Genomic DNA, 144,179 nt, shown 5'->3' with positions numbered 1-144,179 from the left:
GCGGGTTCCTTAACCAGCAAGGCATTGTGGTATACAGAGTCCTGGCATTTCACGCACTATATTTCTGGAGAAAACAGTTCGCGCCCTCAGATGGGCCCCCATCCAACAGTGCCAGCTCTCATCCCTAGCCGGTGTCCCACAATGCGATTCGGCAACTTCCTGGTCGCGTGGTCCCCACCGTTAGTAGGGGTGGTGCAACTCGGCGACTTGGGCAGCCGCCTAATATTCATGCTCCGTTTGCCCAACAAATTGAGTTGCACTCTGACACAGGCGAAAGGTGGCAAGCCTTTATTTCCAGTATGAGCTGACATCTGCCTGCTGTTTCCAAATCCAGTCTCTCCCGAACGTAATGCCTGACGCGTTTCTGGAAGATACGACTTCCTTCATCAGAGGCTTTTACGGGATTGATGTGTGCTTTAGGACTCTGTTCCTCTTAATCCAATGCGACTTTACACGCCCCCAGATGGGCGGGTTCCTTAACCAGCAAGGCATTGTGGTATACAGAGTCCTGGCATTTCACGCACTATATTTCTGGAGAAAACAGTTCGCGCCCTCAGATGGGCCCCCATCCAACAGTGCCAGCTCTCATCCCTAGCCGGTGTCCCACAATGCGATTCGGCAACTTCCTGGTCGCGTGGTCCCCACCGTTAGTAGGGGTGGTGCAACTCGGCGACTTGGGCAGCCGCCTAATATTCATGCTCCGTTTGCCCAACAAATTGAGTTGCACTCTGACACAGGCGAAAGGTGGCAAGCCTTTATTTCCAGTATGAGCTGACATCTGCCTGCTGTTTCCAAATCCAGTCTCTCCCGAACGTAATGCCTGACGCGTTTCTGGAAGATACGACTTCCTTCATCAGAGGCTTTTACGGGATTGATGTGTGCTTTAGGACTCTGTTCCTCTTAATCCAATGCGACTTTACACGCCCCCAGATGGGCGGGTTCCTTAACCAGCAAGGCATTGTGGTATACAGAGTCCTGGCATTTCACGCACTATATTTCTGGAGAAAACAGTTCGCGCCCTCAGATGGGCCCCCATCCAACAGTGCCAGCTCTCATCCCTAGCCGGTGTCCCACAATGCGATTCGGCAACTTCCTGGTCGCGTGGTCCCCACCGTTAGTAGGGGTGGTGCAACTCGGCGACTTGGGCAGCCGCCTAATATTCATGCTCCGTTTGCCCAACAAATTGAGTTGCACTCTGACACAGGCGAAAGGTGGCAAGCCTTTATTTCCAGTATGAGCTGACATCTGCCTGCTGTTTCCAAATCCAGTCTCTCCCGAACGTAATGCCTGACGCGTTTCTGGAAGATACGACTTCCTTCATCAGAGGCTTTTACGGGATTGATGTGTGCTTTAGGACTCTGTTCCTCTTAATCCAATGCGACTTTACACGCCCCCAGATGGGCGGGTTCCTTAACCAGCAAGGCATTGTGGTATACAGAGTCCTGGCATTTCACGCACTATATTTCTGGAGAAAACAGTTCGCGCCCTCAGATGGGCCCCCATCCAACAGTGCCAGCTCTCATCCCTAGCCGGTGTCCCACAATGCGATTCGGCAACTTCCTGGTCGCGTGGTCCCCACCGTTAGTAGGGGTGGTGCAACTCGGCGACTTGGGCAGCCGCCTAATATTCATGCTCCGTTTGCCCAACAAATTGAGTTGCACTCTGACACAGGCGAAAGGTGGCAAGCCTTTATTTCCAGTATGAGCTGACATCTGCCTGCTGTTTCCAAATCCAGTCTCTCCCGAACGTAATGCCTGACGCGTTTCTGGAAGATACGACTTCCTTCATCAGAGGCTTTTACGGGATTGATGTGTGCTTTAGGACTCTGTTCCTCTTAATCCAATGCGACTTTACACGCCCCCAGATGGGCGGGTTCCTTAACCAGCAAGGCATTGTGGTATACAGAGTCCTGGCATTTCACGCACTATATTTCTGGAGAAAACAGTTCGCGCCCTCAGATGGGCCCCCATCCAACAGTGCCAGCTCTCATCCCTAGCCGGTGTCCCACAATGCGATTCGGCAACTTCCTGGTCGCGTGGTCCCCACCGTTAGTAGGGGTGGTGCAACTCGGCGACTTGGGCAGCCGCCTAATATTCATGCTCCGTTTGCCCAACAAATTGAGTTGCACTCTGACACAGGCGAAAGGTGGCAAGCCTTTATTTCCAGTATGAGCTGACATCTGCCTGCTGTTTCCAAATCCAGTCTCTCCCGAACGTAATGCCTGACGCGTTTCTGGAAGATACGACTTCCTTCATCAGAGGCTTTTACGGGATTGATGTGTGCTTTAGGACTCTGTTCCTCTTAATCCAATGCGACTTTACACGCCCCCAGATGGGCGGGTTCCTTAACCAGCAAGGCATTGTGGTATACAGAGTCCTGGCATTTCACGCACTATATTTCTGGAGAAAACAGTTCGCGCCCTCAGATGGGCCCCCATCCAACAGTGCCAGCTCTCATCCCTAGCCGGTGTCCCACAATGCGATTCGGCAACTTCCTGGTCGCGTGGTCCCCACCGTTAGTAGGGGTGGTGCAACTCGGCGACTTGGGCAGCCGCCTAATATTCATGCTCCGTTTGCCCAACAAATTGAGTTGCACTCTGACACAGGCGAAAGGTGGCAAGCCTTTATTTCCAGTATGAGCTGACATCTGCCTGCTGTTTCCAAATCCAGTCTCTCCCGAACGTAATGCCTGACGCGTTTCTGGAAGATACGACTTCCTTCATCAGAGGCTTTTACGGGATTGATGTGTGCTTTAGGACTCTGTTCCTCTTAATCCAATGCGACTTTACACGCCCCCAGACTGTTTTCTCCAGAAATATAGTGCGTGAAATGCCAGGACTCTGTATACCACAATGCCTTGCTGGTTAAGGAACCCGCCCATCTGGGGGCGTGTAAAGTCGCATTGGATTAAGAGGAACAGAGTCCTAAAGCACACATCAATCCCGTAAAAGCCTCTGATGAAGGAAGTCGTATCTTCCAGAAACGCGTCAGGCATTACGTTCGGGAGAGACTGGATTTGGAAACAGCAGGCAGATGTCAGCTCATACTGGAAATAAAGGCTTGCCACCTTTCGCCTGTGTCAGAGTGCAACTCAATTTGTTGGGCAAACGGAGCATGAATATTAGGCGGCTGCCCAAGTCGCCGAGTTGCACCACCCCTACTAACGGTGGGGACCACGCGACCAGGAAGTTGCCGAATCGCATTGTGGGACACCGGCTAGGGATGAGAGCTGGCACTGTTGGATGGGGGCCCATCTGAGGGCGCGAACTGTTTTCTCCAGAAATATAGTGCGTGAAATGCCAGGACTCTGTATACCACAATGCCTTGCTGGTTAAGGAACCCGCCCATCTGGGGGCGTGTAAAGTCGCATTGGATTAAGAGGAACAGAGTCCTAAAGCACACATCAATCCCGTAAAAGCCTCTGATGAAGGAAGTCGTATCTTCCAGAAACGCGTCAGGCATTACGTTCGGGAGAGACTGGATTTGGAAACAGCAGGCAGATGTCAGCTCATACTGGAAATAAAGGCTTGCCACCTTTCGCCTGTGTCAGAGTGCAACTCAATTTGTTGGGCAAACGGAGCATGAATATTAGGCGGCTGCCCAAGTCGCCGAGTTGCACCACCCCTACTAACGGTGGGGACCACGCGACCAGGAAGTTGCCGAATCGCATTGTGGGACACCGGCTAGGGATGAGAGCTGGCACTGTTGGATGGGGGCCCATCTGAGGGCGCGAACTGTTTTCTCCAGAAATATAGTGCGTGAAATGCCAGGACTCTGTATACCACAATGCCTTGCTGGTTAAGGAACCCGCCCATCTGGGGGCGTGTAAAGTCGCATTGGATTAAGAGGAACAGAGTCCTAAAGCACACATCAATCCCGTAAAAGCCTCTGATGAAGGAAGTCGTATCTTCCAGAAACGCGTCAGGCATTACGTTCGGGAGAGACTGGATTTGGAAACAGCAGGCAGATGTCAGCTCATACTGGAAATAAAGGCTTGCCACCTTTCGCCTGTGTCAGAGTGCAACTCAATTTGTTGGGCAAACGGAGCATGAATATATATATATATATATATATATATATATATATTGTATTTTGTGTATTTTTGGGCTGTATTGAATTTTTACTGTACCTATTTAAGATGGGACATTCACCCCTGGGCATGTTGATCTGTTGATTTTAATTCTTCAACTATGTCTGCATGGACTGGAATTTGCGTTTGGTTTTGAATCTCTTTGACCTGACTACAGGAATATGTATACTTATACAGATGGTTCTCTGGGTTAGACCTCCTTCATTCCATTTGTGTCCAACAATATTTATGAGTTTCATGATTGTGTCCTCAATTATCTGTCTTTGCCTTTCTAGAGGAATGAAAAGGAGTGTTGGTCCTCCTTACAGTCTATGATGGATTATTGATGCATTAGCCCATCCAGGGCTTGATTGTTTGTGCTAGTGATCTCTTATCTGAGATTGCGCAGGGGGAGGGATTTTGCATAGCAGATGTATTTGAGCGAAAAGTACATTTGAATTTTCTTTACTTATTTATATCATTTTTCCATTGGTATTGACAGTGAGAAACTGTGTTTCATATATAAATTTCTTGAAATGTCAGCCATGCCCATCCAGGGCTTTAATTTGTACTTGTGTCACGATGTTCTGTGACATTTAGACATTCTAAGATGGCGCTCATGCTTTTCGTTTTACCTTCCCCGCGTCATAGGCAAGTCCTATGTTTATGTTTTTGACCCCAACTTGTAAATATATGGTAGACGCCTCTGTCGGTCCGGTAAACTTCGAGGAAGGTTCCGACCGAAACGCGTCAGTGTGCTGTGTAATAATAAATAACTGGATATATACCCCCGAGAGTGCTTCCTTCTTCCTGCGGGTGATTGCCGCTTTGGGAGGCAGAGCAGTACTGGTTTTGCGAGTGCACCCTCGCAACGGGAGCACCCGCCTGAGAGTGCGACGCCTTGGGGCTTTTTGAGCTTTAATATATATATATATATATATATATATATATATATATATAGATATAGATATAGATATAGATATGGATATATATAGATATGAAAATCCAAAGTTTTGCTTCAAAGCAATAGGCGCACTCGGGAAATTTTGCAGCAAAGGAAGTTTATTTCCAGTTACACGCTACGCGTTTCGACAATCCTATGTCTTGATCACACGTGAAAACAAACTGGTAGTGCAGGCATGTTTATACAAAATATGAAGAGATTCCCCTATGGCCTTATACTTTCATATGTGACATAGTTCAGACTGTAATTTTATATTAATGGAATCCCATTGGACACACAAATTACATAAAACCTATTTTTCGTTAATTTCTTTTATTCATTTACTTTTTTGCACATGAGTTACTTTCATTTTTTACTTTTTTGTCGAACATTTTCATTATATAAACATATAATAAATACTATACATAATACAAATATCAAAAAAGGTTTAGACAATATTTAAAGAAAAACCCTGTAGTCCACACATACAAAAACAATCACTCTCTATTCATACATACTTGATACTGTTACCCACACAACATACAATTCAACCAGACATATTCTGTGTTTGAGGTAGTCCAGATGGCTTAGAGGACTGAGTACGCCAGGTCTACGCGTTTCGGTGGGTTGACACCACCTTCCTCAGGACCAACAGATTTTCTCCCTTTAACTCTTGTGGGGACAGGGTTTCTGTAATAATAAATATACATAAATCTATCTTGTGGTCAAAAATTGGGATTCACAATCACTTAATAGTACTTTTGTTCACAATTGTCTATGTTTGCACCTACGCACACCGTCCGTCTAACAAGGCCCTTCAACAAGAGACAGGTACTGAAAATAGATTTCATTTACTTTAACATATTAAAAGAATTTATTAGAGATTTGCTAATGATCATATACGCATGACTACAAGTACACGAGCAGAGCATTAAAGACAAAGATTTCTAATTGTCATCCATATTAGAAGAACTCTACTAGGCATTTTAATGAATCATAAAGATAGACCACCATTAAAGATGTTACCTATGATATCTCAGGAAAGATATTAGTCAGGAGTACAGATGTCGCTTGAAGGCTTCAATACGGTCAATAGGTGGGGGATATATTAAATCCTAAAAAACATATTATGTAGTTTCAGGGAATTGAATATTGTTTATTAGATACCCACACTCTCTTTCATAGTCATATTGGCCTAAATAGATTACCTGATATCAAAAAGCGTCAGAGGTATCACTTGGGGGTCTGCTTCTTTCTACGATTTCTTTATGTTAATAGTATGAGAGCGAGATTCTTTATCACCTAAAGTAGGATGCAAGCACATGCTTAAGAGATAAAGTCCTAAATGCAAGACCATTTGTGTACTGTCATGATACTTTTGCTGTCATACTAACTTCATTGGGGGTCAAAAGAGGTTGCAAAGGAGTTGTCGTAATAGTAAATTAATCTTCTGTGTCCTCACCGCAAGGCTGTAAGGTTTAAATGAAAAAATCAGGCCCCTACGGTGATTACATACATGGTTCGTTTATTCCACATATGGACTAGTATACGAACCTTTCTCAATGAGGCCGCCTTCCTTTAAACGTTTTCCCTTTTTCCTTATACCCGTCTTATTCTTCTGGTTTATCAACTGGGGAGGTAAAGTAATATGATAGGTTTTAGGATATGTATGTAAGTAATTCACTAGTTAAGTGTCCCTGAGAACAGAGTCTATACATTTAAGATGGAGGTGTAGGTTGTGTCTTCACTTTACCGTCCTCCACGGGATAAAAATACAGACTAAGTTACATTGGGGACCCACTATTTGACATTAAAATGTGCCCCATCAGATGGTTTTTTATTTAGATGAGGCCGAGTCTAAAACCCCTAGGACCTCACACACTAATCACTAATACACTTTCACTCAGGTTAACAGCTCCCCGTCTAATTATATTAGTAAACAACCAAATTATCTATCCATTAGTCTCTCAGCGAGTACTTACTTTAGAGTCCTTTTCATCTTGCTTTCCAGAGTCGTCATGCTCCGCTACGTACCGCAACACCTAGAGTTGTGGTATTGCGGAGAGGCTGCTTTTAAACCTCGCTGGTTGATGCGAGTGTCACTCGTGATCCGGAAGTGATTTCCGGGTCATGTGTTTGATCGCGTTCGTTTGTTACATTATTTTATCTACCAAACCAAATGTACTTGTATACTTTATGCGTGTCCTCTACAGAGCACTGCGATCATAATTTGTATTACAATCTCTTCGCAGTTTAACGAGGGTCATACGCAACCCGGAATTAAAAAATTTAGTCCACAGCTAGTGTGTTTATTGCTGCATATACGGACGCCATTTCTAAACGGAGTTATAACTCCACTCGTACAGTCATTATCAAGCCAGTTCTAAATATCATCTTTTAATTGTACCTTTTAAGTCCACAATAATTGATTACTTATGGCACTGTGGTATACAGGTAATGTTTATTATTCCCAAACATAGTGGCACACAAATAATCTGTCTAATACCACATTATTGGGCGCCATTTCTGAGTGGAGTTTTGGCTCAAATTTCTCCATAATTATACAACCTGTTTCCACATTGTTGTATTGTGATTACTACTACAAAGTATGCCTCGCTACAATTATTATAGACTGCAAAATGCAGACAAATTTGATATTTCAAAAAAGGATGCTACCAATTCCTTTTTTTACAATAAGTCGGTCATATTTAATATCAGCCACACAGCTGTATTTATAAATAGCAACTCAATTGTTTTAGTCACATATAAGCAGATAGATAACTGCAACATCAAGAGTGTTTCGATTTATCGTTGCGATATGTGCAAAACTGTATGATAACTACTTGTGAGACCCGTGACAACCTGGGGATGGTTTGATGTTAGTAATTCACCCCTCAAAATGTAACACTGGGATGGGATCTATTATTCAGTATAACTATGTTACACAAGAGTGCTAGAATTTAATCCAGATATGATTACTAATAATGAATGGCCAGGTATAAGTCACTAACTAACAGAGAGGGGCACTGAGTGTAACTTAGGCAGTATTAGTTACAAACCAAGCTATATTCTCATTCAATCCCTTGCGTACACTATCGAATTGGAAAATCCAAAAGCATTCCCTTTTTCTCCGCGTATCTGCTATCATTTGTCCCAATTTCTGGTGTACTTTTTCTATTATACACCACTTTAGATCTGTCTCTTTATGATTTTTATAGATACAGTGTTGAACCATCGGTGCTGTTATTTTTCTTGATCTTATAGCGGACTTGTGTTCACTAAATCTTGTCCTGAATTCACGACCCGTTTCGCCAATGTAGGCAAACCCACAGGGACATAAGATCAAGTAAATGATATTGCTACTTCTACAATTGGTGAGAGATTTTAAGGTTACACTTACATTGTTGTAGCTGATCGTTTCTGTAGTGAGTGCTGCGTCACAAGCATGACATGCCCCTCATCTGTGGTTGCCCACAACAGGTCTAAGACCTGTAATCGAGGTTTGAATTCCAAGAGTTTTCGGATGATTCCTAGTATGAACTAGACGATCTCTCAGGTTTCTGTTGCGTCTATAAGCTATTAGTGGTTTTGAGTATTCTGTGTCATTTTCTTCAGTGTTTAAAATCCTCCAATTCTTGTTAATCACATTTTTGATTTTGAAGTTAAGAGAAGAGTGATTAATTACACATGTAATCCTGTCAGAGGGTCTGCGTGTAGTTCCTCTTAATAGGGCATCTCTGTCAAAATATTTCGCTCTCTTGTAGGCTTGTCTAATTAGTCTGTGGGGGTAGCCACGTTTGATCAATCTTTCTTTCAGGGCATCCCCATGTGTCTGATAATCCGATAAGTTGGTGCAATTACGGCGAATTCTCAAGAATTCTCCAAATGGTATAGAATCCTTTTGGCAGTGTGGGTGGTAACTCCCAAATTGGAGGATGGTTTTTTTTGCCGTGGGTTTCCTAAAAAGGCTTACCTCTAACATGCTGTTTTTGCCAACAATTTCGATGTCAAGGAATTCAACTTTTTCGTGGCTATAGTTTGAGGTGAATTTGAGATTGGGGTCGCTTGAGTTCAACCAAAGAATGAATTCTTTAAGGTTGCCTAAAACCCATAAAAGCGAAAAAGAACCACCCATGCGCCCCATCATTTCCACAATTGGATCGAGCACAGAACCATTGTCAAAATATGTTGACAAATTCCTGTGTCCTTTGACTCAAAGGTACGAGTCTTTCATTAAAGACACAGGTGACATGATTGTCAAAATTGAGGGCACTGAATTCAATCCCACTATTGATCTGCTTGTAACGCTTGACATTGAGGCTTTGTATACCAACATCCCTCAATGTCAAGCGTTGCAGGCAGTAGCCCAGTTATTGGAAAGATACCCTGACAATAGGCCGGATGGCTTTATCCTTCAATGTTTGGAACTGGTCCTTCTTAACAACTTTTTTGACTATGATGGTACCCTGTTTAAGCAAATCAAAGGGACCAGCATGGGGGCATCTTGTGCCCCAAGTGTAGCCAACACATATATGGGGGAATGGGAATTGAAAAATATTTTTAACGATGCAGCCCCATTTTTTGAAAATATTTTTTTCTGGAAACGTTTTATTGACGAAATTTTTTTTGTATGGCGAGGCGAGGAGAGCAACCTTAAAGAATTCATTCTTTGGTTGAACTCAAGCGACCCCAATCTCAAATTCACCTCAAACTATAGCCACGAAAAAGTCGAATTCCTTGACATCGAAATTGTTGGCAAAAACAGCATGTTAGAGGTAAGCCTTTTTAGGAAACCCACGGCAAAAAACACCATCCTCCAATTTGGGAGTTACCACCCACACTGCCAAAAGGATTCTATACCATTTGGAGAATTCTTGAGAATTCGCCGTAATTGCACCAATTTATCGGATTATCAGATACATGGGGATGCCCTGAAAGAAAGATTGATCAAACGTGGCTACCCCCACAGACTAATTAGACAAGCCTACAAGAGAGCGAAATATTTTGACAGAGATGCCCTATTAAGAGGAACTACACGCAGACCCTCTGACAAGATTACATGTGTAATTAATCACTCTTTTCTTAACTACAAAATCAAAAATGTGATTAACAAGAATTGGAGGATTTTAAACACTGAAGAAAATGACACAGAATACTCAAAACCACTAATAGCTTATAGACGCAACAGAAACCTGAGAGATCGTCTAGTTCATACTAGGAATCATCCGAAAACTCTTGGAATTCAAACCTCGATTACAGGTCTTAGACCTGTTGTGGGCAACCACAGATGTGGGGCATGTCATGCTTGTGACGCAGCACTCACTACAGAAACGATCAGCTACAACAATGTAAGTGTAACCTTAAAATCTCTCACCAATTGTAGAAGTAGCAATATCATTTACTTGATCTTATGTCCCTGTGGGTTTGCCTACATTGGCGAAACGGGTCGTGAATTCAGGACAAGATTTAGTGAACACAAGTCCGCTATAAGAACAAGAAAAATAACAGCACCGATGGTTCAACACTGTATCGATAAAAATCATAAAGAGACAGATCTAAAGTGGTGTATAATAGAAAAAGTACACCAGAAATTGGGACAAATGATAGCAGATACGCAGAGAAAAAGGGAATGCTTTTGGATTTTCCAATTCGATAGTGTACGCAAGGGATTGAATGAGAATATAGCTTGGTTTGTAACTAATACTGCCTAAGTTACACTCAGTGCCCCTCTCTGTTAGTTAGTGACTTATACCTGGCCATTCATTATTAGTAATCATATCTGGATTAAATTCTAGCACTCTTATGTAACATAGTTATACTGAATAATAGATTCCATCCCAGTGTTACATTTTGAGGGGTGAATTACTAACATCAAACCATCCCCAGGTTGTCACGGGTCTCACCAGTAGTTATCATACAGTTTTGCACATATCGCAACGATAAATCGAAACACTCTTGATGTTGCAGTTATCTATCTGCTTATATGTGACTAAAACAATTGAGTTGCTATTTATAAATACAGCTGTGTGGCTGATATTAAATATGACCGACTTATTGTAAAAAAAGGAATTGGTAGCATCCTTTTTTGAAATATCAAATTTGTCTGCATTTTGCAGTCTATAATAATTGTAGCGAGGCATACTTTGTAGTAGTAATCACAATACAACAATGTGGAAACAGGTTGTATAATTATGGAGAAATTTGAGCCAAAACTCCACTCAGAAATGGCGCCCAATAATGTGGTATTAGACAGATTATTTGTGTGCCACTATGTTTGGGAATAATAAACATTACCTGTATACCACAGTGCCATAAGTAATCAATTATTGTGGACTTAAAAGGTACAATTAAAAGACGATATTTAGAACTGGCTTGATAATGACTGTACGAATGGAGTTATAACTCCGTTTAGAAATGGCGTCCGTATATGCAGCAATAAACACACTAGCTGTGGACTACATTTTTTAATTCCGGGTTGCGTATGACCCTCGTTAAACTGCGAAGAGATTGTAATACAAATTATGATCGCAGTGCTCTGTAGAGGACACGCATAAAGTATACAAGTACATTTGGTTTGGTAGATAAAATAATGTAACAAACGGACGCGATCAAACACATGACCCGGAAATCACTTCCGGATCACGAGTGACACTCGCATCAACCAGCGAGGTTTAAAAGCAGCCTCTCCGCAATACCACAACTCTAGGTGTTGCGGTACGTAGCGGAGCATGACGACTATGGAAAGCAAGATGAAAAGGACTCTAAAGTAAGTACTCGCTGAGAGACTAATGGATAGATAATTTGGTTGTTTACTAATATAATTAGACGGGGAGCTGTTAACCTGAGTGAAAGTGTATTAGTGATTAGTGTGTGAGGTCCTAGGGGTTTTAGACTCGGCCTCATCTAAATAAAAAACCATCTGATGGGGCACCTTTTAATGTCAAATAGTGGGTCCCCAATGTAACTTAGTCTGTATTTTTATCCCGTGGAGGACGGTAAAGTGAAGACACAACCTACACCTCCATCTTAAATGTATAGACTCTGTTCTCAGGGACACTTAACTAGTGAATTACTTACATACATATCCTAAAACCTATCATATTACTTTACCTCACCAGTTGATAAACCAGAAGAATAAGACGGGTATAAGGAAAAAGGGAAAACGTTTAAAGGAAGGCGGCCTCATTGAGAAAGGTTCGTATACTAGTCCATATGTGGAATAAACGAACCATGTATGTAATCACCGTAGGGGCCTGATTTTTTCATTTAAACCTTACAGCCTTGCGGTGAGGACACAGAAGATTAATTTACTATTACGACAATGCCTTTGCAACCTCTTTTGACCCCCAATGAACTCCTGATGAGGTTAGTATGACAGCAAAGGTATCATGACAGTACACAAATGGTCTTGCATTTAGGACTTTATCTCTTAAGCATGTGCTTGCATCCTACTTTAGGTGATAAAGAATCTCGCTCTCATACTATTAACATAAAGAAATCGTAGAAAGAAGCAGACCCCCAAGTGATACCTCTGACGCTTTTTGATATCAGGTAATCTATTTAGGCCAATATGACTATGAAAGAGAGTGTGGGTATCTAATAAACAATATTCAATTCCCTGAAACTACATAATATGTTTTTTAGGATTTAATATATCCCCCACCTATTGACCGTATTGAAGCCTTCAAGCGACATCTGTACTCCTGACTAATATCTTTCCTGAGATATCATAGGTAACATCTTTAATGGTGGTCTATCTTTATGATGCATTAAAATGCCTAGTAGAGTTCTTCTAATATGGATGACAATTAGAAACCTTTGTCTTTAATGCTCTGCTCGTGTACTTGTAGTCATGCGTGTATGATCATTAGCAAATCTCTAATAAATTCTTTTAATATGTTAAAGTAAATGAAATCTATTTTCAGTACCTGTCTCTTGTTGAAGGGCCTTGTTGGACGGACGGTGTGCGTAGGTGCAAACATAGACAATTGTGAACAAAAGTACTATTAAGTGATAGTGAATCCCAATTTTTGACCACAAGATAGATTTATGTATATTTATTATTACAGAAACCCTGTCCCCACAAGAGTTAAAGGGAGAAAATCTGTTGGTCCTGAGGAAGGTGGTGTCAACCCACCGAAACGCGTAGACCTGGCGTACTCAGTCCTCTAAGCCATCTGGACTACCTCAAACACAGAATATGTCTGGTTGAATTGTATGTTGTGTGGGTAACAGTATCAAGTATGTATGAATTGAGAGTGATTGTTTTTGATTGTGTGGACTATAGGGTTTTTCTTTAAATATTGTCTAAACCTTTTTTGATATTTGTATTATGTATAGTATTTATTATATGTTTATATAATGAAAATGTTCAACAAAAAAGTAAAAAATGAAAGTAAATCATGTGCAAAAAAGTAAATGAATAAAAGAAATTAACGAAAAATAGGTTTTATGTAATTTGTGTGTCCAATGGGATTCCATTAATATAAAATTACAGTCTGAACTATGTCACATATGAAAGTATAAGGCCATAGGGGAATCTCTTCATATTTTGTTTATATTGTCCTCTCGTTTCCCTGGCCCAAAGTAAGTCTTAGAGGGGGTCCCATTATTTTGCTGTGGCATGTTTATACAAAACAGTAAACATAAGCGAGGTAATGGGCCTAGAGTACATAGGCTACAAGTCATGTGACATATCCTGTAACTCCTTCCGCCATCTTGGAACGGAGTAGGTTATCGGTAAACCTATGGTGAACTGCCAACCAATAAGTAGTGCTTAGATAAGAACCCTCAATGATGGCGATACTATGGCGATATTATTACACTGTATTATCAATTTCTTTCGGACTAGTGCCCATACATACATAGCGAGATGTATCTCGTTAGGCTTATAATATGCTCAGTAGCATTAAGCTCTGTGTTTCCAAAGGAATATCTAAAGTGAAGGTCGGTCTAGTGCCATATACAACCATCGCCCTGAATTGCTGGTACAGCAAACAGGGACTTGCATTGTTTACCAGAATGTAATCTGGTAACCTCTAATCTGAGATGTTAGTCGGTCAAGTGCCCTAGATTCAGTACAATTTCCTCATACCTCATAAGGTGATCAAAAATCATCATGTATCATGTCTTTCAACCACAGAATATGGTGCAAATTAATGTGATGAAGTGAATATCTACTTTCATACAGGTGATAGTGTCTTTCATCCAGGTAACAAGAGGGTCCAAGGACCGTGAAGTGAACGTGACAGAAGTAAATCTCTCTTCCGTTTCTCCTAAAAACAAAACAAATATACAGTTAAAATCTCTTCAATAAAATTGTACAATACTAAGACAACTTCTACAGTTTCTAAGTTAGTTAACACAGGTTCAAAGAACAATACTCATAGGACCTTAATTGGCTTTTTCTGATGGCGTTAGTTAGGCATATATGACAATGGAGAGTCTAACAGGCGTAAAACAAGTCTTGTCCACATGTAAATGAGTTGCAAGTTCCTCATCTAAGTTGTGCCCCCAGGGAACTTAGTTTCGAGTTCCGTTATCCAACGTGATTCATTTTTCCTTAGGGCTAACTCCCTGTTACCACCCCTTCTTCCAATGTTAACTTGCTCCACCAGAAAATATCTAAGTAGGGAGTTATTAGATTGGTGGTGCACTTGGAAATGTCTTGCAATGGGATATCGAATATCTGCATGTTTAATGGCCCTAAGGTGTTCCTGTATTCTTTTCTTGGCCAAGCATGTGGTACTACCCACACACTCAAGGACATAAACGACAAAAGTAGTATTGCATGTCAGGAACTGTTTGATCTTTTTCGGTTCCTCCCTGCCTGGTATATCGACTTCTTTAACCATTACGCTTGCTTTACAGGCCTTACAATGGCCACAAGGATAGAATCCCTTGAGGCCTTGTATTTGTTGTTTCTTCTCAGTAATGTCTCCTTTTGTCAGCATGTCTCTTAGATTTCTACCCCTTCTATAGGTGATTTGGGGTCTGTCTTTTAAGTGAGGGCCTACTATGTTGTCAGCTTTGAGGATTTTCCAGTTATCCGCCAGAATTTACTGGACTTTTTCCGATTTATGGTTGAATGTAGTTATGACACGGGTCGTGTTGTCAGTACTGGAATCAGGGACTTTAGGTTTAAGGGTTTCTGCTCTATTTACCGGTAACCTCTTTCTTTAAATCTGGACAGCATGTTTTCTTGTTCAGTGGCAAACCCTGTCTCGCTGCTACAGTTTCTCCTTGCCCTCAGTAGCTCTCCATAAGGAATACTCCATTTTAGAGGGTAAGGATGAGCACTGAGGGCATGGAGAAGGCTGTTGCCAGCCGTATCCTTTCTGTGCAGCCTCAAAGTGAGATTGCCATCAACCACTTCGATTTCCGTATCGAGGAATTCTACACACTTGGCACTGATGTTATGTGTCAAGCGTATATTATAATTGTTCACATTGAGTTTTTCAGTAAACATTATTGCTTCCTCTTCTGTTCCCTGCCATATGACGAACAGATCATCGATATATCTGATCCATGTTGTAACCATCCCGAAATCCTTCGTGAGGTTAGTGTCACATCTAATTTCCTCCTCCCATTTGCCTAAAAAGAGATTCGCAAAACTGGGAGCAAATGCTGAACCCATGGCCGCGCCACGCACCTGTTTGTACATGGCACCATCGAACATGAAGATATTGTTCCTAAGACATATCTTCATCACCTCAATGAGCATGTGAGTATGGTCCAAGAAACATGTCTCTCTGTGCCTGAGAAAGTAGAGGCTTGCTTCCATGCCCTGTACATGATCAATGATTGTGTATAGGGCATTAACATCCATAGTAATGAGTAGAGAGCCCTCTGCCCATTGTAAATTGTTTATTTTGTTAAGGAAGTCTGTGGTATCCCTGATGTATGATGGTAACCCACAGACAAATTCCCACAGAAAGTGGTCAATGTATTGGGAAAGGTTTTCATTGACACTACCGATGGATGAGATGATGGGCCTCCCTGGGGGGACCCTCACGTCTTTATGCACCTTAGGTAAAAGATAAAAAATAGGCAATTTAGGGTAATCCCTTTTCAGAAAACAGAATTCATGCCAGGTAATCAGACCCTCATTCCGCCATTCATTCAACTTTTCCCATGTTTCCATGATGCTATCATTGTAGTTAGTCATGGTACATTTTTCATGAAAGTTACTGGTGTTAAGCTGTCTTAATGCTTCATTGATGTACATCTCCCTTCCCCACAGCACGATATTTCCCCCTTTGTCGGATGGTCTCAAAATAATGTCCTTATCATCCGCCAATGAGAGAATACATTCTCTCTGGTCTCTTGTAAGGTTCATGTCTTTTCTGCTCCATCTTTTCTGGGTATGTTTAAGTTTTGTAAGTTCTTTTGTGACAACCTCATGAAAAGTGTCTATTGCGTCATGGGGCATAATTGGGCAAAACACCGATTTGGGTTTAAATGAGGAGCATGCTGCCCTGTCAGTTCTAGCTTCATCATAACTGGAGTTATATTCATTCTCCTGACTTTCCCAGATAATATCATCCACCGTAACCATTTCATTTTCTTCTTCCAACGCTCCAACAGTTCCATCCCCACCAACCAGATTCATGGTATCTCTATTCTGTCTAAAGAAATGCCATTTATTAAGTTTAAGTTTTCTTACAAACTTAAAAATGTCCACCCTTGTATCTGCATAATTAAAAAGTTTGGTAGGGCAGAAACTTAGACCAAGGCACTGAGTTTGTTTTTCTTTGTGGGTAAGAGTTCTTGAGGATACATTTATAATGGTTTTATTTACAGTTTGTTCATCCATGGTTATTTCTTGTTCTTGTAACCACCTCCTTTGTTTCCCACAAGTTTTTTGATTTTTTCTTCTCCTCTGCTGGAGCTGAGTCGTCTCTTGTGTGATCTCCCCTGCCTTTTCCTCTTCCCCTTGGTCTGCCTCGTGCTGGATTCTTCTGGAACACCGGGGTTGCTTCCTGTACCTTTTTGCGCCTTGTTCTCAGCACCCGAAACTCCTCTAAAAAATTAGCCGGTCTCGTAACTATTTCCACTTCGGATGAGGTACTTGTGGTCTGTCGGGATGCATCTGTATCTGAGTCTGAGGTTATGGTTGGTGTTGTTGTTTCTCCTCTTGGTGTGGGGTTGGCAACACTCTGTTTTTGTATCCCAGTTTGATTATAGAGGTAATCATATTTGGGACTATAGGTTAATATGCGTCCACTCTCATAGTCTCCGCAATCCCTGTGTAGTTTGCGTTGTTTACGGTACTTGATATCATATTCGTGTTTTTTAAGCGCCCTTTTAGTTCGTCCTTGAATTTATTTATTGTATCTTGGTCTGGGCCCTTAGTGAATTCGTCATCCAATTCTTTAAGTTGTTTAAGAATGTCCTCACGTTCCTCCCATGCATACTTAATGAGGATGTTCAGAATATTTTTACTGCTCCTTGCCGAATTCAATGCCCAATCTTCCAGCATTTGTGGATTGGGCGACTCATGGGACGGTGTTATGTAGATTCTGAGTCCGCATGGTATCATTTCTTTATCTACATAGTCCTGTAATGAGGTGGCTTCCCACCATCGGGAGCTCTCTTGTTTCATCAGGTTTTCATATTTTCTCAACTGGGCAGTTAGTGAATGGTTGTCTGGTTTCTCAGCAATTTTCAAGTTGATGTTCCCTTTCCCTGGCGCTCTAGCAAAAAGCTTTGCTGCCTCACGTTTTCTTTCTCCCTCTTCGTTCATCTTGAGGGACCAATTATGTCACAATGGTATAGTCTCTGTATTTAGAATTTCTTTTGCACTCGTAGTTTTTACTGGAAATATAAGCGGTACATCCTACCGTTATATACAGTGTTCTTAATGTGCTGCAAGTTCCCCCACTCGTTACGTGGTTCCTGATGCCGCTCAGTTACCACCGGTGAGTGCATGCAAAGAATTACAGACGGAATACAACAATGTTGTTTTAGTTTGGAAGTGTCCTTGTCAGTCTTTACACCACCCGCCCTCACTGGAACACTTCAACCCCGTATGCCGTCGGTTTCAGAAGGGAAACTGACACACTCCTGCGCCAGCCTCCTCCGTCTACCGCAGCAATCAGAAGAAAGAAGGCTCACCGTAAGAGTCAGGGCGGTCGCACTCGAACTGGGGTAATTTTCTCGCTCCGTCTGCCACTGTGCAGTATCATGTCCGGCGGCCGGCACTGAATCCCTCATTATGAATCCAATTCGCACAACAGGGTCCTTCCGCGATTCTTACTCCCAAGTGAGGTGGCGCCTTGAATTCGGCGGACCTCACACAGCTGAAGAATTGTGAAAATCCAAAGTTTTGCTTCAAAGCAATAGGCGCACTCGGGAAATTTTGCAGCAAAGGAAGTTTATTTCCAGTTACACGCTACGCGTTTCGACAATAATATGTCTTGATCACACGTGAAAACAAACTGGTAGTGCAGGCATGTTTATACAAAACAGTAAAGATAAATGAGGTAATGGGACTAGAGTACATAGGCTACAAGTCATGTGACATATCCTGTAACTCCCTCCGCCATCTTGGAATGGAGTAGGTTATCGGTAAACCTATGGTGAACTGCCAACCAATAAGTAGCGCTTAGATAAGAACCCTCAATGATGGCGATACTATGGCGATATTATTACACTGTATTATCAATTTCTTTCACTAACATCTCAGATTAGAGGTTAGCAGATTACATTCTGGTAAACAATGCAAGTCCCTGTTTGCTGTACAAGCAATTCAGGGCGATGGTTGTATATGGCACTAGACCGACCTTCACTTGAGAAATTCCTTTGGAAACACAGAGCTTAATGCTACTGAGCATATTATAAGCCTAACGAGATACATCTCTCTATGTATGTATGGGCACTAGTCCGAAAGAAATTGATAATACAGTGTAATAATATGGCCATAGTATCGCCATCATTGAGGGTTCTTATACCTTATGATCTTATTATTACTACTTGCCAAAAAGAGGAGTGTTATTCATGCCATAAATGTCCAAGAAATCATGACTCTCCTCTTTGCTTGGTGCCACCTCCCACTTGCACAAACATTTTTTATTAGAAAGCGGTAAAAAATCCTTACACTCTCATTGTGACCTTTTGTGCATCAGAACATATGATCATCTTCATGGCCGGGGATCCTTTACCTGCTTGCTCATGACTCAACCTGGCCTCACTAGAGTTAATCATTCACCAGAACCTCAAAGCATTGACTGCCATGCTCTCTGATCAATAATTCAAGGTTGGGCACCCCCGGCTTACACAGACAACAAGGACATCATTGTATCATCCTTGAATAACTCTATGTTTCTGCAGTACAGCATTCTTTGGAACATTGGTTGATTGACTCACCTTAAATTATTGACTCAGTCATTGATTTAAGGTGTGGTATCTCTCATGTAACTAGACTAGAGGGGCATAGTGTCATCCTGGCCACCTCTAGGTGGGTCACTGGCGTTAATCATTCAACAGAGACCTGCAACACTTTTGTGCAGTGCCGGTGCCAACCCATATTCCTGCATTCAGACCATCAATAAAAATGAGACCAGAACTTTCAAAGAGCCTCCAGAGTTTCCAGGGGCTGAGTGGTATTAATCTTCCCCCTTTGTGGTGACAGAGTCTAAATAGTTTTTTAATTCTTAGTGTTGCAGAGAATAATGGAAAATCTGGTGATCATCACTTGGTGATCTCGGACAAGCACCAAAAGTAGGAGTGCATAGAAGCAATGACTCTAAGAGACACTGTTTGCACAATACACAGTGCAGTTACGTGATGTATAATTTGAAGATTTGCATTCCTAGCCAACGGGCTGGATGGTAAAAAGCAACTCAATCCTGTAATAATATAGAAAATCTTCATCTTCTTTGTGAGAGTCCCAACTTGATGTAGAAAGAGCCTAGCTCTAAAAATGAGCCAGCCTTTTAAATCTTTAAATTTAACACATTCAGTTTGAAATTTTGTATTTATTGTCAAAAGTTTAAACAAACCATAGGAGTAAATAGACTGGAACATGAAAGCAATACACCACAAAATTAAAAGATATTATTCGGTTGAAGACGCCGTCTGGTTTGCTTAACACATCTTGGGGACATTCAGAAGCTTCCCTGGGAATGCATTCTATCTTTTGCTTGCCATTGGCTTTGTGGTTTGCAGCTCACATTTTCAGGCTTTCTGTTTACTGGTTTAATTTGTTTTAGGCTGTCCAGTGTGAGTTTGTCCCTCCCAAAAAGCAAAGACTCTCCTTGCCTTCTTCCACCAGTGCACTTTTCTGTAACCAAACCTGTAAATCTTGTTCTTACCATGCCACATTTGCTGTGCATGTCAGTCCCCGTCTTCCTAGGGAGCTTAGTGTGTACTTTTCTTTCTCTTACTTCAAAGTTAGAGGATTTAAGTGACTATCTTGCTGGATAATGGGGGTATTAGAGGATTTTTGTAGCACACACCAGCATGTGAATGAACTGTAAAAGTATTCCAGAATATATCAGAATTAGGAAAGCACAAAAGAAGCACATTTTTTATTAATTCTGATGCGTGTTGGAAACAAATACTTTAATATCATCAAAACAAATCAATACACTACGCGATGCCCCATTATTGTTTGTGCACTGTATAATTGTATTAGTATAATTGATTTTTGTGCAAATTGAATGGTCATTTTAATTGAAAATGTGTTGTCTGTAATGGCAGTGTGCCACCACAACATGCATACTCCACTCTATGCCACGCCACTCTACACCACTCCATGCCACTGCACTCTACCCTTCACCACTCCAACTCACACAACTCCATGCCAATGCACTCTGCACCACCCCACTCTACGCACTTTATGGCGATCCACTGTATGCCACTCTAATCCACTTTGCATCACTGCAATTTATGCTGCTGCCCTCTACACCCCTTTACTCTACACCGCTCTACTCCACTCTGTTACACCCCACTCTAGATCACTGCACTCTATGCAACTGCACTCTAAACCACTGCACTCTAATCTTCACCACTGTACTCTATGCAACAGCTCTCTATGGCACTGCACTCTATGCTAATGCATTCTGCATCACTCTATGTCACTGCACTCTATGACACTCTACTCTGCCACACTGCACTCACTGACACTGAACTCTACTCTGCACTACTGCGCTCTATGCCAATGCACTATATGCAACTCTACTCTGCATCACTGCACTCTACACCACTCCACTCTGAACCACTCTATTCTGCATGGCTGCACTCTGTGTTACTATATTCTTCACCACTGCACTCTGATCCACAACACTTTCTACCAATGCACTCCACATAATTCCACTCTACTCTTCTCTGTGGCACTCTATGCCACTGCACTCCAATCTACTCCATTGCACTCTACTCTGCACCGCTCCACTCTGAACCACTGCACTCTACACCAATGCACTCTATGCCACTGCACTCTACAATACACCACTCTAAACTATGCCACTGCATTCTACGAAGCTGCATTGTTCACTGCTGAATTCTATGCCACTGCACTCTACGCCATTATACTCTACAACACTCTAAGTCAATGCACTCTACGCCAGTCCACTCTACTCTACTCTGAACCACTCCATGCCTCTCCAACCAATCTACTCCACTGCACTCCACTCTACTCTGTACTGCTCTACTCTATGCCACTGCACTCTACGTCACTGCACTCTATTCTACACCAATACACTTTACTCTGCACCACTGTACTCCACACCACTGCACTCTACGTCACTCTACTCAACATCACTCTAATCTATGCCATTGCACTCTATGCCACTGCACTCTACGCCACTCCACTCCACCCACCCCCACTCTACTCTACCTCACTTCACTCTGCTCCAATACACTCTACCCCTCTCTACATCACTACACTCTATGACATTCTACTCTGCAGCACTTTACGTCACTGGACTCTGTCACTCTACACTGCATTCTATGCCACTATAAATTGTATCACTACACTCTACGCCACTGCACAGTGCAGCACTCCACTCTATTCCACTGCACTCTATGGTAATGCACTTTACGGCACAACACTCTGCTGTGCACCACTCTTTGCCACTCTGCTCTGCACCACTCTAAGCTACTTCTCTCTATGCCACTGTACTCTGTGCTATACGACTATACTCTACACCAAGCCACTGCACTCAACGCCACTGTACTCGACTTAGCAACACTCTAATCTACTCCACTGCGTTCTACAAAACTACATTGCACACCACTGAATTAAGGTGAGTATTAGTAAGTGCACTAAACATTAACATTAACTCTGGCTCCGAGTCTTAATTTATGAGAATATACTAAACTTTTCATTCAGTCAGCTAAAACAGCAATGCACCCAGATTACAGTAGTTTCGCCCAGTTGAGGGATAATATCGTTCAACATCGGTGACATGCAAATCAAAGCACCAAAGCCGACATATCACACATAACACTCCACGGATATATGACACACAACACAAGAGAGTGAGCCATCTAACCTTCAAGAATTAAGATGATGGGTAAATCAAGATAGGTTCGCTGCTGCAAGGAGACAGCAAGGTGAGATAAGGAACCCCCTATTTCAAAGACAACAAACCATAGGTAGACTATTTTATTCCTGAATACAAATTGCACTGAGGAGGAAGGAGTAAAATGGTAAGCTGACAACGAAAAAAAACCTTTGCAAACAAATAGGCCCGAGCGATCAAGAACCTGAAACTCACTCAGTATGTAATTTGTGCAGGTGGTAGGCAACGGCACTAATGTTTTGGAGACCAGGGCTTACTTTTCATCATCAGACTATGACTGAGCACCAGGAAAATAAAGACAAATATGTAAGAAAACAGAAAGAAAGATAGAAATGAAAAACCTGCAAGAGTGAAATAAAGAGACATGGAGTGTAGGGTGGAGGAAGAAAGATACATAAGGTGGAGTCAGGATTATGATTTGGCGGGTCTCCGATTTAGCCAAATTTAACAGCTGAACGGTTGTGAGTTGGTATTTACCACCATTCAAATGTCTTGCTATTCTCTGACACATTTCAGAGAGAAGAGATGCACATGTGACTTTGCTATTTTACCAGGACGCATTGGCATGGATTCGTCACATAAAGTAATACAGTAACACATTCCTAGTTTCCACTTGAAAGATATTACAGGAGGATAAAGATACTGGCTGCAAAGTCTTAACATTCATCTATTGAAGTTTGAAAAAGGAACAGACGTTACATTGGTAAACTAAAATAACTGGATGATTCTACCATTTTGTAGTGTGGACCTTTAAATGGCCCAAACCAAGTTGAGTGAGATATCCCAATCAAAATTAGAAACCTGGTGTTATGTCTCAGGTGGCAAAGAGTATTGTATTCTATATTGTATGTGTCACTTAGGCTATGTAAGTGAATAGATGGGTGAGTTCATTCCAGTTCTGGCCCTCATGCTAACTTATGTATGAACTCCTTACCAGTAGTTCTTATGTTGGCTTCCTAATTAAGCTCCAATGAGAATTCCAAAGGGAGGCATCCACTGCCATTTATGGCTCAGAAGGAACATAAGGAAAGGACATTGGTGGCTGACCTTAGGTGTCTGGTCAGACAGTGGAGTGTGAATAGTTTGGGCATCTAGGGAAGTTCCGTGCAAGGCCATGTGTAGCATGTAGCTGTTTAAAAAAACAAAATTCTATGATTGAGAGGCAATGGAAAGATTTTAAAGCTGATTGATGTAATCACAAACTTTTAAGCCAAGAATGAGCTCAGTAGTTGCAGCAATGAACACACGCGAGGAGAACACAGCGACCAAACTCCCTAATGACCAAAAGAAAAGCCTTTTGCAATTGTTTTTATTAATATTATTTATAATTATTAATATTATGTGTTATTAATACATTTATTAATATTATTTGTTATTAATAATAGCCACACAATAATCAAGAAAGGTGGAGCTGGGACATGGAATTAAAACAGAGCATCCTCATTGAAGCAAAGGCTTGGAGTCCAGTTGAGTTATCTGCCATCAAGTATGAGACTCAGCAGTGGGTGATGAGGGTTGGACTGGTCTACAATGATTCACGATGGCCGCTCATTCTCCCGGGCTTTGGACCATAGCCCCGCCAGCAGCTACAAATGTCAAGAAACATTGCGAGGGACGTTATTGGTCCAGGAACGACTACTGCAATGATCTGGTTGCAACTCCCAAAAAAAACATCCAAAAACTGCAGGTTTAGTAGAATGTGGTTTCAAGAGTTCATTTCCAAATAAAAACAGTGATCCTCAGTTCTTGGGCGACTTTATTTTCTGCCCGAACAGCCACTGATTGATTATATGACGCCAACGAATGTTCATAAAACAAATTATTACAAAACACCATTAAAGGAACAGATTTAAATTCTACAGTCTAGTCCTTTGTTATATTGGCATGGCAATCTTGCTTGACCATCTATGAATAAAAATAGCTTGGTGAGATGTTGTCGTATATGCAGGTAAGGAATGGCTTAGGAAGGACGCAGCAGACTGTTATTAGGGAGTTCAACAAGCATTTTAATGGATAGCTATTACGTTCCAAAGTAAATACACTCCTTTGTTCAGGACAATAAACAATAGTTTCTTCATATCAGGACGTAGTCTTTCAGCAGAGTGTGAAGTCCTCGGTATAGGTGCGGAGGCTCCAGTGGCACAGCAGGAGTTATTCCGACATGAAAATAAAGAGAAAGAAATACCCACAATTACTGTCAATTCTGGGAGACTCTGAATTGTGAGAGGGGAGCGGGGAGTGAGGGTATCACCAGGAACCAGCACCGGGTGTAGCTTTTTAGGAGGCAACTGTTGGCTTGAAAGCAAGGTGCACTCGGGAAGTGAAGGTGCAGGCACAGAAGTCAGCCCCGTGACCTCCCTCAGTCCTCCCCTACCCCGTATCCGCCCGTGAAAGAAACAGCCCCTTTAGCCGGCCCCGTACCTTGGTTAGCCACACTTCTCCAGAAGTGCGGCGGGGCGACTCGTGGAACCGTTGGCCTCCTGGCGTTCCTTCTCAGCTGGGCTGTCCGTCTTCGGCTTCCCCTTCGTGGTGCAGGTTCGTCTCCTCACTGCTCGGCGTCTCCTCGCTCGACCTCTGCCCGGCTTTCGCGTCTTCTTCTTCCTGTAGGCAGGCTTTAACCTCTGCCCCGCTTCCTGATTGGGCCCAAGCCGGTGACGTCACGGCCTTCGAGTCCTCCTCCGGGAATGTCCAGGCCATGTTAAAGGGGCCGCAGGAATCCTGTCCACGGGGCGGAAACGAAGAGGCATTAAGGTCCGGCTCCTGTCCAACAGCCCCGTGACAGATCCCACCCCCGGGATTTTCCCGATCGGGGGAAAGAGGAAAGCGAGACAAAAAGTCAGCGTTGCCCTGCTGCAGGCCTTTCCTATGACAGACCTCCATCCGGAAAGGTTGGAGCGCTAGGAACCATCGGAGTATACGCTCGTTGTGTCCACGATTCCTGTGTAGCCACGTCAATGGGGCATGGTCCGTGTGTAAGATAAAGGGTCTGCCCTCCAAATAATACCGTAGTTTGTCAACAGCCCATCGAACAGCCAAACACTCCTTCTCGATGGTGGAATATGCCACTTCCCTGGGGAACAGCTTTCTGCTAATGTAGAGGATGGGTTTTTCTATCCCTTCGTTGTTCTCTTGTGAGAGAACAGCCCCGATCCCCACCCCAGAAGCGTCTGTTTGCAAAATAAAGGGTTTGCTGAAATCCGGTGACAACAACACTGGGGTAGAAGTGAGGAAGGTTTTCAAAGTGTGAAACGCTACTGACTCCTTCTCTGAGGGGGCTGACAATTTGGAAGAGGAATGGTTCTTGTTGAGGAGATCTGTAAGTGGACTGGCTATTTCTGCAAATTGGCCGATAAACCTTCGATAGTAGCCTACTAAACCCAAAAATGCTCTCAAGTCTCTTTTGGTTTTGGGATTGGGGACATTCAGAATTGCTTTCACTTTTTCGGCCTGGGGTTCGATCAAACCATCGCCTAAGAGGTAGCCGAGGTACTTCACCTTTCGAAAGGCAACCCTTGACTTCTTTGCGTTAATGTGAAAGCCAGTTTCCCGAAGACTGATAAGAATCTTCTCAAGGTGGTCGAGGTGCTCCGCCCATGTTTTACTAAAGACGACGATATCGTCTAAATAGACGGAGGAGTATTGACGATGCGTGGATAGTACCGTGTCCATGGCCCTCTGAAATGTCGCTGGTGCGCCATGTAAACCAAATGGAAGCACGGTAAAATGGAAGTGTCCATGAGGAGTGGAAAAGGCAGTCTTCTCTTGATCCTCACGAGCTAGTGGAATTTGCCAATATCCCTTGGTGAGGTCGATGGTAGTGATATAGTGAGCCTCACCAAGGCGTTCTAACAACTCGTCCACTCTCGGGAGTGGATATGCATCTTGCTTGGACACTCTGTTTACCGCACGAAAGTCGATACAAAACCGAATGCTGCCATCCGGTTTTGGCACCAAAACCACTGGTGACGACCAATTACTGTGCGATGGTACTATCACCCCTGATCGTAACATCTGGTCGATTTCATCCTTAAAGGCTTGCCTCCTGGCTTCGGGTATTCGATAGGGCTTTTGTTTCACCACAACCCCGGGTTCAGTGGGGATGGTGTGTACCGCTAATTGGGTCTTTCCTGGCTCGTCTGAAAAGACATCCGTATACCGAAGCAAAAGGGAAAGGACATCGTCCTTTTCTTGTTGAGTAAGGTCGGGATTGATAGGGGTGTCGTGCACGGTGTGAGCGACAGTGTTGACAATGTGAACAGCTTGTGGAGGTTTACCAAGCCACTTCTTCAAGATGTTTATGTTATACATTTGGGTTCTGTTTTTAGACAACTGTAGAATATAGGTGGTTCTCCCTATCTTCTTGACTATCGGAAAGGGACTTTGCCATTCCTTTTTCAATTTATGAGTAGACGTGGGGAGTAAAACCAAGGCCCAGTCCCCAACAGCCAACTCCCTCCACTTTTTGCCTTTGTCATAAAAAACCTTTTGTTTCACCTGGGCTATGGCCAGATGGTCGTGGGCCAGGGTTCTCAGTTTATGGAGTCTGGACTGTAGTTGTCTGGTGTAATCTAACAGAGCTTCTGCCTCTTGTGCTCCTTCTTTTTCCCAGCTGTCCTTGGTTATTTCAAGTAAGGACCTTGGGCTACGTCCGAATAACAATTCGAACTGAGAAGTACCCAGGCTAGATTGTTTTTGGCTACGGAGGACAAATAAAGCTAGGGGTAAGAGCTGGTCCCAATTTCTTCCATCCCCAGACAGGAGTTTTTTTAGAGTGAGTTTTAGGCTTCCATTGTAACGTTCAACCAACCCGTCTGTCTGAGGGTGGTATACTGAGGTTTTGATGTGGGTGATCCTAAGTTGTTGACAGACTTGCTTCATCAGTTTAGAGACAAAGGGAGTCCCCTGATCGGTAATGATCTCCCTGGGAAAGCCCATTCGGGAAAATACCTCAACCAACCGTTGAGCTATGGCGGAGGAAGTAGCGGCCTGAAGGGGAAACGCCTCCGGATAACGGGTGGCGTAATCAACCAAGACTAACGCGTATTGATGTCCTCTCGCTGACTTGGGTAGGGGCCCTATCAAGTCCATCCCCACCCTCTCAAACGGCTTACCAATAATGGGAAGGGGAGTCAGTGGTACGGCCGGGGGAACGTAGGGATTACGTCTTTGACAGATCTGACATTCCTTGCAGTATCGCTGTACTTGTGCGTAAACACCCGGCCAAAAGAAGTGTTGCAAGATGGCCTGCCCTGTTTTCTCCGCCCCTGAATGACCTGCTAACAGATGGGCATGTGCAAAAAACAGGATTTGGTCTCTGAAATCCGTGGGGACCAACAACTGGGGTACTCCATCGGGTTTTGCTAGCCGGTACAACAACCCATTTTGTTCTATAAAAGTAGGGTAGGACCTAGTTAAGGGATCCTGACCTGAACGAGCTGTTTGCCATGCGTTGGTAATGCTAGCATCATTGAGCTGTGCTGTTCTGAAGTGGGTGTCCCTAGCCCAGGGTTCTGATGCCAGGAGGGTGTTGTTGGGAGACGGTGTAACAGCGTCTCTCATAAGAGAAAGGAACCCTGGATTATCAGTGCCTATAATGACTGGCTCAGGCACGTTTTCCAAAACCCCTACCACCACCTCTGTCTGGACACCTGATGCACTGCAAAGGGATATCTTGGCCAATGGATACTCCCTGTCGTCCCCATGGACACACCTTATGTGAACAGTTTTCCCTGCCAGAAGAGAAGTAGGGGATACATGTTCTTTTCTAACTACAGATTGTCGACACCCAGAGTCAAGTAAAGCTTTTACTGTTTTCCCGTTGATATCTACACTCACATAAAAGACGGGCCCAGTTTCCTGAGCATACATTAGGGAACGAGGGGCGTAGCTCACATCCATGGGTTCTTCTTCTTTTTCCTTTTTCTTCCTACAATAGCGTGCTATATGCCCCCATTCCCCACAATCATAACACTGTGGGCCTGCAGTCAGTGGCATCTCAGGCCTAGGGAGACGAGGACGCGGTAGTTCTACTGGTGGTTTTGTTATTTTCTTCTCTTGTTTTCCGAGTATGTTCCTTTTGAGTTTTTCTGGTTCCTTTATGGGAGGCCTGCCCGGGGCACGTGCAAAGCTTGTGGCCATTTCTATGGCATGCTCAAGTGTCAGTCCGGCATGTTGTTTTAGCCACCGCTGTGTCTCATAAGGCAGAGCCTCCAGGAACTGCTCGAGATAAATCTTATTCATGATTTCTTCCATAGTTGAGTCCTGTGGTTTCAACCATAAATCAGCAGCTGCTTTTAATCTATAAAATAACGTTTTGGGGAGATCGGCAGGGCTCCCCCTTTCTTGTCGAAACTTCAGCCTGTGTGTTTCTTCATCCACACCCAACCGGTCTAGGATGTATTGTTTCACGAGACCATAGGCTACAGTGCCATCTTTATTCACCATTTGGTATGCTGCCTGCGCTTCTCCGGTTAAGAGAGGGGCAAGATAGAAGGGCCACCTATCTCCGGGCCAGGCACTAGCTCTAGCTGCCCTTTCAATATTCAGAAAGAAGGCTAAGGGATCTTCCCCATAAACGTACTTTTGTAGAGGAACGACAGTCCCTGAGGTTGGGGCGGTGGTTTTGCCTTGTCCCAATACCGCCATTAAATGGTTTTGTCCTTCAGCTAGTTTAACAAGGTTGTCTGCTTGGTTTTGCATAGCAGTTGTGAACGTGGCACGGTCTGCTTCGGCTTGTGCGGACGTTTGCCCGATGGCCCACTCAAGTTTGTCTTGATTCTCCTTCATCTGTTGGATTAGTGCTTCCATCTTGTATCAGATGGTGGTTCGTCTCACCAAACGCTCCTATCTGGCTCGCCAATTGTCGTATATGCAGGTAAGGAATGGCTTAGGAAGGACGCAGCAGACTGGTATTAGGGAGTTCAACAAGCGTTTTAATGGATAGCTATTACGTTCCAAAGTAAATACACTCCTTTGTTCAGGACAATAAACAATAGTTTCTTCATATCAGGACGTAATCTTTCAGCAGAGTGTGAAGTCCTCGGTATAGGTGCGGAGGCTCCAGTGGCACAGCAGGAGTTATTCCGACATGAAAATAAAGAGAAAGATTTACCCACGATTACTGTCAATTCTGGGAGACTCTGAATTGTGAGAGGGGAGCGGGGAGTGAGGGTATCACCAGGAACTAGCACCGGGTGTAGCTTTTTAGGAGGCAACTGTTGGCTTGAAAGCAAGGTGCACTCAGGAAGTGAAGGTACAGGCACAGAAGTCAGCCCCGTGACCTCCCTCAGTCCTCCCCTACCCCGTATCCGCCCGTGAAAGAAACAGCCCCTTTGGCCGGCCCCGTACCTTGGTTAGCCACACTTCTCCAGAAGTGCGGCGGGGCGACTCGTGGAACCGTTGGCCTCCTGGCGTTCCTTCTCGGCTGGGCTGTCCGTCTTCGGCTTCCCCTTTGTGGTGCAGGTTCGACTCCTCACTGCTCGGCGTCTCCTCACTCGACCTCCGCCCGGCTTTCGCGTCTTCTTCTTCCTGTAGGCAGGCTTTCACCTCTGCCCCGCTTCCTGATTGGGCCCAAGCCGGTGACGTCTCGGCCTTCGAGTCCTCCTCTGGGAATGTCCAGGCCACGTTAAAGGGGCTGCAGGAATCCTGTCCACGGGGCGGAAACGAAGAGGCATTAAGGTCCGGCTCCTGTCCAACAGCCCCGTGACAGATGTATTGTACTTTTTCCTCACTTCATGCTTGGAAATTGAAATAATAATGTCAAAATCACGTCTCTCCGTATTCCTAATGCTTTGGGAGGCCTATGAAGTCGTTTCACTAGGATGCCCATGATGGGTTTGTTTGATATTTTATAACAAAACAATGGTGATATCGATCATTGAGTTGTACACCCAAGCAAATTGTTCATACTGCCTTGTATCTTCTCTCGTGTGACCCTTGCATTAAAAATCTTGGGCACCTCCGTTTATCTAAATAAAAATGCTTTATCTTCATTAGATGGGTACCTCATAAATGCCTGGACGTTTATTGCTTCTGGATGCCCTGGAATCAACCTTGACTCCACTGTCATAGGTATATCTTTGGAAATACGAGAATCCAATTCCTTAGGATGATTCCCTATTTTTATAACATCTATTTTTGTTGCTCTTCTCTCAAGATGTCTTCCTATGGAGATCAGTGTTTGTTTGTAAGTTTTATCACCTTCCCAAGTTGGACTGAAGCTCTTGATGGGTCTGACTTAGCATCTTAGAGTAAGAAAAAGCTTGTTTCATTTTTAGCTCCTTACTCCTTATACCTCTTAGTACTCTACGATCCTGTGACTCAGGCTTGCCTGGCCTTGCCCAAAAGCCTCAGTCTTAACCTTCCTACATCAATATAGAAGTTGCTGGACAGCCTTTTTTCTTTTCAAATCAGTTTATTCAAAGATTGAAAACGTATACCATAGCATGGAGACATATGACAAGCGTTGCACTAGTATACATCTCGCATTAAAAGCTACACAAGTATCATTCACAGCTACACAAGTATTTGGACAGCCTTTTAATTGTTCTTACCTTTTTTAATTTCAGGCTCTTGACAGGAAGCGAATGCAGCATGAGGTAAAGGTTTACAGGGAACATATTAATACTGTGGGGACATTTCACACAGGAAGTAATGTTCAACGAAAAGTATAGTATGTAGTGTGCTCCTACAAAATGGTAACTGAATCCATGACGAAACGGTAGGATGGCTAAATTAAAACGAGGATTCCAGGGCAAGCTTCTTCTCCTTATCCTTGAGGTTCTGCAACCTTCATATCTGTTTTTCTCACTTTTCCCTGGTTTATTTTCACAACACTCTTTTGTCTTTCTCTCTACAAACTCTGTCAGTCAAGTTAAGTAAAGTTAAACTTTGAAAAAGTTCCTCTATCTAGGTCATACAGGCATTTTACGATTTAAACAAGCCAATTCTGCTGTTTCTCTACTCATGGTCCCCTCGGAAACTCTGTCTTCAGGCCTTCTTGATTATGATACAATGTTATATTTCATTAAAAATCAAGCAGACATGAACAAGGATTTAAGGACACTGACTTGAAGGACAAACCTATAAAAATCAGTTAGAACAGGATGAGAAATAAGAAGAGAAAAGCCAGGCAATGTCAGGGAGTTCCACAAAGAGGGAGCCAAAACCAAGAGGTTTTTCCCACCTCGAGGAATTAAAAAGAGGTCAAAACGTGGCTAATGGATCACTGACAGAATAACGATGTACAAAATATCGAGCTACAAGAATATTGAGTCTATAATATCAATGGACAGAATATTGAAAACCTATCTCTACAATGGTATGTAAAAAGAAATCTAAACCAAAATATCGTTGTTTACAATATCGTTTTTGTAACTGTCTTACAAATGATTAAATAATAAATAAAATTAATAAGAACATAATTAGAATTATTTAAAAATTGTAAAAACTGATAAATGATAAATGGTGTATAAAAATGAACATATTTTTTTAATATACATTAACCTAATTATATTAATAAATAATTATTGTATTTATTTATAAAATGTTAGAAACACAAGAAAAGTTATAAATACACATATATATACATACACCTGTAATATAAATATTACAAATATATATATATATATATAGTAAAGTAAAATATTAACATTTATATTTATTAAAAAAAATATTTAACACTATATCAACTATAACATGTACGGAAATGTTGGATAGTGTAGGGAATAACATTACCATTCCCACTATAGAAAGTGCAACAGTAGGGAAAGTGTTGGATAGCGAATGGGAATAATTTACTATTCTCACTCCAGTGAGTGCAACAGTGGGTATAGTGTTCGATAGCGGGTGGGTAAAGATTACTATTCCCACTCCAACGAGTGCAACAGTAGGGAAAGTGTTGGATAGAGGGTGGGTAAAAATGACTATTCCCACTCCAACAAGTGTAACAGTAGGGAGAGTGTTGGATAGCGGGTATGTAAAAATTACTATTCCCTCTCCAGTGAGTGCAACAGTAGAGAAAGTGTAGGATAGCGGATTGGTAAAATTTAGTATTCCCACTCCAGTGAGTGCAACAGTAGGGAAAGTGTTGGATAGCGGGTGGGATTAATTTACTTTTCATCATCTACGATTCGTGTGGAGGAGGGTCCTAGAGAAAGTTTAGAGACCAAACAACTGACTTCATCCCCTATGCAACACTCTTAACAACAACAAATAAGTCTGGTGGTCTACAACAGGGAGAAAAAAAACTGAATAACCAAGTCACACAACAAGTACTACCACCCAAGGACGCAAAAAAGCAAAGACCTTTGCGAACAGATAGGATTGCCATCAACTACCAGTGTGGTCAGTGTCATTGTTTGGATATCCTTCCTTCCTACCACTACCCCTCTAGATCACAGAGGAGAGTCATGAGGATCGGATTTCGACCAGGTCACAGAAATCACGACAGGAGGAAGTGAAGAAATTACCATTTGCTCACCTAGTAATAGGCCTCAGAAATGAATGTTGGATTCTTTGGGTGATGTAGTTATATGTGCGGTGCATGTGAGTGAAGTTAAAAAAGAATTAGAAGAGAAAAAACACTTTAATACCAATATCTCTGCTAATCCTGATTACAAATAGTGCAGAAGCAGCTTTGAACACATAGCCTACCTCACAATACGGTCGACATGTTTCAGCTTTATTGACAATTGGCCATAGGCTTTCTTCAGGACCTAAACAACAAACTGTATTGCTCCTGCATTACCAATTAAGTGACAAATCCTTTGTATATATAAAGTTGGAATAAATACAACCTTTTGAGTGATCATTCCTCTGTACAAGTGGAGCGCCCTTCACTCCTGTAACAGAAAAACACGTAATGCCTTAATTGTGAAATGTTAAAACAATTACAAGTTCTCCCAAGCAGCAGCTCATCTATGCAGTGAAACCTGTAGGTTGCCATAAATACCGATTGGTTCTATATGTTCGCTATTTAATTTATTCAGCTGGTGTGCTCACCTGTCTTGTACGAAGATAAAACCTCACCTCACCCGGTCACAACTCTGGTATAGGAGACCCCGCCCTGTAAGCAGAGGGAAATTGCTTTTAAGGGGGAGGAAAGCAGAAAAAACCTTTTCAATTCTGTCCCTCTTGTTAATGCTCAGTGTTGTGCTTCAAAGCTTAGACTAGACACGTCCATTAAAAACGAAAATTAAAACCAACAATCCCAAGAACTGGAAATCAGGAAATTTTCTATGCGCAGTGATGTCTATAAAGCCACAGCAGTTTCACTAAGATTAAACAGTGACTGAACCTTCCTCAGTTGCAGATTGGGATTATCTTTCAAAAACCAGTGTCAAGAGGATAGAATACCTTACCTCTATGTATTGTTTAACTGCATTCATGACACCCATGTCCAAAGCACTCTCCTAAGCTTTATCAGGGGGCTGTGTTCTTAGCCCGAGCTGCTTGGAGATACTTAGTTGGTATAGCCTAATTTGACTAGGTTATTTGTTTGTCAGGCAAATATAACTATGCCCGGTAGTTACTCCTACTACCATAAGATTCCCTTTCAAACCACCTATATGTACATGGTGAAAAACATAGGAACCCACAAAGCTGGCGTCAGTGATTGTAAAGCGCGCTCGCCTGTGGCATGGGCTAAAAGCGTTTACTAGTCCTGTAAGCGCCTTCCTTCTACAAGCCCATATCGTGTTACGGTGGCATTGGGAGCAAGGCAAAAGTTCACTGCGCTCTCATATACGTCGTGCAATCAAGTGCAGCATGGTAAAACAAGAATGTGTGTGAGTCTGCAGAGATTTACCTCTCCGTGGGTGCCTCAGGCCCTGGCTGAGTCGTCTGGGAGGTACACAGGCTCATCTGTTGCTTTCTTTTATTCCATGCTACTCTCGAAATGGAGGTCAACTCCGGGGTCTACAGATGACGTCACTCTGGACTACAGAATTACGTCTCTGTACCCGGAAGTAGTAATTCAGATCTATCTCTAGTCATCTTTCATAAAAGTGTGGGGGCTTATTTTTGGTAAATACCTGGAACATCCTTTAAACATCCTTTATTGACAACAGGAGTATCCCTACTGTTTTCTGCTTACAGCAGAGCTGTTCCTATCTTTTCTTGCATTATCTACTATAAACTACAAAATGATGTCACTGAAACAGGAAGCTGTAGTTCTATATAAGTCTGTCAGAGTGCAGAGCATAGGGGACTTGCCTGTAAAGTTATATATATCTGTGCCCTTTACACAGCGCGACTATGGAGTAGCTAGATAACCACAGGAGAGAAGGCTGTGCTCCTTGACAAAATATGACTATTAACTCATTTCCTTGCTATTATGAGTTTCAACCGCCTGACTGTAATAACGATCTTCCCTTAAACTACTGGAAGAAGGCTTTGCACGTTTTTATTAGACTACTTACTTCAGGATATATTAGCACCCTCAATTTAGTCTGCAAAAGGGGAGGTTTATAAAGCCGTCCAAAGTATAACATTGTTAAGGCCTGAGGTGTCGCTATGCAGTTTAAACACCCACTTATGTTCTTTTATAAAGAGAAATCTGGCTACGTCACTCACATCAGGTGGTATATATGGTTTCTCTAAAACAGTCCATTTGAACATATCAGCCTGATGATCAAACTCGACGAAATGTCTTGTTAATTTAGTATTGTTTTTTTTTGCATCTGAAGGTCCGGACCTTAACTACTGGTCGTCATTTCCACATATTGACATTTGCAAGGGCACTGTATCAAATAAATCAGGTTGTCACTATTTCAGTTGGAATAAGCTATTTGTGCCTAAGGCCTGTTGGTCCCAATGTCAATTATTTTTGAGTGTCTTGTCTTTGAGCAAAGTGCACAAGCTCTGCAGGGAAAAGGGCCCTGAACTGCAGGTAGGTCCCAGAGAGTGCCAACTTTCCTTGTTCCTTGCTAGTTTGGTAGCGTGTGCACGAATTTATGATGTAGGTTGGTCCCTCTTTTGAATGAGAACAGTGGTGGTGGAATTTTATCCTTGCAACTGTTCAGAAGTCGCCAATGCTTTCGAATACACTTCTGGATGCCATTTGTTAACGTGCTGAACGTATTAACAAAAGTCAAACGACCCAAGGGTGGTTTGTCAACCGGTGGGTCTAATAGCGCCTCCCTGTGGTTGTTGGAAGCGTGTTTGTATGCTTGTATGATTAGTCTTGGGGGTTACTTCTTCTCTGTCAGTTGTTGAGACAGATTCCGGGCGTGTTGTTTATACTGCTGGGGAGTGGAACAATTCCTTCTTACCCGTTAAAATTGGCCGTACGGCAAATTATCCCGCAAGGCCTTCGGATGTTGGCTATCATACCTAAGAAGGGAGTTGTGAGCCATCGGTTTGCGGTACAGTTCACTCTCCAACCCTGTCTGTGTAGCAAACATAGATAAGTTAAGGAAAGCTATTCGGTTCTTATGTGCCTCTACTGTGAATTTCAAAAAGTTGTTCCGTGTATTGAGCCATTGTTGGAACTCTACAATTGAGTCCAAATCTCGACGCCACACAACGAAGACGTCGTCGATATACCGCTTCCATAGTTGGATCGACTCATGGAAGGGATTATCGGAAGGTCAACACGTGCTCTTGTTCAAATGTGTGGACGTATAGATTCGCCAAAGTAGGCGCAAAAACACTCCCCATGCTCGTGCCAGAGACTTGGAGGTAAATCGTTCCTTCAAACTTGAAGCAATTTTCTTTCATGGCCAAATGGGCCAGGGTCATGATAAAGTGGACCAGAGTGATGGAATCAAGGTGTGTGTCATTCAAGATAGAGGCAATTGAGTCCAACGTCTCATCTTAAGGGATGGATGTATACAATGATTCAACATCGAAGGAGACTAAAAGGTCTCTCTCCGTGTCGAATTCCACAGTGGGTAGGAGACGCAGAACGTCCTTCGTATCTTGAAGATACATGGGCATCTTCTTGACTATGGGCCTAAAGAAATAATCTACAAAGGTAGATAGTGGCTCAAGAATTGAACCTAATCCAGAAATTATGGGTCTCCCTGGTGGTGGTCTTTCGGTCTTATGTACTTTTGGTAAAGTATAAAAGTATGACATTACAGGGTGAGCGGTTTGGAGAAATACAGCCTCTTATGGTGTGATCCACCCATCATTGCTAGCTTCTTCCACTATTTCCGTGATGGCTTTCCTGATTCTCTCTGTTGGGTCTTCTTTAAGAGGATGATAAGACCTCCTACTGCCCAGTTGTCTTAAGCACTCTGCTCGATATGCCTCAGTGTCTAAGATCACAATTGCACTGCCTTTATCTGCGGGCTTGATGGTTATATCATGATCTTGCGTGAGGGCTCGTAGAGCTGCTTGCTCTTAGGTAGATTGCTGTAATTACCTCGTTTGTTTGGCACATAGAACAGTGATTTCTTCTTGCACCTCCACTCCCGAAAGTGAGTACTTCTGGTGGTATGCTTTGTAGAGGGAGATTGAAGGTGGACCGTTTCTTTAACCCGGTGTTCACCATTTCTGTAGAAGGGTGCGTCAAGTCTTTATCTTTGAAGAAATAGTGCAGTTGTATCTTGCGAAAGAATGTCGCAAGTTCGCACTGGTCTTTGAAATCATCTCCATCAGACTTGGCTACGAAACCGAGACCTCTGTTGAGGACGCATTCTTCATCATAAGTCAAGATTTATTTGCTCAAATTCACTATTACACCGCTGCTGCACTCTTTTCTGGTTGTGGTAGGTTCTTCTTGGATTGGCTGCGCGTGCCCAATTGTTGAGGCAGTGATGGTTGTTGGTTCCAATGCACTTGTGGTTGGCGATTTCTTCTGCAGCCTCGGGATCTGCCTGGGCCAGACCCTAAAAATTGTTGATTATTGAAGTCTATATAAGTCAGACTTATTTGTTGTTGTTAAGACTGTTGCATAGGGGATGAAGACTGTGGTTTGGTCTCTAGACTTTCCCTAGGACCCTCCTCCACATGAATCATAGATGATGTTCTTGTGCAGCTGATGGATGCGGGTCGGTAATTATAAATACTTTTGGATATGGATAGCTAGTCAAGTGGTTCTGTGTTGGAGCTTAGGTATTGGACATGTTCTTATTAGATTGGACATAGACTAGCATTAGACATTTCTCTGACATGGTAGAATTTAGTGGGTTAGCGTATGACAACGCCACCTATCAATCTATACTGGACAACACACTAAGCATTTTAGAGAGCATTGTCAGCTCCGGAGGTCCAAATGTTGATGATTGGGGGAACGTCTTGTTTTTGAAGAAATCTCACTCGCGGACTTTGATACATGGTGCCATAATGGATGAATATTTGTGGGGTAATTGTGCACCATTGGGTCTGATTGTCACGAATGCCCCCCGCTTATTCCTTCAGGATAAAGCTTTTCTGAAGGATTGGTCCTTAATAGCCTGGCGCTGTACGCGCGATTGGCTAACCCGAATAAGAAGTACGGCGAAACGGGTAGCTGATGCCATTCTAATCGAGATACATGTACTGGAAGTGCAAATTAAAACCACCATTACGGCCACTCTCTTTAAAAAGAATCAAAAAGAATCAAACAAAACAAACAAAGAGTTCAAAGACTCAATACTTGTACCTAAAATTGAGAAATTTAAGAAAGATCTGGCTACGTTCAAATATGAGATGGTTTATCCTTACACCAGCGATAGCTACTCCTCTCCAGAGTTTAACAAGAAGAGACGCAGATACTGTTCAACTTATTCGGGCAGTAGCTCCGAAGACAGCACAAGTGATTCTGAACTTCCTGAAATTAATAGACAACAGTTCAGGGGTCGAGGGAGAAGATCTAATTGGAGAGGACAGTCCATACCTCATTTCCAACAATGGTGGTCTCCTGCACCATGGGGATTTCCACCCCGGCAATTCCAGCCACCATCAGGTCAGTTTCAGATATATCCATAAGACTTCAATAATCAGTCTTTTTTACGGTCTGGCCCAGGCAGGTCCTGAGGCAGAAGACAAAATCGGCAACCACAAGTGCATTGGACCCAACCACCATCACTGCCTCAACAAATAGGCACGTGCAGCCAATCCAAGAAGAACCTACCACAACTGGGAACGAGTGCGGAAGCGGTCTAATAGTGAATTTGAGCAAAAAAAACTTGACTTATGATGAAGAATGCGTCCTCAACAGAGGTCTCAGCTTCATAGCCACGTCTGATGGAGATGATTTCCAAGTCCAGTGCAAACTTACGACATTCTTTCGCAAGATACAACTGCACTATTTCTTCAAAGATAAAGACTTGACACAGCCTTCTGCAGAAATGGTGAACACCGGTTTAAAGAAACGGTCCACCTTCAATCCCCCTCTACAAAGCATACCACCACAAGTACTCACTTTAGAGAGAGCGGTGCAAGAAGAAATCACTGTTCTATGTACCAACAAAAGAGGTAATTACAGCAATCTACCTAAGAAAGAGCTAGCAGCTCTACAAACCCTCACTCAAGATCATGATAAAACCATCAAACCCACAGACAAAGGCGGTGCAATTGTTATCTTAGACACTGAGGCAGATCGAGCAGAGTGCTTAAGACAACTGGGCAATAGGAGGTCTTATTGTCCTCCTAAAGAAGACCCAACAGAGAGAATCAGAAAACACATCACGGAAATAGTGGAGGAAGCTAGCAATGAAGTGTGGATCACACCGCAAGAGGCTGTTTTTCTCCAAACCACTCACCCTGTAATGCCATGCTTATATTCTTTACCAAAAGTACATAAGACTGAACGACCACCACCAGGGAGACCCATCATTTCTGGTTTAGGTTCAATTCTCGAGCCACTATCTACTTTTGTAGATTATTTCTCAAGAAGATTCCCACGTATGTTCAAGATACGAAGGACGTTCTGCATCTCCTACCCACAATGGAATTCAACACGGAGAGAGACCTTTTAGTCTCCTTCGATGTAGAATCATTGTATACATCCATCCCTCAATATGAGACGTTGGACACAATTGCCTCTATCTTGAATGACACCAACCTTGATTGCATCACTCTGGTCCACTTTATCATGACTCTAACCCATTTGGCCATGAAAGAAAATTTCTTCAAGTTTGAAGACACGATTTACCTCCAAGTCTCTGGCATGAGCATGGGGAGCGTTTTTGCGCCTAGTTTGGCGAATCTATACGTCCACACATTTGAACAAGAGCATGTGTTGACCTCCGATAATCCCATCCATGAGTCGATCCGACCTAAGTCAAATTAGGCTACACCAACTAAGTATCTCCAAGCAGCTCGGGCTAAGAACTCCGCCCCCTGATAAAGCTTAGGAGAGTGCTTTGGACGTGGGTGTCATGAGTGCAGTTAAACAATACATAGAGGGGGCAAGGTATTCTATCCTCTTGACACTGGTTTTTGAAAGATAATTCCAATCTGCAACTGAGGAAGTTTCAGTCACTATTTAGTCTTAGTGAAACTGCTGTAGCTTTATAGACATCACTGCGAATAGGAGATTTCCTGATTTCCAGTCCTTTCGATTGTTGATTTAAATTGTTGTTTTTAATGGACGTGTCTAGTCTAAGCTTTGAAGCACAACACTGAGCATTAACAAGAGGGACAGAATTAAAAAGGTTTTTTTCTGCTTTCCTCCCCCTTAAAAGCAATTTCCCTTTGCTTACAGGGCGGGGTCTCCTATACCAGAGTTGTGACCGGGTGAGGTGAGGTTTTATTCTCGTACAAGACAGGTGAGCCCACCAGCTGAATAAATTAAATAGCGGTGCAACAAATAGAACCAATGGGTATTTGTAGCAACCTACAGGTTTTACTGCCAAGATGAGATACTGATTGGGAGAACTTTTAATTGTTTTATCATTTCACAATTAAGGCTTACGTGTTTTTCTGTTACAGGCATGAAGGTCACTCCACTTGTACAGAGGAACGTTCACTCAAAAGGTTGTATTCATTCCAACTTTATATATACAAAGGATTTGTCACTTAATTGGTAATGCAGTAGCAATACAGTTTGTTGTTTAGGACGTGAAGAAAGCCTATGGCCAATTGTCAATAAGGCTGAAACATGTCGACCTTATTGTGAGGCAGCCTATGTGTTCAAAGCTGCTTCTGCACTATTTTTAATCAGGATTAGCAGAGATATTGGTATTATAGTAATTCCTTTTTAACTTCACTCACATGCACTGCACATATAAATCCATCACCCAAAGAATCCAACATTAATTTCTGAGGCCTGTTACTAGGTGAGCAAATGGTCTTTTCTTCACTTCCTCCTGTCGTGATTTCTGTGACCTGGGCGAAATCCGATCCACATGACTTTCCTCTGTGATCTAGAGGGGTAGTGGTAGGAAGAAAGGATATCCAAATGAGGACACTGACCACACTGGTAGTTGATGGAAATCCTATCTGTTCGCAAAGGTCTTTGCTTTTGCGTCCTTGGGTGGTAGTACTTGTTGTGTGACTTGGTTATTCAGTTTTTTCTTTTTCTCCCTGTTGTAGAACACCAGACTTATTTGTTGTTGTTAAGATTAATTTACTATTCCCACTCCACCAAGTGTAACAGTAGGGAAAGTGTTGGATAGCGGAATGGAATATTTTTTTTATTTCCAATCCTGCAAAATAATTAACATTAATTAACAAATAATTAATTTTTCAAAAATAATTTATTTCCCATTATATACCCCTATGAACGTCACCACCAATATTGTAAATTATTAAAAAATTAACATCATTATGTAACTAATAATTATTTATTTAAGTAATAACAATTAACAACCAAATTAAAAACAATTACAAATAAATTAGTCACACAATTAACACCATAAAATAGATATTGTGTATAAAAAATTAATCAAAATGTTATTACAATTAAATGACTTCCCACACTACTGCTCTATAAACCCACAACCAACTCTTAAAATAATTACACAATTAACATATTTACCAATTATTAATTAATAATTAATTTCCAATTAATAACTAATGAATACAATTTTTAACAGAATTAACCATATAAAATAGTGATGTCATAAATATTAATTAATACCATTATTAATAATGAATTATTATTAAATTACTTCCCACCCTACTCCCCTATATAACCACAACCCACTCGTTAATTACACAATTAACATATTTACCAATTAATTATTAATTACTAAAAATCAATTAATTATTAATTAATAACAAATTAATAAACACAATTAACAATGTAAATTAATAAATGCAAAAAGATTAATTAATACAATTATTTATTAATTCATTAAAATGAATTTACTTCCCACCCTATTCCCCTATAAACCCACAACCCGCTACGGAACTAAAACACAATACTTATGTTTTTTAAAATTAATAACTTCTGAAATAATATTATTAAAGATATTATAATTAAATTACTTCCCACCCTGTTCCCCTATAAATCCAGAACCCGCTATGGAACTAAAATATGCAAAAAATAATTAACATAAAATTCAAAGGGGAACGACTTTACAACGCAACTATTACAACGAAATGCTATTACAACGCATTTTTTACAACGCAAAAACTATTACAACGCATGTTATTACAACGCACGTTATTACAACGTAAAAACTATTACAACGCATGTTATTACAACGTAAATGTATTATTTTTAAAATATTAATTTATAAAATATTAATTATTAAATTATTACATATTAATTTTTAAGAATAAAAATGTTGTATATGTATTAAATATATTTATTTTTAAATTAATAAAATGTTAAAATGATTTTAATCATAAGCATTAATACTCAGGTATCTTTTTAGAAAAAGTAATAGTTTTCAATATATAATATAATATTTTTTTTATTTATTGGATAAATGTTATCACAATAAATTACAAGTATTAATACTCAGGTATTTATTTTCAGTAATAATTATTTAATTATTTAAATGTAATGTTAATAAAATTATAATTTTAGTCCTATGTTTTAAATATATATTGTAAATTTTTTAATTAATAAACTATTTATTAATATTAAAAAAATTAATACTCAGGTAACTTTTGTGAAAAATTAATTGTTAGAAATATATAATATAATATTTTTTTTATTTATTGGATAATTTTTATCACAATAAATTACAAGTATTAATACTCAGGTATTTATTTTTAGTAATAATTAATTATTAAATTATTAAATAATAAAGTCATTTTTTGGGATTTGTGTTTTTTTTCCTTTCAACGCTTTACATTTTTGTATATTGTATTTTTCGTTTCGAGGCGGTGATTTGATGTATTGGTTTAAAGACATTTTTTTGGATTTTATTTGGAAAATATAAGTTTTGAAATGTGATACCATTTGATTTAGATAGTGAGAAGAATAATAGTTAGGATGTGATATATGATTACAAAAAAATATCCGGGTTGTGATTGTAAAACATTTGAAAAATATATTTTACCGAAAAATGTTTAAGGTTTAAGGATTTGTGTAACAAAGACGTAATTCTTTAGAAAGACGTACTTTTTGGGTTAAAATTTAAAAAATGATTATAATATATATGTAATACGTTAGCAAAAAGAATGGAATTTTATGGCATTAGAATATTTAGATAATTATGAGATACAAAGCAATACTGCAAATAACTAAAATAAGTTCAGGTCACAATATTGAAAATTATGACAAATACTGTCATGTAACTATTTTGTTGATCACAGTTTGTAGGATATCAAACATTTGATTATTAAACCATCACTTTGGAAAAAATAAGTGGTGAGAAAGGATAGAATATTGGAATCTTCTCGTTCAAAATGTTTTCATACCATATTTTTTAGATTTTGATTGCAATGGATATCATCATAAGTTAGGGAAAATAAGGAGATAAATAATTTTTTTTAAATGTAAAGGGTCTTTTGAATATGAAACATATTCCAGTGAAATTACCTTGGAACCCGAGAAAAAATTGAAAAAAATGTTTCAACAAAAATGCCAATTAAATTAAATTTGTAAAAAAAATTTAGGTCAAAGCAGGAAAGTAAAATTGTGGAAAATGATTAGAAATGTAATATGTTAGCTACATTTTCCAGGTAGTCTAATGCCACAGTCAACGAAAATTGTTGAAGTACTCCCAATAGTCTCTCAGACATTTCCTTATCTTGCTTAGAAGGTCGTGGATTTAGGCTACCTGTTAATGCTTGAGCAAGTCTCATTTCTTGAAAACTTTGCTCCTTCTTCAAAGTTTTCAAAAAAGAGTAGAAATTAGGATGATGTTTACCAATTGTATGACTGAAGGAGTTATGCCATCCCTCTATGGCATTGTTTGTTTTAGCACCTCCTTCTAAGCAGGTTGAGTAGCAGTTCCACCACTCCACATGGAAACGTGGCTTCCTCCTGCGACCCGATCAGCTTAGATGCCCAATCCATGTGTCCTCAAAGTAATTTAACAAGGGAGCCAATTTTTCTTCATTTTCGACATAATATTCTGATTCAGAAATTGCAGTGTAGTACTCGTCTACACTTTCAGGAGGTACAAAACAAAGTGCTGTTAATTTTTTTAATTCAAATTGCAGTTTACTATCTGAGCAGTAATCTGTAACCAGGGATGTTTTTTGTAACTTACGCCAATATGCCTGGGAAAAATGAAAAAAACACCCCTGAATTTGGGTATCCACGTACAATTTGTTGATCACATTGATCATAGTCAATTCAAAATCAATAACGATTTTCCGAGGACTTTTGCCAGATGTTTTGTCTTTAATCACTGTTAAAAATTCAGTGTAGGTTGCAGATTGCTTATCTGGTAGTAAACTGTATACTAAGGGAACTACATTTGTGTTAATTTGAGCATGAATGCTGTAAATTTGAGTGAATGGATGGGGTGTACATTTAAACGTTCCATCCATCATCCAAATTTCAGTATTCTCTAACTTAAAAAGGTTGCGGGGAGTACTAAAAATTAAAATACGTTTTAGAGGGTTTTCGTTGTCATAGAGTAAGAAAGGTTCATTAGAGAAAGACAGAGTAAGGTCATGAGGAATAGTTATGTCAGCAAAAGTTTGAGGGGTAACTGTGTGTGTGTTACTTGCCTGCTTTTTGCGTTGAATAATTCTACGCAAATTGGGTATCATAGGCATATTACAAGCAATATGACCAGGGACATGCTGTGCAACCTCTCTTAAAATTGAACCAGGAGTTTCATTGGAGGTGGATGCAATATCTTTCATCTCGTTAATTGTTTGACATACTTCAATCTCCATTGCAGAGGCAGAGTGGTTATGGTCAGTGGTATTTACTACGATGTCACCAATAGTAACTGCTCTGCCGCTGCAACGGGAAGAATAATATTTCACACACCTCCAATGTTTCCTTGGTTCACTTAATCTTTCATTACAATATATATATCCACAATGCTGCAGAAGTCTGTTCCCTTTCCTGGATTTAATATAGGATGCTGTGGCCTGGCTTGACATTATCTGTTGAAAAAAAAAGTAAAAGAAAATTATTATGGTTTATATATATATATATGTTTTATTTGTTAGAAAAGGATACATTTCTTATGTTTAAATGAAATTTCAGAGTTAATATAGTAAGTGCTACACTTACACTATCCAGCACTTATCCTATTGATGCACTTTCCTGGAGTTGGAATAGTAATTGGAACCCCTACACTATCCAGCACTTACCCTACTGATGCACTTTCCTGGAGTTGGAATAGTAATTGGAACCTCTACACTATCCAGCACTTACCCTACTGATGCACTTTCTAGGAGTTGGAATAGTAACTGGCACCCCTACACTATCCAGCACTTACCCTACTGATGCACTTTCCTCGAGTTAGAATAGTAATTGGCACCCCTACACTATCCAGCACTTACTTTACTGATGCACTTTCCTGGAGTTGGAATAGTAATTGGAACCCCTACACTATCCAGCACTTACCTTACTGATGCACTTTCTAGGAGTTGAAATAGTAATTGGAACCCCTACACTATCCAGCACTTATCCTACTGATGCACTTTCCTGGAGTTGGAATACTATTTGGAACCCCTACACTATTCAGCACTTACCCTACTCATGCACTTTCCTGGAGTTGGAATAGTAATTGGAACCCCTACACTATCCAGCACTTACCCTACTGATGCACTTTCCTGGAGTTAGAATAGTAATTGGCACCCCTACACTATCCAGCACTTACATTACTGATGCACTTTCCTGGAGTTGGAATAGTAATTGGAACCCCTACACTATCCAGCACTTACCCTACTGATGCACTTTTGTAGGAGTTGAAATAGTAATTGGAACCCCTACACTATCCAGCACTTATCCTACTGATGCACTTTCCTGGAGTTGGAATAGTAATTGGAACCTCTACACTATCCAGCACTTACCCTACTGATGCACTTTCTAGGAGTTGGAATAGTAACTGGCACCCCTACACTATCCAGCACTTACCCTACTGATGCACTTTCCTGGAGTTGGAATAGTAATTGGAACCTCTAACTATCCAGCACTTACCCTACTCATGCACTTTCCTGGAGTTGGAATAGTAATTGGAACCCCTACACTATCCAGCACTTACCCTACTGATGCACTTTCCTGGAGTTGGAATAGTAATTGGAACCTCTACACTATCCAGCACTTACCCTACTGATGCACTTTCTAGGAGTTGGAATAGTAATTGGAACCCCTACACTATCCAGCACTTACCCTACTGATGCACTTTCCTGGAGTTGGAATAGTAATTGGAACCCCTACACTATCCAGCACTTACCCTACTGATGCACTTTCCTGGAAATGGAATAGTAATTGGAACCTCTACACTATCCAGCACTTACCCTACCGATGCACTTTCTAGGAGTTGGAATAGTAATTGGAACCCCTACACTATCCAGCACTTACCCTACTGATGCACTTTCCTGGAGTTGGAATAGTAATTGGAACCTCTACACTATCCAGCACTTACCCTACTGATGCACTTTTTGGAGTTGGAATAGTATTTGGAACCCCTACACTATCCAGCACTTACCCTACTCATGCACTTTCCTGGAGTTGGTATAGTAATTGGAACCCCTATACTATCCAGCACTTAACCTACTGATGCACTTTCCTGGAGTTGGAATAGTAATTGGAACCTCTACACTATCCAGCACTTACCCTACTGATGCACTTTCTAGGAGTTGGAATAGTAATTGGAACCCCTACACTATCCAGCACTTACCCTACTGATGCACTTTCCTGGAGTTGGAATAGTAATTGGAACCTCTACACTATCCAGCACTTACCCTACTGATGCACTTTCCTGGAGTTAGAATAGTAATTGGCACCCCTACACTATCCAGCACTTACTTTACTGATGCACTTTCCTGGAGTTGGAATAGTAATTGGAACCCCTACACTATCCAGCACTTACCCTACTGATGCACTTTTGTAGGAGTTGAAATAGTAATTGGAACCCCTACACTATCCAGCACTTATCCTACTGATGCACTTTCCTGGAGTTGGAATAGTAATTGGAACCTCTACACTATCCAGCACTTACCCTACTGATGCACTTTCTAGGAGTTGGAATAGTAACTGGCACCCCTACACTATCCAGCACTTACCCTACTGATGCACTTTCCTGGAGTTGGAATAGTAATTGGAACCTCTAACTATCCAGCACTTACCCTACTCATGCACTTTCCTGGAGTTGGAATAGTAATTGGAACCCCTACACTATCCAGCACTTACCCTACTGATGCACTTTCCTGGAGTTGGAATAGTAATTGGAACCTCTACACTATCCAGCACTTACCCTACTGATGCACTTTCTAGGAGTTGGAATAGTAATTGGAACCCCTACACTATCCAGCACTTACCCTACTGATGCACTTTCCTGGAGTTGGAATAGTAATTGGAACCCCTACACTATCCAGCACTTACCCTACTGATGCACTTTCCTGGAGTTGGAATAGTAATTGGAACCTCTACACTATCCAGCACTTACCCTACCGATGCACTTTCTAGGAGTTGGAATAGTAATTGGAACCCCTACACTATCCAGCACTTACCCTACTGATGCACTTTCCTGGAGTTGGAATAGTAATTGGAACCTCTACACTATCCAGCACTTACCCTACTGATGCACTTTTTGGAGTTGGAATAGTATTTGGAACCCCTACACTATCCAGCACTTACCCTACTCATGCACTTTCCTGGAGTTGGTATAGTAATTGGAACCCCTATACTATCCAGCACTTAACCTACTGATGCACTTTCCTGGAGTTGGAATAGTAATTGGAACCTCTACACTATCCAGCACTTACCCTACTGATGCACTTTCTAGGAGTTGGAATAGTAATTGGAACCCCTACACTATCCAGCACTTACCCTACTGATGCACTTTCCTGGAGTTGGAATAGTTATTGGCACCCCTACACTATCCAGCACTTACTCTACTGATGCACTTTACTGGAGTTAGATTATTAAGTGGCACCCCTACACAATCCAGCACTTACCCTACTGATGCACTTTTCTGGAGTTAGAATAGTAAGTGGCACTTCTACACTATACTGCAGTTACCAGAATCTAGCACTTTTCACTGGTTTTCATAAAAAAATGTAAATTAGAAAATATTTAACATTAATCCTATTGTTTCAGTTTGATGGTGTTCGATTTGAAAGTGACTTTTTTACATTAAACAGCAATTACTATTCTGATGATATTTCTCTGTTTTATTAAAAATGGATATATCTATATTTTGGTTATAATTATGTGATTTACAGGTGACATTTATGATAAATTACCTTGGGTTTTTGGTGTTTGCTTCTTGTTGCTCTTCCTGGTCTTCTACTTTATGTTTGTTTTTGTTGTTGGTTGATTGTTTTCTCTGGTTTGGAACTTCAAGTTGGATTCTAAAAAAAAAATTAGAGATTGTTTCATATGTTTCCAAATGTTTCATGTTATTGTATTTTATTAAAAATGTGATTGTACGGCAAGATAATACATGATTCTTTTTCAATTTGGTATAAAATATGTTTTTTAATGTACACATTTTTAACACATGTCTCCTTATATTTAACATCAGAATATACATTGGTACACTTATACTATACTGCACTTAACCAAGCGAAGCACTTTACTGTAGTAAGAATAGTAAGTGGCAAGTCTACACTATCCAGCACTTACCTTACTGATGCAATTTCATGAAGTTGGAATAGTAACTGGCACCCCTACACTATCCAGCACTTATCCTACTGATGCACTTTCCTGGAGTTGGAATAGTAACTGGCACCCCTACATTATCCAGCACTTACCCTACTGATGCACTTTCCTGGAGTTGGAATAGTAATTGGCACCCCTACACTCTCCAGCACTTACCCTACTGATGCACTTTCCTGGAGTTAGAATAGTTATTGGAAACTCTACACTATCCAGCACTTACCCTACTGATGCACTTTACTGGAGTTAGAATAGTAAGTGGCACTTCTACACTATTCAGCACTTACCAGAATCTAGCACTTTTCACTGGTTTTCATAAAAAAATGAAAATTTGAAAATATTTAACATTAATCCTATTGTTTCAATTTGATGGTGTTCGATTTGAAAGTGACTTTTTTACATTAAACAGCACTTACTATTCTGATGATATTTCTTTGTGTTTTTAAAAATGGATATATCTATATTTTGGTCATAATTATGTGATTTACAGGTGACTTTTATGATAAATTACCTTGGGTTTTTGGTGTTTGCTTTTTGCTGCTCTTCCTGGTCTTCTTCTTTATGTTTTTTTTGGTTGTTGGTTGATTGTTTTCTCTGGTTTGGAACTTCAAGTTGGATTCTAAAAAAAAAAATTAGAGATTGTTTCATATGTTTCCAAATGTTTCATGTTATTGTATTTTATTAAAAATGTGATTGTACGGCAAGATAATAAATGATTCTTTTTCAATTTCGTATAAAATATGTTTTTTTAATGTACACATTTTTAACACATGTCTTGTTTATTTTACACATCAGAATATACATTGGTACACTTATACTATACTGCACTTAACCAACTGAAGCACTTTACTGTAGTAAGAATAGTAAGTGGCAACTCTACACTATCCAGCACTTACCTTACTGATGCCATTTCATGAAGTTGGAATAGTAATTGGCACCCCTACACTATCCTGCACTTACCATACAGATGAACTTTCGTGGAGTTGGAATAGTAACTGGCACCCCTACACTATCCAGCACTTACCCTACTGATGCACTTTCATGGAGTTGGAATAGTAATTGGCACCCCTACACTATCCAGCACTTACTCAACTGATGCACTTTCCTGGAGTTGGAATAGTAATTGGAACCTATACACTATCCAGTACTTACCCTATTGATGCAGTTTACTGGAGTTAGAATAGTAACTGGCACCCCTACATTATCCAGCACTTACCCTACTGATGCACTTTCCTGGAGTTGGAATAGTAATTGGAACACCTACACTATCCAGCACTTACCCTACTGATGCACTTTACTGGAGTTAGAATAGTATCTGGCACCCCTACACTATCCAGCACTTATCCTACTGATGCACTTTTCTGGAGTTAGAATAGTAAGTGGCACTTCTACACTATTCAGCACTTACCAGAATCTAGCACTTTTCACTGGGTTTCATAAAAAAATATAAATTGGAAAATATTTAACATTCATCCTACTGTTTCAATTTCATGGTGTTCGATTTGAAAGTGACTTTTTTACATTAAACAGCACTTACTATTCTGATGATATATATATATATTTTTTAAATGGAAATATCTATATTTTGGTCATAATTATGTGATTTACAGGTGACTTTTATGATAAATTACCTTGGGTTTTTGGTGTTTGCTTCCTGCTGCTCTTCCTGGTCTTCTACTTTATGTTTGTTTTGGTTGTTGGTTGATTGTTTCCTCTGGTTTTGAACTTCAAGTTTGATTCTAAAAAATAAAATTAGAGATTGTTTCATATGTTTTCAAATGTTTCATGTTATTGTATTTTATTAAAAATGTGATTATAAGGCAAGATAATAAATGATTCTTTTTCAATTTGGTATAAAACATGTTTTTTGAATGTACTCATTTTTAACACATGTTTCACTTATTTTACACATTAGAATATACATTGCTACACTTATACTATACTGCACTTAACCAACTGAAGCACTTTACTGTAGTTAGAATAGTAACTGCCACCCCCACACTATCCAGTACTTAACATACTGATGCACTTTACTGGAGTTAGAATAGAAAGTGATACCACTACACTATCCAGCACTTGCCCTAGTGATGCACTTTCCAGGAGTTTGATTAGTAATTGACACCCCTACACTATCCAGCACTTATCCTACTGATGCACTTTCCTGGAGTTGGAATAGTAACTGGCACCCCTACACTATCCAGTACTTAACATACTGATGCACTTTACTGGAGTTAGAATAGAAAGTGATACCACTACACTATCCAGCACTTACCCTAGTGATGCACTTTCCAGGAGTTTGATTAGTAATTGACACCCCTACACTATCCAGCACTTATCATACTGATGCACTTTCTGGGAGTTAGAATATTAAGTGGCACCCCTACACTATCCAGCACTTAACCTACTGAGGCACTTTCTAGGAGTTTGAAATATTAACTGGCACCCCTACAGTATCCAGCACTTACCCTACTGAGGCACTTTCTAAGAGTTTGAAATATTAAGTGGCACCCCTACACTATCCAGCACTTACCCTACTGATGCACATTTCTGGAGTTAGGATAGTAAGTGGCACTTCTACACTATTCAGCACTTACCAGAATCTAGCACTTTTCACTGGGTTATATAACAAAATGTAAACTTGTGGCACCACTAAACTATCCAGCACTTACTCTACTGAGACACTTTCCGGGAGTTAGAATATTAACTGGCATCGCTACACTATCCAGCACTTAACCTACTGATGCACTTTCTTGGAGTTGTAATATTAAGTGGCACTCCTACACTATCCAGCACTTATCCCACATATGCACTTTCCTGGAGTTACAATAGTAAGTGGTACCGCTATACTATCCATCATTTATTATATATATGCATTTAACTGGAGTTAGTATAGTAAGTGACACCCCTACACTATCTAGCACTTAGCCTACTAATGCACTTTTATAGAGTTACAATAGAGTTTTTACTCTATCACGGCCTTACCTTACTATTAATTATAATTATTTGGATGTTTCTTTGTTGGTTTTGTGTGTTGAGGTATATTCTCAGTTTGACTCTTCTTTGGAGGGTCTCAAAAGATAATTTTCAGTACCTAAAATGAATTTTAAATGTGTTTTGTTATAAATCAGAACTATTTCCAAGTAAATGATAAATGAGAAGTGCATAATCGATTTTTGCTTCCTGAAATAAATTCATATATCTAATAATATTTAATAATTTACCTTTTTAAAAATATTTGTTTTTTTGTAGAAAATGGAAAAGATGTTTTTCGTAAACTTAGTTGATTTATCTGTGTGAAGAAAATAAAATTATAGTTAAGGATTATTTTCTAGTAAGGTTTCTGAAATATCTATTCTCGTTTTTAGTTAAATTGTTGAAATAAATACCTTAATATCAGTCGCTTTGACATATGTTCATTAGTTGAAAACAAGCTTTTGATGAAAAGAAGCTTATGTATGAGTGTCACTTCTTTGGAGAACTGTTTGAAAAAAAAAAAAAATTATCTTTGCTTAAAATAAGTTATCTGAATTTTCGGAAATAATTACTGCCACATGAGATATTAATAACGTTTGTATAAAAATTACATTTATATTTACATTGGATTATTGAGAGAATTTTGTTAATAAAATCTGCTATTTTTTTAAATAATGGCTAATATGGTAATATTAACCGTATTCATAAAATTAAAATGTTTAAATTAAGTTGATTAAATGTTCAATATAAACATTCATTTACTTCATATTAAGTACTTACATCAATATCCGTGAATAAATGCTATTGGAAAGGGGCGACCGCTAGGTCCCCCCGAACGTATGGATGGGGGCCCGAACCTCCCGGGAAGCCATTTTGGGCGGGGGTGGGCGTGTCCCGGCTGGTATGCCCAAAGCGGCGTAGCCGGGGCGCGCCTTCCCCCCGCCCGAGAGGGGTTGTCCTAGACACCTTGAAGGAAGTCCACGCCCAGTAGGCGTATCGGTGATGGGTACACGCCCTCCCGCAGAAGGATAAAGGAGCGGGAACCCCGAAGATCGTCCTCTTGTTCCTCGGATCGGAAGGCTGCACCCACTCGTTGCTCGTGAGCCCTCGACGGAACAAGCAGCAATTTTGAACGTGGTAATCTTGTTTTTTATCTTTCAGTTTCGACACTTGATTTCAGGACCTCGTGGATCGACCAAAGGCGGAGGACTCGAAACCATGCCTAGCAAGCAAGCAGGAAAGGGTTCAGAGACGGAGAAGATGTTACGCCTATTGTCGAACCGGATGGCCTGTATGGACCGAAAGCTCGGTCAAGTCCAATCGCTCGGTAGAGGTTTGGCGGAGGTAAAGAAGCAATTGGCGGCAATGAACGACCCAGGTCAGCCGAAAAAGGTAATAGGCCCAGCCTTGCCGGGAGTGGTTCCCGCGTTGAGAGGGAAGCGGGTCAAAGAGAGGGCAGTCTCGGGGGGGGGTCCCGGCACCGGAGGTGCCACCCATCGCCCCCCTAGTACCGGCTGGTATCCCGGTTCCGGAACCAGTTTTAGGCCAGCCTATCCCAGTGGTGATCACCTCGACCGAGGATGATGAAATGCCCCCAGAATTGGCCGCACAGTTGACGGCATGGTTTAAGACAAAGGTGGGGGGCACAGCGACCCCGGGTGATCCGGCCGCAGAGGCCAGAGTGTTAATAAAGCAGTTGCGGCAATCGAGAGATGTCGCAAGGGCGAGTGTTCCTCTTGTTCCCCCACAGGTGGCGCCAGGAGTACCAGCAGCTGGTCAAGAGAAGGCGGCGGCAACAATAGCCGATCCGGGTAAGCTCGCATTGCCAATGGTGGGGGAGGGCTCGATACCCTCAAGGCGGGAAAAGGTTGCACAGCACGTTCCCTTGGCCACAAAGGAGTTGATATGGGGAGACAAGTATGTCAACATGTTTTCATTGTTAACAGACCATCGTGAGATGGAATATGCTAAAACGCAGAAAGATTTGTGGCACCCTAGTGTATGGCGCGCCAAAATGGCAGAGTTCAGGGTGGAAGAGACAGTGACGAACTGGGTGAAGGCCTTCTCTATATTTACTGCAGTTTTGGTGGAACGTAAACCTGATGTTATGACTGAGTTGGTTTGCTATCAGAATCGCATTATGGATTTTTATTCAATGTATGAGGGGGAGGAATGGAAGGGCTATGACATGAAGTTCCGAAAAGCAAAAGAATTTGATTCTTCTCTGTCCTGGGATTGTTTGGATTCGGTGTCATGGCACAAGCAACTCCTGCCAGGGGTGACAGGTACGTCCTCGCCAGGCGGGAGCGGGTCAGGAGTTGTCCGCCAAAAGCCCGGGGTGCCCTTTCGAGCAGGCACAGGTGGGGGCTATCAGCCTAGAGTTGGCGGGAAGGGCGGACAAGGAGGGGTCTGTTGGGGCTTCAATCGAGGCAATTGTAACAGACCGCAGGGGACATGCAAGTTTAAGCATGTTTGTGCCGGGTGTGGGAATTCCTCGCACCCGGAAAGTACTTGTAGATCAAAGAATGTCGGGGCGGGTGGAAAAGGAGGACCTAAGCAGGAGTAAGGTGGACCTTTGTGACCGTATGCCTACACCCGTTGATCTAATGGTTATGATTCCGTGGTTAAACAAATACCCTGATCATGTGTCCGCTGGGATGTTGAGGAAGGGATTCTTACATGGCTTCCACATACCAGTGGGGGAAGTTCGGGGGAACTCCTTTTGTAGAAATCGGTTATCGGTACGGCACAACCCAGGCGTGGCAGAGAGGAAAATAGCTAAAGAAGTCAGTTTAGGACGAGTGGCTGGCCCCTTTCCCTGCCCGCCGGTGGCCGATTTCATATGTTCCCCGTTAGGGGTGGTCCCGAAGAAAGATCCGGGGGAGTTTAGACTCATACATAACCTTTCTGCTCCCAGGGGTTCCTCGGTGAATGAGGCCATAGACCCAGAAGTTTGTTCGGTACGATACGCATCGTTCGACGATGCCGTAGCCATTTTGAACCACCTAGGCCCCGGGGCGCTGATGGCGAAATGTGATATCGAATCAGCATTCCGGTTGCTTCCGGTGCACCCGCAGGATCAGCGCCTGCTAGGTTTTGCATTTCAGGGAAAGTATTACATGGATAAATGCATGCCCATGGGTTGTTCCATTTCATGTGCATATTTTGAGATGTTTAGCTGTTTTTTGGAATGGGCTTTTACAGTGGCCACAGGGCATAGACATGTTATGCATTATTTGGATGATTTCCTGTTTTTGGGGGCAGCCGATGATATGAATTGCGCACAGGCGCTGTATGATTTCTGCATCCTCATGAAAGAATTCGGTGTCCCATTGGCACCAGGTAAGACGGTTGGCCCATCTACTTCACTGGAGTTTCTGGGTATTGAGCTCGATTCTGTGGAGGGGTGTTTCCGACTGCCAGTAGACAAAGTGACGAGGTTCCGGGCTTCCTTGATGCAATGCCTGAGTGGGGAGAAAGTGACCCTGCACCAGTTACAACGAACAGTGGGTCAGCTTAATTTTGCCCCGAGGGTGATTCCTATGGCACGCCCGTTTTCGCGCTCTATCGCGCAAGCTATGGGTGGTCTCAAAGAGGCTCACCACCGTACGAGACTGTCTGGAGAGGTTCGCCAGGATATGCGTATTTGGTTGGCATTTCTGGCAGACTTCAATGGTCGAGTCGTCTGGAGTTCCCCGCCAGAGTCTTCAGTGGAATTAGGTCTATGGACCGACTCGGCGGGGAGTGTGGGTTTTGGCGCCATCTTAGGTGATCGATGGTCGGCACAAACATGGCCAACATGGTGGCACTCTGACGGCATCACAGGTAACATTGGGTTCCTGGAGTTATTCCCCATTTGGGTGGCTCTGACGACATGGGCAGATGATTTCAGGGACCGCTCAGTGGTGTTTTGGTCCGACAATATGACTGTCGTAGATTGCATTAACCAACAGGCAGCACGCTGCAAAATGATTTTGAGATTGTTGAAAGAGATTGTGCTGCTGTGCATGAGGTTGAATGTACTGTTCAGGGCAAAACATGTGCCAGGTGTACTGAACCATGCGGCTGATGCACTCTCTCGTTCACATATACAGGCATTCAGGCGTTATCTGCCCACAGCAGACTTAGAGGCAGCACCATTCCAGGAAGCAATGTGGCTGATCGGTGCCTCGGATTACAAGACCTCGTGGCAGCGAGTCTAGCCCCCAGGACGAGGAAAGCATACGAAGGAGCGTTTCGTTCCTATTGCACATATTTGGGTCCTGCAGGGAGTCAGAATTGGGGTCAGGAGGAATACTTCCTGGGGTACCTGGTTGCACTACACAGAGAGGGCCGATCAGCAGCAACGGCCGGTAGGCATAGGGCGGCCATTTCCTTCATGGCCCAGGTACACGGCATAAAAGATCCTACAGGTTCTTTTTTGGTGAAGAAAGCCCTTCGCGGCTGGCAGCGCCTTGAGGGTTGCAAAAGAGATACGAGGCACCCGATTGGCTTAGACAGACTGTCTCTGCTTTTAGCAAAGCTGGATGAGACGTGTTCCTCCCATTATGAAGCAGTTCTGTTCCGGGCAGCGTTCACATTGGCATTCCATGGGGCAATGAGGGTGAGCGAGCTTGTCGCAAGGAACAAGAGAGAGATGGAGGGAGGTTTCTGCAGGGATCACATCCAGATAAGGGGTGATTCGATGATAATCATGATAGCCAGGTCCAAGACCGACCAGGGGGCTATGGGAGATAGTGTTGTCGTACAGCGCAAGCATGGGTCCCCCGTCTGTCCGTTGAAGTGTGTGGAAGACTATTTGGCGCTAAGAGTGGCCGCCTGGGGGGGGAGCTTGCTCCGACACAAGGATGGCACCCCACTGACGAGATTTCAGTTTCAGAGGGTGCTGGCACTGGCAATCGCTGACGCGGGCATGGACCCGTGCGATTTTGGGACCCACTCCTTTAGGATAGGGGCTGCTACTGAGGCTACAGCCAGGGGTCAGAGTGCCGAGGAAGTGAAACAGTTGGGCCGTTGGTCCTCGAATTGCTTTAAGAGGTATGTGCGATTGCACATGTTGTAAGTGATCAATTGACATGTACTCACGTTTTCTGTCTTTTGTTTACTTTGCAGTTTCGCGGGCCTGCCATGCAGGGCGGAATTGGAGGTCGACCCTACATCGAGAGACCAGCGGTCAGAGATCACCGACTGGGGAGAGGATGGTGTGGGTCGTGGGCCACTCATACGTGAGGCGCGCCGGTGACGTATTCAAGGAAGGTGTTGGGCGCAGGCACTGCATCTTACAGCATACTTCTGAAGAGGCATCGCACCCTACGCTGCTTGGTCACGAGAACAGACGTGCAAACTGCACATGGCACTGCAGTTTTATATGCCAGATCACGTGCTTTGAAAATCAATAACAAATCTCTGTCTGTTCCCACAAAGTCTTAAAACGGCTAAAGAAAACCCCCTCTCTCCCATCACTTAACCTGGCACTAACCCCACCAATTTCTAAGCTCAGGTTTAGTGGGAGGTTACCAAATGTAAGTGCTCAGCACGGGAGAGAAGGCCTTTTCAGTGGATACAGCAAACATTCTAGCTGAACCAAGATTATTACAATGTATAAAAGCGTTAAAACCAGACTTCTTTCCTCGAGTTACAGAAAGTGAGGGGTGGATCTGCTCTTAGAGAGTGCGGTTTCAGGGAAAATATACCCGTGGGTGTAGTTTGTACTCTACAGCACGTGCTAAATAAATAAAGTCTAGCGCCTGCCTGTTAACTTGAGTGGGCGACAGACACACGTCACCAAGGAACTCATCAGACATGTGCAGGGCAACACTGCCAGGAACAACATGAAGCATTAAAACTGAACAAGTCTGTAGCAGGAAACATTTTTACTGCGTCAAACCCTCACGCTACAATGTTGTTATACAAACAAAATGCCGGGGAACAAATAACAGTTCGAAACCAATAATAAACATCAAACATAGACCCCGCTTAGACCCGCTTTCACTTAAAGCCGGTTAAGTAAAGTGTAATGATAATAATTTTTGGGCGAGTGGAAAGCGGGAGGGGGCTGAATCCTTTTTACAGTGCTTTGTGTACATTCTAAATGTCACTAAGCAAAACACTAAAACACTAAAACAAAAAAAGAAACATAAACAATGTGTAAAGGCCCTTAAGTTAACCTACTAAATATTTCCTAACCGTACAAAAGGCTAAAGTGTTCCATTTTAAATCGTGGTTTTGGGTGGCCAAAAGCAGACCGGAAGTATGTGATAGTGTGCTGTTTTGGAGTGAAAATCGACACTTTAGTAAAGAAACAAGGGCAGGCTAATGAAGGGCTAACAAGCAGAGAAGGACAGATTGAAATCTATTTGTAGGCAGCATCTGTGGGATGCAAAACAAGCACAGCATGCTACGAACGCCACAAACTAAAACACGCATTGCTCGGGCTCCCATGCTCCCCTAACAAAGTGTTTTTCAGGTAACCAATGTACAAAATGTCAAATCTTCATGCCAAAGCCTTGTACACACCTAGATATCGCAAAGCACGTCCAAGGCAGGCAGGCCCCAAAGTCAGAAGACTACTGTCAGTTTGATGTGGGTCTTGAATTACAACGTTTTAAAAGTTCTAACTTGAAGGGGCAGTTGTTCAAACTGTTGATGCTTATCACAACTGATGAGGTGGGAGGTATTCAAGTTATGACAATGACTGTTTCAATGTTATTCTTTAAAAGGTGAAGTCAAACTTTTTCGTCTGAGTATTTAGCCAACTGATAGCAGTAGCAAAATTATATTTCAGCTATCTGCCTTAACAAATCAGAGGTCAAAACAATTCAGAGGTCGATTATGACAAAGTCTCCTGAAAAGGATGCTGGCTTGAATTATTTAAAAAAAAAAAAGCAGAACTCAACCAAAAAAGAAAATTACAGCAGCATAATATTCAAGAAAATGCGGCCTGGAACAAAAGAAGCCACGCATGCCAAAGGCTCTGGTTAAAGTTTATATTCCTGGCAGTAGGCACAAGGAAGATCACACTTAAAAGGTGTGTGGCTGTGATTCCCTCTAGCCATCTTCCCGAACACAAACCTTCCCATCAAATCCAAAATTTAAGCCTAAAGCAGCAAATGTTTCTCTCCCTCCTCCAGGAAGTTTGTAAAATGCAGGCAGGGGAGGGGGCAGAGTGACGGAGGGAAGACAGAGAAGGGGGGGAGGAGAAATGCGACACGGCGGGCAAGGGAGGGGGCGGATCGGGGAGAGGGTGTGAAAGCAGCAGGGGCCTTTGAAGTGAAGCTAAGCTTCACTTCATAGGTGTGGGAGGAGTGCGGCTGAGGGAACAGACGGCGATTTGGTGATGTGCACGCGCATTTTAGGTCAATGCGCTTGCGCATTGACCTAAAAGCGCACGGGCACAGCACCAAATCGCCACAGTTAGTTAAACTTTGTTTAAAGCCCTATAGTCTCGCTTCTCTCAATGCGCATGCGCATTGATAGGTCACGAGACCTAAAAACTACAATGCACTGTGGAAGCGAGGACAACAACATGTGACTGGGACAAAACTAGAAAGCATAATTAACAAGGAGTTACTAGTTTTTTGCATTACACATATTTACATTGTGAAGCAATAGAAGATACATTGGTTTGCTTGCCGTGCAACGATGTTTGCATCTGCCAACAAGAGATTAGCTCCCAGATCTTGAGGCTCTGACAAATACACTAGGATATGGTAGTAATAACGCCATTTCTAGGTTAGTGTATATCTGTTCCCCACTGCACTCCCCAATGTTGGAAACCGTTGCCTTTTGACATTCTACACAGTAGATTTTTAGTAAGAAAAGTAGTCAATAGCTAATACAGAGGCCTGAAAGTCAAACCAGAGGGAGCAAATGGGCAGGATTAGAAGTGTCAGCTAAGGGATTTAAAGCTCTCTTTTGACTTTCCTTGCAAAAACATAAAAAATATAAGGAGGGTCCTTGTGCACTTTGGTCTGCACACCTGACCAAAACAACACTAAAAGTGAAAAATACAAAGGTGGCCATTTGAATTTCTCCTAAGCAAATCCAAACATGAACTCTCAGGACTGAAAGGGGCAGAACCAGAGGGTTACATTTTTAAATGGTTTTCTGCAGGAGCCCCTAAAGGATTCATCAGCAATCGCTCAATGCGTGTTAATTGCTCTTTTTGTTTGTTCCTGTCATATGTTTTGTTTATGTGGGTGTGGTGGTGGGGGGGGGGGGGGGGGTTATAGGAGGCTTCCTCAAAAGATGTTCCTCAGGAAGTTCCGGAGGTCGTTCGACTTAGCCTCAAGAGCAGCTCATCCGACCCAATAATGAAACCCGGACACTGCCACATCCGGCTCAAAGTCCGAACAACCCAACCACTACCCGAAAATGCACACATGAGGAACAGAGAGAGACGGCCACATCCCTGAGAAGCATCTTTTGGATTCCAACCGGATCTAGAGAGTCTCCTTTGCTGGGAAGATTCTCGACTTGTGGAATGAAACATGAGAACATGTCAGATGTAGCGAATCATTTTTAGGGTTTTTTCGAAACGGGAAAAAGATCTAGGTGTGATTTTAGCCTTAACTTAAGGACATGTGCAAATGCTACACACTTATACTCTTTACCTCATTGGAAACGTGCCAATGATTTATTGTGCTCTCTATACATCAGACTCCAGATCCAGAGATATTTGTAACAATGGAGAGCTATACATTTGCTTTATTACATCAGATACATAGCTGCAGACCTATTGGTTCACTTTATTTACAAATGCACAAATTGGTATAGATTTGGGAGCTGACAGTCAGAAAACAAGCAAACAAGTGGTCAAAGCTTTAGAGAGCCCTGGCATTTATTCACTGTACAGCTGCACTAATGAATCTCTTGGTTATTCAACACTTACATTTCTAGCTGTGCAGGAATGGTGGGTGGAATTATTCATGAATGCAATGCTTGATTGCCACTTAACATACAAGACTTTAGCAGAAGCTGTCTAGTGACCAGAACGATCGACCCCTGACACAACTACAGAATCAGATTTCTGATTAAAGATATGCAGTTTGGATCTTCTGGCACATGCTCAACTTCTGCATCTACTTTTGCCTCCAGATATTTCTGAATGCTCACAGGCTTACCAGTGCACATTCAAGACTTACTCCCTTGTTTCGGATACTGAACTCTGCGTCGAGTGAAGAGAAGGCAGCAGGTTTCTAGTCTTCTCACTCAGTTTGCGAAGAGGGATTCTTAGAAGGTACAGCTCTATTAGTGTTGGTGTTTCCATAGCTGTGGTCACTCAGTTGGGCATCTAGTGGCACGTGCGGAGCACATGATGGTGCAGAAGTCTAAGTATGGAAGCTTGGAGGAGAGGTTGGGGTGGTTCTTCTCATTCCTAAAATACACTAAATCCTTGAAAAGTGGACATAGCTAGCCTTAAATATAATCCAGTCTGAAATGCTTGCCTTTGTAATGCCTCTTGCCTCAAGCTCTGTTCTCCTTCAACAGGATTTCCTTCTGGACGTCTTATTCTTGAAGATTTATCCTCGGTTGTTTTTCAACCCTGATTAAAGGTGGTATTGATACCTTGATTATTAACTCCTGTAACATTCATCATTATTTATTGCCAACAAGTTTTGTTCTGGCCTTTGTGGCTTTTTCATTCTTACAGGGACCCTCATAAGGAGGCACTTGACACCTTTCACATGCATATTAAGTGCATGGTGCCACAGTGGCTACTGATGGCGTCGTCATTACATGGGCAATCAAGAAAGAAACTTGAAAGACCTTTGTAGCACCCAGTTTTGACAGTACTAAACACCAAGCCCTGGGTAGCACCTCTTTTAGAAATGTTATGGACATCCTGAAAGGCATACATAGTGAAGGTTTTAAATTAATACCACTCTAGGTGCATGCCTTGCTTGGGTAGTGCTTCTCAGCTGAATGAGCTAGTGTTAGGGTCCCTTGGCAAGACCATTTTATGAAAGTTTAAGATGGATATAGAACGAATTTTACAACGTCTTCCACTGGCACACAAGTACTGCTCCCTGTCTTTCAGTCACTGCAGGTGAGGTATTTGTTGTTTGGGCATGGGGCCATGGGAAGTATACATCAATACATCATGGGCAGAGATGTGGCTGGCACATTAGCATTTGTGATTAGATAAGAGATAAAGAGGAGTTCACCGACAGGTTCATGGTTAGGCTATTGTTTACAGGATGGAGCAGATTTGTGGGTAAGAGCACAGAATGAGGACCGCAAATCAATGGAGATATTGGATATGTTCAGAAGTATGGGCACTGTGAGACCTGTAAGTGTTAGGGTGGTGTTAGTGTTGATCTTAGGGACATCCTGTTTTGTTGAATTTTATTTTGTTGGCCTTAGGAGTCTGCACACTTTACAACTCCTATCAAGTGCTAAAGTGCTTGTGCTCACTACCTAGAACATGGTAAAATGGGCTTATACCTGATTGGTGTATTTATTTTACTTATATGTTCCTAGTAAAGTGGTATACCCGGTACCCAGGGCCGGTAAATTTAATGCTACTGGTGCACCTCCAGCCCTTATTGTGCCACCCACTTAAGTTGACCCTGAAAACAAGTCACAGGCCTGCCATTGCAGCCTTTAGTGCAGTTCTAAACTACCAATTCGACCTGGCAAAATAAACTCCTTGTAAATGCACAAATAAGTCGACGTTGCACACAATTATTTGTCCGTTATGTTGTTGTTTCTCAAATTGTTCCCATTAGCGTGCAGACTGGGTTGAATGTGCCTCGCCTCGTTGCACGTGTTTAGATACAAATAACAGTAACCAGCTACACTGTGCAGCTTGCCCAGTCGCACAGCTTTAAAGAATCAATACACGACTTTGTTAGTTTTCAACAAGTTTATTCAATATTTTTTCCAATTTATCCAACTTCATTTTCTTGATCACGATAACACTGTCCAAAAACCCATATTGCTTCATATGAGGCGGTAGTGCCCATCCAGGCCTCTTACCACATCACGAAGAGACTTTAATTCAAGTATGCCGCTAAAAACTTTCCCCAACGCATTTCTGGATATTTTTGTGCCCTTCATCAGGGTAAGCTGTTTCATTATGAAAATAACATAAAACCCATGTTAATCTGCTGTCTTTGAACACTATACTGATTTTACTTAAATACATTAAAAAATGATACAAACGATACGTAATATTCTGTCCATTCCAAATTGACATTGTGACGTCTTTCAAATTCGTTGCTGGTTAAAAGAAGGTTACCTTCTCATAATTGAAGTGTCGGTGCTCTCCTTTTTTGATGTCCGCCATATAACCCAAACTTCTCCTAAGTGCACAATTTAAACATTGTCTCGATGCTGATTCAACAAATGTCGTTGGTTCAGTCAGATAAAATTACTTCCGCCTGAACCACCGCCATTGGTTGAATCAGCATTGAGGCAATGTTTAAATTGTGCACTTAGGAGAAGTTTGGGTCAGATGGCAAACATCAACAAGCATTTGCAATGCAATAGGTCTCGCGTTACCGAAAGTTTGAGCTAGTGGCGTTGCTTTATTACTTGCAACACCAATAGCTCAAACTTTCAGTAATGCGAGACCTATTGCATTGCAAATGCTTGTTTTTTAATGCTAACAATGTGTCAGGCACACTGCTACGCCCTTAAGCCAGACCGACTACAAAGGCAGTACATGGTGGAAAGCAGAGCTCGAATATCTGCTTCCCGCCTGATGACAGTGAACTGGGCTACATTCACAGGTGGTGTTCACTGAAGTCTGAATACAACACCGGGCGTTTCCGTCAAGGTGTGGACCGGTTGGGCCGCGACTGCGGGCCCCCGAGGAGGACACCAGAAATATCTAAGGTAGCCCAGATGCCTAGCACAGGTAAACACGCCAGCTGAAGAGGTGGCGAGCAAGGTAAAGTGAGAAATGTTACCAGGAAATCAAAATGCAAATGACTAAAATAAAATAAATAATTGTGTGTGTGTGGGGGAGGGTGTTCTTTTGAAACGGAGGAAACAGGTCCCGGTGTCAGCTCACCCACCTCGGATTCTGCATAAATCGCTTAATCTGCCAGTGCCAAAAATCAAAATGACCTTGAGTAATGCAATGTGGTGCTCATGTAAAGGACTCCTAAGCCCTGGAACCAAGTTGTTGCTATATAAAAACGACAAAAATAAAACAAATTAATCTACCTTATCGCCGCACATGATTGACGTTAAAGGCTTCACTGCCCTTTGTTTGTGGAGCACATCACACTGGATGGACATTTGGCTGGCAGGGTGACATTTAAGTGACCGAAGGCGGCAAGGGGTGCAATGAAGGGTACACAAGGGGCCTGGCATTTGAAGAGTGCCCCCCTCCCCAAGCAGGGGTTTTGAACCGGACACCCGCGCACCTTAAATGTACAAGGAGATGTAGCGCTGTCTGGTACCAACAGGGGAGGGAGGCAGGGACTTCTCGCTCGCTGGCGAAAAGGTCACAGAGTGGTGTTCTGGCTCAAACCTCCTAGTTTGCAGGGCTAAGCCCAATTATAACCAGTCCTCCGAAATCACAAGGTGCCGCCGTGTCACGCAATACTGGCTCAAACAACAAGCATAGTGTGCACGCATTGAACTGTAATCCCTCGAAGAAAGCAGCACCCTGCCTTATAGCCAGCATGGTCTATTATCAGCACTCTCGTGACTATCGGATACCCCACTGCTTTTGGAAGAATGGCTCATACACTTGAACGCTCGCTGCTGAAACGTGTGGTAATCATCAGAGCACAACTGTGAAGCCTGACGAAAACAACACAACCAATCGACCACCTGAGGTCTGTAAATTGAGCAGCAGTAAATTAGGTCGATTACCAATATATTGCATTGCTATATACAGCACTGAGAAATGGGGGAACTGTGGTCTGTAGAGCTACATAATATCCAAACTATTTGTGTACAAGAGCATTAATTCTGATGGCATTGCATTTTATGCCACAAGCTTTTCAATGAAATTTTCACTTGCAAAACGTTAACTATATTTAGCAAAACATACTACAGTTAACAAGCAAAACAAACCAGTGGTGTGCGCGTACCACAGAGGAGCAGGGCCGGGAATCGAAAGTAGTGGTGCGCGCGCACCACAGAGGAGCGGGGGAAGGGAGCGCGGCAGCGATGCGAATGTGCGCTGCTGCGCGTGCTAGTCACGGACGGGAATGGGCATTGCAAAGGCGGGACATGCGCCCGCCTTTGCCCAATCGCATGCCTTTTTTTTTTTTTAAAAACATGCGAAAGCCAAGGCCTGCCGGTGAAAGCCTGATCACACGCACGAGCGTGTGGTCAGCTTTCAAACCCACTTACAAGAGGTCTCGCGCTGCACGAGCCGTGCTGCGCACTGCAACGCTAGGTGCAAGACCTAGAAAAGGAGAGCAGAGTGTAGCCAGAATGACACTTGAATTATAAGCAGGTAACCTTCTTTTAACCAGCAACGAATTTGAAAGACGTCACAATGTCAATTTGGAATGATTTTCAGTTCACAGTCGGGGTCAGGGTTAATTTCAGAATAAGGTTCATGTAGAGAACATCGGCAAACTGAGTTTTTATTTAGCAATGCGGGTAGAATGGCAGGTTAAGCATCGAGGATGGAGTGGGGGAGGTCTCCTCTTGTGGTAAACTCGTGCAATGGACAGAATATTACTTATACACTGATAGAATTTTAATTTTTGTAATTATTTAGGGGCAATTGGGCAGTGTCATGTTTCATATATTGTTTGTATCATTGTTGAATGTATTTAAGTAAAATCAGTATAGTGTTCAAAGATAGCAGATTAACATGGGTTTTATGTTATTTTCATATTTAAACAGCTCTCCCTGACGAAGGACACAAAATTAGCCGGAAATGCATTGGGAATAAGTTTTTAGCTGCATACATGAATTAAAGTCTCTTCGTGATGTGATAAGAGGCCTGGATGGTCACTACCGCCTCATGTGAAGTAATATGGGCTTTTGGACAGTGTTATCTTGATCAAGAAAGTGAAGTTAGATAAATTGGAAAAAATATTGAATAAACTTGTTGAAAATGAAAGAAGTTGTGTATTGACTCCTTAAAGCTGTGCGATTGGGCCAGCAGCACAGTGTAGCTTCTTACTGTTATTTAAAATAAACTCCTCGCCAGGTCTAAACACCCTTTTTAATACATATAAGTTGCCCCTAAGGTAAGCCCTAAACAGCCCATAGAGGAGAATACATTGTACTTAAAACAGCGCTTGTACGTTTTACTTGTCATCGTAGCGAAAAACTCACAAATTCATTTTTCACCATTGTGAGTCCTGCCTGCCACATAGGATAAGATGTGGTAACCTTAGTACATTTAATAAGTGCTAACTTTTGTGTGAGAGAAGGTAGAAATGTTTTGTTTGGTGTATAAGGAATTGTAATGAAAAATCCTCTCTCATGGTAAAGTCAGATTTTAAGTCATAATCCTGAAAATGCTACTTTTAGAAAAACTGTATTTTCTTGTTCTAACCATTTGGTGCCCGCAGCCTTTGTCCTCGGTCACATCACTAGGTATAGTTGGCAGCTAACCTTTGTGTATTCCTCCCAGACAGTCACACAATAGGGGTATTGAGTGTTGGCCGGACGGGCAATAATGACAGAATGGAAGGGGCAGAGCTGTGCACTGCCGCACCTGTATTTCAAATACCTGAGCCTGTGGCATATTTCTACTCACTTCCCAATAACTGCCTCCTATATAGGGTTAATAAACATGTAATTGATTTGTTTCAGATATGTTGTCCTTAAAAATGTAAAGTAAATGAAATGAAACTGCAAATAAAGTACATACATTTATCGTCATCCAATGATAACTTTATTTCGGTCAAAGACCATAAAAGTGCAGATAAAATACATACAAGGCACAGTAATTAAAACAATAAATATGAGCAACTAATATTAGTCGTAAAAATAGATTAAACAGGGAAGTTATCACGTGGCAAGTCGCATAAGATTTAGAAAAATTTATTAACATTGACATTAAACAAAGCCTTTCCTTCGGCGCCACATACCATTAAAAAACGAGAAACAGCTGTAAATTTTGTCGCCTCACCAGGGTTAGCAGCTGTGTCCTAGGTATCCTTGGGCAGCTCGACTCGGGGGTCTCCCATAGCTGGGGCAAGCCTACCGGGGTGGTGAGGGCCTTGATGTGGGATAGCCAAGGAATATGTTTATTTTTTATTTGTCCCCAGACCTCCAAAAATTCAGCCCTATAAGGGGCCAGTTCCGGTGCTGACCAGAACCTCTTCCAGTAGAGCAAGGGTCGGGCAGCTACCAATTCCTCTATGAACTCCAGCCCCAGATCCAATCACAAGGGGGTAAGTGGTGTGCTCTGTGGTAAGCCCACCAGATTCCTCATAAAGGACTGTTCAACCCTCAGGAGGCTGGATGTATTCTTATGTCCCAGAGTTTAGCGCCATACATTGCTGCTGTCCTGGCCTGAAGTCCATAGATTTCGAGAACTGGAGCAGCCGGTTTAAAATCTGATGTTCTATAGAGCTTGCTAATACCCCCTACTATTTGGGATAGTCTAAGAGTAGATTTAGTGATTTGGTGGCCCCAGCCAAAATCTTCCGTCAAGGTAATACCAAGATAGACAAAAGTTTTGACCCGTTCCAGGGGAATACTGTTCAGGACGGGATTTGGGCGGGTCTGCCTCGGGGGATTGAAGATCATAAACTTGGTTTTATCCAAGTTAACCTCCAATCCCCGCGAGGCACAGAATGTTACAAACCCGTCCAAAATGCGCTGGATGCCCGATGATGTTTTGGATAGCAGCAAAGTGTCATCCACAAACATCAGAGCGGGCACCCGTCCAGTAGCCAGCCAAGGAGCGTCGTTGTCTTCTACACCATTCAGGACATCCACAAGGCCATTGATGTAGAGGCTAAATAGCGTAGGAGCCAGGACACACCCCTGTCGCACACCCCTGGAGACAGGAAATCGAGCTGAAAGATCCCCATGTCTCCCACACCTAACTTGAGCATAATTGCCAACATGCAATCTAGTCAGGATGTTCAATAGATAGGGCGGGAGACCCAGATCTGCCAGTACTTTCCACAATTTTTCCCTGGGGACAAGATCAAAAGCGGCACGCAGGTCCACAAAGACAAGGTAGAGGCTGCCACCCTCCACTCTTGCAGTTTTCCGAATAGGACCTGGAGCCGAAATATTTGATCCAGGGTTGGGATGCCTGATCTAAACCCGGCCTGAAGTGTAGTCAGTATTTCATATTCCTCCATCCACCCTTGGATCCTGTCCAGTAAGATCCTACCCATTAGTTTTTGTGTTGTGTCTATAAGGCTAATGGGCCTATAGTTTGATGGGGTTAGCGGGGTAAACAACCTTTACAACGCAACTTTTACATCGCAGAGCCTTTACAACGCAACCATTACAACGCAAACTATTACAACGCATTGCTCTGGGGGGCGCTATAGGATAGGGAATAGGTTAATTTACTATCCAATAACCTTCCCTAGTGTCCACGGGGACTGGAGTTGGAATAGTAAATTAAACTATTCACTATCCAGCACCCCAAAGCACTATGCGCTGTAATGGACTGCGTTGTAATACTTGCGTTGTAAAGGCATGCGATGTAAAAACATGCGTTGTAATGTCATACATCCGGTTAGCGGACAACCCTTCTTGTAAATGTGGACGATCTCGGCTCCCAACCAGGTGTCTGGTGGATCAGACCCCATAAGGACCGCATTAAACAGGATAACCAGGTATGGTGCCCATATTTTAGGTTGAGAACGAAATAAGTCCCCAGGCAATTTATCAAGGCCAGGGGCTTTATTGGGGAGCAGCCTTGCTATAGCAGATTCTACCTCCTTCAGGGTGATGGTCTCTGGCGTTACAGAGTGATACACATCCTGAGCGTCCTGGTGATCCAACCGCGGCCCCGCGCCCGAGACCCCCACCAGTCGATACTCATGGCGGGCGTCTGGGACGGAGGACGGCGAGGGGACCATAGCTCCTGCCAGGGACAAATCCATCATCCCTGTCGTACTATACTTCTGGGAGGGTTTAAAACCTCGGCGAGGGGCATCGCCTCGCTCCAAGTTTGCGTATAGCGCTCCGAAGTGTGCCTCCCACACTGAGGGTGCAATATTCGGGGAAACGGCCTCCCCTCCCCCATTCACACCTGAGCTAACAGTGGCCCAGAACGACTTAGCGTCCTTACAAAGGAGTGCAGATCTCAGGTCCTCCCACTTCGTTTCGTCCCAGTCCCTCTTTCCCCTAACAATTGCCTTTTTATAGAGCAATCTAGATAGCCTAATTCCTACACTATCTTTAGTTTTAATTGCCAAAAGGGGATTTTTTTTGCTTTCCTGCCGGTATCATCATACCAGGGGTGTGTCTTAGCCCTATGCTGTTTTTTCCCTCCTACCGGACAAAACACATCCCCCAGTGCGAGAGCCAACTGCCTATGGGTTTCCACGGCTTGGCCGTTGGAGCCCAAAACACCCATCTCAGTAATCAGAGGCACAGCAATTTGGTTTATTTCGGTGAGCCTGCTAGGGGAGGCCTGAAAGTGAGGCCATTTAACCCTACGTCTATTGTTGGCTACCATAAGGGTCAAGATCTCTGTATTAGGTTCAGCATCGGGGTTTGTCAACCCGAAGGTCCCTGGCTTAACTGTTAAAACAAGGGCATTATGGTTGCTATCTTGCCTCGGCAAGACCTTAAATTCCATCAATCTATCCCAGTGTTTTCCTTCCATCATTATATAATCAATGATGGAAGTTTGTTCTGACCTATTAAATATGGCTGACCCCGGTCGAATAGGATCCAGCCTCCCATTGCACGCCCGCAAAGACGTTGCAAGGGAAAATGATTTAATTTGCAGCACCAACGGGGTCCATGCCCTGACAGAGGGGATCTTAGGGTCAGGGATACACCAAAACAAGTCTTCATCATCCTGTTCACCCAACTCTGGGCTGACCAGAGGCTTGAACTGACAATTAAAATCACCACCAAGGACTATAGCGATTGAGGGGTCAAGTGCCTGGATGAAGAGATCCAATACATTGATTGTATCTGATTCCTGCCCATTCCTAACTGGCCTGGAATAGATATTTATTATGGCTACTTGGGGCATGCTTTGGGGGGGTCAATAGCACACATTGGACATCTGGGGAATTAGTTGGTATTTGGGCTGCCTGGGCGCCCAGGTGCGTACCCACCCAGATCGATAGGCCACCCGATGGTCTTCCTCTACCCCTAGTTGTTGCCAGGATGTCAAAGGTTGCATAACCTGGGCTAACACTCTCCTCCAATGCCCAGGTTTCCTGCATCAGGCAGATGTCATGTAATGCCATAAAGGAACCCCACTCAGGCGTAAGTAATTTATTTTTTAACACGGCTACGTTCCAAGAGAGGATTTTTATACTTCCATCAGCTACCTCAGCTTTGGCTTGTGATTTCCCTATTCCTATGGCGGGGCCGCTATCACTAGTAGTGGTCCCTAACTGAATTTTCCCTTCTCTTATTTCCACGCTAGGTACGGCCACAATGGGAGTACAAGCTCCCAACTGATGCACCATTTCCCCCTTTTCTCTCCTACCCTCCCCAATCAAGAGTTGAGGTACTATTGCTTTTCCGGGGGTAGTAGTTATATCATTTCCCTCCGATGCTATTACAAAGGTGGCTAGTCCACTGGCAGTGTTTGGTAGGGAATTCTCATTCTCAGGGTGTCAATCCTCCTGTTCCAACACACTAAACCTGTTTCTTTGAGGAAACAAGGAAAGTGGAGGAATATACGAGTGGGGTCCTCCCAAGTTGTTATTCCCTGCTGCATTCTATATGGACGACTACTATGGCCCTCACCGTAGTGGACACTTTTACTTAGACCAGTCCTCAAGTGAGGGGTAGGATAGAAGTATGACAAATGGAGGGGAAGGATTTGAGTGTTGGACCTGCTGTAAGATATACTACAGATGTATTCTACGGTGCTGGTATCCCTAAAGTTTATTATTACGCAGTTTCCTGCAATGGTTTTGGGTCCCCTCCCGATCCATTCTATTCTTCTAACAGAAAGTATTTCCCCTGAAACATTTGGGATAGAGGCCTGTTAGCATTGAGCCATTGTATGCATTTATTTTTTAGGTCTGTATGGTCTTCACTTTTTCCCTGACTTAGGGGAGGTACCCCCGTTAGTACTACGACATAAGGTGGGGGGAGATCGATGGACGGCAACTCCAATGAGGGACCCTTAAGTAGTGCCTTTCCGCTAGTTGGATTCCGATAATCAGGAGCCCCCCTCACCATTCTGTTGTTTTCATTTCCTATTTTTCCATCCCTAGGCGTAGATTTTGTTTTACCGGAAATAGGGGTAGGATTTCTAGTTACCTGGCGGATTTCAGCAGGAATATTATTTCTGGGTGGGAGGCTAACAGAATCAGGGACATACTCTGTAGTATTCGAATTTAGTCGTGTGCCTTGGTTCCCAATAACACTATTTTTGGGCAGAGCGGTCCCACCATGGGGAGTAGGCTTTAGAATACAACCATCCTCACTAAGAGCAAACTTCCCCAATGGGCTGATAGACTGTGTTTTCCCTAAACCCATATTATTAAGGGTAGAAACTAATCTATCAATCCTAGATACCAGGGGTTTAATATGTGTGCCAATAGTCTGCTCGATTAGAGCCTGAAAATCGGCATCTAGGTAGGTAACCCAGACCGGTGCACCCACAGACGATAGGGGAGGGCCAGCAGTGACTGTTACGAAATCATGTTTGGGCATGGTCCTTTTAATTATTTTTTTTGGCAATTTAGCTTTCTTACTTCTGGGGCGCGGTTTGGTAGCTACATTGATTATGGAGGGAGGGGGGAACTAGGAGCATGGAAACTGATTTCTACATCTATAGGAACCTGAGCACAAGGCAACTCAGCAAAGGATGATGTAAGAAAGGAATTTGAATCAGGGGGTTAATTGTGATTGCTGAATAGTCCCCCACTTGCTATTACAGAGGGGCAGCAGGAGTAGTTAATAATCTCCTCTCTGTGTTTTCTATTGCAGTTACCACTACCCCAATAGTTGTTTGAAGCATCTTGTCAAACATTTGTCTCTATTGCCTCACCTTATGTTTTTTGGAACATGGTCCAGGACAAAATACTGCAAGAAATGGCGTGCAAATGGGTAATTAATATCTACGCTTGTTATGGCCCTTTGGTGTTCCAGTATTTATATATATATATATATATATATATATATATATATATATATATATATATATATATATATATATATATATATATATATCTATATCCACAACACTTGATCCCAATCCTCGGATCATTTCTCAAAAAAGAGCACTCAAGCTGTATTGTGCAGTTTACATGCCATATTTATTCATAGCATTTTGCAGTTTTTCAAGAGGAGGGTTTAACAAACGCATTTCGGCGTCTCCGCCTTTGTCAGTGTAAACCTGCTTGACATTTTGTAAGCATTAAATAAAGTTTATTTAATGCTTACAAAATGTCAAGCAGGTTTACACTGGCGCGCAATACAGCTTGAGTGCTCTTTTTTGAGAAATGATCCGAGGATTGGGATCAAGTGTTGTGGATATTAAAACGCACTCCACCGTGCGGAAAGAGGCACCCGTGATAAAGTGGAGCGGCGGTTAGTGGAAGAGAGTTAAGGAATATATAAATATATATATATATATATATATATATATATATAGTTGCTCCCAGGAATACACCAGCCTGCTGCACTCGCGAGCGGGTGCTCTTCCAGGTGGGGGTGTACCCACCCAATAGATTCTCGCTGCACAATCCAATCACAATCCTGTGAAATTAGAAACGGCACTCACAGGGGGGTATAAAGCCAACACTTCTTTATTTGGCTACCAGCACAGACAAGACGCGTTTCGGCGATGAGCCTTCGTCAATTGCAAATGTGAACGCGCCGCCATTGCATTTAAAACACACAGTGCAATCGTCACAATGAGTCATGGCATCAACATGGACAAAGGACTAACTGATGGCTAAAATCGCGCCATCTTGAAAGTACTTTACATATACAGAAAACGAAAAAAAGATATATATCATTTCATTCTCATGTGTAATTCGAAGTCCGGGTGCAGAGAGTACAATTCATTATTTACTTAATTGGCTATATTCATATGCCAAGAAATATACCCACGCATTCAATATAGCCCTGGATGGGCACATTCTCTCACCAATTTATCTTGCCCTCCGATGGGCTCTGTCATGACAATGTCCATTGTGACATGATTACAAAGTACAACTTTAAAAAGCAGTTCATGAAGCAGATATTTGATATATTCAGAAAAAGATATCAAGAGTGAAATAAAGAAAAAAGAAAAGAAAAGAAAAAGAAAAAGGAAAAGAAACGCAAACCAATTCATACAGCATATGTTGATCAAAGATACAGCAAGGTGGAATATCTACAGAGTATTAATATCCCAAGTGGACTGCTAAGTCTTCATGTATATTGAGTCCCAGAGGACTCTTGCTCTGTAAGTCTATGATGTAGCGTGACTCAAGCCGCCGTAGTTTTTGTAAGCGGTCTCCACCACGTGGTAAAGGTGGCACACTATCCAGACAAAAATAGGCCAACAGATCCCTGTTGTGTCCATGAAATTTGTCGAAATGTCTCGCCACAGGGTAGGATTCATCTCTATTGCTGATGGCACGCATGTGCTCCAATATACGTAATTTGACGGGATTGATGGTACTCCCGACGTATTTTAGTCCACAGGGACATATCAGACAATAGATGACATAAGGTGTTGTACACGTCAGAAACTTTTTAATACTTTTAGGGATTTTTAGACCTGGAATATCATAGGTAAGGGTCCTTTTACTGATTTTGCAGGCCTTACAACAACCACATGGGAAGAAGCCATTTAGGGGTATTTTATTGGATACACTGGATTTCACCGTAAGATGACTATGAACTAGATCATCTTTCAAAGCTCTAGCTTTTCGGTAAGTAATCAACGGATTGGAAGATAAATCTTCCTTGATGACATTATCCGTTAATAATATGTTCCAATTCTTTTTCAGAATTTTACGGACCTGTTCTGAATTCTCAGAATAGGTCGTAATCAATCTAAAAGTTTTCTTATTCTGTCCCTTCGTTTCTTTAGATTTCAATAATTCCAGTCTAGGTCTTTTACTGACTTTGTTCAGGGCTTGTTCCAGCACTCCCTCTTTATATCCCCTCACCTTGAATCTGTTCACACACAGTTTAGCTGCTTTATCAAATTCTTCATCGGTGGAGCTATTTCTTTTAAGTCTTAAGAGTTCCCCGTATGGAATACTCTTAATGAGTTTCTTGGGGTGATTGCTCGTTGCGTGTAATGTGCAATTACCCGCTGTGGCTTTTCGATATAATTTTGTGTGCAATTGCCCCTTTTCCACAAATATGGTGAGATCTAAAAAGTTTACCACAGAGTCACTTATTTCACCGCTAAATCTCAGATTCATGTTATTGTCATTTAACACACCCACATATGTTGTAGCTTCCTCTACTGTCCCTTCAAAGATAATTAACAGATCGTCAATGTAACGATGCCAGGATTTGATTTTACAATTCCACATAGCATTACTGTCATTCCAGGCTACCTGTTCCTCCCACCAGCCCACGCACAGATTAGCGTAGCTGGGAGAGGAGCAAGAACCCATGGCTACACCTGATTGTTGTTTGTACAGTTGTCCTTTAAACACAAATATGTTATTGTTGAGGCCAAAGGTTATGAATTCCATGAGCATCTTATTGTGCTCAAAGTATTCCACATCTCTTGTTTGTAGAAAACTATATATGGCCCGTAAACCATCAGTGTGTAGAATGCTAGTGTATAAACTGGTGATGTCCATCACCATCATACAATATCCTGGTTTCCATGTAAACTCATTTAGTACATTCAAAAGATGAGTAGTGTCCTTCAAGTACGATTTCAATGCAATAACAAAAGGAAACAAAAATGAGTCTACATACATCGAGAGATGTTCTGTAAGCCCCCCTAGAGAGGACACAATCGGGCGTCCAGGAGGATTTGTACTGTCTTTATGTACTTTCGGAAGATGGTAGAACGTGGGTGTAATAGGGTTCATGCAACGAAGAAACAAAAATTCATCACTGTTCAGCGTGTCTTTATTATACCATTTGGTGATGGTGTCATGATAGTCTCTAATGCTGTGTTGGTAATCCATATTTGTGATTTTAAGGTAGCATGTAGTATCATTTAATTGTCTAAAAGCTTCCTTTTCATATTGTGATACTGTCATGAGTACGATATTCCCTCCTTTATCAGATGGTTTGCATATCAAGGAGGAATCATCACAAAGTTTTTTGAAAGCCATCTGTTGTTGTCTACTAAAGTTTGTGTTTCCATTTTTTTGATTTTTTTGATACTGAACATCGTGTCTTAGTTTTCTTAGATCTCTAATCACTGTTTCAGAGAATATATCTATGGCATCCGTCATTGTTGGGGGCATGAAGACCGATGCTGGTTTGAAAGAGGAGATCCCTCCTTTCAGTTGGACATCCATTGCAGAAACCATCTGTGTATTCGTCACTTTAATACTTTCCTCTCCCATGCTTTCTGCTCTTAATTCTTCCATGGTGATAATACCACTCAGATCTTTGCATAGAAGGCCTTCTGTGCACTCTTGTCGAGCTTTTTTGGTATTGGGTTTGGTTAGTGTAGGTTTCTGTTTGTAAAATTTATGTAGTTTTAACTTTCTCACAAACTTGAATAGATCAATACGTGTCTGTGCAAATTCAAATTTTCTCTGCGGACAAAAGGAAAGACCTAGTTTTAATATGGTTTCTTCCTCCGTTGTTAAGGTTCTCGTAGTCAGATTAATGATGGATAAATCTTCTATCCCCTTTAATTCCTTTTGTTGAAGGTCTTTTTGCTCCTGGTTACTGGGGGTGAGCTTACTACTTTTCTGGCCCCAGCCCCCCCTCCGCGTTTTCCTCGTGGCGCTCTTTGTTCTGGGGGTTTTCCTCTGCCGCCTTCCTGTTGTTTCCTCATGACTTGGAATTCCGCGTAAAAATGGGAAGAAGTGGAAGCTCCCATCCCTTCCTCTATGGAATCCTCGTCAGGTGTCACTTCAGATTCTGAGGTTTCTTGTACTGTCGGCGGTGGTCCTGTTTGTTTTTTCTGAATTTCTTTTCTTGGATTATCGTATTTTTTCGAAAAAGTTAAAACTCTGCCCAATCTGTAGTCTTTTTCATCACGATCGAATTTTTCTTCTTTTCGTTGCTTGATTTTTTGTTCATATGCTTTTAATCGTTTTTTCATTTGGTCTCGCTTTTCTTTTATACTCTCTTGGTCCCGTTCCTTCTCCAGTTCCTCTTCCAAATCTTTTATGGAAGCTAGTGCTTTGTCGCGGTCACTCCATGCGAAGCGTATCAATATTACTAGCATTCCTTGACAGGAGTCCGCTATATGTTCTGCCCAAGCATCTAGCAACAGGGGATCCGGGTTCTCGTAAGCAGGTATAGTGTAAATCCTCAACCCTCTGGGTACACGCTTTACCTCCATGTAGTTTTGCAAGGAGGTGGCCTCCCACCACTTACGAATTTCACGTTCATATAAGCGTTCTAGGGAGGTTAACTTTGCGTTTAACGTGGAAGTCGTTTCGCTAGGACCCGCTTTGTTGGAACCATTATTATTCTGCTTCTTTTTGAACATGCCTTGCGCGGCTTCTTTACGTTCTGTTTCGCAAAACATGGTTGGAATATAGGATGCCGCAGCTCCTTCGAAATGTAAGTGCCTAGCCCCTTCGCTCTATGTATTTGAGAGACGTGATAACTTTTCTGAGTCAAAATGTAGGGAAGAAATGTTTGTTGCCGCTTACCGGAATCTTCGTGGTTTTCCACTCGTCGGCTGTCTTTACACACAGATGATACCCAACGTGAAGGCAGAAAAACAACAATCCCGGTAATTTAAATCCTGGCAATCCCAAGTCCTCAAAGATCACGTTTCTCTCAATAGATGGTGCAGCTGGAAAGTAAAATAGTTGCTCCCAGGAATACACCAGCCTGCTGCACTCGCGAGCGGGTGCTCTTCCAGGTGGGGGTGTACCCACCCAATAGATTCTCGCTGCACAATCCAATCACAATCCTGTGAAATTAGAAACGGCACTCACAGGGGGGTATAAAGCCAACACTTCTTTATTTGGCTACCAGCACAGACAAGACGCGTTTCGGCGATGAGCCTTCGTCAATTGCAAATGTGAACGCGCCGCCATTGCATTTAAAACACACAGTGCAATCGTCACAATGAGTCATGGCATCAACATGGACAAAGGACTAACTGATGGCTAAAATCGCGCCATCTTGAAAGTACTTTACATATACAGAAAACGAAAAAAAAATATATATCATTTCATTCTCATGTGTAATTCGAAGTCCGGGTGCAGAGAGTACAATTCATTATTTACTTAATTGGCTATATTCATATGCCAAGAAATATACCCACGCATTCAATATAGCGGGTAATTGCACATTACACGCAACGAGCAATCACCCCAAGAAACTCATTAAGAGTATTCCATGCGGGGAACTCTTAAGATTTAAAAGAAATAGCTCCACCGATGAAGAATTTGATAAAGCAGCTAAACTGTGTGTGAACAGATTCAAGGGGAGTGCTGAAACAAGCCCTGAACAAAGTCAGTAAAAGACCTAGACTGGAATTATTGAAATCTAAAGAAACGAAGGGACAGAATCAGAAAACTTTTAGATTGATTACGACCTATTCTGAAAATTCAGAACAGGTCTGTAAAATTCTGAAAAAGAATTGGAACATATTATTAACGGATAATGTCATCAAGGAAGATTTATCTTCCAATCCGTTGATTACTTACCGAAAAGCGAGAGCTTTGAAAGATGATCTAGTTCATAGTCATCTTACGGTGAAATCCAGTGTATCCAATAAAATACCCCTAAATGGCTTCTTCCCATGTGGTCGTTGTAAGGCCTGCAAAATCAGTAAAAGGACCCTTACCTATGATATTCCAGGTCTAAAAATCCCTAAAAGTATTAAAAAGTTTCTGACGTGTACAACACCTTAAGTCATCTATTTTCTGATATGTCCCTGTGGACTAAAATACGTCGGGAGTACCATCAATCTCGTCAAATTACGTATATTGGAGCACATGCGTGCCATCAGCAATAGAGATGAATCCTACCCTGTGGCGAGACATTTCGACAAATTTCATGGACACAACAGGGATCTGTTGGCCTATTTTTGTCTGGATAGTGTGCCACCTTTACCACGTGGTGGAGACCGCTTACAAAAACTACGGCGGCTTGAGTCACGCTACATCATAGACTTACAGAGCAAGAGTCCTCTGGGACTCAATATACATGAAGACTTAGCAGTCCACTTGGGATATTAATACTCTGTAGATATTCCACCTTGCTGTATCTTTGATCAACATATGCTGTATGAATTGGTTTGCGTTTCTTTTCCTTTTTCTTTTTCTTTTCTTTTCTTTTTTCTTTATTTCACTCTTGATATCTTTTTCTGATTATATCAAATATCTGCTTCATGAACTGCTTTTTAAAGTTGTACTTTGTAATCATGTCACAATGGACATTGTCATGACAGAGCCCATCGGAGGGCAAGATAAATTGGTGAGAGAATGTGCCCATCCAGGGCTATATTGAATGCGTGGGTATATTTCTTGGCATATGAATATAGCCAATTAAGTAAATAATGAATTGTACTCTCTGCACCCGGACTTCGAATTACACATGAGAATGAAATGATATATATCTTTTTTTCGTTTTCTGTATATGTAAAGTACTTTCAAGATGGCGCGATTTTAGCCATCAGTTAGTCCTTTGTCCATGTTGATGCCATGACTCATTGTGACGATTGCACTGTGTGTTTTAAATGCAATGGCGGCGCGTTCACATTTGCAATTGACGAAGGCTCATCGCCGAAACGCGTCTTGTCTGTGCTGGTAGCCAAATAAAGAAGTGTTGGCTTTATACCCCCCTGTGAGTGCCGTTTCTAATCTCACAGGATTGTGATTGGATTGTGCAGCGAGAATATATATATATATGAAGGAACTTTGTCCCATGGCTAAAACAAGACACACAGAACTACCAGCCGACCTACTGCAGGTTATTTAATTGCTTTTAATGCACAGCAAAAAGGAAGCCTACTATAGGAGAAACATTGTAACTCACCTGAATGCAACTGCAAGTACCAGAATGCATAAGTGGCCAACAATGTGAGCCACGCCCACTGTGGAAATAAAAAACGAACTATTAACACAGGTGAGCCTTTCCTCATTGCTGCAAGCAGTCCATGATTAAGAGGCGGGGTCCTCGAAACGCGTCGGACATGACATGGCAATCACTGGAGGCTGCGAGAACTAGTGTCGCCTCGAGGAAAACACTGCAGGGGCATTGGGAGTGCCCGCCTGAGCGCAAGGGCGTTTGTGAGACAAACATTGAACGCGGCTGCCCGAGCCGCGGTAACAGGCTCGAGCACCATTTCCAAGGTGAAAGTCTGGGGAGGAGACCATCTCCGCTCTGAAGGAACTTTGTCCCATGGCTAAAACAAGACACACAGAACTACCAGCCGACCTACTGCAGGTTATTTAATTGCTTTTAATGCACAGCAAAAAGGAAGCCTACTATAGGAGAAACATTGTAACTCACCTGAATGCAACTGCAAGTACCAGAATGCATAAGTGGCCAACAATGTGAGCCACGCCCACTGTGGAAATAAAAAACGAACTATTAACACAGGTGAGCCTTTCCTCATTGCTGCAAGCAGTCCATGATTAAGAGGCGGGGTCCTCGAAACGCGTCGGACATGACATGGCAATCACTGGAGGCTGCGAGAACTAGTGTCGCCTCGAGGAAAACACTGCAGGGGCATTGGGAGTGCCCGCCTGAGCGCAAGGGCGTTTGTGAGACAAACATTGAACGCGGCTGCCCGAGCCGCGGTAACAGGCTCGAGCACCATTTCCAAGGTGAAAGTCTGGGGAGGAGACCATCTCCGCTCTGAAGGAACTTTGTCCCATGGCTAAAACAAGACACACAGAACTACCAGCCGACCTACTGCAGGTTATTTAATTGCTTTTAATGCACAGCAAAAAGGAAGCCTACTATAGGAGAAACATTGTAACTCACCTGAATGCAACTGCAAGTACCAGAATGCATAAGTGGCCAACAATGTGAGCCACGCCCACTGTGGAAATAAAAAACGAACTATTAACACAGGTGAGCCTTTCCTCATTGCTGCAAGCAGTCCATGATTAAGAGGCGGGGTCCTCGAAACGCGTCGGACATGACATGGCAATCACTGGAGGCTGCGAGAACTAGTGTCGCCTCGAGGAAAACACTGCAGGGGCATTGGGAGTGCCCGCCTGAGCGCAAGGGCGTTTGTGAGACAAACATTGAACGCGGCTGCCCGAGCCGCGGTAACAGGCTCGAGCACCATTTCCAAGGTGAAAGTCTGGGGAGGAGACCATCTCCGCTCTGAAGGAACTTTGTCCCATGGCTAAAACAAGACACACAGAACTACCAGCCGACCTACTGCAGGTTATTTAATTGCTTTTAATGCACAGCAAAAAGGAAGCCTACTATAGGAGAAACATTGTAACTCACCTGAATGCAACTGCAAGTACCAGAATGCATAAGTGGCCAACAATGTGAGCCACGCCCACTGTGGAAATAAAAAACGAACTATTAACACAGGTGAGCCTTTCCTCATTGCTGCAAGCAGTCCATGATTAAGAGGCGGGGTCCTCGAAACGCGTCGGACATGACATGGCAATCACTGGAGGCTGCGAGAACTAGTGTCGCCTCGAGGAAAACACTGCAGGGGCATTGGGAGTGCCCGCCTGAGCGCAAGGGCGTTTGTGAGACAAACATTGAACGCGGCTGCCCGAGCCGCGGTAACAGGCTCGAGCACCATTTCCAAGGTGAAAGTCTGGGGAGGAGACCATCTCCGCTCTGAAGGAACTTTGTCCCATGGCTAAAACAAGACACACAGAACTACCAGCCGACCTACTGCAGGTTATTTAATTGCTTTTAATGCACAGCAAAAAGGAAGCCTACTATAGGAGAAACATTGTAACTCACCTGAATGCAACTGCAAGTACCAGAATGCATAAGTGGCCAACAATGTGAGCCACGCCCACTGTGGAAATAAAAAACGAACTATTAACACAGGTGAGCCTTTCCTCATTGCTGCAAGCAGTCCATGATTAAGAGGCGGGGTCCTCGAAACGCGTCGGACATGACATGGCAATCACTGGAGGCTGCGAGAACTAGTGTCGCCTCGAGGAAAACACTGCAGGGGCATTGGGAGTGCCCGCCTGAGCGCAAGGGCGTTTGTGAGACAAACATTGAACGCGGCTGCCCGAGCCGCGGTAACAGGCTCGAGCACCATTTCCAAGGTGAAAGTCTGGGGAGGAGACCATCTCCGCTCTGAAGGAACTTTGTCCCATGGCTAAAACAAGACACACAGAACTACCAGCCGACCTACTGCAGGTTATTTAATTGCTTTTAATGCACAGCAAAAAGGAAGCCTACTATAGGAGAAACATTGTAACTCACCTGAATGCAACTGCAAGTACCAGAATGCATAAGTGGCCAACAATGTGAGCCACGCCCACTGTGGAAATAAAAAACGAACTATTAACACAGGTGAGCCTTTCCTCATTGCTGCAAGCAGTCCATGATTAAGAGGCGGGGTCCTCGAAACGCGTCGGACATGACATGGCAATCACTGGAGGCTGCGAGAACTAGTGTCGCCTCGAGGAAAACACTGCAGGGGCATTGGGAGTGCCCGCCTGAGCGCAAGGGCGTTTGTGAGACAAACATTGAACGCGGCTGCCCGAGCCGCGGTAACAGGCTCGAGCACCATTTCCAAGGTGAAAGTCTGGGGAGGAGACCATCTCCGCTCTGAAGGAACTTTGTCCCATGGCTAAAACAAGACACACAGAACTACCAGCCGACCTACTGCAGGTTATTTAATTGCTTTTAATGCACAGCAAAAAGGAAGCCTACTATAGGAGAAACATTGTAACTCACCTGAATGCAACTGCAAGTACCAGAATGCATAAGTGGCCAACAATGTGAGCCACGCCCACTGTGGAAATAAAAAACGAACTATTAACACAGGTGAGCCTTTCCTCATTGCTGCAAGCAGTCCATGATTAAGAGGCGGGGTCCTCGAAACGCGTCGGACATGACATGGCAATCACTGGAGGCTGCGAGAACTAGTGTCGCCTCGAGGAAAACACTGCAGGGGCATTGGGAGTGCCCGCCTGAGCGCAAGGGCGTTTGTGAGACAAACATTGAACGCGGCTGCCCGAGCCGCGGTAACAGGCTCGAGCACCATTTCCAAGGTGAAAGTCTGGGGAGGAGACCATCTCCGCTCTGAAGGAACTTTGTCCCATGGCTAAAACAAGACACACAGAACTACCAGCCGACCTACTGCAGGTTATTTAATTGCTTTTAATGCACAGCAAAAAGGAAGCCTACTATAGGAGAAACATTGTAACTCACCTGAATGCAACTGCAAGTACCAGAATGCATAAGTGGCCAACAATGTGAGCCACGCCCACTGTGGAAATAAAAAACGAACTATTAACACAGGTGAGCCTTTCCTCATTGCTGCAAGCAGTCCATGATTAAGAGGCGGGGTCCTCGAAACGCGTCGGACATGACATGGCAATCACTGGAGGCTGCGAGAACTAGTGTCGCCTCGAGGAAAACACTGCAGGGGCATTGGGAGTGCCCGCCTGAGCGCAAGGGCGTTTGTGAGACACACATATATATATATATATATATATATATATAGGTATATATGTGTGTGTGTGTGTGTATATATATATATAAATATATATAATTACAGCATTACAGAACAATCACTTTACCTTCTAATCTCATTATTACTACTTGCCAAAAAGAGGAGTGTTATTCATGCTATAAATGTCCAAGAAATCATGACTTTCCCTTTGCTTGGTGCCACCTCCCACTTGCACAAACATTTTTTATTAGAAAGCGGTAAAAAATCCTTACACTCTCATTGTGACCTTTTGTGCATCAGAACGTATGGTCATCTTCATGGCCGGGGATCCTTTGCCTGCTTGCTCATGACTCAACCTGGCCTCTCTGGCTTTGTCACTAGAATTAATCATTCACCAGAACCTCAAAGCATTGACTGCCATGCTCTCTGATCAATAATTCAAGGTTGGGCACCCCCGGCTTACCCAGACAACAAGGACATAATTGCATCACCCTTAAATAACTCTGACTATGTTTCTGCAGTACAGCATTCTTTGGAACACTGGTTGATTGACTCACCTTAAATTATTGACTCAGTCATTGATTTAGGGTGTGGTATCTCTCATGTAACTAGACTAGAGGGGCATAGTGTCATCCTGGCCACCTCTAGGTGGGTCACTGGTGTTAATCATTCAACAGAGACCTGCAACACCTATGTGCAGTGCCGGTGCCAAACCATATTCCTGCATTCAGACGATCAATAAAAATGAGACCAGAACTTGCAAAGAGCCTCCATAGTTTCCAGGGGCTGAGTGGTATTAATTTTCCCTGTTTGTGGTGACAGAGTTTAACTAGTTTTTTAAATTCTTAGTGCTGCAGAGAATAATGGAAAATCTGGTGATCACCTCTTGGTGATCTTGGACAAGCACCAAAAGTGGGAGTGCCTAGAAGCAATGACTCTAAGAGCCACTGTTTGCACAATACACAGTACAGTTAAGTGATGTACAATTTGAAGATTTATATTTCTAGCCAAAGGGCTGGATGGTAAAAAGAAACTCAATCCTGTAATAATATGGAAAATCTTCATCTTCTTTGTGAGAGTCCTAAGTGTATGTAGGAAGAGCCTAGCTCTAAAAACGGGTCAGCCTGTTAAATCTCTAAATTTAACACATTAATTTTTAATGTTTTTTATTTCTATCAAAAGTTTAAACAAACCATGGCAGTAAATGGACTGGTACATAAAAGCAATACACCACAAAATTAAAAGATATCATTAGGTTGAAGACGCTGTCTGGTTTGCTAAAGACATCTTGGGGACATTCAGAAAGCTTCCCTGGGAAAGAATTCTGCCTGTTGCTTGCCATTGGCTTTGTGGTTTGTAGCTCACATTTTCAGGCTTTCTGTTTACTGGTTTAATTTGTTTTAGGCTGTCCAACGTGAGTTTGTCCCTCCCAAAAAGCAAAGACTCTCCTTGCCTTCTTCCACGAGTGCTCTTTTCTGTAACCAAGCCTGTAAATCTTGTTCTTACCATGTCACATTTGCTGTGCATTCAAAGACAAATATGTGAAATGTCAGTCTCCGTCTTCCGAGGGAGCTTAGTGTTTACTTTTCTTTCTCTGACTTCAAAGTGAGAGGATTTAAGTGACAATCTTGCTTTGATAATGGGGGTATTAGAGGGTTTTTGGAGCACACACCAACATGTGAATGAACTGTAAAAGTATTTCAGAATATATCTGAATTAGGAAAGCACAAATGAAGCAATTTGTTTTGTTAATTCTGATGCGTGTTGGAAACAAATACTTTAATATGATCAAAACAAATCAATACACTACATGATGCCCCATTATTGTCTGTGCACTGTTTAATTGTGTTAATAAATCAGTATTTTTGTGCAAATGTAATGGTCATTTTAATTGAAAATATGTTGTTTGTAATGGCAGTGTGCCACCACAACATGCTTACTCCACTCTATGCCATGCCACTCTACACCACTCCATGCCACTGCACTCCACCCTGCACCACTCCAACTCACACAACTTCATGCCACTGCACTCTGCACCACTCCACTCTACGTCACTCTGCAGCACTGTAGTCTATGCCATTGCACTCTATGCCAATTCACTCTACTCTGTGCCACTCAACTCTATGCCATGCACGTTATGGCACTCCACTGTATGCCACTCTAATCCACTCTGCATTATTGCACTTTATGCCGCTGCACTCTACACCCCTTTACTCTACACCATTCTACCCTATACCACTCCACTCCACTCTGTTACACCCCACTCTAAATCACTGCACTCTATGCCACTGCACTCTATGCCAATGCACTCTATGCAACTGCACTCTAAGCCACGGCACTCTAATCTTCACCACTGTACTCCACGCAACAGCTCTCTATGGCACTGCACTCTATGACAATGCATTCTGCACCACTCTCCATCACTGCACTTCATGATACTCTACTCTGCAACACTGCACTTTCTGCCACTGAACTATACTTTCCACTTCTGCACTCTATACCAATGCACTCTATGCAACTTTACTCTGCATCACTGCACTCTACACCACTCCACTCTGAACCACTCTACTCTGCATGGCTGCACACTGTGTTACTATACTCTTCGCCACTGCACTCTGATCCACAACACTTTATACCAATGCACTCTACATTAGTGCACTCTACTCTTCTCTGTGCCACTCTATGCCACTGCACGCCACTGTACTCCTTTGCACTCTACTCTGCACCGCTCCACTCTGCACTCTACGCCAATGCACCCTATGCCACTGCACACTACAATACACCACTCTAAACTACTCCACTGCATTCTACGAAGCTGCATTGTACAGTGCTGAATTCTATGCCACTGCACTCTACGCCACTATACTCTATAACATTGTAAGTCAATGCACTCTACACCAGTCCACTCTACTCTACTCTGAACCACTCCATGCCACTCGTACCACTCTACTCCACTGCACTCTACTCTGTACCACTCTACTCTATGCCACTGCACTCTACGTCACTGCACTCTATTCCACACCACTACACTTTACTCTGCACCACTGTACTCCACACCCCTGCACTCTACGCCACTCTACTCAACATCACTCTAGTCTATGCCATTGCACTCTATGCCACTGCACTCTATGCTACTCCACCCACCCCTCACTTCACTTTACTCCAATACACACTACCCCTCTCTACATCACTACACTCTGTGACACTCTACACTGCAGCAATGCACTTTATGTCACTTGTTTCGGTCACTCTACACTGCATTCTATGCCACTCTACATTGCATCACTCCACTCTACACAACCTCACTTTGCAGCAGTCCACTCTAAACCACTGCACTCTGCAGCACCCCACTGCACTCTATGGTAATGCACTTTACAGCACAACACTCTGCTCTGCACCACTCTTTGCCACTCTACTCTGCACCACTCTAAGCCACTTCACTCTATGCCACTGTACTCTATGCTACACTACTTTACACCACACCTCTGCACCACTGCACTCTACGCCACTGAACTCTACTTAGCAACACTCTAATCTAGTCCACTGCATTCTACACACTACATTGCACACCACATAATTAAGGCAAGTATTAGTAATTAAACTGAACATTAACATCAGTGCTTAATTTGAGCCGGTGCTTTCCGGTGCTCAGCACCGGCACTTAATAGGTTTCCGGTGCTCGGCACCAGCACCTAATTGTCAAAACCATACTTACAACAGGCTACCACATGGTGGCGCTGCTCATCTAATTTAGAGATGAGCAGAACAAAGGTTGTTTAGAAATACAATATACATTCAAATTGCTAATACCTACCTCCCCAGCCATTTAATTAGCTTTGGGGACCTGGAATAATCTAAACTGTCGCATAACATGCAAGAGAGATGGTTAGTAGTTGTTTTGGCAGGGATGACAAGGGCGATGGATGGTGCAAGCTGCAGTGGCCTCCTGGTCAGGGCCCTGGCACTTAACATTTTACAAATTAAGCACTGATGGGAAGCATCCATGCAAATGCGTCCTCGTAAAATAAAAAAGTAACATGTACATCTCTTTTCCCTGGAATGTGTCAGAGAATAGCAAGACATTTGAATGGTGGTAGATACCAACTCACAACCTTTCTGCTGTTAAATTTGGTGAAAACGGAGACCTGCCAAACCATTGTCTTGACTCCTCCTTATACCTCATTCTTCCTCCACCCTACACTCCATGTCTCTTTATTTCACTTTTGCAGGTTTTTCATTTCTACTTTCTATCTTTATTCCTGTTTTTCTTACATTTTTGTCTTTATTTTCCTGGTGCGCAGTCATAGTATGATGATGAAAAGTAAGCCCTTGTCCCCAAAACATTAGAGCCGTTGCCTACCACCTGCACAAATTAAATACTGCTGCACATAAAGTAATAAGTAACACATTCTTCATTCCCAATTTAAAAGATATCAGAGGAGGTTAAAGATACTGGCTGCAAAGTCTTAACATTCGCCTTTTAGAGTTTGAAAAAGGAACAGACGTTACATTGGTAAACTAAAATAACTGGATGATTCTAGCATTTTGTAGTGTGGACCTTTAAATGGCCCAAAACAAGTTGAGTGAGATATCCCATTTAAAATGAGAAACCTGGAGGCGCTAGGGGGCGCACAGCGGAATGGCTGCCTGAACCGCAGCTCTGCCGGGCGATCATCATCTAGGAGGTCGATTACCGCCCTCACCCCACTAATCCGCTCTCCGAGACCATCGATAATCGTGGGAAGATGAGGTGCATCGGCGGCGGGGGGTTGCTTCAACCAACACTCCGGTAAAGACAACTTTTGACCGTATTTGCTGTGAAGTGCGCTGGCTTGCCTGACAATATGGCCGCCATCAGGCTGCGGATCCCCGACATGCGAAGCAACCAGGCTTAAACTCGCCCTCCTGTACTAACTGAGGCAAGCGGAGGTGAGGATTGGCGTTCAGAGACCGTGCGCATGTATGGCGTTGCCCTTCACCTCAGTTCACGACTACGGGACTTTGTAGACGCCCAGACACGAATGCCTGACAAGATGGCGGCGGGAGTCTCCGGAGCGCCGAGTTAGCTGCCTTCGCGCCAAAACGCGCTGTCACTGCTGCACGGGTCTGAGAGCACGGGGGATCGCCGGCGCACTGCGGACCGCTGTACACTCTCAGATGCGGGCTATCCTGGCCAGAGTTGCTGTCATCACCCGCACTGCTGCTTGGGCGCGAACCCAACCTGCCAGGCTACGCGACCCGGCGACGGTGGGCCACGCGCGGTGGGAGTCGATCCCGCGTCTTGCTGCGTGTTGCGGGGCCCAGGACAGGGGGGCAGACGATCGTTGACTGCGCCACGACGCACAGAGGAGAGATTGCGCAGGCCGCGTTCCCCCCTCAGGAACTGTGCTGTCTGATGAGGTGAGCTCAGGCGCAAGGACAGTATCACGCAAGATTGCTACCTATCTGCACCGGGGCTTCACGACGGCAGCGGCAAGAACCACGAGGGCATCTGGGGCCATACTCAGGAAGGTGACTTCCCCCTCCACCAACATGGGGAAACCTGATAAGCAACAGCCAAAGATCTCCTTCGACACCAAAAAGGCGACGAGACTAGTGGACGGGGCGGTGGAAGATGGCGGTGCGGCCGACCCACCACCCAGTACCAACATGGAGAAGATACTGCTGGCGATCCAGTCGAATCTGCAAGACATCAACGGTAAGCTTGATAACCTCACATGCAGAATGGATAGTATGACCGCCCGTCAGGAGAAACATGGCGAACGTCTGGATGAGGCGGAGACCAGGATTTCCGCAGTTGAGGATGAAGCGAGGACCTCCACCACAAAATGCACGGGAATGGAACGTCTCTTGGAGGTGATCAAAGCAAAGGAGGAGTATTTGGAGGCGCGTTCGAGGCGCAATAACGTCAGAATAGCGGGCCTGCCGGAGACGACCAACACTGGGAGGATGGAGCAATTTGTCGAAAACCTGTGCAAAGATCTCTTTGGAGCGGAGGCCCTATCATCGGTCTTCATAGTGGAGCGTGCCCATAGATCGCTAGTCCCCAAGCCGCCACCCGGAGCCACATCTAGACCTATTGTGGCGAGAATTCTCAACTATCGAGACAGAGACACGATCCTCCGGCTTGCGCGGGAAAAGGGCAAAATCATCCATCAAGGCAACTCCCTGGAGTTTTACCCAGATCACACGGTTGCAGTTCAACAGGCACGAAAGGAATACTCCTCCGTGAAGGCCAAGTTGCGTGATTTGAACATTGTCTACTCCTTGTTATATCCAGCGCGGCTTCGAGTGATGTGGAAGGGGAAAGCAGTCGTGCTGACAACACCAAGGGCAGCCCAGGACTTTATTAAAAGAGCAGAGCGTGAGTCGAGAGAGGACTCGCAACATGACCAGCACAGAGACTCGGAATAATGCCTTTGTAGCTGTCTCTCATCATACAGCGGTGAGTTTTGTTGTACTGTTTCACGACATGAATGGCCACGTGACCACTTTTGGCTGTATTGGACGGCTCCGTCCGGGGTCATCCTCCTAGGGGAGGTCAATGTCGCTTTACGACACTCGCAATATATCGCTGGGGCTGTCCTCCAATGACACGATGGGGGCTACAGTACAATTCGTTTTTTTCTTTTTTCTTCTTGATTTTTGCTTTTCCCTGTAGCTGACCCATGCTCAATTATCCACCCCAAGGTGCATTTGTTCACGAGGCCGAAACGGGCTGCTGCAGTCGCGGATGCCTGATGCGGCTGACAGGCTCCCACCCCTTGCATTAGAGTTGACTTCTTTCACTTGGAGTCACAAGGCCGCGAGGAACGTGCAAAACTCTCACATGTGGTGATACACTGACTTGTGGTACAGACTCCAGCTGTTGGCAGCCCAGTTGCATGTACGTTGGCGGAGATGCCCACTGACTGCGACGCACTTCATGCAGGAGGCGTAGGATACAAGGGGCGGGTTGATCTTGTTGGCGGCTACGGACATCGGGGGGGTTCGGATGGTCGCAGTGATGCCCTTATGGCACGGACACCACTTGGGAAATATTGCCGAGGTACTGGAGTGGTGGAAGGTGGGGGCGGGAAGTTGATCACTTGTATTATGCATATGTACAGTTGCTTACAGTATCGCCGGAACCCGACCACCGGGTGTAGAGTTGTGCTCCTAGCGGACCTCCGTAAGGGTATTACCCACTAAGTGTTCTCAGTATGGGCACTGTGTTGATGGTTATATGTTTGTGGGAATTGTGCTCTGAGGGGATATGGCTTCGGCAGGTTGGGGTTGCTGGAGTGGGTGGGATTAGGGGTGGGGGAATGTTTGCAAGTTTACAAAGACCGCCAACCTTGCATATGTATTGCTTATTAGGTTCCATACCGTACTGTGCTGTCATAGAGGTGATAGTTCTCTGCACTGAGGGCGGGAGGGCACCACATGAAGGATTGGTATGTACAGGGATGGTGTTTATTGTATTTGCAGATGTCAATGGGTTCTGGGGAGGAGGGTAGATTATGCTTGAACGTTCTTACGTGGAACATCAGGGGGTTCTCTAAACCTCAAAAGGTCAGGCAGGTTTTTGCTAGTCTAAACAGATGGAACATAGATGTAGCGTTCATACAGGAAACGCACCTCGCACCGCACACTCATGCACATTTGGGTGAGAGGTGGGCTGAATCAGTATATAGGGCCTCTTATTCTTCCTACTCCAGCGGGGTGATTATTTTAATCAAGAAAGGGGTCAACTTTGAGGAACGACACGTTATGTATGATCCCGCTGGCAGATATGTGTTGGGGACAGGGACACTGAGGGGCCAAAGAGTGACACTCTTGAATGTCTATTGACCAAACACTGATGCTCCTGAATTTTTCCGGGAAGTATGGGGACACTTACATGCTAGCGCACACATACTCTGCGGGGGGGACTGGAACGTCACATTGCAGGATGGGCTGGACCGCTCCTCCCAATCGTTAGAACAACACAAGCAATCGCGACAAATGGTGGGACACATGATGAGTGATCTGGCCTTAACGGATCTATGGAGGTTGCAACACACGGATATGCCAGGCGCTACGCACATCGCAACGTCTCACAATAGTTGGTCCAGGCTAGATTACTGGCTGGGCTCTAGGGACATGGCGCTGTGGGCTCGTAAGTTACAGGTGCTGCCCCGCACGCTATCGGACCACAACCCTGTTCTGCTGCGTGTAGAGTTGCCCCGTTACACACACCCCCCTTCCAGTGGCGATTCAATGCCCGTGCCCTCTCGGACACAGTCTATGTTGACACAATAAAGAAGGCTATCAAAGACTACTTTGCTAATAATGCGCAAACAACGGATGACCCGTGCCTTCTCTGGGAGGCATTCAAAGCTACGATCAGGGGAGTCTGCTTAAGCACCACCGTAGGGATACTCAGGGACATCAGGGGCCAAATTTGTTGCTGTGAGAAGCAAATGAGGGACCTGGAAGTGTTGTATGAGACAACGCAGGATGTTTCACATTTACAAGCCTTGCGTGCATTAAATACGGAGCATGCAGACTTTTTGGAGTCCGAAATAAAGTACTTAGATCGCCCGCAAGTGGCTAGAGCATTCGGGGAGGGGGGCAGGCCAGGGGGTGTGCTGGCGCGTAAAATTTGTGAGGGACGAGGACAAAAAGCGATACTCAGGGTAAACTCTAAGGAGGGTGTACCGCAAACGCACTCTGAAGACATCTTGAAATGTTTTGTTGACACCTTTGGCACGCTATACCAGTCGCAACCCACAGCCCCAACGGAGGACACGTATGATTATCTGCGCGATGTGGCGATTGGCTGGCTATCGGATGCACACAGGGAGTACTTGGCTAGGCCCATCACAGTTGAGGAAGTGACAGAAGTGATCACTTCGCTTCCAAATGGCAAGTCGCCCGGCCCTGACGGGTACACCTCTGAATTCTACAAGCAATTTGTGGATATTATCGCTCCCTACTTAGTGGACATGTATGGCGCTGCCTTCGAGAAATCGTTACTCCCCCCCACTCTGCGAGAAGCCATGATCATTGCTCTTCCAAAGCCGTCCAAAGATCCGGAGGAATGCGATTCCTACAGACCGCTATCCCTGATTAACGTGGACTCAAAAATCCTCGCAAAACTGATAGCGGCCGCCTGTCCCCCTTGATGACCCGCCTGGTACTTCCAGATCAGTCGGGATTTGTACCCACCAGATCCACATCACACAACACTAGATCGTTGTTTGCTCTTTCACATTACCTCCAACCATCGGTTAAAGCTGCGGCTGTCATGCTCGACGCCGCGAAAGCGTTCGATTCCATTGAATGGCGGTATATGATCATTGTCCTGAACCGGATGGGGTTCCCTAAACGGTTTATACAGTGGGTCACCTTGCTCTACACGGAACCACGCGCTAGGGTTCGGATCAACGGCTATATCTCAGACCCGTTTGACATTGAGCGTGGCACTAGACAAGGCTGCCCACTATCCCCTTTGTTATTTGCGCTGGCGCTGGAGCCCCTTGCGTGCATAATTCGCCAGAACTACAAGGAGTCGGCGTTGCAATTTGCAGCCAGGCCACTTCACATATCACTCTACGCGGACGACATGCTATTATACGTCCGTGACCCTGAAATCCATCTGAACCCGCTGCTCAGAGAATACATCCGCTTCGGCGGCCATTCAGGGCTGGCGATTAACTGGTCCAAATCCTCCGTAATACCTCTGACTGACTCCACTTTACCCTTCGACGTGGATTTTCCATTAGACTGGCAGAGGGAACCGATTCGATACTTAGGGGTCATGTTCCACAGAGATCCGGAAGAAGTCCTGCGGGCAAACTATGGGGTGGTACTCGCTAAGCTTGAAGATAAGATCCAACGTTGGATTCGATTACCACTCTCATTAGCCGACAGAATCGCAATCGTCAAGATGAACGTATTGCCCAAGCTATTATACCTGTTTAACAACGTCCCAATCACGCCGACGCGTGAGATCTTCCGCCGCATAAAATCCATGGTGCGGACTTTGATTTGGGCGGGCAAACAGGCTCGGATTGATCTGCAGACTCTAACGCTCCCGTTCGCGAGAGGCGGATTCAGTGTGCCTGATTTTCTCCTCTATTACCTTTGCGCGCAGGCGCAGTATGCGGCGTATTGGTACCACAAGGTCCCATATCTTGCACATACGGCCGTTGAGGAGGGTGATGCTCATCCCATCCCCCTATCTGCGATCATATCACACTCGAGGCCACCGCTGCATGCTATGGACATCAACACGGTGGACACCACGGTAAGAGCGTGGCACAGGCTTGGACAGCTGGCCCACAAGTCACCGCTATATGCTCCAGACATGCCTTTACAGCATCACCAGGCGCTGTCAGTCACTGGTGAAAAGGTCGGAATGTCCTTGTTGAGTAGAGCAGGCATTGACAAGCTAGGAGATGTGTTTCAAGCCGGAACGTTCGTCGGCCTAGACCAATTGAATTATATCCAAAACCAGACTCCCATGTTCCGCTTCACATACTATAGACTAACTAGAGCGTTGAGGGAACATTACCCAACATTTCCAACAGAACCAGATTGTCTTACACCACTACAACTCCTAATTACTACTACTGATCTTTCCCATCTAGTGTCTAGATTATACTCAGCTGCACAATCGGAACTGGCGGGACACACTCAGAAAGCTAAGGGGCGGTGGGATGCACTATTAGAAAATCCACTAACAGATGAGGAATGGAATAACACTTGCGCATTAACACAGATTTTGACGCCTAACGGCAACTTAAGAATAATACATTTTAAATTTATACACCAGATCTACTACACGCCGACCAAGCTGCGAAGGTTTGGCCTACAGGAGGAAGACAGATGCAAGAGGTGCAATAGGGAGGGGGCGGATTTTGCACATCTGGCCTGGGACTGCGAAAAGGTGGCGGGGTATTGGGGGGAGGTGACTACCGCACTTGCTGGCATGTTAGAGGAAGAGGTACAATGCACACCTAAGATCTGTTTACTGGGAATAGTTCCTCAATTCCGAGCGTTGAAGCGCAGGTTTTGTGCACTTGCTTTATTGATGGCGAAGAGACAGGTAGCGCAATGCTGGCATAGCCGGAAGGTACCGACGAAGAAAACATGGCTGCATGATATGTCCATCTGCCGGGACAGACTACAAACATATGAGGAACAATTGCCGGTGAGATCCAGACCAAAGGATATGTGGTGTTTTTTGACAAACTACCTTACATCACTGCAGGACAGTGAGGAGGATTAGTTATCCTTATGTTTCACCTCATGGGTGGGTTGATTAAATCACGGGTACAGATTGGACAAAGGTGCACATAAGGTGGGCACTGGAGCTATGGTTGAATGAGCATCTAGGTCGTATGAAAGGATACTGTCAGGTCTTCAGTTGGGGTATGTTGATTTTCTATATAAAAGGTTAAAATGTAAGACTCACGACACTTGTCAGACATGAGCCCTATATCAGGTGTTGAGGGTAGTAGTACCTACAGATTACACGCTCTGCTTCATACAACGCTTGATTACTACTCACTGATTGCATTGTGATAGCGAGCCGGCCTCAGGGTTGTAGGCTCATGCTGTGTACTCTGCTTTGCATCAATAAAGGTCTTACAAAAAAAAAAAATGAGAAACCTGGTGTTATGTCATGTCTCAGGTGGCCACAGTATTGTATTCTATATTGTGGGACACCCCCGCGCCGCACGGCCACCAGCTGCTGCGTGTGCCTCCCTCTGCCTGCCCTCTGCCTCGCCGCCGGCCTCGCTGACGCCTGGCCGCTCCCCTCTGGTTTTGCCAGTGTTTTTGCCCAAAATTTGTGCTTGTTTTTCTCTGTGCCGTCCGATCGCTTTTTTAGCTGTTTTCCTCTGTTTTGCCCGTCTATTGTGCCTGTATTCCCCTGTGCTGTACCATCGTTTTTCCTTCCTGTTTTTGCCTTATTTTTCCCTCCATTTGTGCCTGTTAATTGTAATTTTATCCTCTTTGCTGTGTCCAGTGTCCTTCCTGTCTGCCCGCCTACCTCGCCGCCCTCCGCTCTCCCTCCCCGCTTCCCGCCTCCCGCCACCGCCTGTGGCCACGACCCTTTTCTCTTCTGTTCCCTCCCGCCTCCCAGCTGCTCCGCCCACCCGCGCACTTCGCCTTAAATGGCGACCGTGCGAACGCGCAGCGTTGACGCGCAGCGTTGACGCGCAGCGGGCGCGCCGATTGTGCGCCGAAGGCGCGCCAAAGGTAAACCCGTCTGCGCCCGTCCGCGCCTGGACCGCGCCCAGCGCCAGGACCCCTGGCCCACGAAGACCCCGACCTACCCGCCTGACGTACTCCGCCGCAACCCTCATCGCACTCAACACCGGCCGACTTCCAGACTGCCACCAAGCCACTCCACGACGTACCCACGGACCTTTCAGCTGCCACGCCTGCAAGTTCACCTGCACCCGGACCTGCCCCGCACCAGCACCCGCCAAGTCGAACACCAGCAGCACCCACCTCAAGTGCATCCTGCTCAACACCCGCTCCGTCCACAGACACGCCATCGAACTCTGGAACCTCCTAGACGCCACAGCCCCTGACGTTGCCTTCCTCACGGAGACCTGGATGAACGCCTCGTCAGCTCCTGACATCGCCATCGCCATCCCAGAGGGCTACAAGATCGTCCGGAGGGACCGAAACGCCAACCAGATGGGAGGAGGCATCGCCATCATCCACAGGAGCACCATCCGTCTTACGACCAGCATCGACAACACTCTGACCAGCGCCGAACACCTGCATTTCCAGATCCACACCAACCCGAACACCACCCTCAGAGGCACCCTGATCTACCGACCCCCTGGACCACGCACGCAATTCAGCGAGGACATCGCCGACTTCGTCAGCCCGCATGCCCTCCCCTCCGCTGACTACATCCTCCTGGGAGACCTCAACTTCCATCTGGAGAACAACAATGACCGCAACACCAGCACCCTGCTCGACAACCTCGCCAACCTGGGACTCAAGCAACTGGTGTCCACCCCCACCCACCTCGCCGGACACACACTCGACGCAGTCTTCTCTTCCAGCACAGACATCGACTTCAGCCACGCCACAGAGCTTCAATGGACGGACCACAGCTGTGTCCACTTCACCTTCAAGAGAACAACGACCCACCAACACCAGCAACAGGCCGCCCGCAGAAGCTGGAACAAGATCACGGCAGACCAGCTCGCCACCTCCCTGAGCCAGCACCCTCCTGCCAGCTCAGCGAACCCCAGCTAGGCCGCCGACAACCTCACGAAGTGGATCAGCAACTGCGCGGACGAACTCGCCCCACTGAGGACCCCGCCTAGCAGACCCGGCAGCAAGAAGGCCCCATGGTTCACCGACGAACTCAAGAGCTCCAAGAAGAACTGCCGAGCCCTCGAGAAAGTCTGGAGAAGGGAACCGACACCAGACAACAGGACCTCCTTCAAACTTGCCACCCGGAAACACCACCAGCTGATCCGCGCCGCCAAGAAAACAGCATTCAAGGACCGGTTGGACAACAACGCACACAACTGCAAGAAACTCTTCAACATCGTGAAAGAGCTTTCCAACCCCAGCGCAGGAAACAACGACATCACCCCATCGCAAGACCTCTGCAACTCCCTCGCTTCATACTTCCACAACAAGATCGCGGACATACACAACAGCTTCACCAACCAACCAACGCACACCAGGACCGAACAACCACCCCCCACCACCACCCTCCACGCCTGGACCCCGATCAGCACCGAAGACACCATCCGCACGATGAACTCCATCCACTCCGGATTACCGACCGACCCCTGCCCTCACCACGTCTTCAACAAGGCCGACGCTGTCATCGCACCCCACCTGCGAGACATCATCAACACATCCTTCGACACCACCATCTTCCCGGAGAGCTGGAAGCACGCCGAACTCAGCGCTCTACTCAAGAAACCAACAGCGGACCCCACCGACCTCAAGAACTACCGCCCCATCTCGCTCCTCCCGTTTCCAGCCAAAGTCATCGAGAAGACCGTCAACAAGCAGATGGTCGCCTTCCTCGAGACGAACGGATCCCTCGACCCCTCACAGTCCGCCTTCCGAGCCAATCACAGCACCGAGACCGCCCTCATCGCCGCCACCGATGACATCCGAACCCTGATGGACAATGGAGAAACAGCGGCCCTCATCCTCCTAGACCTCTCCGCGGCTTTCGACACGGTCTGCCACCGCACCCTAGTGCAGCGTCTCAACAACGCCGGAATCCAGGGGAAGGCACTGGAATGGATCATCTCCTTCCTCGACGGAAGAACACAGAGAGTCCGCCTACCACCGTACAAGTCAGAGGCCTCCGAAGTCATCTGCGGCGTCCCCCAAGGATCATCTCTGAGCCCCACCCTCTTCAACGTCTACATGAGCCCCCTCGCGGCCATCGTACGCGAACACAACCTCAGCATAATCTCCTACGCCGACGATACCCAGCTGATCCTCTCCCTGACGAACGACCCCGCCGCCGCCAGAGCCAACCTGCACGAAGGGATGAAAGAGGTAGCCGAGTGGATGACGACCAGCCGCCTGAAACTGAACTCAGACAAGATGGAGGTCCTCATCCTGGGCTCCTCACCCTCCGCCTGGGACGACTCCTGGTGGCCCCCCGCCCTGGGCACCGCACCCAAACCGACAGACCATGCACGCAACCTGGGCTTCATCCTGGACTCCTCCCTCTCCATGACCAGGCAAGTCAACAACGTCTCCTCGGCGTGCTTCAACATCCTACGCATGCTACGGAAGATCTTCTGGTGGATCCCCACCGAGACCAGGAAGACCGTCACCCAGGCCCTCGTCACCAGCCGACTGGACTACGGCAACGCCCTCTACGCCGGGACCACCGCCAAGCTCCAGAAGAGACTCCAGCGGATCCAGAACGCCTCAGCCAGACTCATCCTCGACATCCCACGAACCAGCCACATCTCCGGACATCTGAGAGACCTTCACTGGCTCCCCGTCAACAAAAGAATCACCTTCCGCCTCCTCACCCACGCACACAAAGCCCTACACGACCAAGGCCCGAGCTACCTCAACAGCCGAGTCAACTTCTACCCTCCCAAACGCCACCTCCGATCAGCCAACCACGCCCTCGCCGCCGTCCCCCGCATCCGAAGAGCGACTACAGGAGGAAGGTCCTTCTCCTACCTGGCCGCCAAGACCTGGAACTCCCTCCCGACCGACCTGCGCCTGACCCAAGACCACCTCTCCTTCAGGAAGAAGCTGAAGACCTGGCTGTTCGAGCAGTAGCGGCACCCCCCCCCCCCCCCAGCGCCTTGAGACCCTACGGGTAGGTAGCGCGCTCTATAAGTGTCAATGATTGATTGATTGATTGTATGTGTCACTTAGGCTATGTAAGTAAATAGATAGGTGAGTTCACCCCAGTTCTGGCCCTCATGCTAACTTATGTATGAACTCCTTATCCGTAGTTCTTATGTTGTCTTCCTAACTAAGCTTCAACTAAAGAGAATTCCAAAGGGAGGCATCCACTGCCATTTATGCCTCAGAAGCAACATAAGGAAAGGACATTGGTGGCTGACCATAGGTATCTGGTCAGACAGCGGAGTGTGAATAGTTTGGGAGTCTAGGGCAGTTCAGTGCATGGCCATGTGTAGCATGTAACTGTTTTAAAAAAAATTCTATGATTGACAGGCAATGGAAAGATTTGAAAGCTGATTGATGCACAAACTTTTAAGCCAAGAATGAGCTCAGTAGTTGCTGCAATGTACACACGCGAGGAGAACACAGTGACCAAACTCCCTAATGACCAAAAGAAAAACCTTTTGCAATTGTTTTTATTAATATTATTTGTTAAATAATAATAGTCACACTATAATCAAGGAAGGTGGAGCAGGGACATGGAATTAAAACAGAGCATCATCATTGAAGCAAAGGCTTGGAGTCCAGTTGAGTTATCTGCCATCAAGTATGAGACTCAGCAGTGGGTGATGAGGGTTGGACTGGTCTTCAATGATTCACGATGGCCACTCATTCTCCGGGACTTTGGACCATAGCCCCGCCAGCAGCTACAAATGTCAAGAAACATTGTGAGGGACGTTATTGGTCCAGGAACGACTACTGCAATGATCTTCTGGCTGCAACTACCAAAACAACATCCAAAAACTGCAAGTGTAGCAGAATGTGGTTTCAAGAGTTCATTTCCAAATGAAAACCTCGATCCTCAGTTCTTGGGCGACTTTATTTTCTGCCCAAACAGTCACTGATTGATTATATGACGCCAACAAATGTCCATAAAAAAATTATTACAAAACACCATTAAAGGTACAGATTTAAATTCTACATTCTAGTCCTTTGTTATATGGCAATCTTGCTTGACCATCTATGAATAAAAATAGCTTGGTGAGATGTATTGTACTTTTTCCTCACTTCATGCTTGCAAATTGAAATAATAATGCCAAAATCACGTCTCTCCCTATTCCTAATGCTTTGGGATGCCTATGAAGTCGTTTCACTACGATGCCCATGATGGGTTTGTTTGATATTTTATAACAAAACAATGGTGATATCGATCATTGAGTCGTACACCCAAGCAAATTGTTCATACTGCCTTGTATCCTCTCTCGTGTGACCCTTGCGTTAAAAATTGTGGGCACCTCCATTTATCGAAATAAAAATGCTTTATCTTCATTAGAAGGGTACCTCATAAATGCCTGGACGTTTATTGCTTCTGGATGCCCTGGAATCAACCTTGGCTCCACTGTCATAGGTATAGATTTGGAAATACGAGAATCCAATTTCTTAAGATGATTTCCTTTTTTATAACATCTATTTTTGTTGCTCTTCTCTCAAGATGACTTCCTATGGAGATCAGTGTTAGTTTGTTAGTTTGGTCACCTTCCCAAGTTGGACTGAAGCTCTTGATGGGTCTGACTTAGCATCTTAGAGTAAGAAAAAGCTTGTTTCATTTTTAGCTCCTTACTCCTTATACCGCTTAGTACTCTACGATCCTGTGACTCAGGCTTGCCTGGCCTTGCCCAAAAGCCTCAGTCTTAACCTTCCTACATCAATATAGAAGTTGCTGGACAGCCTTTTTTCTTTTCAAATCAGTTTATTGAAAGATTGAAAACGTATACCATAGCATGGAGACATATGACACGTGTTGCACTAGTATACATCTTGCATTAAAAGCTACACAAGTATCATTCAAAGCTACACAAGTATTTGGACAGCCTTTTAATTGTTCTTACCTTTTTTAATTTCAGGCTCTTGACTGGAAGCGAATGCAGCATGACGTAAAGGTTTACAGGGAACATAATAATGCTGTAGGGACATCTCACACAGGAGGTAATGTTCAACGAAAAGTATAGTATGTAGTGTGCTCCTGCAAAATAGTAATTGAATCCATGACGAAACGGTAGGATGGCAAAATTAAAACCAGGATTCCAGGGCAAGCTTCTTCTCCTTATCCTTGAGGTTTTGCAACCTGCATATCTGTTTTTCTCACTTTTCCCTGGTTTATTTCCACAACACTCTTTTGTCTTTCTCTCTACAAACTCTGTCAGTCAAGTCAAGTAAATGTAAACTTTGAAAAAGTTCCTCTATCTAGGTCATACAGGCATTTTACGATTCAAACAAGCCAATTCTGCCGTTTCTCTACTCATGGTCCCCTCATACATTAGCCTAATAATATTAATAAATAATTATTGTATTTATTTATAAAATGTTAGAAACACAAGAAAAGTTATAAATACACATATATATACATAAACCTGTAATATAAATATTAAAAAATATATATATATAGTAAAGTAAAATATTAACATTTATATTTAACACTATATTAACTATAACAGTGCGGAAATATTGGATAGTGTAGGGAATAACATTACTATTCCCACTACAGAGAGTGCAACTGTAGGGAAAGTGTTAGATAGCAAAGGGGAATAATTTACTATTCTCATTCCAGTGAGTGCAACAGTAGGGAAAGTGTTGGATAGCGGGTGGGTAAAGATTACTATTCCCACTCCAACAAGTGTAACAGTAGGGAGAGTGTTGGATAGCGGGTATGTAAAAATTACTATTCCCTCTCCAGTGAGTGCAACAGTAGAGTAAGTGTTGGATAGCGGATGGGTAAAAATTAGTATTCCCACTCCAGTGAGTGCAACAGTAGGGAAAGTGTTGGATAGCGGGTGGGATTAATTTACTATTCATCATCTACGATTCATGTGGAGGAGGGTCCTAGAGAAAGTTTAGAGGCCAAACCACTGACTTTATCCCCTATGCAACACTCTTAACAACAACAAATAAGTCTGGTGGTCTACAACAGGGAGAAAAAAAAACTGAATAACCAAGTCACACAACAAGTACTACCACCCAAGGACGCAAAAAAACAAAGACCTTTGCGAACAGATAGGATTTCCATCACCTACCAGTGTGGTCAGTGTAATTGTTTGGATATCCTTCCTTCCTACCTCTATCCCTCTAGATCACAGAGGAGAGTCATTTGGATCCGATTCGACCAGGTCACAGATATCACGACAGGAGGAAGTGAAGAAATTACCATTTGCTCACCTAGTAATAGGCCTCAGAAATGAATGTTGGATTCTTTGGGTGATGTAGTTATATATGCAGTGCATGTGAGTGAAGTTAAAAAAGAATTAGAAGAGAAAAAACACTTTAATACCAATATATCTGCTAATCCTGATCTGTTCCTCCTGAGGCAAAGTAGCCGGGAGTTTGTTTGCTCTTACTTTTAAAAATTTTGTGTCACCATTACCTTGTATTTTAGTAGCACGCCGCTCTTGGCACTTGGCAAATACTGCGGAGAAGTCACTCGCTGTACAGCCGATTGGAGCGCTGTCAGTGAGATTCACTTGCCCTCACATCTCTCGCCGCCATCGACCGCGAGACGCGAGGCCACGCCCACTTGAGGTCACGCCCCCCACCCCGCACTTAAAGCGCTGACTACGAGCGCTTTAGAGGCAGAATCTGTTCCTCCTGAGGCAAAGTAGCCGGGAGTTGTTTGCTCTTACTTTTAAAAATTTTGGGTCACCATTACCTTGTATTTTAGTAGCACGCCGCTCTTGGCACTTGGCAAATACTGCGGAGAAGTCACTCGCTGTACAGCCGATTGGAGCGCTGTCAGTGAGATTCACTTGCCCTCACATCTCTCGCCGCCATCGACCGCGAGACGCGAGGCCACGCCCACTCGAGGCCACGCCCCCCACCCCGCACTTAAAGCGCTGACCATGAGCGCTTTAGAGGCAGAATCTGTTCCTCCTGAGGCAAAGTAGGCGGGAGTTTGTTTGCTCTTACTTTAAAAAATTTTGTGTCACCATTACCTTGTATTTTAGTAGCACGCCGCTCTTGGCACTTGGCAAATACTGCGGAGAAGTCACTCGCTGTACAGCCGATTGGAGCGCTGTCAGTGAGATTCACTTGCCCTCACATCTCTCGCCGCCATCGACCGCGAGACGCGAGGCCACGCCCACTCGAGGCCACGCCCCCCACCCCGCACTTAAAGCGCTGACCACGAGCGCTTTAGAGGCAGAATCTGTTCCTCCTGAGGCAAAGTAGCCGGGAGTTTGTTTGCTCTTACTTTTAAAAATTTTGTGTCACCGTTACCTTGTATTTTAGTAGCACGCCGCTCTTGGCACTTGGCAAATACTGCGGAGAAGTCACTCGCTGTACAGCCGATTGGAGCGCTGTCAGTGAGATTCACTTGCCCTCACATCTCTCGCCGCCATCGACCGCGAGACGCGAGGCCACGCCCACTCGAGGCCACGCCCCCCACCCCGCACTTAAAGCGCTGACCACGAGCGCTTTAGAGGCAGAATCTGTTCCTCCTGAGGCAAAGTAGCCGGGAGTTTGTTTGCTCTTACTTTTAAAAATGTTGTGTCACCATTACCTTGTATTTTAGTAGCACGCCGCTCTTGGCACTTGGCAAATACTGCGGAGAAGTCACTCGCTGTACAGCCGATTGGAGCGCTGTCAGTGAGATTCACTTGCCCTCACATCTCTCGCTGCCATCGACCGCGAGACGCGAGGCCACGCCCACTCGAGGCCACGCCCCCCACCCCGCACTTAAAGCGCTGACCACGAGCGCTTTAGAGGCAGAATCTGTTCCTCCTGAGGCAAAGTAGCCGGGAGTTTGTTTGCTCTTACTTTTAAAAATTTTGTGTCACCATTACCTTGTATTTTAGTAGCACGCCGCTCTTGGCACTTGGCAAATACTGCGGAGAAGTCACTCGCTGTACAGCCGATTGGAGCGCTGTCAGTGAGATTCACTTGCCCTCACATCTCTCGCCGCCATCGACCGCGAGACGCGAGGCCACGCCCACTCGAGGCCACGCCCCCCACCCCGCACTTAAAGCGCTGACCACGAGCGCTTTAGAGGCAGAATCTATTCCTCCTGAGGCAAAGTAGCCGGGAGTTTGTTTGCTCTTACTTTAAAAAATTTTGTGTCACCATTACCTTGTATTTTAGTAGCACGCCGCTCTTGGCACGTGGCAAATACTGCGGAGAAGTCACTCGCTGTACAGCCGATTGGAGCGCTGTCAGTGAGATTCACTTGCCCTCACATCTCTCGCCGCCATCGACCGTGAGACGCGAGGCCACGCCCACTCGAGGCCACGCCCCCCACCCCGCACTTAAAGCGCTGACCACGAGCGCTTTAGAGGCAGAATCTGTTCCTCCTGAGGCAAAGTAGCCGGGAGTTTGTTTGCTCTTACTTTTAAAAATTTTGTGTCACCATTACCTTGTATTTTAGTAGCACGCCGCTCTTGGCACTTGGCAAATACTGCGGAGAAGTCACTCGCTGTACAGCCGATTGGAGCGCTGTCAGTGGGATTCACTTGCCCTCACATCTCTCGCCGCCATCGACCGCGAGACGCGAGGCCACGCCCACTCGAGGCCACGCCCCCCACCCCGGTCTCCCCTTGATAGTATGTGCCTGCACCGTACGCGCAGCGGACGGGCGCAGCGGGCGCGCTGTCAGCGCGCCAAAGGCAAGCCCGTCTGGGCCCGTCCGGGCACAGCCGGCCCCGGGCCCAGACACTATGCCCAATTTACAAAAACGTATATCCTACAGCCAGGATACGCTCCTAGCCTGGAACAAAAAAAAACATCCACAGTGTGATTTCATCCTTAAAGACGACACCCCATTTACAGGATGCATCCGCTGTTACCCTTCAGAGGAACCGGAACGCGGCCAAACGTTGCGCTTTGGCCTGCTGAACTGCAGGTCCCTGGTAAAACATGCCCATGAAATAAACCTGCTCACCCAAAACCTCACGCTAGACGCTTTGTTTCTGACCGAAACATGGCTGACTCCCAACAGTAACTTCGACATGGTCATTGCAGCCCCACCCGGCTACCAAATCAGCTGCCTGAACAGACCAGCCGGAAGAGGTGGCGGGCTAGCTATACTTCATAAAGATCATCTCAGTTGCAGGATTGAATGTGGCACGGTCAAAAACTGTGAAAACTGCCATTTCACCCTTCAGATCTCCCCAACTACCTCACTATCGGGACTCCTAGTTTACCGACCACCAGGCCCGCTAGGAGAATTCTCAAACTCCCTGATGGACCACATTCTACTAAAAACAATCTCAGCCCCCAACTTTCTCCTCCTAGGGGACCTAAACCTGCACTTCCTAGACCCGACGGACAACACTGCAGCCAACTTACTAGCAGACCTCACATCTGCAGACCTTCACCTCCTAAACTCTAAAGCCACTCATGAGAAAGGACAGCTCTTAGACCCGACCTTCACTAATATCAGGAATCTCAAAACTCAAGACCCCATCCCCCTTCCATGGACCGACCATCTACTGGTCCCTATGCAGTGGTCCCCCCAGTCCATCCCTACCCTCAAACAGAAAACCAAGACACGATCCAGACGATGGCATAAGCTAATACCAGAGGAATGGGAAGCCAAGTTACAGGAATCGGATGGCCCTCTCTCCTCCGATCCTAACACAGCTGACAGAGAATTCAACAGCTGGCTCACTCACCCCCTAAACGATCTTATTCCACTAACCAGCTCCCTCAAGCACGTCAAAAGGATCAATCCCGCCCCTTGGTACACCCCCCCCTTAATGCATTAAGGAAGGAATGCAAAAAGACTGAACGCATTTGGAGAAAAAACAAATTGACGACGGATAAAGTCGCCTATCTAACAGCTATGAAGGCCTACAAACAAGCCCTCCATAACGCAAAATGCATCTTCTATGAGGAAAAAATAAAGAATGCCTCTTGCTCCTCCAAGGAGACTTTCTCTATCCTCAAAGAGCTCCTTCATGTACCGGACCCCCCGCAGAAACCCATGGATTCCAAAGCAGCAGAAGAAAAATGCGTCAATCTGGCCACCTTTTTTGATGAAAAAATCAAAAGAATCTTGGCCTCCCTTCCTGTGGCCAACCTTGACACCACAGAAAAAGTTAACGATCCATCCCCTCTAGCAGATATCTCCACCGGCAAACCCAATATGCCTTTCCTAGCGGCATTCGGCCCAGTCACCGAGAGGAAGTGGCAGCGACCCTGGCATCTACCAAGAGTGGCGCCCCCAGTGACCCAGTCCCCATACGGTTCGTCAAATACATTACCCGGACCATAACGCCCAATCTCACTACTCTCATTAACATCTCGCTCGCCCAAGGAGAAGTCCCGCTAAGCTGGAAGGAGGCAGTCGTAAAAGGGCTTCTCAAGAAACCATCGCTAGACCCAGCTGATCTATCCAATTACAGACCTCTCTCGCTCCTCCCCTGGATAGGGAAGGTCGCAGAGAAGCTTGCAAATAAAAAGCTGTCACACTTTCTAGAAACAAATCACCTCCTAAAAAACTCACAGACAGGCTTTAGACCAGGTCTGGGCACTGACACCGCCCTCCTTGCAGCAGTTGAGAAGGCCAGGGAAATCATCGACACAGGAGGATCAGTGGCAGTGGTCCTCCTAGACCTGAGTGCAGCATTTGACACGGTCAGCCACCAGGTCCTAACCCAACGTCTAGATAACATCGGTGTGAAAGACAGTGCGCTGAAATGGCTCACGTCCTTTCTCTCACGACGCTCCTTTCAAGTCTGGGAAGGCGAAAGTCGCTCCCCCTCCATCCCCCTCCAGTGTGGTGTGCCACAGGGCTCATCACTAAGCCCCACGCTGTTTAACGTGTACATGGCCCCACTGGAGGAGCTGGTCGCACCATTTGGAGTCACCATCGTCAGCTATGCTGACGACACTCAGCTGGTGGTAACGCTCTCCCACCCCAAGCTTGAGCCTTCCAACCTCCATGACTGCCTCTCCAATATCCATCAATGGATGAGTGACTCAGCCCTAAAATTGAATGGATCAAAAACAGAGATCCTGCTTCTAGGACGCAAAGCAATGACCCTCCCCCCCAACATCTGGCCCGCTTGTATGGGTGACCCCCCTACCCCCAAGACGGAGGTTAAGAGTCTGGGAGTATGGCTGGAGAGAGATCTCACCTTTAGAACACAGGCAAGAAAAACGGCCGGCATATGCTATGGCCTACTCAGATCATGTAGAAAGGTGCTCCCCCTATTACCATTCCAGTCCCGACTCCTGCTGATTCAAGGCCTAATTTTATCAAGGCTGGACTACAGCAACGCCATTTACCTCGGAGCACCGGAATCCACTCTCCAAACACTGCAAAAGTCCCAGAATGCCGCAGCCCGATTACTCACAAATACCCCAGCCACAACCTCAGCCAAACCCGCACTGAGGAAGCTGCACTGGCTCCCTATTAGGGAAAGAGTAATTTTTAAAGCCCTCTGCCTGGCCCACAAAGTTTCGCACAACGCTGGCCCCCCAATCCTCAACAACTGGATCATACCCTACAGACCAGCGAGAGCCCTTCGGTCTGAACATGGAAACCTTATCACAATCCCTAAGGTAAAGAAGGCCCGCGCAGGCGGTCGGCGCTTCTCAGTCAATACAGCAAAAAAATGGAACACGCTTCCCCCGAATCTCAGAGCAGAACCAAACCTCCTACGATTCAGGAAGTCCCTTAAAACCCTTCTCTTTCCTTGAATCGTCAACTTCCTCTCCCCTTAGAAGGTCCAGGTTCAGCGCTGGGATACCCACGGGTGACTACGCGCTCTATAAAAACCTAAAATAAATAAAATAAAAAATAAATAGTGCAGAAGCAGCTTTGAACACATAGGCTGCCTCACAATACGGTCAACATGTTTCAGCTTTATTGGCAATTGGCCATAGGCTTTCTTCAGGACCTAAACAACAAACTGTATTGCTCCTGCATTACCAATTAAGTGACACATCCTTTATATATATATAAAGTTGGAATAAATACAACCTTTTGAGTGATCATTCCTCTGTACAAGTGGAGTGCCCTTCACGCCTGTAACAGAAAAACACGTAATGCCTTAATTGTGAAATGTTAAAACAATTACAAGTTCTACCAAGCAGCAGCTCATCTTTGCAGTGAAACCTGTAAGTTGCCACAAATACCCATTGGTTCTATATGTTGCACCGCTATTTAATTTATTCAGCTGGTGTGCTCCCCTGTCTTGTACGAGGATAAAACCTCACCTCACCCGGTCACAACTCTGGTATAGGAGACCCCGCCCTGTAAGCAGAGGGAAATTGCTTTTAAGGCGGAGGAAAGCAGAAAAAACCTTTTCAATTCTGTCCCTCTTGTTAATGCTCAGTGTTGTGCTTCAAAGCTTAGACTAGACACGTCCATTAAAAACGAAAATTAAAACCAACAATCCAAAGGACTGGAAATCAGGAAATCTCCTATCCGCAGTGATGTCTATAAAGCCACAGCAGTTTCACTAAGACTAAACAGTGACTGAACCTTTCTCAGTTGCAGATTGGGATTATCTTTCAAAAAACAGTGTCAAGAGGATAAAATATCTTCCTTCTATGTATTGTTTAACTGTACTCATGACACCCATGTCCAAAGCACTCTCCTAAGCTTTATCAGGGGGGCGGAGTTCTTAGCCCGAGCTGCTTGGAGATACTTAGTTGGTATAGCCTAATTTGACTAGGTTATTTGTTTGTCAGGCAAATATAACTATGCCCAGTAGTTACTCTTACTGCCATAAGATTACCTTTCAAACCACCTATATGTACACGGTGAAAAACATAGGAACTCACAAAGCTGGCTTCAGTGATTGTAAAGCGCGCTCGCCTGTGGCATGGGCTAAAAGCGTTTACTAGTCCTGTATGCGCCTTCCCTCTACAAGCCCATATTGTGTTACAGTGGCATTGGGAGCAAAGCAAAAGTTCACTGAGCTCTCACATACGTTGTGCAATCAAGTGCAGCATGGGAAAACAAGAACGTGTGTGAGTCTGCAGAGACTTTCCTCTCCGTCGGTGCCTCAGGCTCTGACTGAGTAGTCTGGGAGGTACACCGGCTCATCTGTTGCTTTCTTTTATTCCGTGCTACTCCCGAAATGGAGGTCAACTCCGGCGTCTACAGATGACGTCACTCTGGACTACAGAATGACGTCTCTGTACCCGGAAGTAGTAATTCAGATCTATCTCTAGTCCTCTTTCATAAAAGTGTGGGGGCTTATTTGTGGTAATACCTGGAACATCCTTTAAACATTCTTTATTGACAACAGGAGTATCCCTACTGTTTTATGCTTACAGCGGAGCTGTTCGTATCTTTTCTTGCATTATCTACTATCAACTACAAAATGACGTCACTGAAACAGGAAGCTGTAGTTCTATATAATAAGTCTGTCAGAGTGCAGAGCATAGGGGACTTGCCTGTAAAGTTATATATATCTGTGCCCTTACACAGCGCGACTGTGGAGTAGCTAGATAACTACAAGAGAGAAGTCTGTGCTTCTTGCCAAAATATGACTATTAACTCATTTCCTTGCTAATATGAGTTTCAACCGCCTGACTGTAATAAAGATCTTCCCTTAAACTACTGGAAGAAGCTTTTGCACGATCTTATTAGACTACTTACTGCAGGATATATTAGCACCCTCAATTTAGTCTGCAAAAGGGGAGGTTTATAAAGCCGTCCAAGGTATAACATCGTTAAGGCCTGAGGTGTCGCTATGCAGTTTAAACACCCACTTTTTTTCTTTTATAAAGAGAAATCTGGCTATGTCACTCACATCAGGTGGTATATATGGTTTCTCTAAAACAGTCCATGTGAACTTATCAGCCTGATGATCAAACTCGACGAAATGTCTTGTTAATTTAGTATTGTTTTGTTTGCATCTGAAGGTGCTTTTGTGTTCTAGCATCCTGACCTTAACTTTACTGGTCGTCATTTCCACATATTGACATTTGCAAGGGCACTGTATCAAATAAATCAGGTTGTCACTATTTCAGATGGAAAAAGCTCTTTGTGCCTAAGGCCTGTTGGTCCCAATGTTAATTATTTTTGAGTGTCTTGTCTGTGAGCAAATTGCAAAAGCTCCGCAGGAAAAATGGCCCTGAACTGCAGGTAGGTCCCAGACAGTGCCAACTTTCCTTGGTCCTTGCTAGTTTGGTCGCGTGTGCACCAATTTATCACGTAGGTTGGTCCCTCTTTTGAATGAGAACAGCGGTGGTGGAATTTTATCCTTGCAACTGTTCAGAAGTCGTCAATGCTTTCGAATACACTTCTGGATGCCATTTGTTAACGTGCTGAACGTATTAACAAAAGTCAAACGCCCCAAGGGTGGTTTGTCAACCGGTGGTTCTAATAGCGCCTCCCTGTTGTTGTTGGAAGCGCGTTTGTATGCTTGTTTGATTAGTCTTGGGGGTTACTTCTTCTCTGTCAGTTGTTGAGACAGATTCCGGGCGTGTTGTTTATACTGCTGGGGAGTGGAACAATTCCTTCTCACCCGTTAAAATTGTCCATATGGCAAATTATCCCGCAAGGCCTTCGGATGTTGGCTATCATACCTAAGAAGGGAGTTGCGAGCCATCGGTTTGCAGTACAGTTCCCTCTCCAACCCTGTCGGTGTAGGAAACATAGATAAGTTAAGGAAAGCTATTCTGTTCTTATGTGCCTCTACTATGAATTTCAAAAAGTTGTTCCGTGTATTGAGCCATTGTTGGAACTCTACAATTGAGTCCAAATCTCGACGCCACACAACGAAGACGTCGTCGATATACCGATTCCATAGTCGGATCGACTCATGGAAGGGATTATCGGAGGTCAACACGTGCTCTTGTTCTACATCCATCCCTCAAGATGAGACGTTGGACACAATTGCCTCTATCTTGAATGACACCAACCTTGATTGCATCCCTCCGGTCCACTTTATCGTGACCCGACCCATTTGGCCATGAAAGAAAATTTCTTCAAGTTTGAAGAAAAGATTTACCTCCAAGTCTCTGGCACTAGCATGGGGAGTGTTTTTGCGCCTAGTTTGGTGAATCTATACGTCCACACATTTGAAGAAGAGCATGTGTTGGCCTCCGATAATCCCATCCATGAGTCGATCCGACCATGGAAGCAGTATATCGACGATGTCTTTGTTGTGTGGCGTGGAGATTTGGACTCAATTGTACAGTTCCAACAATGGCTCAATACACGGAACAACTTTTTGAAATTCACAGTAGCGGCACATAAGAACAGAAAAGCTTTCCTTGACTTATCTATTTTTGCTACACCGACAGGGTTGGAGAGTGAACTGTACCGCAAACCGATGGCTCGCAACTTCCTTCTTAGGTATGATAGCCAACATCCAAAGGCCTTGCGGGATAATTTGCTGTATGGCCAATTTTTACGGGTGAGAAGGAATAATTCCACGCCCGAGCAATATAAACTACACGCCCAGAATCTGTCTCAACAACTGACAGAGAAGAAGTATCCCCCAAGACTAATCAAACAAGCATACAAATGCGCTACCAACTACCACAGGGAGGCGCTATTAGAACCACAGGTTGACAAACCACCCTTGGGTGTTTGACTTTTGTTAATACGTTCAGCACGTTAACAAATGGCATCCAGAAGTGTATTCGAAAGCATTGGCCACTTCTGAACAGTTGCAAGGATAAAATTCTACTACCGCTGTTCTCATGCAAAAGAAGGACCAACCTACGTGATAAATTGGTGCACACGCGACCAAAGGAGCAAGGACTAAGGAAAGTTAGCACACTCTGGGACCTACCTGCAGTTCAGGGCCATTTTCCCTGCGGAGCTTGTGCAATTTGCCCACAGACAAGACACTCAAAAACAATTGACGTTGGGACCAACAGGCCTTGGGCACAAAGAGCTTTTTCCAATTGCAATAGTGACAACCTGATTTATTTGATACAGTGCCCTTGCAAATGTCAATATGTGGGAATGACGACCCGTAAAGTTAAGCTTAGGATGCTAGAACACAAAAGCACCTTCAGATGCAAAAAAAAATACTAAATTAACAAGACATTTCGTCGAGTTTGATCATCAGGCTGGTGAGTTCACATGGACTGTTTTAGAGAAACCATATATACCACCTGATGTGAGTGACGTAGCCAGATTTCTCTTTATAAAAGAACAAAAGTGGGTGTTTAAACTGCATAGCGACACCTCAGGCCTTAATAATGGTATACCTTGGACGGCCTTATAAACCTCCCCTTTTGCAGACTAAATTGAGGGTGCTAATATATCCTGCAGTAAGTAGTCTAATAAAAACGTGCAAAACCTTCTTCCAGTAGTTTAAGGGAAGATCTTTATTACAGTCAGGCGGTTGAAATTCATATTAGCAAAGAAATTAGTTAATAGGCATATTTTGGCAAGAAGCATAGACTTCCCTTTTGTAGTTATCTAGCTTCTCCACAGTTGCACTGTGTTAAGGGCACAGATATATATAATTTTACAGGCAGGTCCCCTGTGCTCTGGACTCTGAGTGACTTATTATAGAGACCACAGCTTCCTGTTTCAGTGACGTAATTTTGTAGTTGATAGTAGATAATGCAAGAAAAGATACGAACAGCTCAGCTGTAGGCAGAAAACAGTAGGGATACTCCTGTTGTCAATAAAGGATGTTTAAAGGATGTTCCAGGTATTACCAAAAATGAGTCCCCACACTTTTATGAAAGAGGACTAGCGATAGATCTGAATCACTACTTCCGCGGTAACTAAGAACTACTACTTCTGGGTACAGAGACGTCATACTGTAGTCCAGAGTGACGTCATCTGTAGACGCCGGAGTTGACCTCTATTTCGGGAGTAGCATAGAATAAAAGAAAGCAACAGATGAGCCTGTGTACCTCCCAAACTACTCAGACAGAGCCTGAGGCACCGACGGAGAGATAAGCCTCTGCAGACTCACCCACGTTCTTGTTTTACGGTGCTGCACTTCATTGCACAACGTATGTGAGAGCGCAGTGAACCTTTGCTTTGCTCCCAATGCCACCGCCAAACGATATGCGCTTGTAGAGGGAAGGCGCATACAGGAGTAGTAAACACTTTTAGCCCATGCCACAGTCGAGCGCTCTTTGCAATCACTGACAACAGCTTTGTGAGTTCTTATGTTTTTCACCGTGTACATATAGGTGGTTTGAAAGGTAATCTTATGGCAGTAAGAGTAACTACTGGGCATAGTTATATTCGCCTGACAAACAAATAACCTAAGTCAAATTAGGCTACACCAACTAAGTATCTCCAAGCAGCTCGGGCTAAGAACTCTTCCCCCTGATAAAGCTTAGGAGAGTGCTTTGGACGTGGGTGCCATGAGTGCAGTTAAACAATACATAGAGGAGGTAAGGTATTCTATCCTCTTGACACTGGTTTTTGAAAGATAATTCCAATCTGCAACTGAGGTAGTTTCAGTCACTGTTTAGTCTTAGTGAAACTGCTGTAGCTGTATAGACATCACTGCGAATAGGAGATTTCCTGATTTCCAATCCTTTCGATTGTTGATTTAAATTGTTGTTTTTAATGGACGTGTCTAGTCTAAGCTTTGAAGCACAACACTGAGCATTAACAAGAGGGACAGAATTGAAAAGGTTTTTTCTGCTTTGCTCCCCCTTAAAAGCAATTTCCCTTTGCTTACAGGGCGGGGTCTCCTATACCAGAGTTGTGACCGGGTGAGGTGAGGTTTTATTCTCGTACAAGACAGGTGAGCCCACCAGCTGAATAAATTAAATAGCGGTGCAACATATAGAACCAATGGATATTTCTAGCAACCTACAGGTTTCACTGCCAAGATGAGATACTGTTTGGGAGAACTTGTCATTGTTTTACCATTTCACAATTAAGGCTTACATGTTTTTCTGTTACAGACATGAAGGGCACTCCACTTGTACAGAGGAACGTTCACTCAAAAGGTTGTATTTATTCCAACTTTATATATACAAAGGATTTGTCATTTAATTGGTAATGCAGTAGCAATACAGTTTGTTCTTTAGGACCTGAAGAAAGCCTATGGCCAATTGTCAATAAGGCTGAAACATGTCGACCGTATTGTAAGGCAGTCTATGTGTTCAAAGCTGCTTCTGCACTATTTTTAATCAGGATTAGCAGAGATATTGGTATTATATTGTTTTTTCTCTTCTAATTCCATTTTAACTTCACTCACATGCACTGCACATATAACTCCATCATCCAAAGAATCCAACATTCATTTCTGAGGCCTGTTACTAGGTGAGCAAATGGTCTTTTCTTCACTTCCTCCTGTCGTGATTTCTGTGACCTGGGCGAAATCCGATCCACATGACTACCCTCTGTGATCTAGAGGGGTAGTGGTAGGAAGAAAGGATATCCAAATGATGACACTGACCACACTGGTAGTTGATGGAAATCCTATCTGTTCGCAAAGGTCTTTGTTTTTTTGCATCCTTTGGTGGTAGTACTTGTTGTGTGACTTGGTTATTCAGTTTTTTTCTTTTTCTCCCTGTTGTAGACCACCAGACTTATTTGTTGTTATTAAGATTAATTTACTATTCCCACTCCACCAAGTGTAACAGTAGGGAAAGTGTTGGATAGCGGAATAGAATAATTTTTTATTCCCACTCCTGCAAAATAATTAACATTAATTAACAAATAATTAATTGTTCAAAAATAATTTTCCTCCCATTATATTCCCCTATGAACGTCACCACCAATATTGTAAATTATTACAAAATTAACATCATTATTTAACAATTAATTATTTAAGTAATAACAATTAACAACCAAATTAAAAACAATTATAAATAAATTAGTCACACAATTAACATCATAAAATTGATATTGCGTAAAAAAATGTAATTAAAATGTTATTACATTAAATGACTTCCCACACTACTGCTCTATAAACCCACAACCAACTCTTAAAATAATTACACAATTAACATATTTACCAATTATTAATTAATAATTAATATCCAATTAATAGCTAATTAATACAATTTTTAACAGAATTAACCATATAAAATAGTAATGTCATAAATATTAATTAAGACCATTATTAATAATTAATTATTATTAAATTACTTCCCACCCTACTCCCCTATAAAACCACAACCCGCTCCTTTAGAAATTACACAATTAACATATTTACCAATTAATTATTAATTACTAAAAATCAATTAATAATTAATTAATAACAAATTAATAAACACAATTAACAATATAAATTATTAAATAAAAAAGATTAATTAATACAATTATTTATTAATTAATTACAATTAATTTACTTCCCACCCTTTTCCCCTATAAACCCACAACCCGCTACCGAACTAAAACACGATACTTATGTTTTTTTTTTTTATTAATAACCTCTAAAATATTATTATTAAATATATTATAATTAAATTACTTCCCACCCTGTTCCCCTATAAATCCAGAACCCGCTATGGAACTAAAATATGCAAAAATTAATTAACATAAAATTCAAACATAAATTACAAAAATAAGCTATGTTTTTAACACATATACTAACATACAAAACAGTAAAAAGAAAATAGATATTATTAACAACAATATTTTGACTGACGATATTACTAACATCGATAATAATTAAAACAATATTTCTTACCTGCATTTCGATATTCTGGTCGACGATATTCTTGACGGTCGATATTCTGTCATATCGATATTCAAACATCGATATAATTGTATATCGTTATTTAAACTTCGATATTATGTCTGCATACCGTGGCTAACGACCCAAAGCACATTAACTAATCAGAATCCAGAGATCAATCAAAAGGTTGGCCTTCTGACAATTGATTAAAGCTATGTGCCTTTTATTAAGACCCAACTCCTTGTTTACTTGCTCAGTTTCTTTCAATGTGATTTCTTTTCACTGGGGAAATGAAGCCCCCTTTTCTTTCTTTTTTCTTTCATGAAATGTAAAGATAATATTTACTACGGAAAAATTAAAGTTAGGATTAATTTTGTTGGACTCACTTACCAGCAAGCCCGGCTGCAAATGTGACATTTGCTACACACAGCCTTTTTTCATTGCAAAAACAGCATCATTTTCTAAATGAGTTCCAAATGCAGTTCTAAATATAGATGCACAATTGGTTTCTATATTCCTGGCTACGTGCTTGAATGAGATTTTTCCAACACTGACCAGAGCGGGTTTGTTAAAACAAGGAAGCACACAATAACAAACGAGGTGCAATCTACTTGGTCAAAAAGGGTCAAACAGAAACAACCACAATGAAATTCTGCTTTCCCTTCGACTGGGTGTATTCGTCCTTCCAGCATCGAGTCTTGGGTGGAAGAATCTTCAGCCAAAAATACACAGATATAGTCTTGGTCAACTACAAATGTCTCATTGGCAAGATTTACCCTGAATAGCAAACTCTCACGTTTTTCATTTATATAGAGGCTCAAGACAGGCTACCCTTATCCCATTTACTTTTTCTCTGGTTATTAAGCCCTAAACATGCCAGATTAGACAAGCTCTGAATATTAGAAGAATCCTGCAGGGTCTAGTAGAGTATAAGATTAATTTGTAGGTAGAGGGATAGAGGCTCAAATACTTCATAACACCTTATTGTCAGATCTATGACTCTTCTAAAGACTATGGAGCTGATTCAGAAAGGTACACTTACACTTTTGTGTAAGTTTACGAATTTTTGAAATTCACGAAGCAATTTTACGAGTAGTATTTTACGAATGCCTATCTTTTTATGAGCAGAGTCTCTTCCATGAATGCGGAGACTCTGTGGTCATAAAGATACTACTTTTATTATTCCTTTGTGAATTGCAAAAAATTGTAAACTTACACAAAGGTCTACGTTTACCTTTGTCAATCAGCACCTGGGTGCTCAATTTAGAGGGCAGTATGGAATGAAACTCTCAAAATAAATCCACGACTCACTGTGCACATTATGTACATGTTGCACTTCCCTTGCGCTTACCTTTCCTCCCCACCCCCTCTCAGAACATCCAGCTGGGATCAATGCGGCCCTCGGTCACACCACAGACCATACTGTTTGTCCCCTGGGAAAATGTTTGCGAGTACCCATACCCCATGCCAATTGCTTCCCCCACCCGCACCCTCCATGTTGGATCAGTCCCTACTGGGCCCCCATGCAGCATCTGTGCCTCCCGTCCAAACTGCTCCCTCCCCCCCACCAGGAATGTAAAAATCACACAAAAACACTCTCCGGTTGAGAAAGATTTTCCTCGATTGACCCCTATGGGACGTGAATTCATTATTTTTTTTTTGTAAAACGTGTTTTTATTCAAAGTTTTTCAGAAAGGGGAGAGGGGAAGGAAAGAAAAGGGGACAAACAAAGGGAAATAAATAGGAGACAATTCCGCCACAAATCCCGCACAGGGGCAACCGTAAAGTGTATTGGGGAAGAAAGCAATGAGCAACTAAGGAGGTTGGAAGGTCCAACAGCTAGCCCAACTGCAAGTCCAGAGTCCATTCGAAAGTTCGCAGGGCATGCCCATAAGTAGTCCGTGGGCAGTAGAAGCGGGGTGCAGAGCGAATCAAAAGCTCGGATTCCCCAAGAGCTGAGCATTGTCGCAACAAGTAACACCAAACGGACCCCAACTGTTACCCTCCCCACCCCCCCACCCTCCCCCAGTGGTGACGACGCCACATTCACACCTCTTAGTAAACTGGATAGTCATGCAGTCGGGTCATACTTGAAACAGGTGTAAGGCACGTAGCGTGGGTGGGCACACCGCAGAGGGCAGCCCAGATGACAAGAAACGGACAAGATGCACCCAACGAAATTAGAAGTTTTTAAAATCGCCCAGGAAGATGTCCGCCATTCTCTCCATGCTCAATAGCTCCCACAGTCTCGCGTGCCACAATGATATAGCCGGGGCGTGTGATTTCTTCCATGCCGCCGCCAGCGTAAGCTTAGCCGCTCCTAAGCAGAGCCATTGAATGCGCTTGTCCGCCTTAGTTTGATGTTCCAGCAGTGGGTCTCGGAGACCCAGTAGTACATGGGCCACCAAATCCGAAATCGGATACCCCAATATCTCCTTGATGTGGGCGAGGATCTCCGTCCAGAAGGGCCGAATGATTGGGCAATCCCACCAAATGTGGTGGAAATCTCCCAGTAGGCCACACCCTCTCCAGCATCTATCCGAAGAAGCAGGGAATATACGGTGAAGCTTGACTGGATATAAATACCATCATACATAGTCTTCAAATGGGCTTCCCTAAGGCGCACGGAGTGGTTGTGCGTGGCTATATCCCTCCAGAGGTAATTCCATTCTGTATCAGTGATGTCACGATCCAAGAGCTCCTCCCACTGTCCCATGTACCGCGGGCGCGGGGCGACCGTGGTGGTCAGAAGCAGGCCGTATAGGAAGGAGATCGTCCCCCGCATCGTAGACGTGTGTAGTAAAAAGGACTCGAAAGGAGAAGGAGGACGCTTAGCGGCCTCGCCGACTCCTGGCGATGTCGCCCAATGGAGAAGCTGGGCATGGTGATAGCGCTCAGTGACCGGGAGTCCATAGTCGCGCATGCAGTTGTGAAAGGTGAGGGGGGCCCTCCCGTGAACAAATGCGTAAGCACCCTACATCCCCCCTCTCGCCACTGCCGAAAGGGTCCCTCCTGCGAGGCCGGTGGGAAGGCAGGGTTAAAGTGAATGGGGGTGAAGGAAGACGGAAATGTGGTCCAACGTTCGTCGCCAGCGACCGAGTCCCACACCTTCAGAACCGTGCTAGTGGGAGGGCTAATGTAAGCATTCCTCAGGCGGTCCGCTTTGGGCTTCCAGATCAAATCCCAGATGGACCTCCCTGCCACGGCCCAGTCCATATGCAGCCAGTGTTTCTCTGAGAGCTGCTGGGACCATTCCACTATCACCCGCAACTGCGCGGCCTTATAGTATAAGAGCAGGTCAGGGAGCCCCACGCCTCCCTCTCCCCTCGGCCGGCGCAGCGTCGTAAAGGGAATACGAGCCCGACCCCCCTGCCAGACAAATTTCAGCATCAGCGTCCTCAATTTGCGCAAGAAGGCCAGATCAATAGGTATAGGGAGGGCCTGAAACAGGTATAAAAATATAGGTAGGAGAACCATTTTAAGAGCATGGATCCTGCCGAGCCATGAAAGGAATTTTGGCTTCCAGCGATCCAGGTCACATCGTATCGAAGCCAGCAGGGGGGGAAAGTTGGCCGCAAATAGGGACCCCATAGTAGGTGTGAGGCGCACTCCCAGATATATCAGGGAGGTGGAAGCCCATGGCAGGGGCGTCAGTAAACGCACCCGGTCGACCTCCGCAGAGGACAGGGTCAGGTTCAGGATGTGTGACTTGTCAAAGTTGACTCTGAAGCCCGCCACCGCTTCAAACCGGGAGAGCTCCTCTTGAATAGGCGGTAAAGACTGGAGTGGATCCCCAAGGGACAGCAGGATGTCGTCCGCAAAGAGGGAAATTTTGTGCTGTTCCCCTGTGAATGGGAGTCCCGTGATGCGGTCATTCTCCCGTATTGCCAGGGCCAGGGGTTCAATACTTAAGGCAAAGAGGAGAGGGGAAAGGGGACATCCCTGTCTCGTACCTCTGGAATGAGGAAAGCTGGCAGATCGATGACCGTTAACCAGCACTCTCGAGGTAGGACGATTATAGTTCGCACGAATCATCGTGAGGAAGTGGTGCGAAAAGCCAAAGGCGGATAGGGTGCGGAACAGAAACCCCCAGTCCACCCGGTCGAAAGCCTTTTCGGCATCTAGACCCACCAGCACGGCTGGAACCCAGAATCTGGAGGCCTTCTCTATCAAATGCATCACCCTCCGCAAGTTGTCATGGGTTTGCCGACCCTTAATAAAACCTGACTGGTCCGGGTAATAATGGCCGGCATCAGGTCTTGCAACCGGCGGGCGATGATAGAGGAGTACAATTTAGCGTCCACATTCAACAGGGCTATGGGGCGGTATGAGGCACATCTGGAGGGATCCTTCCCCTGTTTGGGGATCACGGTGATCATAGCCTCTGCCATAGTGCCAGAGGTCTCCCCCGTGGCCGCCATTTCGTTGAAGAGCGAGACCAGGTAATCAACTAGCTCAGAGGCAAACGACTGGTAGAAACAGGCGGTGTATCCATCCGGCCCGGGAGCCTTATTAGGCTTCAAGGCCTTGATCGCCTCAAGGACCTCCTCCCTAGTGAAGGGAGCCGTCAGTTGTTCGTTGCTACTGACAGAAACCTGCGATAAGGAGAGGCCCGACAAAAAGGCGTCCTGCGCACTAGGGTCAAGCGAATCACCAGCATATAGTGCCGCATAGAACCGGCCAAAGATATCCGCCTTATCTCCATCCCAGTGATGCATCGAGCCTCCCGGATCCTGAATCCCCCCTACTTATTCCCTCTCCCTCTTCTCACGAACTTGGCGTGCCAGGTGTCGGCCTACTTTGTTCCCTTGAGCGTACGAACCTCGACGTAGTCGCAGGAGGGCAAGCTCAGAGCGATTGTTGTAATGCGCCTTCAGCTTCCCCCTGACAGCCGAGAGCGGGCGAAGTGTCGCGCGGGAAGGGTTCAATTTGTGAGCCCGTTCCAGACCCTCGAGTTCCGCCTCCAGCTTCTCCCGCTCAACCCTCCGCAAGCGATTAAGGGCCGCATTAAGACCTATGCAGGTGCCCCTCAGGGAGGCCTTACAGGCGTCCCAAGTGTTGAACACAGAGGTGTCCGAGCTCAGTTAAGCGCCAAGAACTCCCGAATGGCCTTTCTGAGTTCCCTACAGGAGACGTCGTCCCGTACAAGCGCCGCCGTGAAGTACCACTTCCGATATCCATCCCCCCTCGGTGACCATTGCAGCAGAAGTACCAACAGGCTATGATTCGAGACAGAGTGCGGGAAGATCTTAGAATCGCGGACATCTCCCCTGAGGGCCTGGCTCAAAAACACATAATCTATGCGGGGAATATGTATGATGTACGTGGGAGAAAAAGGTATAGTCCCTAGTCTGTGTGTGGACAGCGCGCCAGGCATCAATGAGTCCCAACTCCCCCACCTTGTCTTTAGTCGTGGTGGAAAAAATACCAGATTCCGACCTCTGGGCCCGGGAACTGTCTAGAGCGTGGTCCCACACCATATTAAAGTCCCCCATGGCAACCAGATGGCCCTCAACAAAGCTCCCCATCCTATCTAATATACCCTGGACATAGTTATTTTGCTGGGCATTGGGCACATAGACAACCACAAATGTACACAGTCGGCCACAAAGCATCCCTTTGACCATCAACCACCTGCCTTCTTTGTCACCACACACTCCCATAGGCTGGAATTGAATGGAAGCCCGAAACAGCAGGGCCACCCCCCTGTGCTTAGTGGAGGCAGAGGACCTATAGATGAGAGGATACTGTTTATGACGGAGCCGGAGCTCATCCCTACGGGCTAGATGGGTCTCCTGGAGGCCCACGACATCTAAGTGATGGTCCAGCAGATATTTCCACAGTTTTTGGCGTTTCTGCGGGGAGTTAAGACCTTTTACGTTCCAGGTGCCTATGCTAAGAGGCATAAGGATATGTCAGGCCCCCCCGCTCCGCAGCAGCTAGATCCACAATTCCCTGCATTCCCCAGTTCGCGCATCTCCCACACTCTCTCACGACAGGCGTTTCACCCAGCTCACCCCGGGGCAAGTCCCTCCCACACCACCACCCCCCCCCAGCTCCAAGATTCCAGCGGCCAAGTCCTCCAGACACAGAGGCTAAGAGGTCTCCCTGGAGCACAATACGGAATGACAGATGCCGTCCAGAACCTGCAATACACAACCCGCAACCCATCCTCCCGGACAGTAAGCAGCCAACCGTCGTCACCACCAACAGCCCCGCCAAAACACCCACCCCAGTCAGACCACCCCTTCATCTCCCCTTCCCTCCCCACCCCTCCCCAACCCCCCAACTCCCCAAAGACCCAGGACAAAAACAAACAGAGTCCTGAAAGAAACATACCCTGACGGAAACCCCCCTGGGGGTGTGGACGGGGACCAAACATCGGATCTCCCAAGGCCGAAGGGCGGGGTGTCTTCTCGAAAAGTACATACATAACCCCGGTACCTGAATGTGCGTGCCCCTCCGGCACCAAGGTGAGCTGCCCGAAGATCAGGCCGCCCCAGAGCTCTGCTGCGACGACGCCAGCGTGGCAGAGGCCACTGACGCCACTGCATTCCCACGCTCCTGCAGGCTAGTCGTGTGGTCAGGCCTCCTGCGGCTCGCCTCCGGTCCCACTCTGTGCCAAGACGAGGAACGGTGTCGTCTCCGTGGTGAAGGACTGCGATGTTCCGGCGCCGGGGTCTCCTCCTCAATCCCCAGGAGTTCCTTCGCTTCCCGGAGAGATCGAATCTGTGCCAGTCTATTCTGCCAACGGAAGACTATGCGGAAGGGGTGGCCCCACGAGTAGGAGATGTTGTGCTCTCTCAAATAGGCAGTGACCTGGCGAAACTCGCGCCTCTTCTGGAGCGTCGAAGCGGCTAAGTCCTGATAAAGCTGAGGACGATGGTCCCGGAATTGCAGGGAAGGAATGTCCCGCGCCTTCCTAAGGATTCGTTCCTTGAGTTGGAAATCGTGTACACATACAAGTATGTCAGGGGGAGGGCCCCCATTCCGCCTGGGCAGCCCCACTCTATGGACTCTATCCATTCTGATGTCCTGCAAGTCTTCCTCGTCCAAAATCTGAAGAAAGAGCGCCTGCACATATCCCCTGAGATCTTCCGCTTCGCCATCCCAAGGGACCGCTCGAATGCGGATGTTATTCCGGCGGGAACGATTCTCCAGATCCTCAGCGTGGGCCTGCAGATCTATGTTTTGTTCCATGAGCCGGAGCACGTCCTGTTGCAGCAGGTGGACATCATTGGCCATGCTGAGGTCATGGTCTTCCAGAGTGGCCACTCTTTCCCCAAGACCGTCGACATTCCTCCGCACCTCGCGGAGATCCGAAGTCAGCTGAGTTCGGAGCTCGGAGATATCATCTTTGATGGAGGCGAAGAGTTCCTTCATGAAGGCCTTAGTAGCCGGGGCCTCATCGTCAGACCTCCCCGGAGACGCGCTAGGGCCGGGGGAGGCCGGGGGAGGCCGGGGGCTGGGAGCCCTTAGCTGACCCATCCTTGCCAGGCTTCCCCTTGCGTAGGGAGGTGGCCATCGCTGTCGCAGTCCACCACCGGCGGCAGGTCGAAAGAGCGGTGCGCAGGGGAGCAGAGTTCACCAGAGCCTGCCGCAAGAACCAGGCGGAGACACCGCCCAGCGATCTCCAGCCGTCCCCCGGCACCCCAATGTCAAAGAAGAATCAGGCGTCTTCAGCCTGTAGTCCTCGATGCCCCAGCACACAGGAATTGCACCCCAGGAAGGCAGGCACGTGGCGGTGTGTCAGCAGCAGTAGCAGTTCTGCTGGAGGCCTCAGTGCCAGCCAGGCCCCCTGGGCGTGTGAGCCGATCGAAGCGCCCCCTCCACGTGACGCAGGTCTGCCGCTAGGCCCGGTCGAGGGAAAGCCGCCCTCTGGGCACAACCTTTCTCTAGGAGTCCCGGCCACCAGGGAGACCCTCAAAGGCCCCAAAGCCTCACCAGCCTGTCACAGCGTTTCTTCACCCGATCCCTGGTCGATCTGCGTGCTTGCAGCCTTCTCCGTCTCTGTCCTGTAGTAGGGCTCACCGCCGATGGGCCGAGCGCTCGCACTGCCCTGTGCCTCCTCCCAGCCACCAGCAGCCGGGCCAAGCCGATCAGGCACACTCTGGACCAAGCAGGGGCCTCGGAACGCTCCACTCCGTGACCGCCTCTGCTCACTACTGTAGGGCCAGTCGTCTCCCCTCGGGGTCGTCCCAGCTGCCGTGCACTGTCCAGGCTGCCGCGCGGAGGGACGGACCCCAGAAGCAGCGCAGACCGCCTCGCGGACCAGGCCTCAGTCCCCGGCTTCAATTAGTCCGCCGGCCGTGCCGCAGGGCCCGCCGCCCGCAGGCGATAGGCTCCGCCCCCTCCCGGGGCCTAAGGCCACGGTTCCAACCGGGTCTGTCCTCGCCGCCGCTTGGCCCCTGCAGCGCCCCGCAGCAAAGATTAGGCGCCTCCGATCTCCACCGTTCGCCGGGCACCACCAGAGCTCCTCGCAGCTCCGCCCGGCGCTTCAGCTCTCAGCGCCGCATAGGCCTCGAGGACCGCCGCCAGCTCCGATCCCACGACCTCGGGCACCAGGAGCGTCGGAGCTCACGCCGCCGCCTGCCACCGCTCACTGAAAGCTCCGGAGCGACCTATAGCCCAGAGGAGCTCCTGGGGTCAATGCTGGACAAGGCTATGTAAGGCCCGGCGCCGGAGGGGACAAGAAGCACGTCCTACTCCGTCGCCATCTTGGCCACGCCCCCCGAATTCATTATTTTTTATTTGATTGGACTTCAAATCTTCATTCCAGAACCTGTGCCCTAACATTAGGTCTCTCAGCCAATTCAATGTTATTATTTGTGATCACCTTTTATCTCTTGCGCTAATTTTTGCATGAATATTCTGAGCACTGCGTGTTCACATTTCACTGAGCACTTATCATATTGATTTTTTTATGCTATCACTGCTTTTGACTACAAAATATTTCGATATCTTTCTATTTTGTGTGATTACTACATTACTGGTCACATTCTATAGTGTTTTCCATTTGTTGAGTCCTTTGGCATTATACAGTACACTTACTAGGTATTTACCCTTTTACCGTGGCGGCAAGTTAGCCGCAGTGCGGCAGCTTTGATGAGTGGGCGGGCTTCGTCGGCCAACGGACGTGCGCAGCACTACGGCGGTAATGCGCGCAACGGCCGTTGGCCAACAGAAGCATGCAATGGATTAATTAATTTTAAGATATGTTGCTAAATGAAACCTAATTGAACTTTGCTGCACTTAAGCATTCTACACTTTTGAGTCTTTGGGTTACTCCTGTGTTTTTTTTTATAACTGCCTCATTTTGGAGGCGCGCACATCCGTGTTTGGACACGCCTACAAAGTGACACATTAGGCCCATCCTAGCGGTTTTCTTTTACATTATTTTTAGCCATGCTGCTGGTGCAGCGCGGCTAAAAATCATTGCTGGAGCGAATAGGTTTCATAGGCGAGACCTATTTGTTTTGCCAATATTTGTTCTAGTTGTTTTCCCAGCTAGAAGACACATGGGGAATTCGGAAATATGAACTAGCTCTGAAATGGTAAACCGTGGAAATTACATTAAGATAGATGGACTGGCAAACTGATTGGCTGACACATTCTGACGTATTATTGATCATGTTGGGGAGCAGGAGAAATGGTTTCCCTCTTTATTTCCAACTCTAAACTTCCCGCTTATTGTTCAGGAATAAATGTGGTGGATCAATAGACTACTAAACCCCCCTTGAGGAAGATGACATTTGTTAGGGAAAACCTCCTTGCCTCATGTTAAGTTCCCGCAAACTCATTTACCCAGTTCCTCTTTCCGTGCATAGTTATTGGAGCCAGTTCATATGTTAGTGAGTTGGAGGGCCAGATGGGGTAGGGAAAAACAAGGAGAACATGGGATGTGAGCCCGAATTTTCACAACAAGCATGGGAGTGTCTCAACTACTAAAGGTGGCGGGGAGTGTAAGGGTTCAGCTGTAAGGAATATGAGACTCTGAAAAGAAAACAGCATTACTAGTAGCATTAATTTATCAAACAATATTCACAAAATAGGTAAGTGCACGACTCAGTTGGATTTTTATCACTACTGACAAAATCACTTGTTAATGGCCCTCATCCAAACACCGCCTCACACTCTGAGAGCTCGCACAAATCCAGTCTGCTCTGACACAAAGGGGTCTATTACGATGGCGGTCGTAACAGCAAATGGGACCGCCCGCTATATGTGCGGCGATCCCACGATTCCAATTAGGATGCGCCCGCCACACTGGTGGGCGCATCCCGCATTGTTTACATTGCGGCGGCCGGTGCTGTAAGCAGCACCCAACCTCAATGTGAAAAATGTATGTTGTGCATTTGCATGCACAATGTGGCAGGCACCGCGTGGTGCTACCTTGTGCATGCAAATGCAGGTGGGTAACATAGGTACCCCCATGTGCTCCCCCACACCCTCAACATCCTGGGAGCACAACTGCGAACACCGCATGCCTTTCCGTGGCGGTGTTGAAAGGCTGCTCTCCGCCTGCAGTGTAATATGGATGGCGGTGACTTGCAGACACTGCCACCATATTCAACCCCTTTTCCGCCCGGTCGACTCGTCGACGAGCGAAAAAGCGGCAGACGGTCTTCCCATGCGCCGTGGTAACCCCGCCATCATAACATGGCGGGGTAATTGGCATGCTGGCAGTGTGTTATGGCGGGTGGATCCGCCCGCTATACTATTAGACCCCAAAGTGTTTGCTACAGTCTCAGCACAGAGACACTCACAGCACCCTTAATCCCTCTGCCGTGGTGTGAATTTCGCTGCAGTGCGAGGGGGGGACGGGGTTGGGCGTGGCGCTCTGTTACTCATGACGGCTCCCGGCCCTCATAAATCACGGTGGGCATGTGCTCATGATGACCGGGAGCCGTCAGAACTTGGCCCACTGATTAATTCTCCCGCACAGGCGGGGAATTAACCGCGCATGGGCGGAGCGGCAACGTTCTGATGGCTCCCGGCCATCATGAGCACACGTCTACTGTGACTCATGACAGCCGGGAGCCGTCATGAGCACCGAACGAGTTAAAAAACATGGCACAATTGCTTCATGAAGGATTTAAGCAAGTTTCAGGTTGTGGTAAGGTGTTCAAATTAAAGAAATGCAAAGTATTTCAAATTCCAGATGAAGCAATTTAGTAGATGACTGTAACAGGTGTTACTCACTGCCTCCAAGTGGTTCACTTTAAATGTGCTGCACAAACAGCCTACTTCATCTGCATAATCCAAGCAATTACATGACTACTGTGCAGGAGCAGTGGAGGATTTCACAGAGAACATGTACGTGCTTTCAGGAGCAACTCAGACATGTGGTGCTGTGCCCAGAATAATACACAGAACCACAAGACGTATGTTGCGTCTGGCTGCTGAAACCAAATTACAAAAACTACAATGCACTGTGGAGGCGAGGACAACAACATGTGTCTGGGACAAAACTAGAAAGCATAATGAACAAGGAGTTACTAGTTTTTTGCATTACACATATTTACATTGTGAAGCAATAGAAGATTCATTGGTTTGCTTACCGTGCAACGATTTTTGTATCTGCCAACAAGAGATTAGCTCCCAGATCTTGAGGCTCCGACAAATACACTAGGTTATGGTAGTAATAAACGCCATTTCTAGGTTAGTGGATATCTGTTCCACACTGCACTCCCCAATGTTGGAAACCGTTGCCTTTTGACATTCTGCACAATAGATTTTTAGTAAGAAAAGTAGTCAATAGCTAATACAGAGGCCTGAAAGACAAACCAGAGGGAGCAAATGGGCAGGATTAGACGTGTCAGCAAAGGGATTTAAAGCACTCGTTTGACTTTCCTTGCAAAAACATAAAAAATATAAGGAGGGTCCTTGTGCACACCTGACCAAAAAAAACACTAAAAGTGAAAAATACAAAGGTGGCCATTTGAATTTCTCCTAAGCAAATGCAAACATGAACTCTCAGGACTGAAAGGGGCAGCACCAGAGGGTTACATTTTTTTAATGGTTTTCTGCAGGAGCCCCTAAAGGATCCATCAGCAATCTCTTAATGCGTGTTAACTGCTCTTTTTGTTTGTTCCTGTCATATGTTTTGTTTATTTGTGTGGGTGTGGAGCGGGGGGATGGGGAGGTTTATAGGAGGCTTCCTCAAAAGATGTTCCTCAGGACGTTCAGGAGAGGACTTTCGACTTAGCCTCAAGAGCAGCTCATCCGACCCAATAATGAAACCCGGACACTGCCACATCCGGCTCAAAGTCCGAACAACCCAACCACTACCCGAAAATGCACACATGAGGAACAGAGAGAGACGGCCACATCCCTGAGAAGCATCTTTTGCATTCAAACTGGATGTAGAAAGTCTCCTTTGCTGGGAAGATTCTCGACTTGTGGAATGAAACATGAGAACATGTCAGATTTAGCGAACCAGTGTTAGGGTTTTTTAGAAACGGGAAAAAGACCCAGGGCCTTATTTATGAAGGCCTTGCGTCGCCGGTGCGCCACTTTTAAAAAGGGGAAAAAGTGACGCACCGGCGGCGCAGGGCCTTCATAAATAAGGCCCCCAAGATTTTAGTCTTAACTTAAGGACATGTACAAATGCTACACACTTATACTCCTCACCTCACTGGAAATGTCCCAATGATTTATTGTGCTCTCTATACATCAGACTCCAGATCCAGGGATATTAGTAACAATGGAGAGCTATACATTTGCTTTATTACATCAGATACATAGCTGCAGACATATTGGTTCACTTTATTTACAAATGCACAAATTGGTATAGATTTGAGAGCTGACAGTCAGAAAACAAGCAAACAAGTGGTCAAAGCTTTAGAGAGCCCTAGCATTTATTCACTGTACAGCTGCACTAATGAAGCTTTTGGTTATTCAACACTTACATTTCTAGCTGTGCAGGAATGGTGGGTGAAATTATTCATGAATGCCATGCTTGATTGTCACTTAACATACAAGACTTTAGAAGAAACTGTCTAGTGACCCGAACGATCGACCCCTGGCACAACTACAGAATCAGATTTCTGCTTAAAGATATGCAATTTGGATCTTCTGGCCCTTGCTCAACTTCTGCATCCACTTTTCCCTCCAGATATTTCTGAATGCTCACAGTCTTGCCAGTGCACACTCAAGACTTACACCCTCGTTTAAGGCTTAGCAGAGTTATAGCCCAGTTGCAAATCGGATAGTGGACTATGCGTCGAGTGAAGAGATGGCAGCACGTTTCTAGTCTTCTCACCCAGTTTGCGAAGAAGGATTCTTAGGAGGTGCAGCTCTATTAGTGTTGGTGTTTCCATAGCTGTGGTCACTCAGTTGGGCATCTAGTGGCACATGCGGAGCATCAACTTGATGGTGCAGAAGTCAAAGTATGGAAGCTTGGAGGAGAGGTTGGATGCCATTCGTGGGGTGGTTCTTCTCATTCCTAAAAGACACTAAATCCTTGAAGAGTTGCCATAGCCAGCCTTAAATATAATCCAGTCTGAAATGTTTGCCTTTCCAAGGCCTCTTGCCTCAAGCTCTGTTCTCCTTCAACAGGATTTCCTTCTGGACGTCTTATTCTTGAAGATTTATCCTCGGCTGTTTTTCAAAACTGATTAAAGGTGGTATTGATACCTTGATTATTAACTCCTGTAGCATTCATCATTATTTATTGCCAACAAGTTTTGTTCTGGCCTTTGTGGCTTTTTCATACTTACAGGGACCCTCATAAGGAGCCACTTGACACCTTTCACATGCATTCTAAGTGCATGGTGCCACAGTGGCTACTGATGGCGTCGTCTTTCCATGGGCAATCAAGAAAGAAACTTGAAAGACCTTTATTTATTTATTTATTTATATTCTTATATAGCGCCTGACTCGACCCCCGGAGGGGTATCTCCGCGCTTGTGCCTCTAGAAGAATATAACTTATGCTGGTCCATGGTCAGAGGGATTTATTAGACTTTTGACTTAAATTAGTTACATATTTATGAATAGGTGAGTTTTAAGGGACTTTCGGAAAGTTAAATGGTTAGTAATTTGTCTCAGCATATGAGGCAGTGCGTTCCAGAGGACAGGTCCCGTATGGGCGAGGGCACGGCCTCCCTGTCTAGATCTTTTATTTCTGGGTACCTGTATTAACTGCAAATTGCTGGAACGTAGAGAACGTCCAGGAACATAGGGTATGAAGTTTTTTGTCAGATACTTGGGACCAGTACCTGACAGACATTTGTGAATTGTACATAGGATTTTAAACTTAATGCGTTGCCGCACTGGGAGCCAGTGAAGTCTAGTCAGCAAAGGGCGGGAGGTAGTCCTAGGTGGAGCATTCAGGACAAGCCTCGCCGCAGTATTTTGGACTATCTGCAATTTGTTAAGAGGTTCTTCATTCGCTGAAAAAAGAAGACCGTTGCAGTAGTCCAATCTACTGATGACTAACGCCTGGACCAGTGTCTTCCTATGGCTGTCGAGTAAATATGGAAAGACCCTTCTCAGCAAACCAATGACACGAAAGCAGGTGCCGGCCACTTGGTCCACATGATCTTTAAATGTTAGTACTTGATCTAATAGCACCCCCAAGTTTTTAACGGTCCGTTTAGGGCTGGGGACAGGCCCCAGTTCCAGAGGCCACCACTCGGGAGACCACAGTGTCGTTGCTTCCCCAAACCCAGCACCCAGTTTTGACAGTACTAAACACCAAGCCCTGGCTAGCGCATCTTTTAGAAATGTTATGGACATCCTGAAAGGCATACAAAGTGAAGGTTTTAAATTAATACCACTCTAGGTGCATGCCTTGCTTGGGTAGTGCTTCTCAGCTGAATGAGCTAGTGTTAGGGTCCCTTGGCAAGACCATTTTATGAAAGTTTAAGATGGATATAGAACGAATTTGACAACTTCTTCCACTGGCACACAAGTCCTGCTCCCTGTCTTTCAGTCACTGCAGGTGAGGTATTTGTTGTTTGGGCTTGAGGCCAAGGGAAGTATACATCAATACATTATGGGGAGAGATGTGGCTGGCATAGTAGCATTTGTCATTAGATAAGCGATGAAGAGGAGTTCACCGACCGGTTCATGGTTAGGCTATTGTTTACAGGATGGAGCAGATTTGTGGGTAAGAGCACAGAGTGAGGACCGCATATCAATGGAGATATTGGATATGTTCAGTAGTATGGGCACTGTGAGACCTGTAAGTGTTAGAGTGGTGTTAGTGTTGATGTTAGGGCCATCCTGTTTTGTTGCATTTTTTTTGTTGGCCTTAGGACTCTGTACAATTAACAACTGCTAACAAGTGCTAAAGTGCTTGTGCTCACTACCTAGAACTTGGTGAAATGGGCTTACACCTGATTGGGGTATTTAATTTACTTATAAGTTCCTAGTAAAGGGGGTATACCCTATACCCAGGGCCGGTAAATTAAATGCTACTGATGCACCTCCAGCACTTATTGTGCCACCCACCTGAGTAGACCCTGAAAACATGTCACAGGCCTGCCATTGCAGCCTTTAGTGCAGTTTTAAACTACCAATTCGACCTGGCAAAATAAACTCCTTGTAAATGCACAAATAAGTCGCCGTTGCACACCATTATTTGTCCGGTTTTTTTTTGTTTCTCAATTTGTTCCCATTAGTGTGCAGACTGGGTTGAACGTGCCTCGCCTCGTTGCAAGTGTTTAGATACAAATAACAGTAACCAGCTACACTGTGCTGCCGGCCCATTCGCACAGCTTTAAAGAGCCAATACACAACTTTTTTCGTTTTCAACAAGTTTTTTATAAATTTTTTCCAATTTATCCAACTTCACTTTCTTGATCACGATAACACTGTCCAAAAGCCCATATTGCTTCACATGAGGTGGTTGTGCCCATCCAGGCCTCTTACCACATCAAAGAAGAGACTTTAATTCATGTATGCAGCTAAAAACTTATTCCCAACGCATTTTGGGATATTTTTGTGCTCTTCGTCAGGTTAAGCATCGAGGATGGAGTGGGGGAGGTCTCCTCTTGAGGTAAACTTGTATACACTGATAGAATTTTCGTTTTTGCAATTATTTAGGGGCAATTGGGCAGTGTCATGTTTCATATATCGTTTGTATCATTGTTGAATGTATTTAAGTAAATTCAGTATAGTGTTGAAAGACAGCAGATTAACATAGGTTTTATGTTATTTTCATATTTACAACAGCTCCCCCTGACGAAGGGCACAAAAATAGACCGAAATGCATTGGGAATAAGTTTTTAGCTGCATACATGAGTTAAAGTCTCTTCCTGATGTGGTAAGAGGCCTGGATGGGCACTACCGCCTCATGTGAAGCAATATGGGCTTTTGGACAGTGTTATCATGATCAAGAAAGTGAAGTTGGATAAATTGGAAAAAAAATTGAATAAACTTGTTGAAAACAAAAAAAGTTGTGTATTGACTCTTTAAAGCTGTGTGAATGGGCCAGCAGCACAGTGTAGTTGCTTACTATTATTTAAAATAAACTAATTGCCAGGTCTAAAACACCCTTTTTAATACATATAAGTTGCCCCTAAGGTAAGCCCTAAATAGCCCATAGACCAGAATACATTGTACTTAAAACAGCGTTGGTAAGTTGTACTTGTCATCGTAGCGAAAAACTCACAAATTCATTTTTCACCACTGTGAGTCCGACCTGCCACATAGAATAACATTTGGTTACCTTAGTACATTTAATAAGTGCTAACTTTTGTTTGAGAGAAGGTAAAAAAAATTGTTTAGTGTCTAAGGAATTCTAATGAAAAATCCTCTCTCACGGTAAAGTCAGATTTTAAGTCATAATCCTGAAAATGCTACTTTTAGAAAATCTTTATTTTCTTGTTCTAATCATTTGGTGCCTGCAGCCTGTGTCCTCGGTCACATGACTAGGTATAGTTGGCAGCTAACCTTTGTGTATTCCTCCCAGACAGTCACACAATAGGGGTATTGAGTGTTGGCCGGATGGGCAATCATGACAGGATGGAAGGGGCAGAGCTGTGCACTGCCCCACCTGTATTTCAAATAAGCTGCCTCAGCCATACATAAATAACTCCACATTGGCCTTTTCTGCCCCCAGACATCCTAGCACCAGGGGAGAGAGGAAGGAAATTTCAGTACCATCTGTGAGGGTGAATACTCCAGAAGTAACTTCCACTTGAACGCTGTCACCAGGTATAAAACTAGGACTCTCAGACTGACTCCTCAGTTCACTTCTGGACTTGCAGAGGAGTCTCAAAGTACTGCCCTGCTGCCTGTGGCCTGCTGTGTACTTCAGAGGACTTTGTTCGTCATAAGTTGGCAGGGTATGCTCAGACGTGAGTCCCTTGCTCACTTTGCCACTGGATTCAAGCAAGCCGGGCTGAAGACGGCTGAAATGCCAGAAACCGGTCCTCGGAAGCTTGTTTCCGGTCCAGGGAAGGCATTGCTTGGCAGTTCGGGCTGGACTGTTCCCATGAGGCACAGGGTCAGACTGATTTGCATATGGCTGTTAACGCGGGGTTTCTGGTCTATAGTTACCTTACCAGATCCCAAACCAAGTCGACTGGATCGTTGGTACCTGTCGTTGAGTAAAAGGCAATCTACTACTAGGTCAATCAGTTAAGAACTTACACCTCTCTAAATAACCACTGACCAGTGATAAAGTTTAAAGATTTAATGTAAAGTCAAAGATAACTGAAGATACAAACTTCTCAAGATAAGATTTAAAAGATACACTGGTATCACTACAAACATATATTCCTTGAATGCTCTGAGTCTACAAAACAGAATAATGAGCACAAGTTCAAAGATCATTAGTGTTGCAAGAATAGATACAAGCTGCAACTTAAGAGTCATTACAGAAAAGAAAATTCAGATTAGTCTGTCCCTACACTAGACTAAGTGACATCCCTACTTAACAAGATCTTTACCCAAAAGGTGTCAGCCGTGGTGACTTCCTAAGAAGATCACACACTTCTCTTAGTCTCTTCTGCAAATCGGTCTCCGATGATCAGCCTATCTGCCTACCCAACCGCTCTCTTAGGCTCCCAAAGTCATCTGCTCTGCTCTCCTCCCGGGTCGCTTTCCCTAATACAAAATCACATTTCCAATAGGAACGCCCCTCGGGACGCCCCTCACGTGGTATCGATTTCAGCGGCAAAACTCCATGATGATACTCTTCGAGACCCTCGTTAAAGTTGACCTTGGTTCCCAGGCTTCTTCTTCAGTTCGCTGGTACCCCCTGAAATTCCTGAAACCTCCTACAGGCCGGTGCCAAGCGTCACTGAACAAAGCCCCGTTCATTCCGACTGATTAGGACCCCTCGCACCTGCATACAGACCGTCCTACGGTGGGCCTCAAATTCCAGACTCCACCATATCTATAGGCCATAAAACATGTGTAAAACTCTGTACTTGGCGCCTCTCGACTTCTTCACTAACGAGCACATTGCAGATCAAAGAAACGACATTATCTGTTCAGGCCTACTTGATTTACATGAAGCGGGTCCCTGCACTCTGAAAAAATGTTACTTGATTTAAACAGTATTCTTAACTAGCACACGTTTCTATAATGCAACACATCTATAACACATCTATTTCATTACTAAGTTCAATAATACATTTTGAAGAACAATGTCAACCCCACCTCACATTATTTTAGCAGCACTTTTATATTTACTGTGAATTGCCATGAGGCCTACACATTTTAACTGGTTTGCAAGGTTTCACTTTTCTCTTACATGATCACTTAACATGAGAACACGAGGTTTCCATATTCATTCTAACATTTCTACATTAGTCTTCACATTGCTATGGTTATCGTTACTCTACTTAGACACTCTGTATATTTCACTCCTGGGTATGAGACACTCTTGTGCAAGTATATATAAACTAACTACGTGCTTGTAAATATGGTGCACTTATACATTTTTCAGATTTGTGCTCTCTCAGTCCCCCCTTTGATGACTTTCAGGAGTCATCACCATCAAAACACCATCACTAAAATGTAGGATCCTTCAAAGTGAAGTCATGGCAGTACCACTTCTTTTCATTGTCTCCAATGCCTTCAGACTCTTATATTGTGTATCTTGCATCGCTGTCAACCTTCTCTCCTGTTCTCTCATAGATCTTTGCAACCTGTTTGCCCTATACCACTGATACAGACGCACCAATCCCCACAAAGTGATTACACAAATCACAATTATGATGATGGGTTTCAGTATGTACCAAACGATACCCTTTCCTAGGTTGGCAAACCAACCTCCAACTTTACCCATTCCAAGACCTACTTTTTCCCACACGTTTACTTTTGTCAGATCCTCAATTTCGTGGTGAATTACAGTAATGTTTCGTATGTATTTCTCTAGAGGTTTTGAATTGTCCGGAATGTAAGTGCAGCATTCCTGGACCTTCAAAGCCTTACAAACTCCTCCCTCTTTGGCTAACAGAACGTCTAGAGCAAGTCGGTTCTGAAGAACCATTGCCCTTATCGATTGCATCTCGCCCTCCACCAGCATTAATGATCTAGCAGTACTGGCAGACAACCTATCTACGACTGTAGCCAATCTCCTAAGCTTGATGTCATTCAATATCAATCCCAAAAAGGGAAATACCACACCAAATACATCCCCAACCACTTCCTCAGCGCCTAGATCTCTTCTTCCTCTAGCTTGTTTTCCTCTCTTTGTTGTCTCTAAATTCTCGGCATGGTATATTTTGGGAAAGACAATCGCTAAATAGCATGATCCGTACCAATTATCTGGTAACTTCACATAAGCATTTCTTCCACATACAAAATATACATTTGGTATTGCTTGCATTTCTTTCAAGAAATCCTTGGAGTAATACTCCAATTGGAAAGCATGTTCACAACTGACTTCCCCTACAAACAAATTCTCATAATAGGAGTGACTTCTATGAATACATAGTTTCCCCCTTTTCTCTTTATCTAAGGCAATTGGACCCTTGCTACCCTTCCTTTGGTGTTCCCTTTCCTCCTTGGTCCAATCTGTTTCCCATTGTCCTGAAGCTTTTTGAACCTTTTGCCTTCTGTATCGAGTATCCACCTGCCCTATAAACTTTTTCTCAATCTCTGACACATGACAAGTCAAATTGTTTCTTCGGGCATGTGATGTATCTAAAGTTTTCCATGGAATGAAAAATTTCTGTAACCTGTCTTCGCTCTTGTAATAGTCCCACGTATTCAGATGCTTATAATTTGGGACCTCAGGTAACACCGAGTCAAAATTCGAGAAATAATACTCGAACCCATCTCGTCCATAAAATATGCTCAACAACAAACTACATGTGATTCCATATGTCAATGGAAGATGATGGTATCTGATACCCTCATCCACAGAAGCTGGTAATTGCATACAAACGTAGCAATTCTTCGCCTCCATGACATCAATGTACTCATAAAGTAATTTGGCATAAGCATTTGACCTAAAATTCCCCTGTGATTCATCTGTATGTAACCTTTTAATTTCCGCATCTAACAAAACTTTGTCTTTATCATTGATGTTTCCCTTATAATTAACAGTAGTTGTTCTCTGTGTTGACACTCCCTTGACTGCAGTTGCATCCCTCTCGTGTCCCACTATGTATGAGACAGTAACCACTAAAACTATAAGAGAAATCACTACCCCTAAAAGTGTGCCAACTATACATTTTGCCCTGCGGTTCGGGTTGCCGGCCTCCATGTTCTCAAACAGTGTAGTTTTGGGTGTTCTTCTAGCACCAGCTTCTCCTTCTCTCCGAACAAAGTCTCTCTTTTGAACAGTGTCTCTCTTTTGAACACTCCTGGAAGCTGACAATTTACTCCGCAAAACAGTCATAGAGTCCTGTAAAAATAGACAACCTTAGCCCTTCTCCGTCCTCTAAAAGGAAGTCCCTACCATTTTTTCTTCTTCCACTCGGCGCTAGGTTATCTTGCAGCAATATTTACAAAGTTCTTTTCAAAAGTCTTTTATCAATCTGAAACTATGCGTGTTCCAAGAAGTGCCACCACGTCCTCATAAATGTCCATACGAAGAAGGATTCCTTCAAGTATTGGGCATTTCGTACAACAACATGGAAATTCGACTGTCTCTAGGATTATTCTCCTTATTTCGCTCAGGACAAGAGGACAAACAAAATTAAGAGTTAATAGTTTTTCAATCTCCACTCCTGGTACTATCAACTCTACATCCACAGTTACGAAGGGGTCCGTTCTGACCAGGGTCACCTTCTTCACCTTCCCAGTTCTGCGCCCCTTCGAAGACATCAGCAACAAAGTATTATCCAAGACAATGAGCGTTCCAAGAACTTCCACTACTCGCTCAAGCATTTCCAAACGAAGAAGAGTTCCCTCCAATATTGGATATTGTGAACAACAAACCGGAAAGTCAACTGTCTCTAAAATCAATTTTCTGATTCGGCTCAGGAGAGGAGGATAGACGATGTTGAGTGTCAGCAATCTTTCGGCCTCCACTCCTGGTAGCAGGAACCTTATTTGCACTGTGATGATAGGTTCAATTCTGATCAGGCTCACTTCCCTCACCCTCCCGGTTCTGTGTCCCCCGGACATCTGCAACGAGGTAGGTCCAATCAGGAGTAGAGTACCTTCTGCTAGGCACTCGCACCCTCCTTGATCTTCTTGGACCTTCCTGGGCTTGATCCTGGGTATCTTCTTCTTGATCCGAGTCTTCGGATATAGGAGCAAGCGTTTCTTCCCGAGCCGACCTCAAGCTTAGCCTCCTCCTTCTTTCCGGCCAAGTGGCTGCTTCACGCCTTGTTCTCCTACTTCTCGTCCTCACACTTGGTTCTTGATCGCTTTGGTACTGGTCTGTGTCTGAGTCATATTCGCTGCAGCTCTCTCCTTCGGTTGCGTCTTCAGTTTCACTGCCGTCCTGCCTTCCTTCCTCTTCTGGATCAGATGCGTTCCCAACTTCTTCCGACACCCCCACAGCTTGTCTGGTCCCCCCTTGGGATTCTTCTTCCACGACTGGACTTTCGTCTGGGAGAGGAGCTGTTTCTTCTAGAGGTGCTGGAACTCTTCGAGTATGGGATGCATGGATCCAATTTGGCAGCCCTCCGCACTTCACCGCGGTATTCGTGATCAGGATTACCTGAAAGGGCCCACGCCAACGTACATCTAGGCAGTTCTTCCGGACGTGCTTCTTGATCAGCACCCAGTCCCCTGGGCACAGATCATGACACAGGTTCCTTGATGATGGAACTTCAGCAGCCTGCACCTGAAGGGACACAGAATGGATGGCGTCAGACAGTCCCTTACAATAATCCAAGATCAGATCATCTGTTATGTTCAATAGGGCAGCAGTTGGAACAGTAGGAAGTCTCATGGCCCTCCCCATCAGAACCTCGTGCGGAGAGAGACCTGTCCTCCTGTCGGGTGTGCTACGCATGCTCATGAGCACTAAAGGAAGAGCATCTGGCCAGCTCAAAGATGTGGATGAACAGACTTTAGCTAGTCGACTCTTCAGAGTGCCATTTACTTGCTCCACAATCCCTGAGGCCTCTGGTCGATAACTACAATGCAGTTTTTGATCGATCTTTAATGCAGAACACAGCATCTTCACAATTTCGCTGTTAAAATGTGTTCCTCTGTCCGATTCCAGAGAGGCAGGCACCCCGAAGCGTGGTATCAACTCCCTGAGCAACAGTTTGGCTACTGTGAGTGTATCGCACCTGCGTGTAGGGTATGCTTCAACCCATTTGGAAAATATGCATACAACCACCAAAACATACCTAAGGCGGTTGATTTTTGGCATTTCAATAAAATCTAATTGCATTCTATTGAAAGGCCCCCCGGACCTCCCAATGTGACTCAGTGTAACTGGTGTTCTTTTCCCTATGTTTAACTGTTGGCAGGTAACACATCGCTTGCATACTGATTCCGCTGCTATTCTAAACTTAGGGCAATACCAAGTCTGCCTGAACACTCTCAGCATGGCATCCCTTCCTAAGTGTACTGGACCATGTATTTGTCTTGCCATGGGATTCGCTAGTTCCTCAGGTAACACAGCCCTCCCATCTGCTGAAATCCAAAAATCCATTTCGCTTCGCACACAACCTGCCATCTCCCATGCCTTTTTCTCAGTTTCAGGTGCGTTCTCCTGCATTACTCTTAAATCCTCCCAAGTATCGACTGTTTCCAACATCATGCTCAATTCTGTCTTTTCTGCAGCCCCATTTATTTCCACTTTTGTGAAAGAATAATCTTGCTCCGCACAATAGCGGGCGACCTCATCGGCATATCGGTTACCTTGTGACACAAAATCTGTATTCTTAGTGTGAGCTACACATTTTCCAATAGCAATGGCAGCTGGACCTTGTAATGCTTCCAACAACAGTCGCACAAATTCTCCATTTCGAATGGGCGAACCAGAAGAGGTCATGTAACCTCTCTGAGACCACAATTGCCCGAAATCGTGAACCACACCGAAACCATATTGGCTGTCAGTGTATATGGTGACTCTTTTTCCATTACCTGCTATGCAGGCACGAGTTAATGCAATGATTTCTGCTACCTGTGCGGAATGTACTTCCAGGCAAGCGGCTTCCACAACTTCAGCAATGGTGCAAACAGCATAAGCTGCTCTCAACCGACCAGTATCGTCTCTTAAACATGAGCCATCGACAAAGTAAACTTCATCAGGGTCCGTCAACGGCTCATCCACAATATCTGGTCTGGGCTTCGTGCATAGTTCAGTCACATCGAGGCAATCGTGGTCTTCACATTCTTCGCCTTCTATTACAGTGGGTAGTGGCATCAATGTAGCAGGATTCAAAACAGAGCATCTTTTGAGGGTCACGTTCTCCGCAGCAAGGATAACTTGCTCGTAGCGCGTGAGCCTGCTATTGGTCAGATGCTGCGTCTTCGTCCTGGTCATTAACAATTCTACAGAATGTGGTACATACACCACTAACTGGTGTCCCATGACAATACTCTCACACCTTTCAATGCTGACACCCGTTGCAGCAACGGATTTGAGACATCCGGGCAACGCTGCGGCTACCGGATCTAATGTAGCCGAAAAGTAGGCAACTGGTCTACGGGCATTTCCATGGGTCTGTGCCAAGACGGACAAAGCACATCCCTCCCTCTCACAGCAATAAAGTGAAAAAGACTTCTCGTAGTCGGGCATCCCCAGAGCCGGAGCACGACACAAGTCGTCTCTCAGCTGCAGGAATGCCACTAGGCATTCATCGTCCCATGGTACCGGATCACTCACCTCCTTGTGCGTCAGTTTCTGTAATGGTTTTGCTTTCAGTGAAAAGTTAACTATCCACTGTCGACAATAACCAACCATTCCTAGGAACATCCTAACTTCTCTTTGTGTCGTAGGCGCATTCATCTTCATTATCGCCTCAATCCTATCTGGAGACACCTTACGTTTTCCCTTTTCTAATCGGTGTCCCAAATACTGCACTTCGGTCAGACAGTATTGTAACTTGCTCGGAGATACCTTATGTCCATTTTCAGCTAAATGGTTCAATAAGGCAATGGAATCTGTTTTACAAGCTTCCTCGGTCTCTGACGCAACAAGTAGGTCATCTATGTACTGGACCAGAACCGAATTCTGCGGCAGTACTAGATTTTCGAGATTCTTCTTCAACAACTGGTTGAAGATGGATGGGCTGTCTGTGAATCCTTGTGAGATTCGACACCATGTTAAGACACGATTTTCCATTTTAAAACCGAAAAGGTACCTGCTTTCTTCATCCAATGGGATTAAAAAGAAGGCCTGGCAAAGATCTATCACTGTGAACCATTCTGCTTGGCACGGTATCTGAAACAGTATCACTGATGGGTTCGGTACCACCGGACAACATGAAACAACTATATTGTTAATTTTCCGGAGGTCCTGTACTATCCTGAATTTCCCACTAGGTTTCTGCAACCCCATAATCGGGGAGTTACAAGGACTTCCCACGATTTCTTTTAGTATTCCCTGCTGAATCATTGACTCGATCCCAGGTTTTATTCCTGCAATCGTTTCCTGGGACAATTTGTATTGAGGCGTTCTTGGAAACTCGGCATTTGGCTTTACCATTATTTTTACTGGTTCTACCCCTTTAATCAATCCTATTTCTTCGACTGTGAAATCCCATACCTCTGACGCCACTGCATCTCGTAAGTCCTGGGGAAGATCTTCTACTGTCAGAGTAGGATATAGTTCTATGCAAGATTTTGAATTGGCTACCTTGAAAGTAGCATCATCATCTGTAGTCTGAACCTCCACTCCTTGCGGTGTGCAGTATATTGTGCAATTCAATTTGCACAACAAATCCCTTCCTAACAGACATACCGGACTCGAATCACATACCACAAATTGATGTTCATTCATGTGGTTTCCTATTTTCACGGACACTGGTTCAGTCAAGGGACTAGTCATCCTTTTATTTGCAACTCCCACCACTTGAATTGTTTCCCCTGACATCGGTAAGTCTGGAACTACTGCTGATCTCAGAGTTGATCGAGTAGCTCCAGTATCCACCAAGAATGTTGTAGGACACCCTGCCACTTCAGCTTCAACAAACGGCCCTCTTTGATCCACCTCTAGGACTGCCCCGAGGGTACAGTCCTCTTCTCTACTCACACGTTGTCCTGTTAATGGATCAATATAATAACATTTTTCTTCCTCGATAAAGAGAGGCATTTGTTTAAAGACCTTTCCCCCTGTCGCTATTTTCGATGGCTGTGGGAACTGGGCTTGTGGAGCCGAAGTCCCCCCTTTGGCCACTTTGCTTCCTGGAACTGTCGCCTTTTGAGCTGGAACCTCTTGAACTTGCTCTTCTAATTCTAGCTCTCCATTTTCAGTATTAAAGGGACACTCGCGTCTCCAATGTCCCACCTGATGACACAAATGGCACTTTGTCGTTTTCTTTAAAGTGGCAAAGTCTATTCTAGGTCTCTGGCTTTCTTCATTATCCTTGTTTTGACCATTTGACTTTCGTCCCATTCCCTGTTTCTGTTGTCCACCCTTCCCTGCTGACTGCATCTGCACTACCATCAACTTCTCCTTTAGATTCTTTGCTTTAGAATCTATTTCGTCACTGCAGTATCTCGCATATCGCAGGATCTCATCTAGTGGTTTGTTTTGCCAACAAATCAAATGTTGTTGAATCATCAAGCAAATATCAGGTCTCAGCCCCAAAACGAACTTTGACACAAACTGTCCTATGTCTTTGGGATCCATTACATCGAGTCCACTGTACTGTTTGAATATTTTCAGCAATCTCTCATAGAACTCATGAACTGTCTCCTTGGGTTCCTGTCTTGTTCGGTCTATTTTTACCCAATCTATATCTTGTGGAGGCACTTTATCCTTTAACCAGGCTATTACTCTTTCATATTTCTCCATGACACTGTCCGCCGGTCCATTAGTTCTAGCATTCCTTTCAGGTTCTGCATTTGGCCACTGGACACTAATCTTGCATGTTACCCACAAATCCCCTGGAACCACAATATCAAACAAGGTGTTCAAATCAATCCACAATACCTTAGAGATCTTTACAAACCTCTCTACTTGCTTATACCACTCAACTGGATTCTCCCTTAACTTCGGAAATGAGTTGGTAAATGCAGCTAAATCTCCTCTACTCCAGGGTACATGTACATAATTCCCGTTCGATATTTCTCTCAAAGGAAATGCCTTCATCTGCATTATCTTTCCCTCAGGAGACATCTCTCTCATACTTCGCCTGACAGTGCCCTTTTTCGACCACCTTTCTTCCCATTTGTCCAGTTCTCTCCACACTCTTATTCCTGATACCTATTCTCTTATGTGTGTTTTTAATCCGGTAGTTCTCTTCTCATCTAGGTCTTGGTCTGAGTACTGCAATCTGTGGTTACTCTGCAATGCCCTTGTCCTAGATAAATCTACGGCGTACCTGTCTGCCAAATTAGTCAGTTTCTCATGAATCGCTCTAGCCTTCCTAGTAACATCCTTTGCCATGAACAGCAGCTCATCTTGTTCATACAATTCTATCCTTTCTAAAGGCAGCGTACCATCTATTATCTCATCCACATCAGATTTTAAACTGGTGACATCAAGTCTCTTTGCCTTTATTGCAGCTTTTAACACACTAGATTTAGGTACTCCATCCACATCTCTCCCATCCCAACTCCGAGTTCTGCGTTTAGGCTCCGGTGAGTTATGCGGAGTCTTCCCATGCTCCCACCTCTCCAGATCCCATGCTTTTCCATCCTCTCGGGGTGGATGGTGAAACACTCCATTGCGTCTCCTATTCCCACCTTCCCCGTCCAACCTGCTTTCTCTGGATGCATAGTAAGGCATTCCATTACTCCCCCTTTCCTCACTATTCCCCTGTGATTCTTGATTACTCGAGGCATGGCGGGACCTATCACTGTTCTCCTTTCTCCAATGTTAAACGTCTTCTCCGAGTGTATGATGAAGGCACCTAAACCTATTCTGGAATGCTTGTACCATTTGGTCTCCACCTTTCTCCCAGAGACGGGACATCTCCTCACACTCCACACTCCTACTATTTTGCTCCTGCTGTTCCCTTTCATCTATAGGACGTGTAACTCCTCTATTCTCCTGACTTTGGCCTTCTCGCCCCTGACTGCTTTCGCTGGCCCCACAATGAGATACAGTCCCGTTACCTCTGCTTTCCCACTCGGGTTCTGTTCTTGACCTGTTACTCGGGGTTACTGCGGACCCATCCCATTCCCTCAAATCAGCTCTTAATTCTGTATAAGACTTCGGCCGTGGTCCCCTCAGATCCATCGGTCCTCTCTGACCTCCTTGTCCTGTGTTGGGACCCACAGTTGCATCTAATGGGGTGTTCCACGTTACCGATCCTGGCAATTGCTTCCATGCATTTGTCATGTTATTCCTCCTTTCCATCTCAATCTTTTCTCTATCCAATCGCCTCTGTTCTTCCTCTCTATCTCTCTCAGGGTTATAGATCGATACTATAGGTCCTATGGTAACAGGCACTTGAAGAGCGTCTGGCAATCCAAAAGACTCAACCTTTTCGGTGGTTGGCGTCTTCTGTACCACAAACCTTCCCACTACACTCTGTACAGTGTTGTTGTGAGGTGTCTCCTCGCCTTTGATAGGTGTCCATTCTGATATAGGGAGTGGTGTAAACCCCTCTATGACAGCCCCATCTTCCCTTGCAAGTCCTCTATCTTCTATCTCCCCAACTCTCGGAGGTGGTCTATCTATCAGCAATCTGTTTATCACGTTGTCTTCCGACTCGCTTTCCTCATCCTCTTCCATGAGGTTCCTTCCTCCTACCACCTCCCTCATTGGATACAATTTCTCTACCTCAATAGCCTGTACCCTCCATCTCTTTGCCTCCTCGTCCCATTTGGAATCTCGCACTGCTCTTACAGATCGCGTCAGTCTTTGTTGACGCCTGTTCAAATTCCTGTCGTGCGCAGCCCTAATCCATGCATTAAGGGCCTCAAACTGGGTTGGTCTAGGCGGGGGTTTCAGTGAGGACATGGTTGCTTTTAGTCGATGCAACACCTCTAACTTAAACGTCCCATACTTCGGGAACTGCATTTCCTCATTTCCTTCCGTAAGCTTATTCCAAGCCCCAATCCATAATATTGTATGCAGCCCCACATTCGCTGCCATATAATGAGCCGGTGTACCCTCTGGCGGTGCCTCTTCTCTGTAATAATGTTCACTTCTTTTTCTTTTAAAAATCCCTTTCAAACACTTAAAGCACTTCATGATTTCTCTTTTCTCCGCGTTTGTTTACATCCTGATGACAATCTACCAATCACCGCGCTGTTCCTGCTAACTGGCCTATCCGATCGCGGCTTTCCTCCGACGTCACTCTAGCCGCCCAACCAGAGCGCGGCTCTAGCTAACGTCACACCAACCGCTCAATCACAGCGCGGCTCTAACCGACGTCACCCGTCCCCCTTCGCAGCAGTTCCCCTCCTTTCTCAGCTCGTCTCCTCGGTCATGCATGCATCCCATTCATACTCTGAAAAATGATTACTTCCGTCCAAGCGATCACTTTTCTTGACTGTACGCCCACAGTCTTTCTGTAGTTGTCACCTTAACTTGACGAGATGTCTTTCCGTTTACGTCCAGACAATCGCCTTCTCTGATAGGTTGCTTACACACAGTAACTTTCGACCAGCGTCCGTTACTTCACGCACCCACTCTTACACTCCGCCTATCTCGGTCCCACGGTGGTCAATGGTACCTCGTGACCTCCGTACTATAGTCGACAACTACTCTGGATGTTCGATACACCCAAAACCACTTAAGCTCTGGCCTGAACTTAAGATTTCACCAGTTCACCCGTTTACCAGGTAACCAGTTTACCAGGTTGCGCGCGCTCACAACCTTCTCTCAATCACACTACAGGCATTCAACTCCGCAAGACATTACAATACAAATACAACACAAAACACCGCAATCTGTTCACGCATGACCCTTGTTATACTCACTCTCCTCCGATACTGCTGCTTTTCTCGCACCGTCTGCACCTTCGGCGCACGATTCTTCCGCTGCTCGTCTCTCGATGTCTAGGGGCCTTGGGGTAAACTAACCTACCTAGATTACCTTCCTCAAGAAGATAACCATCCTAATCTGCTACCAACTGTTAACGCGGGGTTTCTGGTCTATAGTTACCTTACCAGATCCCAAACCAAGTCGACTGGATCGTTGGTACCTGTCGTTGAGTAAAAGGCAATCTACTACTAGGTCAATCAGTTAAGAACTTACACCACTCTAAATAACCACTGACCAGTGATAAAGTTTAAAGATTTAATGTAAAGTCAAAGATAACTGAAGATACAAACTTCTCAAGATAAGATTTAAAAGATACACTGGTATCACTACAAACATATATTCCTTGAATGCTCTGAGTCTACAAAACAGA

This window comes from Lissotriton helveticus, chromosome 11 (genome assembly GCF_964261635.1).
Source record: "Lissotriton helveticus chromosome 11, aLisHel1.1, whole genome shotgun sequence".
NCBI classification, from domain to species: Eukaryota; Metazoa; Chordata; class Amphibia; order Caudata; family Salamandridae; genus Lissotriton; species Lissotriton helveticus.
This window is presented reverse-complemented; position numbering follows the sequence as displayed.